This window comes from Hyperoodon ampullatus (assembly GCF_949752795.1).
Source record: "Hyperoodon ampullatus genome assembly, chromosome: 19".
In the NCBI taxonomy this organism is placed as follows: domain Eukaryota; kingdom Metazoa; phylum Chordata; class Mammalia; order Artiodactyla; family Ziphiidae; genus Hyperoodon; species Hyperoodon ampullatus.
The window spans coordinates 19,049,676-19,184,962 of NC_136932.1; the positions used below are offsets into that span (position 1 = coordinate 19,049,676).

A 135,287-nucleotide genomic window follows, 5' to 3' on the forward strand; every position below is an offset into this window, starting at 1 on the left:
CAATCTGAAATATTGGCTGACTCCATCCCTCTTTCCTCTCTGCTTTCATGTTGCAGTTCAAACACCAAGTTCTCCCTGATTACCTGAGCACCAAGTAACTGGCTCCCTCCTCTGCAGTCCACTTAGGGCCAACTGTTTTGCCTTGCAGACTAGGCAACTCTCCTCTAGATGACAAATTGCTGAAAGCAGAGGCTTTGTTGGGTTCATCTATCACCCTGCATAGTGCCTTACATGCAGCTGATGTGAAAGAACAATTCATTCTCCTTATTTCAATGGGCTTGTTTTCTCTATAGAATCAGATGTTTGGTTATTCTCACCTCTAACTATTTTGTTGACTTCCAGGAAGCACCTTACCATTAGATGCTCTGTTCTCTCCTTTAACTGGAAAGAGCTTTTGGAACTGAAAAATAAAGAGTTACTCCTACAAGCCTCATCTTCTGCCACTCCCCGGTTACGAATCGAACTACTTAGCATCGCACAGAACTCGACTCTCACACCTCCGTTCCTTCGTACGTGCGTGACGTTCCCTTCACCTGGAATGCTCTTACCCCTGCTTCTCTGGCGAACTCCTACACATCCTCCAAGACTCGGCTCAGACGTCACCACAATCACCTTCTTTGGGTAGGCTTTTCTGAGATGGGCAGAGTAGTGCCCCCCTCCCCAACTTTTTAGCTTCCTCAGCACTCTCCAAATAATTCTAACAGGACTTAGGGTATAATTTGTTTACTTTTCTTCCACTCTTCTAGAGTGTAGAATCTAGACCCTGAATTCCTTGAGGGCCAGGATTTCTGTTTGTCATTGTACCTTCTACGCTTAGCATGTATTAGGCGCTTGATTCAATCTATGAGCGACTGTGTTAATTCATCTAATACTGCAGAGATTGTTTGGACCGGATTCTCAAATATTTCAAGACCTGGTCCTCTATTTGGAGTGCTTCACGCTGGAGGGAGATTCTCCCTCCAACCCCCCAGCCAAATTGCCTTGGTTTGGTGGAAGGGGAAAGGACGTGGATAAGAGTTACTCCTTCAGGGGTGAGCTCTATTTACCCGCTCTGGCACCGAGAGGGTTACAGCAACCCCGGGGGTGGAGCCCTGCCGGTGCCACCTGCTGCGGGGCGGCCCGGCGCCTGCGCCCTGGCCTGTAGCTGGTCTACCTGCGGGGGCCTGGCCGAGGAGGAGCGCTTGCGCTCTGGGCCTTTTCCGCTGGGGGAAGTCTCGCGGGGGCGGGCGGGGCGGGGCCGCGCCGGGAAGTTCTCGCGGGACCCCGACGAGGAGCGGAAGCGAGGCGGCAGTACCGCTTCAGCGACCGGACGACGACGGCCGGGGCCGCGACGGAGACTGTGGCGGTGACGGCGGCGAGAACAGTCGCTGCCCTCGGGGAGCAGCAGCGGGGTCGGCGGCCGCTCGCAGCGTTGCGGAGGGGCCGGCCGGGCGCGGAGCGGAGCAGCTGCGCCACGGTGAGTACGGCCGGCGGCGGCGGCGCTGCTCCCGTGCCCCTTCCTCCCCTCTCCGCAGCGGGAGTCGGCCCGGGGGGCCCGGGCCTGCGTACCGAGGGCTGCCGGCCCTGGAGGTCGGGACAGTGAGGAACGGGGTGGGGAGCGGAATCCCTGGGCTCCATGTTTCCCCTTCTGGGGCGCTTCCTTCCTGGGGACCTTTCCTCCCCTGACCCTTGGCTTGGGACAGAGCTCCGGACCCCGGGGCAAGAGGCTGGGGGGCTTCTAATTAAATTTCGTGCCATTTTCGTGGGGGTTTGCCCAGAAGGGGCCCAGGAGAAGCCCGAGAGCACGGGGTACTCATTCTGTGAGTCAGTCTGACTTGGTCCGGGAGGCGGGGGATTCGCAGAGGGCTGCAAATGTGGTGATTGATGCTCCTTCGACCTGTACGGTCACCACGTCACTGTCTCCTGGTGTTTCGGGGCCGAATTTTGGGAGGAAACCCACCAACCTTATTAATACTGTGAGTGAGGACGTTTGCTACTGGAGCCAGTCAAGATGCCTTTGCTTCTGTAGCGCTTTTTCTTTCTTTCTTTCTTTTTTGACTACTCTTTGAAAAACATTTGTCAAGAAAAATAAGCAGCAGTTGATTGGAATGCTGCGAGGAAAGATTTCAGTAAGAGAGGGGAGGGAATCACTGGTATTTTTCATTTGCAGCGCTCTCCGTGTCTATGATTTACGTATGAGTTACAGCTTATTTAGGGAGTTAAACTAGGCTGGCTTCAGATGCAGTAAGAATATAATTTGCAGAGGAGCCAAGTGCCTCGCGGTCTGACTTTTGGTACTGTGGATTATCAGAAAAAAGTGGGAAAGACACGAGAGAAATTAGCATTAGTTTTTTTGGCTTTCTAGTGCCTCTTTCAGTTCGTGCTCTCCAGTTGCCTTCCCTCTCTATTTCTCCATTCCACTGCGGACACTAAATGTTTACTCGTATAATGCAAGTCACTTGCCCCCTCCCCCCCCCCCCTTTTCTTCTGATCTACTTCCCCTTCCTCCTTTTTGTCCCCTCTCTGGCATAATTTTTCAAGTTTTCGGCTCTTTAGCACAATTCGTTTTCTCCCTCATATAAAGATCCCGTTTCTCTCCCGGGAAGATGCCCTCTTTCCTGCTTTATTCTTCATTTTTGAGCGTCCACTGTGTTCCTTCAGTCTGCCAGAAGGGTTGCTAGAGAGCCATGCGAGACTTAACGTTCTCCCCCAGGGAACTGGGAGGCTCAAAGGATTGAATTCAGCTGTAAGTAATCAATACTGCCACTCGGTCACAGGTGCAGCTTGTGTTTTTGCGTTTTAATTGGTTTTTTTTTCACTTTTAGATCATGTTTTTGTGCCTGCTCATGCTTTTCTTCTTATGTCTCTTTTATGTTAGTAAGGGAGATTGGGTCATTTTGGGGCTTGTGTGACTTCTTTTTGGCTTTTAGTGGGGGTGGTGAATGTTAAAAACGAAAACCAACCATAGTCCTATATTACAATAGAATTAAGATAGCTTGAAACATTTAAGGGAATAGAATTTATTTAGACCATTGATGAATTAATTAAAGCTTGTCCGTTGTAATAGTACTAATTTATTCTTTACCAGCCTTCTAAGATAAGGTGTCTTTTCCTGCATCTGTTATAATCAGCCTTCTTTGTTATTGTTGTTGGGTTTGGCTTTTGTTTTTGTTTTTTTTTGACAGAAAGAAAGAAATTTGTTCTCTTGCTCCTTCCTTTGTTCAAAATTTTCTGAATCCCAAAATTAAAAGTTAATTCTTGTAATCAGCCTTCTTTGATACTGAAAGCATTTAAATGTTTGAGGCAGTTTCCTTCCTCAGCCAGTGTATTCAGATTTGAGGTACTACTATTAGGTTTTAAATACTAAGTTGGTGGTACTTAGAGATTTTTCTCAATAATTCCTGTTATGTTGCACGTTATGCCGCAACAATTCTAATTGTTACTTAGAACAGAAGAGTAATAGATTTTGGAGAAATGAAGTAATACAGAGTAGAGACCCACCATGGTCTCCTGAGAGAAACTAATATTGATAGTTACTTGCTTAATTCAGAAGAACTTTCCAGCACTCCTGAAAGGCCATTGAGAGCCTTTCATTTTATTTGTCAAAGTTGGGTTTTTCCCAATTATGCTAAATGAATATGTATTATTGTCATTTTATGCAAAGACATTGTAGTGCATTGTCTGAGATGCAAAGTTTAAAATCTAGTCAAGGCATCCTTACAGCACAGCAGTGATTTTTTAAATTTAGCATGCATAAGAATTACCTGTGAATCTTACTTAAAATTAGGTTCCGGGCTAAGGCCACTACCTTGCCGAACTCCAGAAGGCACCTCACAGTGAATCAGTCCCTGAATGGGGTGAGTTTGATGTAGCTGATCCAAGAACCAAAACTGTTGTTACAGGATGCACCCGTAAATTAATGAGACTGAAATGTGGCTTTAAATTACTCAAAGGTACACTTTCTGTATATACACAGTAAATGTCTAAAAGACCAGTAGAATAAGTGACTATAGATGTGATTAGTTTTATATGTGTGAATATTTGAGCATTGTTAGGACTTGATTTGGAGGTATTTAATTTTAGTTTATACTTAATAGACCGTTAATTTGCCTACCAGAGCATTCCTCTGAGTCTGTATGTAAATGGAAGTTCTAGATTTACTGAGAACACGTGGACCGATATTTGAAGAGGTACTGGTGATGCTGCTTTAATACCTCTTAGCACTTTATGCCAGGGACTCAGCATTTACAGGTGCTGTCTCTTTTAATTAGCAAAATGACCTTATAAGCTGTAGATGCTATTATTTTCCCCATTTTCTAGCTGAGGGACACTAGGGATTAGAGAATGTAAGTTACTTCTCCAGTGTTGCCCACCTAGTTAGTAAGTGGTACAGTGACAGTTGAATCCAGGTCTAACTCCAGAGCATCAGTAAGATTTTAGTTTTTGGTTTTTTTGACTTACAAAAGCAATACATGCTTATAGTAAAGACAGTGAAAATACAATTGAGGTGTATGGTACAGAAAGTAAAAATATTCTGTGAACTCGCTTCCAGAGGTAATCATTATTAACCTTTTGAATTTTTTTTTTTTTAGCACACACTGATATATTATTTTATGAAAGTATGATAAACTAATTTTTCTGCAGTTTTTAAAAAAACTTGGTAATAATGTATCTTGGTACTTACATAGAAAGCTATTTCTTGTTATGCTCATGGATATTGATCAGGGATACATGTATTTTGCACATGGTATTTGTGTCACTATTTTAGTGAGATAAATTTGGGACGTGGCATTGCTTGTCCAAGGGTATGCATTTAAAAAAATTTTTTATTATTCTTTTTTATTATTTTATTATTTTTATTTTTTTTTGCGGTACGCGGGCCTCTCACTGTTGTGGCCTCTCCCGTTGCGGAGCACAGGCTCCGGACGCGCAGGCTCAGCGGCCATGGCTCACGGGCCCAGCCGCTCCGCGGCATGTGGGATCTTTCCGGACCGGGGCACGAACCCGCGTCCCCTGCATCGGCAGGCACACTCTCAACCACTGCGCCACCAGGGAAGCCCAAGGGTATGTATTTTAAATTTGTCAATAGATGCTGTAAAATTACTCTCCAAAAAGATTGAACTAATTAATTCCCTGATAGAGTGTGAGCTCTGTGGTGATTTTATTTTTATAATCCAGTACTAAGCATATTGTTAGGCATATAGTAGCTGTTCAAAATGTTAATTCAACATTGGATAAAGAGTCTGAGAATCTCTTTATCCATAGTATCGCAGAGACTGGATGTTATAAATCTTTTAAAAATTTGACAATTAGTAGGTGAAAGAAATCTCATTGTTTTAATTTGCCGTGTTTTTGTTTGTTTCGGTTTTTTTGGCTGTGCCATGCTGCTTGGGGGATTTCAGTTCCCCAGCCAGGGATTGAACCTGGGCCATGGCAGTGTAAGCCTTAATTTGCCATTTTTAATAATGAAGACAAACATCTAATATGTTATAAGTAGAGTCACGTTTTAACTTAATTTGAGTGACTTAATGTCAGGCTCTGTCTAAAGCGCTTCATATATGTCTGTTATCTATATTACCTAATTCAATGCTCAGTGAATCTTACAAAGTTGGTGATATTATACCTATTTTACAGATGAGAAGACTGAGGCTTGTTTAAAAGCCTTGCCCAAAATGATAGCTGGTAAGCATCAAGGTCATTACTTGAACTTGGGGTCAGCCTGCCTTTACAAACCATGCAGGCTTAACACTAAACTATACTGGCCCAGTAAAGTGTTGCACATTTTATTTTCTGTGAATTTTGGGAAGAAGAGAGTTGAATGGAAGACAGAAAATAAAATCCTACAAATACCTTTAGGAGACTGCAGTTTATGATACTGTGTATTGCTTTAAATGAACAGTTCAAGCTGCACTTGCCTTGTTAAAATTCTCTGCTTGTGATGGGCTGCAGGGTGTGTGCTGGTAACAGTTCAGACATACTCTGTCATCAGGCTTCAGGATTAAATGTACTCCCAGCCCATTTTCTTGAGAAATTTACAGCAACATATACTCTGTTAAAAACATTATACATTGTGTCCACTTTCAGATTTCTTTCTTCCTTTTTAAGTAATTAATGCAGAGTATGTAGAATTTTTTTGTCTTTAATGAAACACACCCTTTTGAATTTCTTGAGGCTGCATGTATTTCGGTGGATAGCCTAATAACCTGGCCTCCTCTAGTTTTCTCTGTGAAACGCTAATTTTTACTTGGCACCACCGCAAAAGTATTGATTGGTTGGTTTTCATTCCTATTAAACTGTATCTTACAAAGCAATTGTTACTTGAAACAGGATTTTCAAGAGTGTTGTCTGTTTAAGTTTTCTCTAGGAAACCTGTGGTAGATAAGTTGAGTAACAGCAGGAGAGCAAATGTTGAAAACTCTTGGTTTTTATGGTCTGGCTGTTCAGTTACACTGCAGCTGTCTGGAATCATGAATGACATAGAAGTTTATGCCCTGTTACTGCATAGTACCTTGACAGTGACAGTGCTTTAGGTTTCTGTCTGATTTCTGTTTTTCAAAAATGAAACTTTTAAAGTTTTTTGGATCTGCGCAATTATTCTTCAACTTCCCATCATTGATACATAGTCCCAAAAATCAGACCTGAAGACCAGTGAAAATAAATGGTCAGGTCAGGGTATGGAAAATATTGATAGGCATGTAGCGGAGATTTTGGAGCAGCTGTAAAAAGTTTTAAATAGGTACACACTGGAAAGTAGGCAAAAAGGGAGAAACAGTTATTAATTCTGGGAAAAATTGAAGGGTTGTACTAGAAAGGAAGGTTGGTTGTCATACATTATTTAAATCACCAGTGAACAATGTTTCGTAATGTAATAACTACTGCTTAAACCGGAATATGTGGCATTACTGGGATGGGGCAAGGCAGAATTGGCAGGGGCGGAACAGCTAAGTCCTCATCTTTCAGGTGATAGGTGATGACTGGAATAAATTAAGAAACAGCAGTAGAAGGGTGTTATTTAGAAATATGGTGAGTAAACATAAAGAGAAAGCTAAAAACAAAATTGAGGGTGATTGCTTCTGAGTGTTGGGGTAGGGAACTGCTCTTTTTCATAAGCCTTTTAATGCTCTGACTTTTAAAATTATGTATATGGATTCATTTGATAAGTTACTATGGTGAGTATAAGTAAAGGGTGATTAAGGACACACGAAAATACTGAGACTAATTTTTTTTTTTTTAATTTGCTGGGACTCTTTTTGCTTTCCTGTTTTAGAGCCAGCACAACACAGGATATCCTAGGTATGGCCTGATAGAATGAATAAACGTTGGTTTAGTTTATTGGTTTACCTGCAGTGGAATGTTTGGCCTTCAGAATTCGGCTGAAGGACTTTTTATTACCGGGTGATTCTTTCCTCCTTGGTAATACTCATTTCCCTCTAACCTTAGTATTCCCAGCTGGTTTACTCCTTAGTCCTTTTGTAGCTATGCTTGATTAATGCCCCAGTTGTTAACTTTAGAACAAAAGAATAATAATCACTCATGCCCCTCAAATGAGGTCTCTGCTAGGTGGTAATTATCCACCAAAGGGTGTCACTATAAATAATCTGTCCCCGTTCTGCCAGTGTCAGTGTTGTTTTCTGCTTTTATTTAGCCTGTATGAAAACAGTGACTGACAAAAGAAGAATGGGGCTTCGTTTTCCTTCAGTTACGCGAAAGTCTACATTGTGTCCCGTATTGAGGGCTCGAGACTCTTCACTTCCGCAGTGATTGTACTGCCCAGGTTCACCATCACCTCGTATACTACCTAAGGGTTATTACAGAATCTTTGCCTGCGAAATGCAGTTTGGGTCAGTCTAGTACTCCCCTGGCTCCGAGAAAAGCACCTGTTCTCAGGGGTAACTGTGAGAGGCTTCTGTTTGGCTTTTGGGCGGTAGCTAAGATTCTGAAAAAGGGATTGCTTTCAAGTGTGGATTAGGACTCCAACCTTGCTCCGTAGGCTAGTTAGGAATAATGCAGAGGCTGCTTTTGGAATGCTGAACCTTGGATGTCTATTTTCAAGGGCTTTGGGGGCCCCCGAAGTCTTGGGGGTCTTCAAGGGATAGGGAGCCTTCTGCACAAGCAGGTCTCCACCCACCAAAGGCTCTGAGCTGGATTTCCTTTCTCTGGTCACCTGAGCTTGCCGATCACAGTTGGCAAGTGGAGAGGGAGAGTTGCCTATGCTGAGAGTAGCAAACTGAATAAGAGCGTAGTTCCTAGGGTCAGTTTCTTCCACTTTCCTAGGGGCAGACCAAGGTATAGTTTCTGAGGACAGTTAAAGCAGCTCAGGACCAAAGCCCACATTGCTGGCTTTTGACTGTGGATAGGGGACCCAACATCTTCAAAACACCAGAAAGGTTGGCAGGGAGAAAGGAGGGAGAGAGGCCTATCTGAGAAACTAGGGTGCCATCCCGAGGGCGAGGCCTTTCTTTACATGGATTGCATTTTGTGCCTGGAGAAGAGCGTGAGGGGCAAGGGAGGAAAGGCGGAGACCGTTCGGACTCCAGCCGGTTCCTGCACACCGAGCACACCCAGCGGGAGGGAAGAGGAAGTGTGTTCTGGAATAGCTCGAACAGCTGCTGCCATTGGCCGGCAGGCCTGTCAGTTGCCTGGGGGCCGAGACTGGAAAGAGGAAGGAGGAGCTCAGGGCTCCTGCCTGGAAGGGAGAGAGGAGGGCTGAGCCAGGCCGAGCCAGGGGGCGTGGGGGCTGGGACGGCAGGCCGACTGGCAGGGCGGGGCTGCCTTCGATCCGGCCACTTCTCTTAATCATTGCTCTTCTGATTCAGGGTGGCATTGTGTGTCCCGGTGTGCAGGAGTGAGTCCCAGCTGAGAGGCGAGGCTGAGCCCAGAGCACTGGGTTGCTTCAGCAGGGAAGACTCCCTTCCCCCCTGCTTCAGGCTGCTGAGCCCTGAGACCCACTCAGAATGGAAGCCATCGCCAAATATGACTTCAAAGCCACCGCAGACGACGAGCTGAGCTTCAAAAGGGGGGACATCCTCAAGGTAAGTGTTGATGCCCAGCAAACGCTCAGATGGCTTCTCCTTGTACTCACCTGCCTTCTTGTGCCCTGATAACACACAAAGAAGCTGTGCTTGTTCTTTTTTCATTGCCCACTTTTAACATTTACCATCCTGTGTGATTTGGAGAGCTAGATGCTGAGTAGAATATCAAACATGACTTCAGAGGGTTGGTGTGATGTGTGGTCTTTAACTGCCTTTGTGTGAATGCCTTGAGCATTTCTGTGCTTGTTGATATTGGTAATTCAAGTAAAGTCAGAGCAATATGATTATAGTAAGGAAGCGTATGAGTAGATTGGGTTACCTAATCTACTAGAGTTTTATAAAAAAAAATGAGAGGATTTTTTTAAAAGACCCAAATTTGAAGTATTTTTGTAAAAAGCACTCAGTCTTATCTTACATAGTCAAAAGATTTTTGCTTCTGGAATGTGATCCTAGTAGGTTAGAAATTAATTTCCCCTAGTTTAGAGAGGTGGTTAGAAGTACATGCCAAAACTCGTTACAGAACCTCAGTGTATTCTTATTCTTTGTGAAACAACTAATGGAGTTCTAAATAACAAGGTTCAACTTGCTGTTGTACCAGTCAGATTTTGATTTTCTTATACTTAAGGAGCAGTTACCCCATATTAAACTCTGACTGCACCAAAGAAACCTGCTGACAGTTTAAAAATAAGCTTCCTTACAGTTTGCAGCTCATTTTGAGCCCCACTATTTACATGAGGTTCGCCTTCCACCTGGCACATGTTAATTATGTTGTTTACCCAATTGACTGGAGCAGCTTGCTCTTTTGGATATGTAATTTATTTTTACATGGGTGGGTGTTATCAAATAGTGTATCAACTCTGAGAAAAACCTGAAATTTAATGTTTGAGTCTTCACTGTGTCTCAAATTTTGACTTTTTTCCTCTAAACCTGATTGTTGGAATTTGCCATCCATTTGTTTACTACTCTTGAATGAAATTATTAGGATTTTATAAAGAAGAAGAAAGTGGAAATACAGAAATATGATTCTTTATAAAAGGACTAGTGACTTTTGTTTTTAAGTTTTGCAGACCTCTGGAGAGTTATTATTTTGTTCACTGCCCAAGGTGTAGAGTTCTGCTCTGAAGTTACCTGCACAGTAGTTTTTGTAATGTTAGGAATGTAGGTTGCACTTCATAGAAGGTGATAAAGAGCCCTTTAAGGAGAAGGAAACTGGGTGAGCTTTTTTTTAATTTTTTTACATCTTTATTGGAGTATAATTGCTTTACAATGGTGCGTTAGTTTCTGCTTTATAACAAAGTGAATCAGTTATACATATACATATGTTCCCATATCTCTTCCCTCTTGCGTCTCCCTCCCTTCCACCCTCCCTATCCCACCCCTCTAGGTGGTCACAAAGCACAGAGCTGATCTCCCTGTGCTATGCGGCTGCTTCCTACTAGCTATCTATTTTACATTTGGTAGTGTATATATATCCATGCCACTCTCTCACTTTATCCCAGCTTACCCTTCCCCCTCCCCATATCCTCAAGTCCATTCTCTAGTAGGTCTGTGTCTTTATTCCCATCTTGCCCCTAGGTTCTTCATGACCTTTTTTTTCCCCTTAGATTCCATATATATGTGTTAGCATACGGTATTTGTTTTTCTCTTTCTGACTTACTTCACTCTGTATGACAGTATCTAGGTCCATCCACCTCACTACAAATAACTCAATTTTGTTTCTTTTTATGGCTGAGTAATATTCCATTGTATATATGTGCCACATCTTGTTTATCCATTCATCTGTTGATGGACACCTAGGTTGCTTCCATGTCCTGGCTATTGTAAATAGAGCTGCAATGAACATTTTGGTACATGACTCTTTTTGAATTATGGTTTTCTCAGGGTATATGCCCAGTAGTGGGATTGCTGGGTCATATGTTAGTTCTATTTTTAGTTTTTTAAGGAACCTCCATACTGTTCTCCATAGTGGCTGTGTCAATTTACATTCCCACCAGCAGTGCAAGAGTGTTCCCTTTTCTCCACACTCTCTCCAGCATTTATTGTTTCTAGATTTTTTTTTTTTTTTTTTTTTTTTTTTTTTTTTTTTTTTTTTTTTTTAGCGGTACGCGGGCCTCTCACTGTTGTGGCCTCTCCCGTTGTGGAGCACAGGCTCCAGACGTGCAGGCTCAGCGGCCATGACTGACGGGCCCAGCCGCTCCCCGGCATGTGGGATCTTCCCGGACCAGGGCATGAACCCGTGTTCTCTGCATCGGCAGGTGGACTCGCAACCATTGCACCACCAGGGAAGCCCTGTTTCTAGATTTTTTGATGATGGCCATTCTGACTGGTGTAAGATGATATCTCATTGTAGTTTTGATTTGCATTTTCTCTAATGATTAATGATGTTGAGCATTCTTTCATGTGTTTGTTGGCAATCTATCTCCTTTGGAGAAATGTCTATTTAGGTCTTCTGCCCATTTTTGGATTGGGTTGTTTGTTTTTTTGATATTGAGCTGCATGAGCTGCTTGTAAATTTTGGAGATAAATCCTTTGTCAGTTGCTTCATTTGCAAATATTTTCTCCCATTCTGAGGTGTGTGAGCTTTTTGACGGTATTCTCAAAGTCAGCACTAAATTAATCATCAGAAAGCAGACAGAACCAGCTATAGGTTTTAGAGAGAAATACATCATCTGTTTCTATTTCTTTAGCTAGAAATCAGCAATCATAACTTAGACTACTAAATTACTCTGTATCATTGATGTACTGAGGAGATAATTTGATGTTTTCTTAGGTGATTACTATTTTCAGCAGATAACCTGCTCCTGATATCATAATAAGATTGGCTACTCAGATAAAGGGGGGAAAAAAAAGATTGGCTACTCAAGTAACCACATTTGTCACTTGTACGAAAATGCTTTGGGGCCAAGCTTGGGGTTTTTTTTGGTTTGTTTGTTTACTGAAATACAAATTAGATTTCTCCATTAAGTTTACCCTAGAAACTTGAAACTTGAGCCTGGAAGTTCATATTTTTTCTCTTAGTCTATCCAGTTGCACATTTAGCACTAAAGCAACAAGTCAAAACAAAACTGTGAACTTTGAGGTCTGTTTTAAAGAATTTTTAGACAAGAACTTTCCCTGTTTACTGCCACTAAATTTAGTCTTGGACCATGAACATTTTATAAGTTCTCCACCTTAAATTGGTAAACTTCTTGAACAAGTGTAATATCCTTCTTTCCCATCCTGCAGTTAGGATGATACTGTTTAATATTCCCCCAGAAATTTTTATGATGGGAGAGAAAGTGAATCAGAGTGCTCACATTTACTTTCAGATTTTCTTTGGGGAGAGAGAAGCCTACATATATTTAGTTCTTTCCAGTTTGGCAGATAACTGGCATATGAAGTCATAATGCCATTATTGCTTTTGAATGGTGGCCGTTAGCTGTTTGTTAGTAATCTTGTGGCTTTACTCCAAAAAATGAGTGACGATACAGTAGTTGCCCTTTGTCTCATAATTCTGTGAAACAGCTGAGTGAAGAGGAGGGACATTGCTTTGTCTTAAGCACTATTAGTTTAAAAAAAAAAAAAGGGCAGTGTTTTCCTCTTTGATTATTCAGGGAGTAACTGGCTTCATTTGAGTGGCTCTGATTTGATTTGCTCACTCTTTAGGATGTTAGTTGTGAGCCAAATCATGTTTTGAAGTACCTGGAAAGCATTGACCAGTTTCCCTCGATTGAAATATGGATATATTTACCCTCTGTTGATAAAACGGACATGTGCATGTGGGTACTGAGTACCTTTTACTTGAAGATAATGAAATAGAAAGGGGCTCAGCCCTCTGCCTATGGCCAGGTTCAGAAGGATTACACCCTCTCACTGTCTTGGAGTTCCTGGTTAACTTTTGCTGCATGTTGACTCGTGTCCCCCAGCAGACCACTTCCTTACTCTCTGTCCACATGTTGACTTGTGCTGCCCTGAGAAGAGAGAGCAAATTAAAAACATCTTACTGGAAGCCGTAAATAGAACTTAATGCTTGGATATATCTGCCTTTGTTAATTTCCCTTTTTATAAAAGCTTGTGTTTTTCTTGGGGAGGGGCGGGGAGGGCACTGGGGCTAGGTATGGAAGAAATTGCTCTTCTTTTGCAGTTTCAGGCCTTACGTGGGTGAAATGAACCTAAATTTCCCCACCATTGTAGGGCAGCCTTGAGATAGCCCCAGGGCTTCTCCACTGAAAATGAGGCCCCTGAATACTCTGCCCTAGGCACACAAAACGCCTGAGCTTGCCTAAAAGTTGCGTCTGCCATCTAGGGGCTTCTGTACATGTATTGATACTTCAGACAGTGCTGCATAGGAATGAAGAGACTGTTTTGAGCTCTCAAACCTGTGCTCATTGCATTCTGTAGCTGGGTTGTTATTTTCTATCAAGACAGACCTTAGACTCTAGAAGAGAACCAACAGTAGATTATCTCAATATCTTCTCTGTCTGGCACAAACTTCCTTTACCAGTTTCCTAAACCGCTTTAGAACTAGGTCTTGGGTTCAGTGCTGATGACACTATTTTACTGTTACATTTACAGAGCGTCTCCTTGAGCCACATCCTGGGGTAAGTTGCCTTGAGAGTTGGGGGAGAAATAGAAGACGTACTTTCTCCCTTCAGGAACTCTAAAATCAAATAAGAGAAGTGAGGTTAGTATGTGAAACAGTGTGTGACGGTGTGTAAAATTAGAGGATCTTTATTTTTTAAAATAAATTTATTTTATTTATTTATTTATTTTTGGCTGCATTGTGTCTTTGTTGCTGCACATGGACTTTCTCTAGTTGCGGCAAGCGGGGGCTACTCTTCGTTGCACTTCGCAGGTTTCTCATTGCGGTGGCTTCTCCTGTTGCAGAGCACAGGCTCTAGGCGCGCGGGCTTCAGTAATCGTGGCACATGGGCTCAGTAGTTGTGGCTTGCGGGCTCTAGAGCACAGGCTCAGTAGTTGTGCCACATGGGCTTAGTTGCTCTGCGGCGTGTGGGATCTTCCCGGACCAGGGCTTGAACCCTTGTCCCCTGCAGTGGCAGGCGGATTCTTAACCACTGCGCCACCAGGGAAGCCCTGGAGGATCTTTAGAACAGGAAAAGACTTCCTTATTTTACAGGTGCGGAAATGGTGGCCCATGGAGGTTAATGATCTATCCAAGATCACAGCTATTAGTACTTAGTGCTGAACTGGTATTTAACAGAATGCTGAAGTTTTGTTACACACTGTAACTGCCAGTGTAATTTTGAAGGGAAGAGATTGGTGAGAGCCGAGGTCCGAGAAAGCTGTGTGGAAGAGGCATGACTTGGACTGGACCTTGTGAAGACCAGGACAGGGCTAGGTGAGGAGAAGGGAGGGGCGGGGGCTGTGCTTGTTGTGTTTGAGACAGGAATGCTAGAATAAGGTTATAGGCTGTGACAGAGTGAAAAATAAGGTAGAACTGGAGCCAGATAAGAAAAACCCAATAAGAGTTTGATCTTGTCCTTAAGCCTCTGAAGGTTATTAGCTGATGACGAAAGTGTCCTGTGTGTATAGTGGAAGTGTCCTGTGTGTATAGTGGATTGCAAGGAGGGAAGCCTGGAGTCCCAGCCTGGCAGGTTCCAGTCATCAGGTTGTGAGATAAGTGCCTGTACAGGTATAGGAGACTAGGAATGAAGGACAGGGGGTACTTTGAGGAAAAGAAAAAATAACGGGATTTCTGCCTGTCAGCTGGGGATATTTGAATAAGTCTCCTGTGTAACTGAGAAAAGAACATCCATTGAGTATGCTCCTGAGAGCCAGGAATGTGAACTAGAGTGTGATTGGTTACAGTTTTCACAACAGCTCTAAGTCCTGAATTTCAGTACATGAGTCTCATTTCAGGTGTTTGAATTATCAAACCTAAAAAATAAGAGGTTGGGGTGGGTTTTTTTCTTCACTATTTCGAAGTACTGGTATCGGTATACTTTTTGAAGTATTTCTTTGCCTATTGATAAGAATTGTTATCAATCTTGTTAACTGAACTCAGAATATTGCATTTAATCTTGAAGAATGAGGACAGTTTGAGTTCTCTTACAACATAATTTGTTTGCCTTTCATCATATTCATTTCCCCCCCGTCATCTGAATGGACTGTTTCCAAATAGGTGCTAAGAATGAACTTTCAGTTCCTGTACAAGACTCCTTTTGCAGGGTGGAGGGGGTTGCTGGCTGAAGACCATTCATCCCTGTTTGGAGAAAGAAATGTCTAAGGAAATGCACCGTTCCTTTGGGGTCTTCAGTTTTCACCTCTGTGAGCCATTATAGTTAAGTCATCATTGAATAGCTACTATTTATGAAGCATTTAATATATGCCACAAAGTTATACATGATTTCTAATTTTGGACATCAGAAGGTTGGCATTATTAGCCCCATCTTATGGGTTCAGAAGTTAAGTAACAGGCTCAGGTTCACACATCTAGTAAGAGGCAAAGCTGGGATTTGATCTTAGGCCTGGCTGCAGTGTTCCCCCCTACAGTACATTAATTCCCCTGTTAACTCTCAGGTATGAGTAAACCAGAAATATAAGCTTATCTGCAGTCCTGAGTTACTCACCTGCCAGGCATGGACAGCTGTCTTATGGCACTGCTTCTACATAGTGACGTATTGGATATCCTATCTAAGTAAGCTGAGGTTAATAATAAAAGAAATGAAGGGGGGAAAAAAAGGTCATTTTGCCTTTCGGATTAGCAAAGATGATAAAGACTGACCCCACCCTCTTTTGGCCAGGGTGTGGGGAAATGGGTACTGTCACCCCCTGCCAGTGGAGGTTTGTACGAATACAGTTGGTCTTTTTGAACATGGCTTGGTGATACGTATTAGACCATAAAATGACCCAGCAGTTCCACTTTCAAGAATTCAATCTAAGAAAATTAACAAACAAGTTTTTTAAAATGTAGACATAGGGGTGTTTATTTCAGTGAATCTGTGTGCCACCTAGAAATTTCTGCAATTAAATTATGAAATATCATTTCCAAGATATTAAAAGGTGTAAAAATAGGCATCTTCGAATCCATGGAATTACCATATTAGAAAAAAAAACCTTAAGTAACCCATCAGTGGGAGGCTACATAAACAGATTATGGTGCCTGTAAAGCGGGGTACTGTGAAGATTTTAATGTTGATGTAAAACTATATCAATACAGTATTTGCGTTGCTCAGACAAGTGTTTATGGATCCTCTTTTAAAAAGTGAAAATGTATTTAATTTATTGAGTTCTTAGTATATGTCTGTGCACTAAGCTAAGTATTTTACTTGTATTTTCTTTTAATCCTCACAATAATCCTATTAAGACAGATGCTATTATCCCCAATTTACTGATCAGGAGCCTGAGGCTTATGTTAAGTAACTTGCCCAAGTTCACATTCAAATCCAGGCCGGTTAAGTCCAGATTCCATGTTCTTAACCACTACCCCTGCGGGGCTTTTTTGTACCCAAATGAGGTTAGATGAGGGAGGGAGGGAGGGGGGCGTGAGCCCATTTAGGGAAAATTGTTATCTATTTCTATTTGCTTATTAAATATATAGACTTCTTTCTGAATGATCCCCTAAAAGGTAACAGTTATCTCCAAGGAGCTGTATTTCAGGTGATTCTTACTTCTTTTTTGTGCTCTTTTTTTTTTTTTTTTTTTTACATTACTTTAATTAATTTATCAGTTTTATTAAGTCAATACAGTTTTATTCAAATGGTAAGTAGTTAACATTTTGCATGTTTTACCTTGATGGATATTCTAGGAAGTTAAAGTGCTCTGGTCAGGGGTTGGTTGGTTGTGTATTTTTAATGACTGAGGTTTAACCTGCTGTTAGGCTAAAGTTCACTGTGCCTATGTTCAGAGTCGTAAAACTTAAGAGACCTTTTAAAAAGTGACTCACAGCACCTTTTGGAGGAAAATCTTGGTCTTTTTGGCAGATACTTCCTCTGTTTTACCTCCTAGTGGATGTGGAATGAGAGACACCTGTGGTATTGTGATAAAGAACTGCTCCAGGTCTAGACCCACCTTCTTCTTCTGGCAGATCTGGCCTTTTGGTCTTGGGAAGCTGACTCTCCTTTGGTTCTCCCATCCTCAAAATGGGAACAATAGCGTCTACCTTCCTAGAGTCACAGTGAGGATTAAAAGAACTAATATGTTAGTGTGCTTAAAGCAGTGACGCGTAAAGTAGATAGTAATGCTACCTGCCATTAGTTTTATTAATGTTATTCAGACGCACAACTTTGATAAGAGGATGTCAGCCCTACTGCTGTCTCAGGTAACTGTTAAGTCACATGACTCGACACATAAAACTGGTTGAGTGCTTGTCCTGATACTACCTCAGACTCAGAACTGTGCAAACTTTGTCCCAGAGCTTAGCAGAAAGCATGGTATTGATGGAGGATTTTGTGAAAGACAAGTAGTTTCTCCATTCTTAAAAGTCTTTGGCCCTCTCTCAGGGTTAAACCTGAAAGCAAAGAGGTGGGTAGCTGCACAGTGTCCTATTGGGGACCTCACTTTTGTATATTTCTTGGGCTGAATAGAGCTTTGGGATTATGGTGTTGGCAAATATTAAGAAGTGATAGAAGAAACAGCCTTGGGAAAAATTCGTTGCTGTATTTACTCTAAGGATATTAAGGAGTCTTTCATTACTGTGTGTCCTCAGGGAGGACCTGTGGGAAAACATTCTCTCTGGTCTCCATACCTAGAATAGGCATATTTCCCCCTCAAACAACTTTTTTAAATCTTAAGGATGCTATAAATAATGCTTTGATATGTTTCCTTCTTTATCTTGTAGGAAAGCTTAGAGCCTACTATGGTCCCATTTCTGGCAGTCGCTCTTATACTTTCCTAATATTTTTGTTCACACAGGTAGTAATTATTAGTGGTAAATATTTAGTTTTTCTCACCCTAACAATGGCTTTGATTTTTAACTAATTTATTTATTCTTTAGTTTAACAGCAGACTTTTAAAATCTAGATTTAGCAGAATGGCAAAGCCTTCTGTAGTACTTTGCTTTTGAAAAAATACAAAAAGCATCAGTTTAGTTTTAAAGTGAGAGGAAATGCATTTTGGACCTTAAAACTGTAGACTTCACAGAGAACAAGAAAGCAGTGTGTGGGCTTCCCTGGTGGCGCAGTGGTTGAGAGTCTGCCTGCCGATGCAGGGGGCACGGGTTCATGCCCCGGTCCGGGAAGATCCCACATGCCGCAGAGCGGCTGGGCCCGTGAGCCATGGCCGCTGAGCCTGCGCCTCCGGAGCCTGTGCTCCGCGACAGGAGAGGCCACAACAGTGAGAGGCCCGTGTATCGCAAACAAAACAAAACAGTGTGTGTTTTCAGTCAGAATATTGATCATTGCATGTCTTTGTGTCATTATTTCGTAGATCTTTTATTTTCCTAGATAAATATGTATGGTTTGAAATGGATTGCTAGAGGAAAAAGAATATATTTACAACATTTCATTTTTTTGGTTTTATTGGGTCTTTGTTGCTGTGTGCGGTCTTTCTCTAGTTGCGGTGAGCGGGGGCTACTCTTCTTTGTGGTGCGCGGGCTTCTCATTGCGGTGGCTTCTCTGTTGTGGAGCACGGTCTCTAGGCGCGCGGGCTTCAGTAGTTGTGGCTCGCAGGCTCTAGAGTGCAGGCTCAGTAGCTGTGGTGTGCAGGCTTAGTTGCTCCGCGACATGTGGGATCTTCCCAGACCAGGGCTCGAACCTGTGTCCCCTGCATTGGCAGGTGGATTCTTTTTTTTTTTTTTTTTTTTGAGGTAACGCGGGCCTCTCACTGTTGTGGCCTCTCCCGTTGCGGAGCACAGGCTCCGGACACGCAGGCTCAGCGGCCATGGCTCACGGGCCTAGCCGCTCCGCGGCATGTGGGATCCGTTCCAGACCGGGGCACGAACCCATGTCCCCTGCATCGGCAGGCGGACTCTCAACCACTGCGCCACCAGGGAAGCCTCTGGCAGGTGGATTCTTAATCACTGTGCCACCAGGGAAGTCCCTACAACATTTTATTGTCAATATTTCCATTTTTCCTTAACATTTAAAACTACGTTAATATACATGAATAGAAAAAAAAGAGAGGAAATTCAAAATTCTGCACAAACTCCCCACTCCAGTATTTTTACTGTTGCAGATCTCTTCTAGGCTTTGTTGTTGTATAAACATTTTTATATTGCTGTAATTATAGTGGCCTTAAAATACAACATATGTTACCATTTTCCTGTATTTGTTTTACTAATTATTTTTAATGGTTTAATATTTTAAAATATTTTTAAATTTAATGTTCTATAATTGACTTAGCTATTTCCCCATTGCTGGATACTTAGCTTGTTTCTATTAAAAATCTAGTTTATCATCTCAAAGGAGGCTTTTGATTATGTATGATGCTCTCTTGTCCAAAAGGATTGAACAGATTACCTTCTTGAGGTCAAGTTGAATGAGAATGGCCCATAATCTTCGTCAGAATACATAATAGTAGTGCAGCGAATGTTGGCTTCATTTTCTGACCTCCTTTAACAATAGAATATTATTTCACAGTTTGACAGTGTTTTATAAGACTGTGAAATGATTTGTGAAATGATTAAACCTCTTCACTCAGCATCTAAGATACCTGACAACAGCATATAGTTTTTCTGAAGCACGTTTTATTTTGTGCCGTTCCTTCAGGTGATTAATTTGCTTTTTTATAGCTGTGTCAAGTTAAGTTAATAAGTAATTTTGATAGCTGAGAAATTTGATGTGTATTCATAGAAGTAGTTTTAATTCAGTTTTACTTCTCTGGCTGATTTAATCCCTTCTAGAGGGAGATAATCCATCCTCACTCATTTTTGGAAAAAGATGGAAAGACAGACAAACCAGCTTTGTTTAGTTGATGCTGCAAATGTTTAGCTTTAGAGCCAGAAGGCTCTGCTGAGAGCTTTTGAGAAAAAAGTGGAGTGATTTATTGAAACATTCTCGTGCTCTTACATGTACTGAGATATAAAGAAAAAAGAAAACTATCGTGTTGGTTTTCTCTGGATGTTGGGATTATGGAGAACTGTCACTTTCTACAGCATGCATTTCTATAATGGATATTTTTACAGGCATATATTAGTTTCATAATCAGAAAAGCAGTAAAAACCAAAAACACTACAGTAGTTTTCTAGATGTAAATTTACAAGTCAACAAACATTTTAGGGTCTATTTTGCTTTCTTAAAAGGAAAAAAAAATCAGTGTACAGCTTCATGGAGTAAATTTGTTCATTTCTTCTTGATGAAGACAGCACAAGCATCTCCAAGTTATCTAGGACTATTACATAGACTTTATGTAAAATAGAGAGTACACAACAATAAACTAGAAGCGGGCTCGGCCCTTTTGCTTATGAACAAGTAAGATTGGCCCTAAAACTGGTCTTGCTGCCCAGATTTCTAGTTATATCTAGCTTATCTTTTCCCTGCACCTTATATGAAACCAATGTTATGTGCTTTCTTACTTACGTAATTTTGACTTAGGTCAGTCTCCAAACTGGATTATGGTTAGTAATGCAGCCAAATTGCAGTTTTTCCTAGGTTTAATTATCCATGTTGCCTTCCTTGTCTCCTGTCCGTATTTAGTCACGTTTACATTTTATTTATCAACTTCTATAAAAATGTTTGGCTCTGAAAGGTAAAATTAAGAGACAAAATAAAGATTTGCAGTTATTTGTGGGTTTTAGTTATCTGTTGTGCATTGAAAAAAATCAGGTGTCTTCATTTCATTCTTTTAAAATGTTTATTAGAGTTATTGAAAAGTGTAAAAGAAAGGCCATAATCCCGCCTGTCACCCAGATAACTTTTTGAAATAAAATAAAACAAATGTCGAACTCATTAGAAAATGTAAAAGGCAAATACTCTTCCCAGAGAAAATAACTGTTCTGTTTTTCTGTAACCTTTCAGGAAGAAAGACATTTAATAGTATAGCTATAGTTACTTTTACTGTACTTCCTGGGTACGATGAGAAGCACACTGAAACCATATTCAAAATTGTAATAATGAAAATAAGCAGGTCCTTCATCTTTGGAAGGAAGGATGGGGTTTCTGTTTAAATGTACTGTACCTCTTTAGAAAAAGCAGTAGCTAGAAAGATCGCTTTGCCAGGCTATTAGAGAAGATCATAATGATTAAGACTTTAAAAGTCACCTGTTAAAGCTGAGTCAGAGTAGATTTCGAACCTGAAATTGGTGTGAATTTTCCCAAAAGTTGTGCTCATATTGTCTACATCAGATATTCAGATGAATTTGTGACTAATGGCCTCACTTAGTGCTAGAAGTGGAAACTTGCAGCCCTGCAGGTCTTTCCTTGAGATTAATTACTTTATTGGTCTCCTAAATTTAGGTTAATGGTTGAGAAAGAACCATTACTTTAATTGGAAAGTCATTCTCTTTGTGTTCAGATGCCCTTTATCTGCCTTCTTGGAGCACCTAATATAACTACATACACCTGAACAGCTGTTGTCCTTAAAGACTGTAGAAGTAATTTTCAAATTTAGTTATTAGTTTGTTGGTATTGTGTATCAAAGTGTAAGTTTTCTGCATGTTCTTTCCCTCCTCTTCTTTCTTATTAGATATTAAGGGCCTCACAAAAGGGGCATGCTTTTCATTTGCATATTCTCAGATAACCTGATGAAAAATTATTGATTACCTGCTTTTGGGAGTGTTGGGTTTTATAAATAAAAGAATAGCAACCTCAATTTGAAGTGAACTATGGCATGTTTTTCCTTTTAATATAAATGTTTATCTTGTACTGTTGGTGGGAATGTAAATTGATAGAGCCACTATGGAGAACAGTATGGAGGTTCCTTAAAAAACTAAAAATAGAACTACCATATGAACCAGCAATCCCACTACTGGGCATATACCCTGAGAAAACCGTAATTCAAAAAGAGTCATGTACCACAGTGTTCATTGCAGCTCTGTTTACAATAGCCAGGACATGGAAGCAACCTCAGTGTACATCGACAGATGAATGGATAAAGAAGATGTGGCACATATATACAATGGAATATTACTCAGCCATAAAAAGAAACAAAATTGAGTTATTTGTAGTGAGGTGGATGGACCTAGATACTGTCATACAGAGTGAAGTAAGTCAGAAAGAGAAAAATAAATACCATATGCTAACACATATCTCCATATATACATGGAAGCAAAAAAAAATTGTTTCTGAAGAACCTAGGGGCAGGACAGGAATAAAGACACAGACGTAGAGAATGGACTTGAGGACATGGAGAGGGGGAAGGGTAAGCTGGGATGAAGTGAGAGAGTGGCATGGACTTATATACACTACCAAATGTAAAATAGATAGCTAGTGGGAAGCAGCTGCATAGCACAGGGAGATCAGCTCTGCTTTGTGACCACCTAGAGGAGTGGGATAGGGAGGGTGGGAGGGAGACGCAAGAGGGAGGAGATATGGGAATATATGTATACGTATAGCTGATTCAGTGTTAAAAAGCAGAAACTAACACACCATTGTAAAGCAATTATACTCCAATAAAGATGTTAAAGATAAAGTGATAGGAACTGAAAAAAAATATATAAATGTTTATAAATACCTAGGCTGTAGCCTTAAATTTCCCTCTTAAATGCTGCTTTAGTTTCTTCCCATGAATCTGGCTATGCAGTTGTTTTTGTTTTCATTAATCTCAAAATATTTTCTAATTTGTTGTTTTTTTCGTTGACCCATTGGTTATTTAGGAGTGTGTTATTTAATTTCCAAATATTTGTGAATTTCCCAGAATTCCTTCTGTTGTTGATTTCTATTTTACTTTTTTTTTTTTTTTTTTTTTTTTTTTTTTTTTTGGCGGTACGCGGGCCTCTCACTGTTGTGGCCTCTCCCATTGTGGAGCACAGGCTCCGGACGCGCAGGCTCAGCGGCCATGGCTCACGGGCCCAGCCGCTCTGCGGCATGTGGGATCTTCCCAGACCGGGGCACGAACCCGTGTCCCCTGCATCGGCAGGCGGACTCTCAACCACTGCGCCACCAGGGAAGCCCTGATTTCTATTTTAATTCCATTGTGCTTATAGAACATACTCTGATTTCAGTCCTTTTAAATTTATTGAGGCTTGTTTTATGGCCTGGCATTTGGTCTATCCTGGAGAATGTTCTGCTGTGTGCTTGAGATGAATGTGTATTCTGCTTTTGTTGGTTGGAGTGTTCTCTAGATATCTGTTAGGTCTAGTCAGTTAATTACTTTTTCCTAGAGTATGTCATGATAGTTGTAGAATTTTGGTGAATTCTTAAGAATACTTACCTAGTATCTTGGTGAATCATAGCAACAAATTGAGTATCTCCTAGGTTAAGAGTATTATGCTTAGTGCAAAGGGTTGGAGATACAGATAATATTTAGTAATACACTGTTTTAAGAGCTATGCTAGAGGTATGCACTGGGTGTTCTGAATGAAAACAGACTTGGTAAGACGTGAGTATTGAAAAGTTTTCTGAGCTAACTTAGAAACACTCATGACTGCTTTGTCCATCCAGATATGCCTGACTTACTGAGGCCTTCTGTTTCTAACATTAGCGAAGCTTACTATCAAACTCTGAAGAGTTGTTGGAGTTGTCCTAGAACACTTGAACTTAGAAGGTTAATTGCCTTTCAGTGTATTTGGCAGTTATAAAAGTAGATGTGAGCAATATTGATAACAACGTGGCACATGCAGAGAGCATCAAAGTATGACACTTCTTTCACATTTTGTGAAAAACTTTAGATAAGTGCCATCAATCTCAAATTTTATGCCCATGACGCTACCACCCCACTTTTTGGGGTTTTTTTTGCGGTATGTGGGCCTCTCACTGTTGTGGCCTCTCCCGTTGCGGAGCACAGGCTCCGGACGCGCAGGCTCAGCGGCCATGGCTCACGGGCCCAGCCGCTCCACGGCATGTGGGATCCTCCCGGACCAGGGCATGAACCCGTGTCCCCTGCATCGGCAGGCGGACTCTCAACCACTGCGCCACCAGGGAAGCCCTCCACCCCGCTTTTAAGGCAATATTTTTATGGAAATAGGTTTCTATTACACATTTGCATGTAGAACATACTGAATAGTGTTTTTAAGTGGGGTTACTTTAAACTAGAACTTTCCAGGTATTGAAAGCATGAACTTTACACTAGTATTATGGTAACTTCAGAAATGGAAAGGATTAAACATTTTATTTTCTCCAACACCATATGAATATGAATTGTATTTAACAAGTTTGTCTATAGTCCAGAGTAATATACACCTGAAATCTGCTATCTAGATGTTAGTTTCTAAAGTTTAAAAAGTCTGTGGTCAAAGAAGTGGAAAATGGAATACATTTTCTTGAAGCTTTTGAAAGAAAATTGCTCAAGTAAATAAAGAAGTTCAAGGTACCTCCTCATAGACCTGAAAACATTTACCCTGTTGTTTATCAAATGTAAGTATGGAAGCCCCAAAATTCAGCGTTCTGTTTACAGGGAGGGTAGAATAAGATGTCAGTGCTACTTGTGCTCTCAGCCAGGGTCCCTCAACAGGATCTTCTCATTAAGATAAAAGTAAAACTGCTACAGCATCTTCACTGAACATATATATTTTTTAAACTTTTTTATATTGGAGTATAGTTGACTAACAATGTTGTGTTAGTTTCAGGTGCACAGCAAAGTGATCCAGTTATACATATACCTGTATCTATTATTTTTCAAATTCTTTTCCCATTTAGGTTGTTAGATAATATTGAGCAGAGTTCCCTTTGTGAACATAGTTTTTCTTAACATAGATTTTTTATTTTAGAACATTTTTAGATTTACCAAAAAAAAATTGCAAAGGTAGTACAAAAAGATCTCATATATCTCACACCCAATTTCTCATTATTAACATTTTATATTAGTATAGTACATTTGTTACAATTAATGAACCATTATTGATACATTATTATTAACTAAGGTCCTTACATTATTCAGATTTCATTCATTTTTCCTAATGTCCTTTTTTCTGTTCCAAGATCCCATCCAGGATGCCGCATTGTTTAGTTGTGTCTTAAGCTCATCTTGGCTGTGTTGGCTGAACATAGATTAAAAATATATGTTTTTATATATATATATATATATATATATATATACACACACACACACACACACACACGCTTAATGTTTAATATTTGTTCTTTTGATTCTTTGATAGTCCCTACTTAATGAAGAATTATTTTCTAAAAGCTTATAAATTGGTGTTTCTGTGGAAGATGTTATTTCTCACGTAACGCTTATTGACATTTTAAGGTTGGACCACGTAAGTATTTGGCTTCCATATGCCGAATATTTACCACACTCTTCTGTACTATAGCCACTGACCTTATATGACTTATTTAAATTTAAATTAGCTAAAACATTCAGTTCTTCACTTGCATTGGCCATGTTTCAAGATCTTAATAGCTACACGTGGCTAGTGGCTGCTGTATTGGACAGTGCAGATACAGGATATTTACGTCATTGTAGAAAGTTTTCTTGGGCAGCGCTGCTGTAGAATGTCACCACCCAAATAACAGTGTTTTTGTGTTCAAAGTATTTTGGGTTTCACTTGGAAATGCTGGGAATCATTATCTTCCCTCTTGTTGCAAACCATTAGTGGTTACTCTGGTCTTTGGAGGTGAGGCCCTTGGGTAGAACTGGGACGGGGGTGGGAAAGTAGGATGCTGCTGTGGACTAGCAGTAGAACTGGGGTAAGATTTTCTCTTTCTCTTGAGTTCTTGCCTGTCTGCACTACTCCCTCCCTTGGGAACCTTTGACTTCCCAAACCCTTTTCTCCACAGCCCGGCACCTTTTCTCCCCCAGCCCATGCAGACAGAGGCAGATACTGGGAACATGTTGTCATCTAGTGAAACCAGAAGAGTGCTCACAGAATGGCTTCACTGGGGTGACATCAAACGTGTTGTTGAGTCCAGTGCTGGCTCTTCTAATTTGGGTTCCTTGTGTCATTGGATGTGTAATGTGGTCTCAAGCTGAATGTGCAGACAGCAGCATCTGAGGCACATCGAGAGAGCAGAGGCAGCATTTCTTTGAATTCAGCAAAACCATAATTATCGTGTTTTCAGAACTGTGTTTTACATAAATATCTTAGGCAAAGTTTTACTCTTGTTGTAGAGTCATTTTGTTTCTTTGGTTTAAACTGCACCAAAATTTTGCACAATTAAATATCCTCACCCCAAAAGCTCTACAGTGTTTCATTAGTGAACATATTTGCCAGTAATGTCAAATAATGGGTTGATTAATCTTTGACTATATTTAAACAATACTAGGTCAATTTTCAATTAGTTACATCATTTCTCTGAACACTGAGCTATTTCACACCTTGTGGTCTTCAGACTTGGTGTTCCTTTTGTCTAGTGTAACCTTGGCCACCTCCCATTCTTCCTTTGTGACTTAGAGCAAGCCCACCCGAGCTCCGGAAGTCTTTCTCAACGCTCTTTTCTCCCTCCTGTGCCCCAACACTGCCCCTTAGTTGTGTACCTCTGGCCGTTGGCATATTTCTGTTTGCCCAGGCCTCAGATTCCTGTATGTCAGCATCTTGCACGGTGCCCAGCAACATGGTCATTTAGTTTGTTGGAACAGAAGAAGTGTTGAAACCCACACCAGGTTCATTCCACTCAGTATAAATTGAGTCCAAGTTGGTATTGTATTTGTTACCCGGTATTGCCCTGTCAGAGGTCAGACTTGGTTCTTATTGTTGCCTCAGCTGTTTTTGCATTTATTTAGTTGACATAAACCAGAAATAGGAACTGTGGAATTTCTGCTGTAATTTTTTATTCTCTTATTTTTTCACCACCTTAGGCTTCTTAGCTACTTTTCCTTTGAATCTCTGTAAGGTATAATTACACTTTACTCTGCATGTGATCTAAAGAATATTCAATCAGGTTTATTTTTGTTACTGTCCAAAAAACATTCCCGGTTTCCACCAATTTTTGTTTTTGGACACTTACTTCATCTATAGTCGTGGCATTTTATTTCAGCAGATGGTTCATACACATGTAAGAAATATTGCTGTAGAAGGAGATTCTAAACATTTTGGCTTTCTCTCCTGAATTTGTTCTTTATTCTTTGTGTATAAGAAAAACGAGAAAAAAATTTACAGGAATAGTTTGAAGTAAGCCTGATGATTTGTTCTAATTTACATAGTTTACACAACTCCCAGCCTTAGAGAGAAAGAACAGCTCGCAGGGGCTGGATCACGGGAAGAAGAATCTTATCGGATGTTCTCTTGAGTTTACTTCACTGCTAACAATGAGGTGGGTTGGGGGAAGAATTTCTTCTTGTTTTTCAAGCTTTGCCAGAACTTTGCTTACAAGCAACTGTGCGAACTCTTACTGGTGTCCCTATATTTCCAGGGACGCTTTCTGACCTCCTGTTAGCGACACAGCTAGGACTGGCCGTGTGCTTTGTGGTGCCAAACATAGCTGAAGCAAACCTGGAAGGCGTCCAACCTGAACAAGATCCTGAAGTCAGAACGAGCAAGTGGTGCAAATGCTCTTAGTCAGAGTCTGGAAAGTCTTCAGAAGAAATGAATGCAGGCGGATCTGACAGGCTGATGAAAATTTGTTCATAGACTGACATTTCAGTTCTAGGTCCTGAGTAGTTGGTTTCAGTCAACAAGACACCAGTATCTCCTTTTAAATTTGCTCATAGAAGCCAGCTCTTGGAATGAATGCATCCTGGTGATAAACCTGGAGCTTGAATGTTGTTAAGATGTTCAGAAAATAATGAATTTGCAGCTCTAGTAGGACTTGGCTTTAACTTTGACTCTGTAAGTCAATCTAAGCCTCAGCTTTAAGCATTCATTAATTTTAAGTGTTTGTGCCTCTTCATTGGTAATATGGTTCATGTTTTGAGTAAATAATGCTATCCTTAAAGCAAAGGAGTACATATGTTTTGAGTTGTTTTTCTAATTGTGGTAGGTATACTAGAGGGTCAGTAAGTTCTTTTTTTTGTGGGAGGGGGCTGCGTTGGGCCTTCATTGCTGCGTGTGGGCTTTCTCTAGTTGTGGCGAGTGGGGGCTACTCTTCGTTGCGGTGGCTTCTCCTGTTGTGGAGCACAGGCTCTAGGCGCGCAGGCTTCAGTAATCGTGGCTCGCAGACTCTAGAGTGCAGGCTCAGTAGTTGTGGCTCATGGGCTTAGTTGCTCTGTGGCATGTGGGATCTTCCTGGACCAGGGATCAAACCTGCATCCCCCGCATTGGCAGGCAGATTCTTAACCACTGTGCCACCACAGAAGTCCCAGGGTCAGTAAGTTCCTAAACACCATCACTGTCTTGAGCGGTGCCATCTTAAATAGGCTGGTTGGCTAGAGTCAGAAAGTGAGCCTTTGACCGGCTCAGCCTGTACCAGCCCACAGTCCTTGTCTCAAGAGTCTTACATTGTGACTCTCTGGCTGAGCGCAGAAGAAGCAAAGGAATAAACTGGCATTTTTCTCAGTACCAGGGTAGATCATAATCTTTCAACTGAGTAAAGCAACATATGGTTGTTTATGCCTTCTTAGATTTTTATATCTTTTGGTTGTGGCCTTATAGTGTAAAGAAGCCTTCAGTTTTGCTAGAACTTTAAGCTGCTACTCCTTGTTCCAACTTAAAATCATTTAAATAAGATAGTTTTGATATATCCCAGTTTGAACTCTGAGGAATATCTAGTGGCACTTGGACATAAAATGTAGAAAATCATAACATATTATATATTGCTTTTTTTTAGGTTCAACTAATATTTATTGCATACTTAACCCACACCAAGAACTGTGCCTGCACTCCCTTTATAATATCTCATCCAATCCTCTAAATAACCCTACAAAGAATATATTAGTATCCTCCATTTCTACAGCTGAGAAAACTGACTAAAAAAAGTTAAGTAATCTGTGCAAGGTCACCCAGCCAGTAACTAGAGACCCAGAAATGAAGTAAAGGTAGCCTGACTTAAATTCTGGCATGCTTTCTACTGTTGATTAGACTGTCTGCTAAATTTCATCAATTCTTTAAAGTAAGATAATCTGTGACCATGTCCAAGGTACATAAAAAAAAATCTCTAACACAGTTCAGGGAGATGGTGCTCTGGGTGAGCTGAATATCTGGATTCATGTGGTAGTTCTGTATTTCATTATAAATTAATATATAGGTATTGTGGCTAACTGGCAAGTCTCTTGTGAGTTCCTGCTACACCTCTGGGGAAACTGACAAAATGGAGTTCCTGAGAAAGCAAAGCAGAGAACCAGTGTTATCCAGATATGGTTTATTTTAAGGACTTTCCTTTACAGCAATATGGCTTCTTCTGCTTTGCTCTTTAGGCAGAGAAGGCTTTTAATTCAATGTCTGACTGATTTAAACTATGACACATTTCCTCCCTGACATATTACATTTCTCTCTTTTTATATACTACATTTAGGTTGGTCTGGAAGCTTTTGAGTCTGTGCCGAGGAGACAGTTTCAGTCTAGCGGGGACTTAGAGTTGAGCTGGTGAGGCTCTGTATACATACTTGTGAAACAGTTTGTAAAGAAGACAGTTACAGGAAGTATGTCTTCTGATTAAACGATGATTTAGAGGATTTATAGCAAGATAGAAGCAGATGTAGTGATTGTGTACTATAACTAAATAATTTTGGACTCAAGGTACTAGAAAATGGTAGCTACCATCCGAGTAATCAGAGCCTTCTAGGTGGGAGGAACATGAGAACAGAGATAGACTTGAACATAGAGATACCTTACTGAAGGTAAAGTTTTCATATGGGCCCAGAAAGTTAGCTCCTATTGAGCTCAGACAGACTTGGGAGCCAGGCAGGCTCTGTACCAGGTACTTTGCTCTTTAATCCTCTCAACAGCTCAGTGAAAGAATTTTTTCCAGTGTGTTGACAGACAGGTTGAGTAACTTGTGTAAAATTGCACAGCTAATTGGTGGGAGAGTAGACTTTTGAGCAAAATCTGATCTCGTTCACATTTTGAACTGTGGACTGATCAGAAAGCAGGCATTTATGTTGATGAAACAGCAGCGTTTTCTAACAGGTCCTGGAACAGTGAGTTTACCCAAATGGTGTTTTAGAAAGACTGTTCTGAGTAGTGCAGGATTAAAGAGGAGAAAGATTAGAAGCTAGATGGAGCGTAGGGATGAAGAGCCCAGGCGGGAGCCAGACCGTTTGGATTCAGACTTCAGCTTTGCTGTTTGCCATGGTTGTCATGATGTGCAAGTTTTTAAACTTCTTTGTGCCAAAATTTCCTCATTGGGAAAATGGGGATAATAATAGTACTTACCTCATCAGATTGTTGTGAGGATTAAATTAATTGAAACATGTAAGCAGTTAAAATGGCAAATATACAGTTGTTATCAAATAGGAAGCAGTGGGGTTTTTTTGTTTTTTGGGGTTTTTTGAGGGGCCACACCTCGAGGCTTGTGGGATCTTAGTTCCCCGACCAGGGATCGAACCTGGGCCCTAGGCAGTGAGAGCACAGAGTCCTAACCACTGGACTGCCAGGGAATTCTCAGAAAGCAGTTTTGTTGCAGGCAAGCTGCTGCAGTAAGTTAGTGGGAAGTCCAAATCTAGAGGGTGTTATAAGGGAAAAAAATCACAGGACTGGGCAGGAGATGCAGTCGAGCCAGAGGATTCTGCGGCTTTGAGACTGGGGAGAGTATTGGTATCATCAACAGGATGGGAACTTTAGGAATCACCTAATTGGGGAAGATAAAGGATTGAATGCTAAACCATAGGAAGAGGTTCGACTAAAAATCTTGTGGACAGTGTAGACCCTCCCCACTGCAGAATAAAGTGAGCAAGCAAGAAGCAGCCTTTATGTTGAGGAATAGGAGTCACCCCCGAGACCGACTGCTCTGGGCAATTCCTATTTCACTAGCTGTCTTAAAACAGAGTAATAGATGGGAGTATGACCCTTTGTGGCAAATGCTGCATTCCATTGCCATAGATTTTCTAAATTGGTTACAGTACAACTTTTAATTTTATTTGTGGCTAATAGTAAGAGTAGTGTGGCCCTATTCATTTAGAAAAATTCAAGTGAGAATTCTCAGTTATAAGACCCTGAAGTACTGAAACCTTGGTTAATTTTATGCTCATTGTTAGCCCCATTATGCTGCTGTGCTTATTATGGCAGGCTTAGGAAAAGCGCCCTGCCAGGGTAAAAAGATCACAAGTTCAACAGCTCATTCATATAAACACAGGCACTCCTCCCCAGGTCCGGCAGAGAGGGACCGTTAACAGTGCTGTCTGTTGTCAAGGAGAAGTTCTGTGTTTGCCTCCATTTCATCAGAGTACTATCCATGTGCGAGTCCCAAAACCTTGTTATACACTCAAAATGTGACTAGAAATAAGTTTCTCCTCTTGTGCTGACTGACATCTATCACGAGCTGTTTTACCCGGGAATCTTTGGCTTATTGGTGGTCTGTTTAGTTATGATTTAAGAACTATTGGTTGAATCTCTAGTGCAATAGTTCTTAACCTGTTTGGGGGCCATACCCCTTGAGACTCTATTAAAAGCTATTTCCCCTCTTCCAAATGTATATAAACAATCTGTATTTAGAACCTCTGCTTTATTTTATAATAGAATATGCTAGGCATTGAGACAATTCAACATAAATGTAAAACGGTTCCTGCCCTCCAAGAATTTCATATTTGGTTGAGTAGAAATGACTAATACAGAAACAGTTATGTTTAAATGTAATAACATAAAGTGCCCAGGATTGTAGCATTATAGTAGGTTTTCAGTAAATGAGGTGGTTATTGTAATGGTTGCTAACTGTTGAAGGCATCAAGCATTCAGAGAAAGAAGTTGTTGGGGATTATAGGCAGGAACGAAGAGAAGCACTGGTCGTAAATGGCTAAGATTTGGATAGGAGATTTGGAAAAAGGAGAGTGGCATTTCAGGTGTCAGGATTCACAGAGGGTTGGCATGTCAATGGAATGAGTTTCAAAGACAGTGATCAATCTGACAGTCTCTTTTTTAATAATTAAATATATATATGATAGTTAATGGTCAGTACCCAAATCTAGCCCAATCCATTGCCCAGAAATAATCAGTTTATTATCTTTCCTAATAATCATTTTTTTCTGGACGTTTTAAAATTAAAGATCATACTGTATATGAAATTGCCTTTTTCAAAGATAAATATTTTCCCATTGTGTTAAGCCACTCTTGTTTGCAAATAACAGGATACATTACTCATACTAGTCTAAACAATAAAAAAGTATGTATTGGTTTATATAATCAAAAAGTTCAAAAGTAGGATAGAGATCAGATATAGTTTGATCAGGGTTCAGCTCTGTGTTTCCATGAGTTTTTGTAGCTATACCCTGTTCCGCATGTTAGCTTTGTTCTGAGGCTGGTTCCCCTTGTGACCAGTATGTCTGTCACCAGGGACCTTGACTAGAAGACACGTCGTTAGCGTCAGAGGGAGAGAGAAGTTTGCCCTTCCTGCCTCCAGCAGGTGTTTTGAGATTTGGGTTGATTGGTATAGGTAACCAAGGACTGAGCTGGTCAGTGTGGGTTAGGGGAGATAGACTTGCCCTGGGAGATTTGGTTGGGGGGTCAATCCCACCCAAGCTTCATGGCTGCTTCATAGAGGCGGAATAGAGGTTAAGGAGACCACCCATTGTCTACCCGACCCGTCCTACTATAAACTCTTAGTAAATAACATTTGTGGGACTTCCCTGGTGGCACAGTGGTTAGGAATCCACCTGCCAATGCAGGGGACATGGGTTTGAGCCCTGGTCCGGGAAGATCCCACATGCCGCGGAGCAACTAAGCCTGTGAGCCACAACTACTGAGACCGTGTGCCTAGAGCCCATTCTCTTGCTCTGCAACAAGAGAAGTCACCGCAGTGAGAAGCCCGTGTATCGCACCGAAGAGTAGCCCCCGCTCGCTGTAACTAGAGAAAGCCTGGGCGCAGCAACAAAAGACCCAGAGCAGCCATAAATAAATAAATAAATAAATAAATTTGTTTTTTTAAAAAAAATAACATTTGTAACAGCTGAAGAGTATCTCATCGTATGTACCATAATTTAACCATTTCACTACTGCTGTTGGACATTTTAGAGTGTTTCCTCCCCCATACCCCAATATTTTATTTTCTTATTTTTTAAAGTTGTTTATTTATTTATTTATTTATTCTGGCCACGTTGGGTGTTTGTTGCTGCACGCAGGCCTTCTCTAATTGCGGCAAGCAGGGGCTACTCTTTGTTGCAGTGCGCGGGCTTCTCATTGCAGTGGCTTCTCTTATGGAGCACGGGCTCTAGGCGTGTGGGCTTCAGTAGTTGTGGCCAGTGGGCTCAGTAGTCATGGCTCGTGGGCTCTAGAGCGTAGGCTCAGTAGTTATGGCGCATGGACTTAGTTGCTCCGCGGCATGTGGGATCTTCCCGGACCAGGGCTTGAACCCGTGTCCCCTGCATTGGCAGGCAGATTCTCAACCACTGTGCCACCAGGGAAGTCCCCCCCCCCCTACTATTTTAAAAAATGCTTAGGTGAACATCCTTATTATATTTAGAGGTATTTTAAAGAAGAATAAAATTTAGTACTTGATTAGACTTGAATATGAAAGAAAAGGAGAAATAATTGTGAAAATGGTAGTTCCATAGACAGACCCGATGAGTTGGATAGTAGGGAGACTTGGGAGGACGATTGGTTTTGGTTTTGGCATGTTGAGTGAGATCCATTCCTTGGGTGGTTCTGTTCATGCTCTTGGGCAACCCCTGGGTACCCACTGGTTATTAATTATTCCCTCTTACGTTCTTCTGTTTTACCTTTTAAAAACTCTAAATATACTGATGGTGCTTTTTTTTTTTTCTTTTGCTCATCATTTTCTATCCCCCACTGTCCTGTTGCACTTTGATTTCAGCTTTTCACCTTGGTATAGATGATACCAGGTGTTCCTTTCACGTGAAGCCAGTCACTCCTAGCACAGTTGCAAAGGCAACATCTTGCCAGAATAGCCTGTCCCTGCTACTCTTCCAGTTTTACTGTGTTTAGCTTCTATTAAAAATGCATAACTGATTTACTCTGAGTAAAAGGACAGCTTAATTTAATTCATTAAAGTAGGAGTTAGAGTTTCTTTGATATAAGATTCTGTCCAGGAAGATTTAAATGATTCTAATTTAGAGAGTTCTTGGTTTTATTTTTTTGAGACAGCTGAAAGTAGGAGATCTGGTGTAAGATGAGCCATTAGCTTCTGCCCCCTTCCTGGACTTTTTCCCAGTTTAAATGTAAGCATCTGGGTGGGCAGCAGATGGAGCTACTGTAGGATTGGTATCCGACACCTGCCAGCTTGTGAAGCTCATATATTCTCAGTATCACAATCATTTGATACTAGAACTGCTAGAGAATGTCCTAAAAATAAAGATGGCCAAGAGCAGAGGAGAGACTTAACAAGATTAGTTTGATCTTACTTTTTCTTCATGGTCTGCCATTAGAAGTTTGCGTATATGGCTCAAAACCACCAAATAAAAAGAATTTTCATATTTGCAGACTGCACTGCCTTCCAAAAAAATGGGAGGAGTTATTCCGTTTGAAGATTGAACTGAGTAAATAAGTAGTTGGTAGATATCTTTTTCCTATGTGGACCTCAAAAAACTTTTCGGGTTGGCTGAATTTCTCTGTCTGGATATTATGGGAAGATTAGGTTGGGTACCAGATGCTTGTATGTGAGACAGTTTAGAGTCATTGTACTATTCTGAGCTCATTGTCCATAGCATTCTTAATCCGAAATAACTGTTCCCTCAGCTGCAGAAAGTATAAAACCCTAATAGAAACCTAGCTAGATCATTGATTCTATGACATTTTAGACAGAAATAGTGCAGACAGCAGTCTTCGGGAGGCCTGTTAAAGACAGTGTAAAACAACACATAGCAAGAAGTATGCACAGAGGTTACAAGAATTGGAATTGGTCAGACCTCAGTTCCAGTCCTACCTCTTCCATTAACAAGCTATCACTCCTTGGGCAAGTTCTCTGGCCTCTTTGAATGGGCCTTAGATTCCTCACTGTAAAGTAGAATAATACCTACCGACCTTATGGAGTTGTTGTGAGGATGAAATGGCCTAATATGTCATGAATTCTGGCACATGATAAATGCTTAATAGATGTAAGCTGTGTTATTTTAGTAATTTATTAAAGGAGATATGAACTCATTCACCAAACAGGCATCGAGTGTTTAGATAGGTATGTGATAAAACTAGACACTACTCTGTGGTTGTACAGTTAGTTTCAGTTCACTAGTGGAGATGTGTACAAGGAGAGTGGTGGTGATAGATTTCACAAAGGATGGACATTGCAGCTAAGCTTTGAAAAGTAAGATAAGACTAGGTGAACAAATATGGAGGGAAGGGCATTCCAGGCAAAGGGGGCAGAGGCATGAAAACACAGAAGGTGAGGGGGAACAGCAGATAGTTGGCTCTAGACAGGATGTGGGGTCTTCATGGGGGAAATGGCAGAGGTAGTTGGAGAGTTGGGCAGAAACTGTATCATTAGGGAGTTTGTATGCTGAACTAAGTACTGGACTTGATTCTTTAAGGGTAGGAAGTAATTGAAGGATGTTAAGCATGGAAATAACATCAGTTGCATTTTTTTTTTTTTTTGCGGTACGTGGGCCTCTCACTGTTGTGGCCTCTCCCGTTGCGGAGCACAGGCTCCGGACGCGCAGGCTCAGCGGCCATGGCTCACAGGCCCAGCCGCTCTGCCACATGTGGGATCTTCCCGGACCGGGGCACGAACCCGCGTCTCCTGCATCGGCAGGCGGACTCTCAACCACTGCGCCACCAGGGAAGCCCATCAGTTGCATTTTAAGAGAGAAATTGTTATACCAGAGTGCTAAAGAAAGGGAAGTCAGGATATTGCACTGTGTAGAAATGATAGACATTTTAATTGAAGGTGACATCTATTTACATGATAGAAGGAACCAGACTTGGGGATGGATAAGGAAGAAGTCTGACTAAAGCAACTTGGTGGCTCTGGGTACTATTAACTGGGAAAGGTAATATGGGAGATGGAATACTTTTTGGAACATCCTGAGTTCCATCTGGTTGTGGTTAAATTTGAGGTGCTTGTGAGACATCCAAGGAAAGAGATTAGGTTGTTGAACAGGTTGATTTGGGCTAGAGAAATTTGCGTATATCCAAGTAGAATATAGGCAGTCATGGAAGTTTGTGTAGAGGTGAGTTTTTTCTAAAGTGAAAATGTAGGGTTAGAACAATACCAAAAAGAGAACCTTGAGAAATGTCAAACATTTGAAGAGGAACTAGCAGTGATCAGTGCCAACCGTGGAGGCATTCCTGCTGTCCCTGAAACGGAAAGAGTTTATTGTAAAACTTTACTAGGAATATCTTAGGTTGACTTTTTGGAATGCAGTCATTATATTGACTTTCTGGTACACAGATCAGCTGTGTCTTTGTGTTCTTTGGCTGATTTGCTCTTAGGACAAAAATTCAGAGTTGTGATTTCATAAGAACGAGACTTAGTAAAACATTTTGCAGGTATAACATTCTTTGCATTTGTACTTTTGGGTTCCTGAAATAATGATCACACAGTATATCTATCACTGCCCTCTAGATAATCCACATAGTTTTCCAAAGTGGAAAAGGTTTTCCAGAGAGAAAACTTAAAAGCAGAAGGTGCTTTTGTGAGTGGAAATGATAGGATCCCCTGTAGCTGATTTTAGAGGTCAGGAGTGGAAGACCTGACAGTCGCTTCTTAGTGGGTGGGGATTGGCGCATAAAGAAGATAAGTTAGGTGTTCAAAACCTTTGAAGAAGGGTCTCTTGATTGTTAATTTTAGAATCCAGGGGATCTGTGTGATGAAAAATAATCTCCCTTTCCCCCCAAAACAGACACATACCCTTTGTGACAGGAATGGATTATGAAGTATGGCGTGCAGAACAAACTCTCCACTCCGCACCTTTATTTTCGCTTCTGTTTCCTTCAAATACCCAACTCAAACAAACAGTTCTAAATTTTTTTTTTTATTCTCTAGGCTTACTTTTCTTCCTTCCTCTACTCCCCGAATGAGAAAGGCTTTAGCTTTTTTTTTTTTTTTTTGCGGTACGCGGGCCTCTCACTGCTGTGGCCCCTCCCGTTGTGGAGCACAGGCTTTGGACGCGCAGGCGCAGCGGCCATGGCTCACAGGCCCAGCCGCTCCGCGGCACGTGGGATCCTCCCGGACCGGGGCACGAACCAGTGTCCCCTGCATCGGCAGGCGGACTCCCAAGCACTGCGCCACCCCGGAAGCCCAGCCTTTAGCTTTTAACTTCATTTGGCTGTCAGTGTTTATCACATTAGTAATTGGGTGATCTTGGCTGGAGGTGGGGGGCTGTAATGCCCTTCTGAAGATTGGCCCACACACCATTGTACTTAGGTGCCCACACAGAAGCAGAGGCAGACTGGCTGGATTTTAAATGCAAAAGCATGATACTGGGGCTTCCCTGGTGGCGCAGTGGTTGAGAGTCCGCCTGCCGAAGCAGGGGACACGGGTTCGTGCCCCGGTCTGGGAAGATCCCACATGCCGCGGAGCGGCTGGGCCCGTGAGCCATGGCCACTGAGCCTGTGCTCCGGAGCCTGTGCTCCGCAAGGGGAGAGGCCACAACAGTGAGAGGCCCGCCTACCGCAAAAAAAAAAAAAAAAAAAAAAAAAAAAAAAAAAAGCATGATACTGTGGGTGGGAGCATATATAGTTTTAGAATTTTTGAAGGCAAGACAAAGCCCATGCACCTAATGGGGCTGGTGGAATAACCTTTACAAAAGAGAATTTTTGTTTCTGTTTTTCTTGTCCTGCATCTGGCAATTTAAAATACTGAGAACAGGAATAAAGTGACAGTTGTTCAACACCTGTATCTATCTTTTATTTTTTTTAATATAATATATTTTTAATAAATTTATTTATTTTATTTATTTATTTTTGGCTGCCCTGGGTCTTCGTTGCTGCGCATGGGCTCTCTCTAGTTGCGGCGAGCGGGGGCTGCTCTTTGTTGCGGTGCACAGGCTTCTCATTGCAGTGGTTTCTCTTGTTGCGGAGCACGGGCTCTAGGCATGTGGGCTTCAGTAGTTGTGGCGTGTGGGCTCGGTAGTTGTGGTGCACGGGCTTAGTTGGTTCGCGGCATGTGGGATCTTCCTGGACCAGGGCTCGAACCCCTGTCCCCTGCATTGGCAGGCGGACTCCCAACCACTGTGCCACCAGGGAAGCCCTCTCTCTCTTATTGATAAAGATCAAAACATTAAAAAAATATCCGCTGGCTCCCAGATTGTTAATACTTCCTGACTTTTGTGTGTTCTGCGTAGTTGGGTGGAGGAGATGAGCTGGATCTTAACTTCTCAGCAGGGGTGATTTCTCCTCTCCCCCAAGGGGGAGAAATTTGGTGGTTCGAGGGTGAAAAAAAACTTACTTTTTTTATGCATACAGTACATAAATAGATATTCATGTATCTGTGAGTCAAAATTTCATGGTGGGGGGGCGGTGATGTTGGTTTTTTTTTTTTTTTTTTAAAGGCTGAGAAATGTTGGGCCTTTTCATTCTGGTACCTGCAGTGCCTTGAGCCCCTGTGTCTCAGGATGTTAGTGCACCTTCTTTATTGTTCTCATCTCTAAACTGGCCTGAGGGTGACTAGCTCTGTCACTAATCTGAAGCGCTTCAGGAATGCTTATGGGTATTTTTAGGATTATGGGAAAACGTGATTCTAACACTTATCAAGAATATGTATATAATGCTTCCAAAAATATATTTATACAGCTCATTGGGGAACTTTGAGATGGTTTAAACATCTGAAAATAAGCTGAGAAAAATACTAGGAGTGGGAAGATGTGAATCCTAGGATATTTGCAACAGTATAATTTACAATATTAATTTAATAGTCTGTATGAGTGGAGTTGCTCAGTTAGTAACAGGCATGTAATGAGTGTAATATATTTTGCTCATGGAGTCATGTTGTTTTCAGAGATGTTAAAACCTACTAAATTGGGAAGGTTTTTTCCCCCTAATTTGGTGAAGAGTTTATTGTCCCGCGTGCCTGCTCCCCACTCCACCCCAAACCATGGTTTTTAGGATGGTTCCTCAAACTGCCTAGAGTATTTCCCTCATACCTTCATTCAAGATGTTTGGTGTTTTGCAAGTAGATACATGAGAAGTAGTATGACAGTATGTCCTGGTAGATTAAGCAGTTGGTAAAGAAATGATAACATTTATGATGACAATTTTAAAGAGCCAAGTGTTTGGGCCCATTTGTCTTAGGATTTCTGTATCCCTACTCATGGCATAGTGGATTGTCTTGACCTATTTTTCTGTTCTTATGCTGCTGCCTGCAGGAAAAATACTTATCTTTGCCAGTCTGTAGTTTCCTCCCTCCCTCCTTCCTTTTCTCCTTTTTCCCTTTTTCCTTTTTCCTTAAGAACAAGCAGAACTGAATTTTGAATTGAATTACAGTTTCAGTTTTTATTAACTGTGCAATCATCTATAAAATAAAAATTCTCTGTGAAGGGTTGTCCTTAATATACATATAAAGGTCACATAACAGGTGCACAATACATTGTGCCTTTTTAAGTTCTAAGTTTAAAAAAGAACCTAGCATTCCAGCCCAGCACTCTTATTTCACAGGGGGTTTATACGAGGCCCAGACAAGCCAAGGGACCAGAGCAAGGTTAAAGGGAGGAGCAGCACTGATGCTACTAGATCTCAGTGTTCTTTTCACTCCACTCCACTTTCCTTTTGTGTCACATCATTCCTTACTGTGCAGACACACGTGCTAATGGTGGTATTTTGTTTCCTGTGTGAACTAATGCTGAGTTTGACCTAAATTGCACGGGTAGAGATTACATTTGCGTAAATTCTTAAGGATAGTTCTGTGGAAGCCTTCTAAAATAGGATAGTTATCTTGCCTGTATTTGTGACTTCATTTACTAGGTTTTATAATAGGAAAATGAATTGGAAAATCTCCTAAAATCCCATCTGGTCCTTTGATTTTTATGTGAAGGACTGACAATTACCAGGAATTGTTCCAAACACATAAAACTGGTCCCTGTTGTCCAGAATAGGCTTTCTAAGATGTGTGTGTATATGTGTGTGGGTGGGTGAGAGAGAAAACGAGAGAGACACACACACACACACTAAGTGCTTGAAATCTGTTGAAACCATAGTTTTGAGATTTAAGCTACTGAAACATTTGCTTATTATGAATAAAAAGAAAACCAGGCATCAAAATTCATTATGTAATAATCACATTTCCTGATTTACATTTGGGAGATAGTTTATCATTTCTTCCCTGGTGGTGCAATGGTTAAGAATCTACCTGCCAGTTCAGGGGACACAGGTTCAATCCCTGGTCCGGGAAGATCCCACATGCCGAGGAGCAACTAAGCCCGTGCACCACGACTACTGAAGCCTGCATGCCTAGAGCCCGTGCTCCGCAACAAGAGAAGCCACCGCAATGAGAAGCCTGCGCACCGCAACGAAGAGTAGCCCCCGCTCAACACAACTAGAGAAAGCCTGGACACAGCAACGAAGACCCAACGTAGCCAATAATAGATAAATAAATAAATTTATTTTAAAAAAACACTTTAAAAAAAGAGAAGAGAGAAAGATGTAGAATATTTTTGTGACATACTGTTTTGCCAACAAAGGTTTTTCTTGCAAGACATGCCCTTGAGGATACCAAGGTTAATAGATTGAGGCACCTGCCCTCAGCTCAATCTAGTAGAAAAGACAAGTAATTACAGTGTATTGAGACTAGTATGATGATAGAACTGTGATAATAATACAAAGATCCGTGATTGCAGAGAGGAAGTGATCCTTAAATCTTGAGCTTGCCATCTTAGCCAGAGGAAACACATATACAAAGTCTGAAAATCATAAAACATCTTGGCAGTTGGGAAGCAGCTTGCAGTAGTATTTAGTATTGTTGGAATTTGGAGTTCAAGGAAGGAAATAGCAGGAAGACTGGAGAGTTAGGTGAGGGCCAGGTAATTGAAAGCTTTGTGTTCAGTGCTGTGCTACCTCACACCAGTCAGGAAATGCTGTGGACTTGGAGCAAACGATTGATGAGTTTTGCCATTATTAGTCAAAGGTGAGCTCTCTGGAATTCATCATCTCTGTCCTTTCACTTAAGTTAGTTATTAGAATCACTGTCCACACAGATAAGTATAGAGTAAGAAAAATAGCTCTTGTTGGTAAGTAAATATTTAAACTAAAAATGTAGCTATTAGGCCTGTTAAGATGAATTGATTCCAAATTGCATTTTATCTAAATTGTTTTTTAAAAATGCTTATATTTAACATTTGATTAGAGTTTTAAAGACCTAATTCATTTTACTAAGTATCTTCTACATTGTGGGTGGTTTGCTGCTGTTGGTGGTGGTGATGGTTGTTTTAGTCCCAATTCAAGTTGCATTGTAGCTTCTCTCTACAGACATAGTCATTCCCCACTCCCTTCCAGTGTTGGTGAGTGTTCAGTATGTTACACAATACAAAGAACAGTAAACAAAGGTCACAATATGATCGGAGAATTTGTTGTCAACAAAGGTAGAGCTGTCATTGAGAATAATAGACAATGAACACTTCCGCATTGTCTCAAAAAAGCTTGTGGCATTGGAAATGGTGTTCGGCTACTCTTCCTAAAGATACCTGGATCTAGAGCTCTGTTCACTCACTCTAAAGCAGAGTCTCTGTTGTCAAGCCTCACCCACTTCCAGGAGAGTTCCTAGGCAGCTTTCGTGTTGCCTCACTTTTAAATATGAATACACAACCAAGGAGCACCAGATGTTAGAGGAATGGGAAACCATTGAAGCATTTTAAGCAGACCGACAGTCCAGCTTTTTTTTTTTTTTTTTTTTTTACATAAGCTTTACTTTTCAGAACAGTTTTAGATTTACAGAAAAGTTGTACAAAGTGTTCAAGTATACCCCACACCAAATTTCCCCTATTTTTAGTGTCTTATGTTAGTACGGTGTATTTTTTTTTCTTACAATTAGTGAACCGATACTGATACATTATTATTAACTAAAGTCCATACTTTATCCACATTTCCTTAGCTTTTCCCTAATGTCCTTTTTCTGTTTCAGGATCCCAACTAGGATACCGCATTGCACTTAGTTGTCGTGTTTGCTTAGATGACTCCTGGCTGTGACAGATCTGGTTTATATTTTTTTCTTTTTTTAAAATAAATTTATTTACTTTATATATTTTTGGCTGTGTTGGGTCTTCATTGCTGTGCATGGACTTTCTCTAGTTGTGGCGAGTGGGGGCTACTCTTGGTTGCGGTGCGCGGCCTTCTCATTGCAGTGGCTTCTCTTGTTGCGGAGCACAGGCTCTAGGCGTGTGGGCTTCAGTGGTTGCAGCACGCAGGCTCAGTAGTTGTGGCATGCGGGCTCAGTAGTTGTGGCCCTCGGGCTCTAGAACACAAGCTCAGTAGTTGTGGCACACAGGCCTAGTTGCTCTACGGCATGTGGGATCTTCCCGGACCAGGGATCGAACCCGTGTCCCCTGCATTGGCAGGCAGATTCTCAACCACTGCACCACCAGGGAAGCCCCTGGTTGACATTTTATTTGTTTGTTTATTATTTTTAAAATTTTTATTTATTATTTTTGGCTGTGTTGGGTCTTCGTTGCTGCTCACGGGCTTCCTCTAGTTGTGGAGAGAGGGGGCTACTCTTTGATGCAGTGTGCGGGCTTCTCATTGTGGTGGCTTCTCTTGTTGTAGAGCATGGGCTTTAGGCGCGTGGGCTTCAGTAGTTGCAGCATGTGGGCTCAGTAGTTGTGGCTCGCGGGCTCTAGAGTGCAGGCTCAGTAGTTGTGGAGCACGGGCTTAGTTGCTCCGTGGCATGTGGGATCTTCCCGGACCAGGGCTTGAACTCACGTCCCCTGCATTGGCAGGCGGATTCTTAACCACTGCACCACCAGGGAAGTCCTGGTTTACATTTTAATGATGTTATTCTGATTTGCAGAATTGAGTACATTCTGAAGGGGACAAAGTGAAAGCAGTGAGACCAGTTAGGAAGCCACTATGTAATAATTCAAGCAAGAGATAATGGCAGCTTGGACTAGAGTTGTAGCAGTAGAAGTGGAGAGAAGGGTTTTTTTTGCTTTTTAAAAATTTTTTATTTTATTCATTCATTATTTATTTAGGCTGCGCCAAGTCTTAGTTGCCACACTTGGGATCTTCGTTGCAGCATGTGGGCTTCTTAGTTGCAGCATGCTTGTGGGATCTAGTTCCCCCACTGGGGTTCAAACCCAGGCCCCTTGCATTGAGAGCGCAGAGCCTTACCCACTAGACCACCAGGGAAGTCCCTGGAGAGAAGGGTTTTGATTTAGGGTATGTAAAAGCCATTAGACTATATGAGAAAATTAAGGAGAATGAGAATAGATAGAGAAGAAAATAGGTTCTGGGTTGGAGCCCTTGGGACCCTTTAAAAGTTAATGAGATAGGGCTTCCCTGGTGGCGCAGTGGTTGAGAATCTGCCTGCTAATGCAGGGGACACGGGTTCGAGCCCTGGTCTGGGAGGATCCCATATGCCGTGGAGCAACTAGGCCCGTGAGCCACAACTACTGAGCCTGCGCGTCTGGAGCCTGTGCTCCGCAACAAGAGAGGCCACGATAGTGAGAGGCCCGCGCACCGGGATGAAGAGTGGCCCCCGCTTGCCACAACTAGAGAAAGCCCTCGCACAGAAATGAAGACCCAACACAGCAAAAATAAATAAATTAATTAATAAACTCCTACCCCCAACATCTAAAAAACAAACAAACAAAACAAAACAAAAAGTTAATGAGATAGGGCTTCCCTGGTGGCGCAGTGGTTGGGAGTCCGCCTGCCGATGCAGGGGACACGGGTTCGTGCCCCGGTCTGGGAACATCCCACATGTCACGGAGCGGCTAGGCCCGTGAGCCATGGCCACTGAGCCTGTGCGTCCGGAGCCTGTGCTCCGCAAAGGGAGAGGCCACAACAGTGAGAGGCCTGCATACCGAAAAAAAAAAAAAAAAAAAAAAAAAAAAAAAAAAAGTTAATGAGATAAAGACATTAGAGGGATTTCCCTGGTGGCGCAGTGGTTAAGAATCCGCCTGCCAATGCAAGGGACACGGGTTTGATCCCTAGTCTGGGAAGATCCCACATGCTGTGGAGCAACTAAGCCCGTGTGCCATAACTAGTGAAGCCCGCATGCCACAACTACTGAAGCCCGTGCGCCTACAGCCCGTGCTCCGCGACAAGAGAAGCCACTGCAGTGAGAAGCACGCGCATCTCAACGAAGAGTAGCCCCCGCTCACCACAACTAGAGAAAGAAAGCCCGCATGCAACGAAGACCCAACACAGCAAAAATAAATTAAAAAAAAAAAAAAAAAGACACTAGCAAAGGAGACCAAACAAGAGCAGCCAGTTAGATAGGAAGAAAACCTAGAATGTGTTGTGTCCTAGAAGCCAAGAAAGTGTTTCAAGGGAGAGTAAATGATCACCGTATTATGTGCTTCTCATAGGCCACGTCAGGTAAGGGTAGGGAATTGACCTTTGGATTCAGCAACAGGCCATCACTAGTGACCTCTGTGAGTAGTTTCCATGGAGTGGTGAGAGCAGAAGCATGCTTGGAGTGGGTTCAGTGAGGATGAGTTGGGACAGGGAAGGGGACATGGGGAAACTTGCCAGGGGGGTGGTGGTGGTTATGTAAATTTTACAGCAAAAGAAAACACTGCGAAGTAATATTTAACTATTGTTAGTAGTATGTATGCAGAAGTATTTAGGAGAAAGAGCACTGATGTCTGCAACTTTGAGATACATTAAAAAATAAAATGGATTAATGGAAGGTTGCATAGATAGATATGTGATAAAACACATATTGTTAATGGCATAATTTAGATTGTGGGTAAATATGTGTTCGTTGGAAAATTCTTTTAACTTTGCTCTACGTTTGAAAGCTTTCATAAAAAAGTGTTGGGGATGGGGGAGAGAACAGGAGGAAAGAAATTGGAGACAGAATGTGAACAGCTTTTCCGAGGAGTTTTTATGTAAAGGCAGTAGAATCAAAAGAAATCTGCTTTCATTCTGATCTCAGAGTTGGGAGAAATAACAGCATTTTTATTTACTGATAGGAAAGATCCAGTAGAGACAAAAAAATTGATGATGCAAAAAAAAAGAAAGGAAAAATACTTCAGTGAAATGCCCTTGAGCAGGCGAAAAGGTGGGATCTAGTACAGAAGTAGAATTTTCTTTTGTTAGGAGCATGGACAAAAGTAATAGAAGGCAGAGGGTAAGGATATAGGTACAAGCGGTTGTATACACGTGGTGGGAGCTTTTAAAGATCTCTTCTGTTTTTTCTGTGAAGTAGAAAGTAAGATCATCTGCTGGGAAGGATGGTGGAGGAGCTGTTGAAGCTCAAGGAGATAGGAAAATGAGATAGTCCTCTAGGAGTGAGTGAATGGACTCAGGAGATACAGTGCGAGCCCACTTGAGGTCTTTCATGAGGTCTAATAATTAATTAATATTTAAAGTTTCAGAAGGAGAACAGTGCAAATGAAAGACACTATCAGATTTTTTAAGAAGAAAGAAAGAAGATAACTTCTCATAGCTGATGGATGTGGATTTTTGGATGGGAAGGGACCACCAAGTCTACCCAGCTATATGTACAAAAATAGATCCATGCTCAGATAGGTTATGGTTAAGTTTCAAAATGACAAGAAGAAAGAAAAGGTTCTAAGAGGATCTAGAAAAAAGAAACAAGTCTCTATAAAGAAATGATAATCAGATTGCCAGTGAACTTTGTACAAACAACTTCAAATACCAGAAAGCAGTGTCTTTCAAATGCTGAGGGAAAGTGCGGTTCGGCCTAGAATTCTGTTGAATTCTACACCTCATTGAACTGGCGTTCAAGTATAAGCAAAGAAGGCAATTTCAGACATGCCAGGACTGAAAACATTTGCTTCCTAAGCACCCTTTCTTGGGAAAGTATTGATATTAATGGTGCACTACCATAAAAACCAAGAATGAGGAAGACATGAAATCTAGGAATGGACACATCCAACCAAGGAAAGTATTGGAGGAAAATCCCAGAATGGTAGATCGATTGAAGAGTTAAATGGGTATTCCAGGCATTTTTTTACACGTACCATCCTTGAAAAGTTGTAATAATTTAAAAATATAATAAAGCCAGAAAAATTGTTTTAAGGCCATTAGAGCTCTAGGGAAAGCAGAAGGCCATCCAATAAAGGGAGTACAATTTTTAAAACCAGCTTAATTGTATCTCCCAGAGCTGCAAACTGTAACTTCAACAATGAGAATTCACCTGTAGAAAGCAGGGCATTTTGGGGACTTCCCTGGTGGTCCAGTGGGTAAGACTCCACGCTCCCAGTGCAGGGGGCCCAGGTTCGATCCCTGGTCAGAGAACTAGATCCCACATGCTGCAACTAAAGATCCTGCATGCTGCAACGAAGACCCAGAGCAGCCTCCCCCGCCCAAAAAAAAGGGCATTTTGGTTCTGGTCAGTTCAGATTTGATAGCTTAATCATTATAGATCTATTATGCATAGACATTCATAGCCTTTGACTTCACGGGGTGGGAGGTTATAAAGGCCTAATAATACTATTCGGTAGTGGCAAACAGTAGTCATACCTGAGTTGATCATAATATGGCTGATGATTTTTGTAATTTGGGGAAGCTAGTTGTTATTGTGGGCAAGAGAGCGAACCTCGTATCCCTGGTTTCTCCTTGCATTTCCAGGCAGCATGGATGTTGTTCTGTTGGCTGACCCAGAATTGTGGAATGGCACACAAGTCTCCCAGTTTAAATACTACGTGAAATCAGGAAGTTGTTCTTGTCTGGAATTGAGGGTCTGACAAGCCCATTGTTTGCATTAATACGTCCTATTATTTAGTCACTACTCTTAGTCCCTCTGTTCTCTGCAGGTTGTGATGTTTTGTAGGACGAAAGTGCTGATTTTGTACATGGAACAGTGTGTAGGTGCTCAGGTACAGGCCGGGAACAGAGCAGCTTGGTGGTTCTCCGGCTGCCCCCACCCCCCTCCCTCCCCCCAGGCCTCCCTGCGAACCTGCCCTCTGAGCCCTGCAGCTGCCTGAAGGAGGCCATGAAAGCTGGTTAATTACTAGACAGGCCTCCCTTCCAGTGGTAAAAAGAGGGGTAGTTAGTTTAGCCTGTCTGTTAACAACAGCTATGTTTGTCTCCAGTTCCGTTAGAGAGGTGCCTAGAAAAAGTTGTCGCATCCTGAATTCTGATGTCTGTTTTCCTGATGAAAATGTCCATATTTGGGGTCACATTTGGAAGTAGAGAAAGTTTAATATGTTGAGTAAGCATATGTCAGGGTATACTAGTTCAAATTGGGTATTTTCATAGATTCTAAACATTGCAAATTATAGTTATTTGAATTGGTTGTTTGAAAAAGTAATGTTTTGTGTAGATTTTTAATTATATAGCAATTAAAACATCACCTCAGCACAACTGAGGGATTATCTCTTTTATAAATTTATTTTTTAATTTTATTTATTTTTGGCTGCATTGGGTCTTCATTGCTGCACGCCAGCTTTCTCTAGCTGTAGCAAGCGGGGGCTACTCTTTGTTGCGGTGCGCAGGCTTCTCGTTGCTGTGGCTTCTCTTCTCTTGTTGCGGAGCACGGGCTCTAGGCGCACATAGTTGTGGCTTGCAGGCTCTAGAGCACAGGCTCAGTAGTTGTGGCACACAGGCTTAGTTGCTCTGTGGTATGTGGGATCTTCCCGGACCAGGGCTTGAAACCATGTCCCCCGCATTGGCAGGCGGATTCTTAACCCCTGCGCCACCAGGGAAGCCTCGGGATTATCTCTTTTATACACTTTCTTTTTATTTATGGTGGAGAGTAAACTTTAGTGTTAAATTATGTGACCTTGAGAAGCCAGTGATATGGCTTGAAATTTGATATCTGTTCCCTGTTCCTGCAAACAGAGGGTAGAGGGGTAAATTTAGAGTCTTTAATGTGTATGGGTTTTTTAATGTTCATTTTAGGGTCTTTTCAAAACAGTCAAAATCCCCCCCACCCTAGTCCAAATGTCCGTCTCCTCTGGCCTGGCTTACTGCAGCAGCCCCTTAATTAAGTGGTCTTCCTGCTGCCACTTTCACCCTCTCAGATCTTTGTATCACACAGAAACCAGAATCGTCATATTAAAGAGCAAATTCAGTCCATGGTTTCCCAGAATCCTTATTCTACCCTTCAGGGTCAGAGCCCTGCACGGTCTGGCCCAGTTCCCTTTCTCTCTAGCCTCCAGGGCTCTGCTTTTCACAAAACTCCCTTGGATTTGTCATTTCAGTTCTACACTGTGCTAAACCCCTTCTCACCCAAGAGCCTCTACTTATGCTCTTCTCTCTGCTTGGAATATTTCTCCTTGCTCTCATTTGTGTTCTCCATTCCCACCCCCAAACCTGGCTAAGACCTACTCATAGTCAGGGTTTCTGGTTGAAATGTTACTGCCCAGGTGAGCTTTCCTCGACACACCTCTGCATAGTTGGATGAGGTCTCCCCAAGGTGTGCTCTCATACAGAGCACCCTGAACTCTTCATCGTAACTTATTGTACCTGAGGTTATAATTACATTCCCTTCCCTACTGTCAGCTCCTTGTAAGTGAGGATCATTTCCTCAGTGTGGTATCCCCAGGACCTAGCACAGACGTTGACTCAAAATGGACACTCATACTTGTCTACTCCCTGAGTCTTAATATAGTACATCTTGGATTATTTTATTAGGATAGAGTCCTAAGAATGGCTGGGTTTTACTGGGTTAATAGGTATGAAAATTCAGCTCTTTGATACGTATGGCCAAATTGCTTTCAGTAAAACCATGCACTTTTTTATACTCCCACCAGTACCATCCAGCCACCATCACTGAATATTAACTTGTTTTTATCTTTGCCACTGTGATCATCCAAAAAGAAGAGGAAGGGGGAGGTCTGTGAGATCTCTGAGTGATAGAAACAGCAGACTGGAATAGGCCACTTGATCTAGTTATTCCAGTCATGACCACATGATATCCCGTCCTTGAAGATTTCTGGGCTGTAAGACTTCAGCCTTCCTGGTGGCACTTGAGCACAGTGGAGGAGACAGCGAGGAGGGTGACTCGTCTTACGTGTTAGACGGTAGTTTTCCAGCAGTGGAGTAGCATCACCATGGTGATTACCTGTAGGAAGTGACTCCGCTTGACTGAGCCACATCCAGCCCTCCACGGTGTCTGTAATTACTGTTTGTCACTTAAACATGTGACAGCTCCCTGTCGCAGAAGGGCAGTGTGTAGCCTGGAGGAGGACAGCAAGTAAAGTGTGACTTAACAGCAACTCTCTCTTTTTTTGAACCCCATTTTAAAATATAAAAAGGAAGATGGCCTTGTTTACCACACCCTCTTACATACTCTGAGTTGCTCTGCCTTTAGGTTCTTGCTCTATTCCTGGACTCTTGGAAGTTGCCCCTTTTCTCCTTTCTCCAGACATGAATTGAGTTTTCTGTATCAATTAAGCAGCTCACTTGGAAACATGTAGCTGTGAATTCCATATTCAACTCAAAATCAGCAGTTTCCCTTATCCCACTTCTTGCTTGTTCCCTCATTATTTACATACATAACTCCCTTAGCTGTAAACACTTCTGAGGGTAGGGACTGTGTCTTTCTGCCCCCGCCCCCCGCCTTTAAATCCCGTTGCAGCTTCCTAGCACAAAGCTTTCAGTGTAGTAGACACTCGAACATTAACTGAAGTGCAGTTCGAAGAGGACAGCAACGGTAACTCATCAGGACAGCCTAGTAGTGACCAGATTACAGATCCTAGATTTTCATACTTCCACCACCTTTCTCAATTCCCTGTAACTGTTTTAATAGTAAACAGAATTATTTGGCTGCTTAAGATGGTGGACCTCAAGGCTGTTTTACAGTTTTCTTCTCCCAAGTTGTTGGTAGAATTTGGATACTTCCTGTGATCTGTTTGCCTCATAACAAATGTCACTTTGTATAATGAAATATCTCCTCAGTGAGTTCCAAAGGATGGATAGAACTGATTTGAGGGGAATTTCAGTCAGGGTCCTGGTAGGAAACACATGACACATTTAAACTGGCTAATTTGAGGAGATTTTATTAATGAGACTATTTACAAGGTGTGGGCAGGGTTTCTCTAGAAACCACCGGGGATGGTACAGTGCCCAGAGCTAGTAACCGGGTTCCCATCTTGAGGCCTGCAGAAGACAGTGGGGCAAAGGAAGGGGGAGGTGTTACCAGAACCTGGAGGAGGAAAGGACTGAGTCAAGAAGGCTGAGACTTCAAGTTGCGGGTCTAAAACTGTCCACAGAAGCCCCAGACAGGAAGCTGCCTTCTGCGGCCTCTCCACTGAGGAGCTGGGAAGCCTGTAGAAGAGCCTGCTGTTGTGGTCCATACAGGTGGAGGGCACAGAAGGGCAGAGGAGAATGTCAGCTGGATCTGGAGAGGCACGGGGATACCACCTACCTTTTACAGTTATACTTTTTACTCACGGGGGCTTTAAAAGAGGGAAATTTGCCAGCAGCTCTATATAGCTGTTTTTCTAAAGTGCTTTTCAGAAGAAAAATTGGTGGCCAAGAGGGAGGCCACCGAGTCACATATGCCCACCAAGCTCTTCTGATTCCACCTCAGAAGAGTATCTTGAATCTGTCTCCTTCCCTCCACCACACTTTCCCACTGCAATCCAAGCGCTGGCGGCTGTAGGTGTTCCCGCCTGGTCTTCCCTGCACTTCATTCTCACAGTGCAAACATTGGAATGTTTGAAAAATGCAAACCTGAATGTCACTCTTCAGTGACTTCTACTTATCATCCTTAGCATACCTGTTTGAACTTCCTAATTTGCACGCTAGAACCTTCTGCCTAGACCGCTTATAGGAGATCCTCTGGGTGTCCCCTCAGGTGTTACTCTCTGACCACATTCCCCCTCCCTCCCAGACTAGGGTAGGTCCCTCTCTTTTCCGCTCCCTAACCCTGTGCTTAACCTAACATGAATCCACATTTTCAGTTTAGTATTGTACTTAACCTGTTTAATTGCCTGCATTCACTTCCACCCTGGGAATGGGGTGGGGAATTACCACTGCACCCAGGTCCCTCTGTCTGTCATGTGGTTACAGACTCTCCTGCCATGGAGCTAGATTAGCTGCTTCAGAAAATTTTGGAACTAGGGTTTTTTTTTTAGTTCAGAATGATAGCATTCTAGGTGTAAAGACACCCTAGCCTCGAGTGTTTCAGAGCCATAGATCTTTTTTTTTTTTAATACAGCAGGTTCTTATCAGTCATCTGTTTTATACATATTAGTGTATACATGTCAATCCCAATCTCCCAAGTCATCCCCCCCACCCCACCCACTTTCCCCCCTTGGTGTCCATACGTTTGTTCTCTACGTCTGTGTCTCTATTTCTGCCTTGCAAACCAGTTCATCTGTACCATTTTTCTAGATTCCACATATATGTGTTAATATACGATATTTGTTTTTGTCTTTCTGACTTACTTCACTCTGTATGACAGTCTCTAGGTCCATCCACGTCTCTACAAATGACCCAGTTTCGTTCCTTTTTAAGAGCCATAGATCTTTATGCAGTTGCCAGTGATTAGCTGAGTGACTGATGCCTTTTTTTCTGTTACATTCTGTGAGGTGACTTTGGGTCACAGAATGACTAAATCAGTAGACCCTATTTAGTTAACATCTTGAATCAATAAGGCCTAAGTTAAACTTAATAACCTCTGTTGTCATTAATTTTGGGGCGGAGGAGGGCTTTTTTGGGAGCTCCTCTTTTTGTTTTATTTGCTGAAGCAACAGGAAGTGAGTTAGATCTTAGAGGGTGGAGCTGATGAATGTGAGCAGGTTTGCCTATCATCAGAACACAGGTAACTGCTGCTCCCCTGGCTTAGGAGGCTTTGTTTGTTTTTTATTTGGGTTTTTTTTGAGGAGAGGGTTGTAGAATTTAACCTAAAATTGAAAGCCTTCCGTTAATGAACAAGGAGAGTAGCTAAATGTATATTGCTAAAGTAAAGAATTAGCCGTAGTTTCTGATTATTTTGGTTATTTCCAGGTAGGAGTTCTGATACCATTAGTAAAGGTTTTACTTTTCAACTTAAGGAAACTTAACCAATCTTTTAGTTAATGGCTGCCAAGTGTGGCCAAGGAAACCATCCATCCCTACGTTTGCTTGATAGCAAGTTGGGAAGTCGGCCATGTTCCTTCTACTCAAAGTTCTGTACAAGCTGAGCAGAACTAAAGATGCAAACAAAGAATATAACCGGGGGGCAGGGGGGATAGGAAGAATAAAACCTAGCTCACACTTCCCCCAGGAAGTTTTCCTGTATCCCCTAAGCTGGACTTAGGTCTTTCCCTTTGGTGTTTGGAACGCAGATATTTTCTGTTGAATGGACATTTGCCACAGTACCTGTAATTCCCCCACTCCTGGCGTCCATCACACTGTGTTGCAACTAGCAGTTTACTAGATAGACTCTAAGCTCCCTGGGGAGGGAAGGGTGGCCATTGTATCCTAAGCCCACCTAGCTCAGGGCTTTGCACTCTTGTTGCAGAGTGCTTGCCTGGTACAGGCTGTCACGTGATTGCTGAGTTTTTCAAATGTACAGAATTTTCTCTCTTGAAACTCCCTCATATTTATCTTTGTCTCTGTCCCTCCCCTGCGCCCAACTGTCCCAAATCCCTGCAGTTGAAATTCTGACACTCTTGAGAGCATTTCACTCTTCTGTTGAGCAGTCAACTACACTAAAGTAGTATGTCTTCCACAAGACACAAAACACAGAAGACAGTTATTTTGAATGGAAACTCTTGGTACCCCTTTGGTATAAAGAGTTTATTTTGGGGTACCGCCTGTGCATTTAGGTTTCACTGCCTCCAGATTCATCTGGGTGGAGTAATAGCTACATAAGTGTGAACAACCTTCCTGTTTTGTTAAAATGTCATGAGCAGCTTTTCTTAACAAAAGCTGAACCTGGAAAGGTTGATAAGTGTCTGATTCGTTGTTTTGTTGTTGTTGTTGTTTTTAAGATTTTTTTGATGTGGGCCATTTTTAAAGTCTATTGAATTTGTTACAATATTGCTTCTGTTTTGTTTTGATTTTTTGGCTGCGAGGCATGTGGGATCTTCGCTCCCCGACCAGGGATCGAGCCCGCACCCCCTGCATTGGAAGGCGAAGTCTTAACCACTGGACCACCAGGGAAGTCCCTCTAATTCGTTTTTTGAACACTAAAATATTTCTCAGAGAAAGAAAAATATCCTGTTTTGGTTATTCTTCTTACAATTATTTTTATTATAATAATTTGGTTAGTCGTATTAATTGTTTATCTTGCTACATATATGAACATTATAAAGGAAGTCTTCCATTTAAAAAAATGCGTGAGTGGTCCTGAACTCTTAATATAATCAGTTGTGTGTGTGTGTGTGTGTGTGAGAGAGAGAGAGAGATCATTTTTCTTTCTACATCAACTTGGCTGCCATTCAAAAGAATAAAAAAGGCGAAGGTCTTCATGGTGTCCTTTGTAAAGCTTTCGGTGGAGGAGTTGTAGCTGTAAAATTAACACTGCAAAAGTAAGTCACTAGTCAGGCTGAACCAGGCATCTTAACATTCCAGGAAGTGCCCCCATGCTGAGAGCTGTGAGTCGGGACACGTACGTGTATAGACACAGAGCTACAACTCTTCCCTCCCTAATCCACCCAAGGCATATTTTCTCAATTTCATACTGAAATTTCCCTTCCCTGCCTACCCACCCCACCCTTACACTTTTTTATCATGGAGAAAGTAGAAGCAGTTAGTGTTGTGGAAAAGATTTGGGGTACCCCGTTTTGAGGTGCTCACCATAGAAGTTTTTTGGCAGTGATGCTTAAGGTACAGGAAGACTGATTGCCTCATTCTAGTACTTCCTTTATTTTGCATCTCCTTGGTGGGAACAAATTCATGACAGTCAGTCTTCTTTCCAGGGTCTATTTAAGATGTTATTATTTTCACCAAGGAATTTGATGGCAGTGTATAATGTGTGGTGCTCTTCTATTGTCCCTAGACCCAGCTAGCTCTGTGATTCTGTATGCATTACTTAGAACAAAGCCCCCATATACCAGTCAGTTCCTCAAAATATGCTAGATGCTATTCTGAGAACCATGGAGAATACCGATGAGAAGTGGCATGGAGCCAGCTTTAGGGTGCTTGCAGTCAAGTTTAGGAGAGGACCAAAGCATTCCAGTACACAGTACAAAGCAGTGGTAGACGAGATGTGAATAGATGAGGAAGAGAGGAAGCATGAGAGATGGAGTACAGTGTGTTTAGAGGTCGCTGAGTTGACTAGCCTGACTGAACTGAAGGGTTCGTTGAGAGAAGTAGTGGGCGGGAAGAGCTGAACGTAGGTGATGGCCAAATTTTGAAAAGTGGAATGCCAAACTAAGAATAATTTGGATCCATAGAAGGCTACTTAAGACTTTTTAGCAGAAAAACAGTGGTGTTTGAACTGATTCAGAGCACTAAATAGATTGAGGTCAAATCAGGACAACCTTAAACTATGAAACCTGGACCTTTGGGAGGCAGCGGGGTAGGGTGGGGGGTAGGCTTGGCCTCTTGATCCAGCAGTGTTTCCTTTTCAAACTGATCCCCATTGATAGCAGCTGTTTAGAGAGGGTAGAGAGAGCCTCTCAGGCAACGGGAAAAAGGCACTGTACCTGGGGTGTAACTGGTTTGTATTCAAATGGCAGTATATAAGTGATGAGTGATTTTTACCAATCAAAAATTTGGGAGTTGGGAGGTTTTCTTTCCTCTCCCTTCCTCCCTCTTTTTCTTTCTTTTCCTTTTAAAATTGTTTAGAGGGCAAAACCTAGCATGTGTCACTAGTGGTCAGAAGGTAAACTTGACCAACAAATGCCCTATGGATTTCTTTAGTTTGGTAAATAGAATCCTTTCTTAAAAGGAAAATGATGTAAATAATTGATTTAGGGCTTCTTGATCCCCAAAGAAATGAATCTTCTGGAAATACCCATTTCAAAGGGAACTAAAAACACATTTCATGGCACAGATATTATACTTTTGTTGAAAGAGTTCATCACCATAAGGTAAAAATACCCCCTTGATTTGATATCATTACATAAATTTGGAGTAACTCATCTACAGTGTGGGTGTTTTTCATGCTTTGGCGCACAGTAGAGCAAGCAGCGTAGCCAAGATGTTTTTCATGTTGAGCAAAAACTTTAACAGATGGAGGTGGTGATTGTAGAGCACTTATTTAAAGTGTTAGGAATGAATCAGTGTAGTTTGAGGCCGAGGCAGTAATCCATACTAAGGGAGTCTGAGGAGTTGAAGAGCATTCTAATAAAATACGTAACAGGCAACTGAAGAGAACGGATTTTAAATGGCTCTCCCAGTACTGTTACCCTAGCCAGGGCCCTGTAGAATTTTTCTTAGGGGTTAAAGTCTTTAAAAAGCTACTGTGTGTGTGGTGTGTGTGTGTGTGGTGTGTGTGTGTGTGTGTGGTGTGTGTGTGTGTGGTGTGTGTGTGTGTTTTCCTTCCCTCTTCTAAGAACTTGAAATTATGTGGTAGGGTCACCATAATTCTTTAAATTTGTCTTCAAGTCCTGGCAGTATTTCAGTGTTGCTTGTGTGGGATTGATTGATCTTTAAAGAGCTGGGGAAACTCACTGGCTTATGTAGAATTTCTGTAAAGCAGGGACCAGCTGTAAGTGGTATTTTTGTTTTTTATGTGGTGGAAGAGCTTAAATATGTAATTGTTCCTATCTTTTATGCACAAATGCTCTTTCTTATAAATTGCTTCACAAACGCTATAAAACTTTGAATAATTTTTCCCTGAAGAAATGTTGAACCCTGTGCAAGCTGTTAGAATTAGAATGTATGTTGAAAGCTTTGATGGGACTACTGTTCTGGAACTGCACAGCTTTTTTTTTTTTTTAATCATGATTCCTTCTTCTTTTTGTTTTGTTTTGTTTATTTACAGATGACTGCATATGTTCAGGCAAGAAAATACCCCCATATTTCAAAATACAGCAGTCTATAAACAAAATTCTTATCTACCATTTTCCTAAAAGACACTTTTTTTTTTCTGTAATTTGTATAGAAAATTAAGTACAGTTCTTGTCTCCCAGGATTTAAGGGAGACAAGAACTCCCTTATGGGAGTTCAGAGAAGGGACGGGGAAGGGCATTACCTACTGTAATCCTCGAACTCAGCACTTAAAATTTTTTTTTGAAGTAAACACAGAAGTTTTGTACTCTGTGTTTCCACAGTATAACAAGAATCCCAGTTCTCTGTTAGTACGTGTGCTCTTGGTACCCTTGGGCAGCATTACATCAAAGATACCTAATTTGGTAAAACTCAGCCCCCAGGATTGCCATGTTTTGTTAGATCTAATGCTGCTAAATGTGTAAGGCAAAGTAACTATTGTGAAGTAAATGTGTCCACTACAACAGCTGGACAGTAGCTCTGTAGTGAGCTATGCTGCTCATTTTCTCATTTAACCCCCTCAGTAACCCTGAGAGGTAGGTATTATCACCACTTTATAGATGGGAAACCAAAACTTAGAAAATGGCCGTTTGCCCAAGGTCACATAGTTCATTGTTGGTGAAATTTGAATTTGAACCCATGTGTTTATTCGCCTCTTGAATCCTACCAGATCAGGTGCATCCGAAGGGGTCTGAGCCCTAAATCTTTGAGCTCTGGCTTTTTTTTCTTTCTTCTTTTTTAAACTATTTGGAAACCTTTAAATTGGTATTAGTAAAGATGGAAATTTGCATTGCCTTTAGAATGGTCTCAGATTGGGGGTGGGGTGGTGGCAGCAGTGAATAAAGTTACCAAATTATATAATGTAGAAAAGTAGAACATGTGGAATGGTCTGAGTTGTCCGTAGTGAAGAAAGTTTTATTTCTGGGAATTTTTTTCATAGGTTAGTGATGGCAAACTATCATGGTGGGGGTTTCTGAAGCCTCGTTTTGTTATTTTCTGCTCAGCTATGTATTTTTGGTGTGAAAAGTTTGTACCAGAGGCGTATGAGGCCCTGGTGTGTGTGTTTCTTACATGTAAATTGGACCATAATATTACTGTGTTCTCTTGACTGAAATACTTCTTTCAGTTGAAGTATGATACACGTGTAGAAAAGTTACATATTGTAAGTGCACAGTTCAGTGAATTTTCACAGACTGAAAACACCCAGCTTGCAGGTCAAGAAGTTTAACATTAGCAACAGCTCAAAAGCACCTATTGTGTCCCTTCCATCGACTGGAATAGTTGTAATTCTCCCGTGTAAACCTCACATCATTCCTTATCTTTTAGGTTTCTTCCTGATTGTGGCTGTAACATTACTTTGTCTTTCTGCAACCAGAAAAAGAACAAATAAAAAACTTCACTGAAACTTATCTCTTCCTCCTTTCATAATCTCATCTCTTGATCAGTCTGCTTCCGTTAAACCAAAGTGTTTTGATGGCTACAAAGTCATAACTCGAGGGAATATGGGGGTTGGCATAGAACATGCAGCTGTGGGGTAACAGCTAAAAACCTTCCTTGGAATTTTCAAAACTGAATGAAAATTTGGTGGTCGAACTCAACCATCTATTTGTTAAGAGGTAATGAATGAGCGATTGGTAAGTTGCCTGTGTTTTGGGGAAGTGGTGATAGGAGCAGTTTCCTCCTTCTCAGAACTCTGATGGGGCTTTAACAGCTTACTTGAGAAGGATGTGAACTTTCATCTAAAGCCATAGCAAATTCAGTACAGTCTCTGTAGGTGCAAACTCATCCACATCTGGTCCTGGTGCCCTTCTCTGCTCTACTTGAGATTCACTTATGTCAATTTGTGCCCTTTGCTGTTTTTTTTTGTTTTTTTTTCCTGCGGTACGAGGGCCTCTCACTGTTGTGGCCTCTCCCGTTGCGGAGCACAGGCTCCGGACGCGCAGGCTCAGCGGCCGTGGCTCACGGGCCCAGCCGCTCCGTGGCATGTGGGATCTTCCCGGACCGGGGCATGGACCCGTGTCCCCTGCATCGGCAGGCGGACTCTCAACCACTGCGCCACCAGGGAAGCCCCCCTTTGCTGTTTTAAGCATTTGAATAAAACTTAATTTTTAACTCTTAAATTATGCCATCCTGGGCTTTCAGGGCTTGCGTGTGAAAGCTGATGTACCAGCTGGGTAGAAAAACCTGATCCCAGGTGGCCCAGGCTTAGCAAGCACTCTTTCTCCTGTGCTTTGTCTCCCACAGAACCAATCTTTTCTTAAATTATCGAGTAAAGAGATTTAGAGGCATGCACAGCCACACCTTGGCTTTCTGGCAAAGTGATATTCTAGATACTAGAATATTTCAGAGAACCAAAATTTTAGCCTCCCATGTATTCTGACATTACATTAAAAATAATCTAAGCATTGGGGAGTTCCCTGGTGGCCTAGTGGTTAGGATTCTGGGCTTTCACTGCCGTGGCTGGGGTTCATTCCCTGTTTGGGGAACTGAGATCCCACAAGCCACCCAGCCAGTCTTCTTCTTCTTCTTCTTCTTCACCGTCATTATCATCATCATCTAAACGTATTAGTTCCATATTTCCCTACCTTCTTGGGGAGAAAAGCATAGAAACACCAAGTATTAATTTTGTTCTGCAGAAAACCATAGTTCTAAAATGGTGCCAAATCTGGGAGTTGCCCTGGAGTTTCTTTTATTGTCAGGGGGCGTCTTTTTAGGGGGAGGTTTGCCCCTGTCCTAACGAAGGTGACAAGAAGAACGTGCAGGGCTTCCCTGGTGGCGCAGTGGTTGAGAACCCGCCTGCCAATGCTGGGGACACGGGTTCGAGCCCTGGTCCGGGAAGATCCTACATGCCATGGAGCAACTAAGCCTGTGCGCCACAACTACTGAACCTGCACTCTAGAGCCTGCGAGCCACAACTACTGAAGCCTGCGCGCCTAGAGCCCGTGCTCCGCAATGAGAAGCCTGCACACCGCAACAAAGAGTTAGCCCCCGCTCACCACAACTACAGAAAGCCTGCGTGCAGCAACGAAGACCCAATGCAGCCAAAAATAAATAAGATAAATTTTAAAAAAAAGAAGAACATGTGGCTGGTTCTAAGAACTCCTGGCATGTAGAACCTTTTCTGCAAGGTTACTGGTCACAAATTAAAACTGGCCTTTTCCAAGTGATTACCTTATTCTGTTTTCATGTCCAAATGGGCCATAATGCTTTATAAGATAATTACTAGACCACATTTTTCTTCCAGCCCGTCTTTTTGGTAGACAACAAAATCCTGGCCTAAAGCTCCTTTGCTCTTGTGCTGTTGAATCTTCTGTGATGCTGGTGGGTTAACCTTGGTGCTTAGGGACAGACGTTGATGTCATTGTGGCAGGGAGTGCCTTAAGAGCCCTGTCCCTCTCAGACCTTCATCCTTGGTGTGCGGGTGTGCTTTATAATTGTCTAGCAACAGAATAACTTTTCTGGCCACAGTACAGTTTTTGAAATGCAGATTTTAAAATTATAAGTGTATTTTACATATATTAATTTATATCATTGTAGTATTTAATAAATAAAAAAAAATTTTAAGGGAAAATTGATGAAAAGAAAAAAGTTTTCATCACTGAGGCTGATGGGATTTAGCAGTAGCTTGTTACCTTATCTTGTGCACATGTAAACTCAGTGACTGACACTGAGGGCCCGAGGTTAGCCAGCATCACAAATAGGCACCAGCTTTGTAAAACTCTTCAGGGCATAGCCTTTTTTCAGACGTGAATTCACTGGTCGGCATCATTAGTGCAGCTTAGCTATTTGTTGGTATCTATCAGTCTTATCTGCCCTTTCCAAAGTTGTATCTCACTTTGAAATGTCAGTACATATACATCAAGCAGTCCAGGTTCTAATTTGGCAGAGAGTACAGCATTGTTCAGCATCATGAGTAAATAATTTGGTAAAGAATTTTACCAACTTCCTTTTAGAATTTTGCTCTGTAGTATAGATTTACTACCACTGTACTAGTCCATCAGCATTTTCCTGTGTTCGCCATTTTGGGGTTGGGCTCACATTTCTGTTTTCTCTTTTAAGTTACTTTTTTAAATGTCCTATACCCTTTGCCTTTTGTTAGAAATCTGGGATTCAAAGGGTGGCTTTTATACTATGCTTAGATCTATTCTGTCCACCACCCCCCTTTTTTTTGGCCACACCATGTGGCATGTGGGATCTTAGCTCCCTGACCAGGGATCGAACCCATGCCCCCTGCAGTGGAAACGTGGAGTCCTAACCACTGGACCGCCCGGGAAGTCCGTATTTTTCTCCCTTTAATACTCTGCAGATGATAGTATCTTGGCCTAGCCTATGCATATAAGTCAGTATTGGAGAGCACACTCGTTTGAGTTCTGAAAATCTGCATGGGATTCATTAGCCCATAACCTTGGGTAGGCTGTTTTCACTTTGCAGAATGCAGTGGCTCAGTTGTGTGGTCTCTGGGCCTCCCCCTGAATGGGGCCCATTGGTGTGCTTCCAGAATTCTCTAACTTGGACACATCGTGGCCCTTGAGGGTAAGAGAAGTCAGTAGGACTTACCGTGCTTTTTCATTAAAATACGGTTTTCCCACACAGGGGCACATGGCTGTGCATGCAGGTAGCATCGGGACGGTGGCTGACCCATACTTGGGATAACCTAGAGACAGTATGAGGAAATCCCAAGATTGGATCTCTGTGATTCTGGAAATTGGCTTGAAGATCCCTGGAGAGGTCTTCAGGCTCTCTCTGTTACAGCTGCCCAGTTGTGCGGTTATACCTACTCTCTCCCTTTATTCTCCAGTGTCAGTGTTTGCTGTTTTCCAGAAATCTCCTCACAGAAACTCATCTTTTATTTTTCCCTCCCTCTGCTTTTCTACTGAGGTTTTAATGCTAGATGTTTGGGAACCTGAATTCTCATTTCCAGACACAATTCCTTTTTCTGTTTAAGTATCAGAGTTGACATAATGCTGGTTGTTTTAAAAATTACAAGAAGTTTTGCATCCATGTAACTGATAATACTCCAAATAACACCTTTTACAAACAAACCTAAAAGGCAACATAGTCGTCTTCATGGCTACCCACTTAAGAGTGAAAAGGAAATGATTGCTTTTTTTTCCTTGTCTTAATTCTTTTCAGGTTTTGAATGAAGAATGTGATCAGAACTGGTACAAGGCAGAGCTCAATGGGAAAGACGGCTTCATCCCCAAGAATTACATAGAAATGAAACCACATCCGTAAGTTGGGCTCTGCTGACCCTCCAGGGTCAGACCCGTCTGCTTGTTCAAACGATGTTTTTAAAATTGAGATCATTGGGATGGGTGTCATACTTTTTATTCTGTCTTCTCAGGGAATTAACAAAGCACGTTGATTTTTCCATGTTAGTAAGAGTATATAATGAGAGCATAATAGTCAATAATAGTGTATGTTTTAGATAACGGTCAGTGATCTTCAAATGATAAAACAACAGTTACGCAGGTCCATAATTCTTTTTCTGTGAAACCCTTTGTGCCAGATGTGTTTCATAATTCTGCATTTTTTGAGTTTTAGAAAGGGTATCTATCACGTGGTTTTGTATTGACATGTTTGATATTCCTATGGGACCATATCTTAATAACCTTGGTATCGCCAGAGCACATTACTTGGCATATCACTGGTCCTCGGTAAATGTACACTATACTCACTGCCCTGCGCCTCCATTTCAGTGTTCCCACCTCAGAGAAAACAAAGCGCTCTCCTACTCCAGGCTGCTGAGAGCGGTGAGGAAAAAAGATTGTTTTTAATTCGAGAACCGTTTATTGTTGATACATGACATGGTGGGATCCTGGGAGCCCTTACAGACCACCTTCCTCCCACCCTTACCCACCACTTCTTTTACTGTCTCTGCTCCTCCCTCAAAAGCAGTCATTTTCTTGTGAGTATGTCAGGGAGAACTGAAGCATTTAATGCTCAGACTAGAATGCCACTGAAACACGAAGAAATGGTAGATCCTCTGTGTCTACTTGTTTTAACACAAAACGGTAAATAAGACTTTTAGATGACTGCCCCACCTCGAGTAGCAGCCCATTTGTCCCTCTCCCCCATTGTCACTGTTCTGATGTGTCCCTGTCATTTCTCTTCCCCCAAGTACAGGAGCAAAGATCTTAACCACATCTTATCTTACACAGCTGTTACGTCATCTTACATAGAACTGAATGCTGTAGAGCTCAAAAGGGCCTTGACAACGGTCTAGTTCATTCCTCTTTATGTTGCAAATTAGGAAAGCTTCCAGTATTTTTATTTCAAAACCACTAATTTATGAATTAATAAATTAATATAGTTCTCATTTTTAAAAATATTTTAATTTTATTGGCATGTAGTTGATTTACAGTATTGTGTTAGATTCTTTTCTCATATAGGTTATCACAGAATATTGAGTAGAGTTCCCTTGTTGGTTATCTTATATATGGCAGTTTGTGTATGTTTATCCCAAGCTCCTGATTTATGAATAGAGTTCTCATTATAAAAGACTCACAGTGTAGAAAACTATAGAGCAATGTGAGTTTCTCACCATACATGTACCCCTTTTAGAGGTAACCACCACTAGCAACTAAACATGAGCCAAATGCTACCTTATGAACTGAATCTGTTCTAAAATGGTTTGCCTCAATGAAACAAAACAGATGCTTCAGGAGCTTCACCCTAAAACTGTCTGTTGGATTCATGTTTTGGTCGCTAAACTCTTGCACAGTTCTCACTATGTGCAGAGACCGTGCTAGGTGCTGGGAAGTTAGGTTCTGTAGTTAAATTATGGTATAGTAAAATGTCCTTGTAGTTAATGGCAAGTTCTTTGAGAGAGCACATCCAGGAAGCCTGGAGAGAGATTGGATTACCCTGCAGTTTGGTAATAGGAAGATACCTATGCAGAAGTTTCTATAATGAAGAATCTGTGAGGTCCTCAAGGAAACTTCTTATACTTCAAGAAGAACCAGGCACCTTATAATGGCTCACTAAATGTTTCATTGAATGATTTAAAAGGAGAAAACCAGTCTAACTGTAAAGTATATTTTTCTAGTTTTTGTTTGAAACTTGTACTATCGTGTATCTTTGTAACTATGTGAGTTTGATCTCTCCCCCTCTCCCCTAAAAAAGATATTAGATTCCTTGAAGAATTTATGTCTTCTGCTTTCATACTCGCTTGTAACTTGTGCCTTGCCTCTGCACATAGTAGCTCAGTAAGTAGTTTTGAATTGACACTCAGATGCAAATTCTTGTACAAAGGCTGGGACCAATTTGTTCATGATTATAAAAGCCAGAAGTATTAAATCTTGAGAGGCGTACGTGGAAAAGATTTGTGGCCCCTGGTCAGTGGATTGATAATGTCCCTCATTTGAGGTCCCTGTGATGTTAGATTGGCTGTTATTAACACACAGCCATGCCCAGGTTACTAAAGTGTAGGCAGAAACTACAAAAGATGAGCATGAGATTATTATAGATTCCTGGGAAGTGTACTAAGCACAGTTTTTCATTCTTGTGGCCACTTAGTGTCCATATTTGCTTTGGGGGGGCTGTGTGGGCTTTTCGTGGACAGCATCACGGAATATACCCTGTGGGGAGAAGCAGTTGGATAGTGGTTACTGGGAGTCACATAGTGCATCCTACCTCGGTCCACACAAGCCAAAAATTGGTGCACATCTATTCCTACAATCGTCCTCAAAATAGATCAAGGATTGGCTAAACCTTTTCTGGAAAGGGCCAGATAATACATATTTTAAGCCTTGTGGGCCATGTGCAGTCTCTGTCATGTCACATATACTTCTTCAGTTGAATTTTTAAAAACAATCCTTTAAAATTTTTTAAAATAGTCTTAGATTGTGGGTCACAGCAAAACTGGAAAGATTTAGGCTGAGGGCCATAGTTCGCTGACTTCAGCATTAGATCCAGTGATAACAAAATCAACTTAAGTTCCTTTTCATTTTTCCTTTTTTTGTGTGTGGGGGGCTGTGTTGGGTCTTCGTTGCTGCGCGCGGGCTTCTCATTGCAGTGAATTCTCTTGTTGTGGAGCATGGGCTCTAGGCAAGTGGGCTTCAGTAGCACGTGGGCTCAGTAGATGCGGTGCATGGGCTCGGTAGTTGCGGTGCATGGGCTCAGTAGTTGGGCGCTCGGGCTCAGTAGTTGTGGCACACGGGCTTAGTTGCTCCGTAGCATGTGGGATCTTCCCATACAAGGGATCGAACCTGTGTCCCTTGCACTGGCAGGCGGATTCTTAATCTCTGCGCCACCAGGGAAGTCCCCTTTTCATATTTCCAGGCTGAAGGGGAATTCAGCAGAACATCAGACTGTAATTTTTATATTAAATAAAATGCCTGTGGCTCTAAATCCTTGTTTCTCTTCAGATTGTTTCAGGTGACATCGGCATTTCAAATCTGACTGTTGGGAACATAGGAAAGGCCACCTTCCTTGGATAGTTGTAGTTACTGACCTGATTGATGGATTAGCTTTTTAGGAAGAGTCACTCATGCCTGCTCCTCTCTCCCCACTGTAAAGAACTTTGGAATAATAATTGATCAGGAAGCGTCCAGGCCCCATGGTGGTGTTCTTCACAGACTCTAGCTGGAACGCAGGCAGTGTTCATCCATCCAGGCTCTGAAAAAGGAAACCATATTGCCAGAAAAGACCATCACCCTATACCTGTGCAGTGGTGGGCCTCACAGGCCTGTTTCACATTAAGAGGGCTGCTGTGTGACTGGATGTCCATAAGTACAGGGTCAGTGTTGGTTTCATAGCTATGGGAGAGTACAGAGTACCAGGCCCCTCCTTCCATCTCCCCAGCCTCCCTTACTTCCCTTTTTTAGTTTTTGTTAGGGAGCAAGAGGGAAGTTTAAAATGGAGTATGGGGCTTCCCTGGTGGCGCAGTGGTTGAGAGTCCTCCTGCCGATGCAGGGGACTCGGGTTCGTGCCCCGCTCCGGGAAGATCCCATATGCTGCGGAGCGGCTGGGCCCGTAAGCCATGGCCGCTGAGCCTGCGCGTCCGGAGCCTGTGCTCCGCAACGGGAGAGGCCACAACAGTGAGAGGCCTGCGTACCGCAAAAAAAAAAAAAAAAAAAAATGGAGTATGACCTAATATAGCATTTGAGCTAACAAATTAAACACAGACTACAAAATGATTGTTGGCATTAGTGTTGCAACATGAGTTGTATATACTGGGGGTGGATCCAAATATGTGCTTTTCACATTAAATGCATATGGATGGGTGCCTATGGGATGTAATAAAGACTTGAATTGGAAATAAGCTGCCTTCTCCCATTAGCTTTCTTCCTTGCTATTTGTATTGTAGTATAAACCCATCTTTTTAAAAATTTTAAAAAGTTTGACCATAGCCATGTAGTCACACGTAAATATCACCATTAAAAGAAGTTAATCAAAGTTATAAACAGTATAAAATGCTAAGGAAGTGTAAGATGGTGGTATTAAATGTTTTAACTGAGAGTGATAGCTGTTTCTCATAGTGTCATATCCCTTATGTTGTGGGACATCCTCTTTCTCTAGAGGGAGGAAGGTGGGGGAGGGAGTGTGTGTGTGTTTAGTGAAAATGGGAGCAGGTACAAAAGAAGTCTTTATTTAATAAAATGGTCTCCAACTAATTTTCCATTTTTCAATCTGGGTGCTTATAACAGGGGTGTTTTTTACGAAGTAAATCTTTGTAAAAATTCCAGTTAGAGTACTTTGCTTCACCACAGGTTTTTTTTTTTTTTTCCTAGTTGAAAATAAAAATGAGTTAATTTTAAGCTGAGAGGAAGAAAATACTGCCACCATATCTATTTATTTGTGCACCATAAGGGAAGGTCCACAAACATACACATCTAACTGCCAACAGTTGCTGCCTCTGGGGAGTTTGAGGGAAGAGTCTTGCTTTTTATTTTTACTTCACATACATCTAAGCTATTTTAATTTATGTTCATTACTTATACCTTAAAAAGGAAAGCAGAAAGGAAAATGCCTGCCTGGTAGGAAGATTTGGGGGGGCCTAAGAGGAAAGAATGTGACTGTTGAGGAGGAACTTCTCGCCACCTCTCGGCCAAATGGCTACTGAGTGCACGGGCACTGTAATGTAAACCAGAGAGCACAGATGAAAACAGAAAGTACTTACGTGATCTCAACACTATGAGCTGTCCTTTCCTAGTGGGAGATAGTTCTGTTGTGTGACTACATGATTTCTCCTGTGTGGCCTTACTTCCAGGCCCACCTGGAAGTAAGTATATTTAATGCATGTTAGTTACCATGTACGAGTCTGATGAAGCAGGTAGATCTTTATTAGTTACAAGTGGCATCGTTGCTTTTTTTAAATAATAACACAGTAAAGACAAGTTTGCAAAGAGAACCTTGTTTTCACAGTCATCTATCCTAATTAGTTGTGGCTTTCCTGTGAGAAGTGAGGTTCCTGTGACTTGAAGCTGTTTCAGAGATTTCTCCTCCTCTTCCTCCTGGTCAGCCCCAGCCCCACCTGCTCCTACCCTTTTCCACGAATTCACCCACTTTCTCTTGTGACCAAGGTCAATTAGCATTGGGAGCAGAAGAATCTGTAAGTTACTCCAAATGAAAAAGTGAATTTTGCAACTAGCTGCCTCTGTACACAGTAAAGCATGGCATTCCTAATGGTTCCTGAAAACCAGACTCTTGAGCAGTGACAGCAGAGTGGCCTTGAGAGGAGTGCCAAGCACAGGTACCAGCAGAGGCTGCTCCCTCACAGCCTGGACCTCTTCCCTTTGTGCTGTTACAAGAAGTGGCCCTGTCTCCAGCTTCTGGGCCTTCCAGCTTTCCTACCCCCGTTTGTCTTCATCCCACTGTAGCAAGGCTGCTGCCTTATCAAGTGGCTGCAGGAAGGGCCTGTCTCACCTTAAATGGTTCATCATGTGCTCAAATCGATAGGCCAGGGCTTTCCCTGCTGCCTTGCTGATGAGTCAGTTGGGGGCCCAGTGAGCTTTGGCCCAGGAGGCCCATTTTTAAGTGTCTTCCTCTATAGAAAGTGGCCCATGATTGTGTCTTTTGAGTCACTGGGGAATGGAGGAGACAGTTGAAGGGAGATGGTCCCCCTCTCAAGGCGTGATGGGGCATGTGGCGACAGGAGGGTAGAGAGGGAGGCCCTTCCTCCAGCGAGGAGTGTTCTGTTACTCACATTTCGGAGGCTGGATATCCCGTTTCTTTGTGGGGAAGCAGATGTTGACTGGCTTGCCTTCCTTCCTTAGGTGGTTTTTTGGCAAAATCCCCAGAGCCAAGGCAGAAGAAATGCTTAGCAAACAGCGGCACGATGGGGCCTTTCTTATCCGAGAGAGCGAGAGTGCTCCTGGGGATTTCTCCCTCTCTGTCAAGTAAGTATTTACTACTTTGATTGCCTGGAATCCTCTCTCCAGCTGATGGAAATTGTGAAGCCAGAGGCCAGATGTCTGGGTACACACACCAAAGGTGGCAAACTGGGAGAGGTTTAGCCTAAACAGTATTTTATAAATCAGAAAAATTTACATTAAAATCCTAATTTCTGGCTCCTCTTAAAAATGACCTCTAGCAGCACTGGATTTAGATTCCCGTGTGAAAACCGTCTTTAGTTGCTGAGCAGCAGCTGAGCTTCAGAGAGCAAATACTTGCCAGTTTTCGCCAATCCCCACCACTCTGCAGTGCTCTCCACACACACGGCTCTTCCCTCATCCGGGCACCCCTGCCCTCTGTGGGATTCCTATAGCTCTGTAACAGCAGCTGATCACCAGGTCAGCTGCCTTGTGCACCTTGACTAGGTGTCTCGCTGAAATCTACCAGTGTCATACTAGGCCTCACACTGACTTAAAAGGTGACCACAGGGGTTTGGGGGTTTTTGCTTTCCCCAGTGGTAAATTTAAATGTGGAATGGAGCTGGTATGCAGGGAATGGGGAAGGCAGGGAGTTATACCACCTTGAGAATCATGGAGAATATAAATTGGAACTTTGAGGATCCTAAGCTAATCACTTCCCATCTGTGATGTAAGGATTTTGAATCAAATTGTCATTTTTCCATATGTGTTTTGACTCTGTCCGTTTCTAGTTAATACATTATCACAGGAACCCCTCCCCTAGGAATCTTACAAATCACTTCATCGTTTGTGACAAAGAGGTGACTAGATTAAAAACTCAGATCACTTTAGTATACATTTTAAATGAAGGCTGTAAAACAATTTATTTGCCATTTACAAATGATATAAAGATTTTTCAGTTTCAAAAATCAGCTCAGTATCTTGTTTCATTTTAGGACCAAATGTGCAGTTAAAAGTGTGGGTTTCTTTAATGTAGATTTAAATTTAAAATTTTTGTGCTTCTTTTCTCAGTGAAGATGTGGGAGGTGGTTTCAGGTGACATTTGCAGTATCTTTCAGATACATTTCCAGTATAGTTAGGTTTTAGCCCCAACATGAAAAAAATCAAACTGGATCTAATAGTTTCCCTCTTTTAACAATGGCTTTTTTTTTTGAAACTTTCTTTTTTAGAGCAGGTTTAGGTTCACAGCAAAATTGAGTGGAAGGTACAGAGAGTTCCCGTGCACCCCTTACTCCCATATGCTTAGAAACAGTGGCTTTTTGATGTGCTTGATTAAACACCTGCAGACCTGGTGGTCTGAGAGCACCTTGAGGTGGAAGAGTCCTTATGCTTCTCATTAACTTGTGTTTCCGCCTCTGTTTTCCTTAACGTTTTATACTGACCTGAGTATAAATCGAACAGTGGAGGACAAGGAGTACAAGCAGTTAATCCTTGAATGATGGCCAAAAACCCCATGGCAGTCCGAGTTCCGTTGTCTGATGACCGTGCGCTGGCTGCCTGCCCGCCCGCCCGTGCTCGTGCACTGGCTGTCGGGAACCTCCCAGACCATTCCGTTTTATCAAATAAAACCTCTAAAGAGTTCATGTATTTATTGCTTTAGAAATAAAATTTGAAACAGATGTCATAACCACCTCTAACAACACAAGCACCTGCACCAAGGAGGTTCAAGAGTGTGCAGTCTTGAGTTTCAAGGTGTTGAGTCTAATGGAAAAACTGCGGTAGTTAACAGCTCACCGTTAGGGACCCTTGTACCCCTTTCAGAAGCCACCTGCGTTGCCCTGTGGGAGTGGGCTCCCATGGGCCCAGAAGTGCCATTTCGGTATGTCCTTCTTCCTCCTAAAGCTTTCTTCCTCATCCACCGTTTTTCCCATGAAATAGTGCTGTTTCTAAGCACTTCGCACTTGTACTCAGTGGCTTCCTTAAAGCTCAGTGCTGCCACCTGCTGGGTTGGTGTTAAGAAGTATTTACGCTTTAATACCAGCGATGGGAGGAAAGACTCTTAGTCGTTCATTTAACAGATCTTCATAGAGCGTCTTCTGAGGGCTGGGCGCTGGTGTGGACCTCGAGGACTCGGCAGAGAGCGGGACAGGCAGGGCCTTGTTTGAGCTGATGTTCTAGGCAGACAGCACGACGGTGGTGGGCCATTCCCACTCAGCCAGGCTCATGCTGTTTTTCTGGGCCATTGTAAAGAGAGCATTTGCCTTTTTACCAGGTGGTAGAGAAGTCTTTTATGGGGGGTGACCCCTTATTTATTGTCCCAGCATGTTCTTTGCTTTTGAGATTCTTACCCCATAAGTAGAACTAAAATCCCTGAGTAGAAAACATGACTTTAAACTCTTCCCAGTTACAGGAAAATTGTTGGAAGTTGTCCAGTCCCTCCTTTCCTCACCTTACTTCCTATCTTACCTTTTGTAGTCTTCAAATGTCACACAAGATTTCAGTTCTGTTTTTCATTTGGCACAGTGCAGGGCACATAGAGGCGTTCTATAGGTTAGGACATTTCTTTTTATTTACAAATGTCTTCAGAATTAGACAAACTGACAGGGTTTCCCTGTCTGGCGCGGATTCTTCCTGTTGTCACTGGTAATTGTCATGCTAATGGAGGGTCTCAGGGTGCTCTCCAGCCAGGAAATCAAGTTGTGCTACAGTCCTGGGCACCCAGCCTGTGAGGGGCATGGCCAGCACACAGATTCTCCAGGACACCTCCTTGGTGGTCAGGTGGCCCCTGGGTAGCCGGGACAGAGCCCTCCGGCCTGTTCTCACGTGTATCCTCTGCCCCTCCCCAGGTTTGGAAATGATGTACAGCACTTCAAGGTGCTCCGAGACGGGGCTGGAAAGTATTTCCTCTGGGTGGTCAAGTTCAATTCTTTGAACGAGCTGGTAGATTATCACAGATCTACATCCGTCTCCAGAAACCAGCAGATATTTCTCCGGGACATAGAGCAGGTGCCACAGGTAAGCCTCGTAAGAGACATTGAGATCATTCTTAGCAATTAAGAACAGCTCCTCAGGCAAGCAGGCGTTGTTTTAAAAGGTTACTTCTGGACCTTCTGTGTTCATTGTTAAGTCATGTTAAAGATTTGAAGTTTGAAACAAAAAGTAGTTTTGCTTTTCCAGAGGCTGCTTCTCTGAAGCATTGTGTTGCTAGTTACCTTGTGTCTCTTGGAAGAAGGTCTTTAACACACCCTCAAATACTCTTTGCCTGGAAGTAAACTTTGAGGAAAATCGTACTGTAAGGGAATGAAGTCCACACTCATTCTTAAAATCCTTCTCACATGTAATGGTTAATACCACTTTATTTTATTCAAGCTTTTACTCTTCTGACTGTATAAAACCTTAAGGATTTTCTAAGTGATAAAGTGATCGGAACTAAACCATTTTCACATCTGGGATTGTAAACAAAACCCCACTAGCTGTTTCTGAAGTTCTTTCCCCTTGAAGCAGTAGCTGCTGCTCTTTGCTTGATGCCGGGGTGTAACCCGCCACCACGGTGGGGACACCCTAGTGGTTTTGAGCACTGGTGAAGACTGCACGACACCCACCTCGAGTAAACTGTAAGAATTGGTGGGGAGGGGAGAAGTGAGGGGTTATTTCAGGAAATGTGAAAAGGCTGGCACACATCAGTTTCCCCATCACCGGTCCGCTTACGAGGGGCTGGCCACGATCAGGGATGCGATGTGTGTTTTCTCCCTGCCCCTCTTCTGCAGCAACCGACGTACGTCCAAGCCCTCTTTGACTTTGATCCCCAAGAGGATGGAGAGCTGGGATTCCGTCGGGGAGACTTTATCCACGTCATGGATAACTCAGACCCCAACTGGTGGAAGGGGGCTTGCCACGGGCAGACCGGCATGTTTCCACGCAATTACGTCACCCCCGTGAACCGGAACGTCTAAGAGTCAAGAGATTATTTAAAGAAAGTGAAAAATTTTAAACACGTACAAAAGAATTAAACCCATGAGCTGCCTCTATCAGCAGCCTGTGAGGGAGCTCAGAATACCCAGCTGGGTCACCTGGTGACCCTCTCACTTTGGTTGGAACTCGGGGGGGTGGGAGGGGGAGTTGGATATAACAATGCCAAAACTTACCTATAAATTAAGAAAAGAGTTTTTATTACAAATTTTCACCACTGCTCCTATTCCTCCTCCTTTGTCCTTTTTTTCATCCTGTTTCCTCTTCTGTCCATCAGTGCATGACATTTAATGCCACATATAGTCCTAGCTGATGCCAATAATAAAAGAAAAGAAACCACGTGGGCTGATATTTTCTCTATGCAAAATGTCTGTTTTAGTCGGGACGACAGAAAGAAGAACAGCCGCTTCTGTGTCCTGCGTTACATGCGCACACACAGGAGCGGGCGGCCCTTGCCCTTTAGCTTCTGCCAGAGGAGGGAGGGCAAGTGGGAACCTGCCTGCCAGCCCCCAGCCCCCACCAGAATGTTGTGTCAGAGTTGGATGGGAGTGGGGGTGAGTGTGCCCCTCAGGGCTTCCTGCGAGCCAGGCCCCAAACCCGTGTCTCTCTTGCACACTGGTTTCCCTTTTGCAGACGGTGTTCCTGAGCATGTTGTTTGTCTTAGTGCCTTCTGCCTTATTTCAAGGGTTGCTTATGAGTGGTGGTTTTTATTTGTTTTGTTTTAAAAATGAGTTAAAGACAGCCAATTTGTTTCCTACTCTGTGTAAATATTTTTTCCCTCGGGGGAGGGGAGGACAGGGTAGGGAAGAGCAGACAAGTGAGATGAGGGTGTGAGCGTCCTGCCTGTGCACAGCCGGAGTCTTTAAGGTTCAGCTTTAATATTTGTAGCCCCTGGAGGTTAAGGGAGCCGGAGCCCCAGGGCACAGTGGGACCGGGTTACAGCCCTCCCTGCATCTGACTGGATCTGGCTGAAAGGGGGGCCAGGGTCCTTGACCTTGCGGTCTCAGGTGTTGTCTGTCCCCTCTGTAGCCCCAGACACCCCCAGACACAAGTCTCTGGAGCCAGCAAGTTTCAAATGCAGGAAGGTTTAAACTGTATCAGGTTCTACCGTGTTCCTACACTGGGGTGGGGTGTGCGGGCAGGATGAGCGTTTTCCCTTCATTTTTCTTGCTCTGAAAGCTAGGGGTATCTGTTCAGGGCTTCCACCTTTTGTGTCCCCCACCTGAGCTGCCCAGGTGAGCTTCAGGCCACATTCAGGAAGCAGCTGGGTGGTTTTTCATGTCTCCATTCACAGCGGGCTGTGTTCATAGCTGCTCCACCCGACCCCCTGAAAAGGAAGTGTATCTGTGACGCAGTGACAGGTGGAAGGAAGATGGGAACGATAGGAAGGCTGAGTCCGTGGCGAAGCTCTTTCTGTCCGTCTCCTGGTGGCTTCTTGTCCCTTGGGGTAGTGCGCCTGTGGTCATCCTCTCCCCACCCTTCCCACAACAAAAACGGGGCCACTGGGAGTTGGTGGCGGCCTCTGGCTTCTGAAGTGGTCAGTCGGCGTCTCCCCTGGACTCTGGTAATGGAGCCGGACTCGGCCTGGAGCGGCCGGGGGCCCAGGAGGCGCTACCCTCCCAGACAGAGCGTGCGCCTCTCATCACCCCTGTCCACTAGCTTCTCCTCTCCTCACTGATGATACGAGGAATCTCTGGCATTCTGCACCTGGACCATTTGATTGTTTTATTTTGGAATTGGTGTATATCATGAAGCCTTGCAGAACTAAGTTTTGTGTGTATATATTTAAAAGAAAATCAGTGTTTAAATAAAAAGACCTGTGTACTTAATCCTTTAACTTTGCGGGTAGCATTTGGTAGGTAGTGATTAACTGTGAATAATAAACATACAATGAATTCTTCACTCTGTATCTTTTCTTTTTTTCCCCTCGCCTTAAGGTAAAAACCTAAAGACTCTGTCAGGGGATCAGGACACTTGTGTCCTTATTTCCAGCTCACCTCACTCCTTGGGGACCATGTGGGTCTCACTGGGCCCCTGGAAGCGTGATGCCCACATCACTTGATCAGAACCCCTGTGAGCATGTTCCCAGTGCAGAGTCCCACACGCCAGCCCCCACCCTCAGACTGCGTTGAGGGCACCAGCAACGGCGCCTGGTGTTTCTGACAGAAGCTACAGGCCGCAGTTTGAAAACTGGCGTAGTCTCAGTGCTTCATAAGGACTAAGCACGGCTGGCTTGGTTCTCGTCCCCTCCTCCCACCTAAATAAATAAAGGCCAGAAGGACAGAATAAGCCATGTTGAAGGAGTCTCAATGTCCTGACTCGTTACAGCAAACTCATTGGCCCAGCGGGCTGCTTCGGGGTGACACTGGGCCTGTCACCACCCACAGCGCTGGCTACAGGAGGCCAAATAAGACTTGTTTAGAGAGAGAACAGAAAAGAAACCAAACCCAAGGAATTTCCACTTAACGTTCTTGATCCTGTTCTTACATAGAGCCCCAGCACGCTCCCTCGCTTGTGGCTGCCCTGCTTGGATGAGAGAGTCTCCACTTCTCCCCTTCTCTGCAGTGACCGCGAGAGAGAACTTGACCCGGCGCTGCCCTGCTGGAGGCCACTGGGCTCAGGGTCCACCCAGGCTGGCTGAGCAGAAGCCAGCAGAAGTTTCCAGAAGGGGCCATTGAAGTGAAAACTTGAAGCAGTGACTGTCAGCCTCCTTGAGGCTTTTTGCCCTGTTTTGACTCATGGCCTCCGAATAGCCTCAGAATTAATGGGAAAATGGCTGCTTTTGCACCACCAGTTTGGTCACAAGTTTCTTGGTGTCTTTGTCCCGCTCCAGCCCTGGGTCTGTCATTTCTGGCGGGGGAGGGCGTCTGGGTGTGAGCGCCTTTGGGGAGACTGCACCGTGGGATATAGTGGGCCGGCTCGGCCGCCTTTGATGACTGAAAGCTCTGGTGGGTGAGTGGCCTTGCGACCTGCTCCCTGAGCTCCTCCCAGAGCAGCCGCCGACGTTCTTCACACCTGGTGACCTGGGAGATGGTAACAGAAGCTCGTCGTCAAGGATGATCGTGGAGGGGCGGTGGTGACAGCTCCTCCCCAGCGCCCTGAGGCAGGCTGCCTCGCTGGGGCTGCTGAGGTGACACATGGAAGGAGGAAGGGGATGGGCACAGTGGTCTGCCTTTCCTCGACACTTGTCCCCTTGACCTGCTTACAGTGGGTGACCTTCAAGTCAGAACGTCTGGCTTTTCCAAAGTGCCTGGATAACTAGGAACGGTGAGCGAGGAATTGTATTTATGTGTGCGGGAAATAACTCCTAAGACACTGGATTTACATGTTATGCAAATTCTCCAGGTCGGATCTGAGAGACATAGAAAAATAGGTCTGATCTGTTTTTCACAGAAGAGCAAGGAGAGGTTGCATACTCACGGAATGTGTGTTCCTTTGGAGACTTCTTACACTGGGACTCGGGGGTTATAGGCTCTTCCCTCTTTGGGGCCTGGCTCGCAGGGGCCAGATGAAGCAGGGCCATGTAGCCACAGAAGGAGCTGGAAGTGGGCAGCCCTGGAGGGTTGGGTTTTTTTTTTTTCAAGGATAGCTTTACTGAGATACAATTCACTATCATAAAGTCACCCATTTATGTATTTATTTGGCCACCACATGCAGCATGTGGGATCTTAGTTCCCAGACCAGGAATCGAACCTGTGCCCCCTGAGGTGGAAGCTCGGAGTCTTAACCACAGGACCGCCAGGGAAGTCCCAGAAGTCACCCACTTAAAGTAGACCATTCAGCGGTGTTTAATATTCATAGATTATGTGATCAATTTTAGAACTTTTTCATCACCCCACAAAGAAACCATGTATCCATTGTCAGTTACTTGCCATCTTCCTCCAGCCCCTCCCAGCGCTTGGCCACCACTAGTCTACTTTGTGTCTCTATGGCTTTGCCTATTTTGGACTTTTTGCATAAAGAAGATCATAAAATACGTGGCCTTTTGTGGCGGGCTTCTTTCACTCAGCATCATGTTTCCAAGGCTCATCCATGGGGTGACACATACCAGAATGTCATTCCTTCTTACAGCCGAATAGCACTCCCTGGTATGGAGACACCCTGTCTTTTTTGTCTGTTCGTACAGTGATGAGCATGGGGGCTGTTTCCACTCTTTGGCTGCCATAAACGATGCTGCTGCAGACATTCACGTGCAAGGTCTTTTGAGGACACACCCTGGAGGGTTTGAAGCAGAGGGCCAGACACAGTCCTGTTTGGCTAGAAGAGTGGAGAAAGGGGGCCACGGAAGAGACCCCCTGGTCTCAGTTGTCCTTCCGAGTGAGGGGGGTGGCAGGGGGAGCAAAGAGAAGCTGGTTGATCTGAGTCATATGTAGGAGGACCTGTTGGCAAGACATGGTTGTCAAGGAAAAGGAGGGGCAGAGATGACCCTCGGATCCTTCTTGAGCAGCAGGGACCCTGAGGTTGCTGTCGACTGAGACAGGGAGCCCTGGAGGAGGGCGAGCTGGCATGCGCTGGGGAGGGAGGGTGGACCAGTTGCCTTTGGTGTCTGTGGCAAACGTCTGGAGCAGCAGAATGTGTTCACCTGGAGCTCAGGAGACAAGTCTGAGCAGGGGATCAGGGCTGTGGGTGTGGAGGTGGTCCTGAAGCCCCCGCCCTGGGTGAGCCCTCACCCGCTCTCCACAAAAGAGGGAAGAGGGCAGAATTCGGGGCTGGGCCCTGGGGACTGGACGAGGAAGCAGCAAAGGAGATGAGGAAGAGGCCAGAGAGTCGGGACAAACCACGGCTGCACAGCGCGGGGGCAGCTGGGTGTCCAGGAAACGGCCCCTGTGGCCATACTCCCCCAGGCCCCTCGACCTCCACCCTGTCTCTTTCCCTGCAGATCCCGATTGTCCCCAGACTGCCCAGCACATCTTCCCTCTTCTGCTGGGAGACCTTCCCCCGCTGCCAGGTTGAGAGGACAAAGTGCATACTCCTGGCCTGTAGATATGCTGCGAGGTCAGAGACAGAGTGAGCTTGGAGTCACGAGACCCAGGGCTTTATTCCAGGCTGTGTGGCCTTGGGCAGGGCCCTTAACCTCTGATCCTTTCATTCATCTGTTTTCAAACAAGCCCATGTTGGGACTTACCTGGTGGCTCAGTGGTTGGGAATCCACCTGCCAATGCAGGGGACACAGGTTCGAGCCCTGGTCCGGGAAGATCCCACATGCCTCGAAGCAACTAAGCCCGTGTGCCACAACCACTGAGCCTGCACTCTAGAGCCCTCGAGCCACAACTACTGAGCCCGTGAGCCACAACTACTGAAGCCCGCATGCCTAGAGCCCGTGCTCTGCAACAAGAAAACCACCGCAATGAGAAGCCTGCACACCGCAACGAAGAGTAGCCCCCGCTCTCCGCAACTGGAGAAAAGCCCACGCGCAGCAATGAAGACCCAATGCAGCCAAAAATAAATTAAATTAAATAATAAAAAAAAAACAAGCCCATGTCACCAGGTTGGCCTGAGGATTCAGCGGGACTGCATCTGTAGATGTCTTACAAACTTCAGTGTGACAGAACCGGTACTGATTATGATCTTGGCGTTCAAGGCCTTTTACAGTCTGAGCCTGGTCCAATCCTCCAACTCTTTGGCCTCCAGCCCTTCTGAGGGTCCCTGGCTTTCACCAGCATCCACCGTTCTCTCTGATCTGAGGCCAGTCTGCTCAATTTCCTGACCTGCTTCCCGTGAACGCTGGTTCCACCACAGTCTCCAAACTCCGAACACAGGACCACATCTTGACCCGTCCTGTGAGCCCACCCTCCTGCCTCCATCAAGCCCGGTGCCCTGCTTCCATGACCCGCTTGCCGGTGGTGGTCAATCTTATCTGCAGCCGGCAGCAGTGGAGCCACGGTGAGGACTCCAGACTCTGGGGTGGCCTTGGACGGATCGCTTTGAGAGTTAGTAACCAGGTCGGTAACCTTAAACAAATTACCTTTCTAAGCCTCCGGTCAAGAAACTGAGGTCGATAAACCATCTGAGGATTGCACAGGATAATGTGGGTTAATCAGTGCTAGCTCCCACACCTGGTAATTTATTCGGAGTCCAGCCCACTCCTGGTCAGCCCTGTGCCTACCCACGACTCTTGTTCTTGTTGAGGGCAAGGGAATACATCCGATATTTTCATTTTTTTTTAATTTAAATCTTTGATCCGTTTGAAGGCTGTCCTGGTGATCAGTGAGAGCTTGGATCCATCTCTCTTTGTTTCCAGATGGCTGCCCAGTTGCTCAGATAGTATTTATTAAAAGATTCATTGTCAGGGACTTCCCTGGAGGTCCAGCGGTTAAGACTCAGCGCCTCCACTGCAGTGGGCGTGGGTTCTATCCCTGTTCGGAAAATCCCGCATGCCACGCATGTGGTACAGCCAAACAAAAAAAAATTATCCATTGTCAGCTCTTAGATCTGAGAGGATGCATTTTGTACACTGAGTTTCGTTATGGTGGGGTCCTGTTTCTCCGCTTTACGTCCATGGGCCCGTGCTAGGCATGTGGGGGTGGTTCCTGAGACTTCACAGCAGGTTAGGACATCTGATGGGGCTGTTCCTCCCCCATCGCTCTCCCTTCTCGACTTGTCCTGGCTCTTCTTGCTTGTTTATGTTTTCAACGTAAACTTTAGAATCAGCTTGTCTAGTTCGAGAAAAAAAAAATGCCTCTGAGTGTTTTTATTTGGATAATGTTAGATTTATAAGCTACCTTCAGAAGTATTGGCATTTTTTAAATTAATTAATTTATTTATAAATTTTGGCTGCGTTGGGTCTTTGTTGCTGCACGCAGGCTTTTTCTAGTTGCAGCAAGCGGGGGCTACTCTTCATTGTGGTGCGCGGGCTTCTCACTGCAGTGGCTTCTCTTGTTGTGGAGCATGGGCTCTAGGCACGCGGCCTTCAGTAGTTGTGGCATGTGGGCTCAGTAGTTGTGGCTCACGGGCTCTAGAGCGCAGGCTCAGTAGTTGTGGACTTTGTGCACTGTTGGTGGGAATATAAATTGGTGCAGCTGCTGTGGGAAACAGTACATAGGTTCCTCAAGAAATTAAAAATAGCCTTCCTGGTGATGACATTCAGCCGGCCAGTCAGGGCGATGGACTTTCTGTCCTAGAACCATGGCCCAGTTTGTCCATAACCTTGCAGAGAAGGTCCCGGCACTGGTCAGTGCTGCTGTGGCTTTCTCAAAGCCTTGATTGGCCACATTTTGGCACTATGGTTGAGCTGCTCAAGGTTGAGCTGCTTCCTCCCAACCTTGCTGGGTTCCCTACAGCTATTCAGAGCTTGAAAAAAAATTGTCAGTAGTGCTCAAACTGGCAGCTTCCAACAGCTCACAGTTAAGGAAGCTCTGCTCAAAGGTTTGGTGGCCACTGAGGTGTGTGGTGGTGGTTTTATGTTGGCAAGATCATAGACAAGCGTGGCATCATTGGCTATGATGTTTGAAGACCAATCTTTAACATGTGATTATATCTGTTTTATTATTTGGGTGTTCTTGGACCATGTGTGAGCAGACTGGTATTTGAATAAAATGAGACAGTGTGTCAAAAAAAACATTAAAAGTAGAACAACCCTATGATCCAGCCGTCCCACTTCAGGGTATTTATTCAAAATAGCTGAAATCAGGATCTCGAAGAGATATTAACATTCCTATGTCTATTGCAGCACTATTCACAATAGCCAAGATGTACAAACAACCCACATGTCCATCAACAGATGAATGGGTAAAGAAGACAGGATACACAAACACACACAAGAAGACTGTTCAGCCTTTAAAAAAAGGAAATTCTGCAACACGCAACAACATGGATTAACATTGAGGACATTATGCTTTAGTGAAATAAGCCAGTTCCTGAAGGATGATTCCACTTATATGAGTCATCTAAAGTAGTCAAATGCATAGAATCAAAGAATGGAATGGTGGTCGCCAGGGGCTGGGGGAGGGGGAAATGAGTTATTGATCAACAGGCAGAAGATTTCAGTTCAGCAAGATGAGTGAGTCCTAAAGGTCTGCTTAGTACATTTTATGTGTATAATGTATACATAAAAACTTCAGAGGATAACTCTCATGCTGTGTTCTTTTTATTTTATTATTTTTTAAATTAATTAATTAATTAACTTTTGGCTGTGTTGGGTCTTCGTTGCTGTGCGCGGGCTTTCTCTAGTTGCAGAGAGTGTGGGCTACTCTTCATTATGGTGTGCGGGCTTCTCATTGTGGTGGCTTCTCTTGTTGTGGGCACGGGCTCTAGGCTGGCGGGCTTCAGTAGTTGTGGCACGTGGGCTCAGTAGTTGTGGCTCACAGGCTCAGTAGTTGTGGCACATGGGCTTAGTTGCTCCACGGCATGTGGGGTCTTCCCGGACCAGGGCTCGAACCTGTGTCCCCTGCATTGGCAGGTGGATTCCCAACCACTGTGCCACCAGGGAAGTCCCTTCGTGCTGTGTTCTTACCACAATAAAATTTTAAAAATTAAAAAGATATAAAGAAAGCTCATTGGCTATAATAGCTGGTTCTGGAACCTCATGGAAGAGAGAAAGTGGGAAATAGCCACTGAAGGAAAAAAAAAATTCTTTGCAAAGCGCCGCAAGGATTCTAATGCATGAGGAGCCCTGCTCTGGCCCATCCTCCTCCTTTGATGGGATGGATGGGAGAACGGGTGCCCAGAAGCAGTAATGAGGGTCTTGCCCAAGCCCTTAGAGCCTCACCTCTCCTGTGAACGGTCACCCTGTTTTCAACTCTGGTGAGGACCAGACCAGCGAGGACCAGACCAGCAAAGACCAGACCACGGGTGCCTTCTTGTGCTCCATATGCACCCCTCACCCTAAGACTTAAAAATGAGGAGGAAAATGCATATTTTAAGTTACTAACTGTTTTACCTCCCAACCCTTGTTTCCTTTCCTGGCCTGACGAGCTGGTCTGAACAGAAGAAAAAGATGGTTGAACATCCCCCCCGTTTCCACCTTCTGCTCTTAGACTCCCAAGGGATATGGACGCAGTGGGAAACGCTCTGAAGTCTGTCTCAGTCAGCTCAGGCTGCTGTAACAAAACACAGCATCTTGGGGAGTCCGAGATCATGGTGCCAGTGGATTTGGTTCTTGGTGAAGAATCTCTTCCTGGCTTGAGATGGCTGCCCCCTCCTTGTGTCCTCACAAGGGGAGAGAGAAAGTGAGACAGAGACAGAGTGCTCTGGTAATAGAGGTGCTAATCCACCATGAGGACCCCACCCTCATGACCTCATCTAAACCTGCTTACCGCCCAAAGGCCCCACCTCCTAATACTCTCACCTTGGGGCTTAGGGCTTCAACATATGAATTTGGGGGGACTCCAACATATGAATTTGGGGGGACTCCAACATATGAACTTGGGGGGACTCCAACATGAATTTGGGGGGATGCCAACATATGAATTTGGGGAACACCAACATTCAGTCCAGGACAAAGTTTGTAGTCCTAGCTCCACACCCTACTAGTTGTGTAACTTTGGGCAAATTACCCAACGCCTCTGAGCTTGTTTCCTTATCCATATGATGGCACACATTGTCTGCCTCCTAGGGTTTTGAGAAGTGACTCATATATAAAATATCAAGCACAATGCGAGAAGTTTGGTTCATGCTCAATACATGTTTCTCTTCATCTGTCCATATGTGGCGGAGAGGCCATCTGCCATCTTCCCGTCTTCCTCTTTCTTCTTCTGTATGAGTGGAATGCTCAGTGTTTAGCCTGTACCTGCCTATGCAGAGTAAATACCTTTTGTCTCAGCCACTCAAGCATTTAGGTGTGGCCACGTAACTAAGTTCTGACCAATAGGATCCAAGTAAAAGGCTCTGGTGGCAGTTCCAGGCAAACTCCCCAGGACCCCTTTCACCTTCCATTCATCCTCCATCCTCTGGCTGGATTCCACCTGCTGACTTGGATCAAACAGTGAGGACCACACCCTAGGAGGGTGTCATGGTGAACTGGGAAGAGTCCATGCCCCTGGAAGGTTTGTGGAGGCAGCTGCCAAACCACACCTGGACAGGACTTTGATGAATTTAAGCCACTGGACTTTGATGGATTTAAGGTACAATTACTGTGGGGCTCTGTCACTTTCCCGGAAGCTAAATCTTACCCTGATACCCCATCCTTCATGCCTGTCTACCAAGCGGCCAGTCCCCACATTTCCTGACATCTCTTTTTCTCCAGAATTCAAGGAACCTCAGAAGCAGGTGTATCCCACCCCAAAGGTGAGCAAAGAATCCAAAGAAGATGCCCCCACTGTCTTCTCTGTTCAACTCTCCCACATGTATAATTCTCCTCCACATTTCCCTGTCTATAAATACCTTCAGGGGGTGAAGGCAGACGTGGGAGAGGGAGGTCATCGCACTCTGAGCCGGAGTAGGGTCCTGTTTCTTCCATCCCTGCTTTCCACATCATCTACTGAACATTTTGAACATGGACTTGTGCCAGGTGCTGAAGACAAAGAGATGAATAAGAAAGTTATCAAACACCAATCTCCGCTCAAGACCTGCGAAGGACACTGAGCAATGATCTATCCCAGGACAGGAATGGGGACAAGGTGAGGCAAGAGGGACCACAGACTCGGACGGGTCGGGAAAGGCTTCAGAGAGACGCCGGGGGAAAGAAGGGAAAATTGTATATGCCAAAGCACATGGCATCAAAAAAGTAGAAAATAACAAGTATTGACAAGGACGTAGAGACATTGGAACCCTAATGGCTTGCTGGTGCAAATGTAAAATTGTTGTGGAAACTGGTCTGTTGAGCTCAAAAAGCTAAACATAGAATTACCGTATAACCCAACAATTCCACTCCTAGTCATGTACCCAAAAGAACTGAAAATAGAGATTCAAGCTGATACTTGTATACTAGTGTTCATTGCAACACTATTCACAGTAGCCAAACGGTGGAAACAACCCAAGTGTCCATCAAGAGATGAATGGATAAACAAAATGTGGTTTATACACACAAATGGAATATTAGTCAGCCATATAAAAGAAGTTCTGATCGATGCTACGATGTGAATGAACCTTGAAAACATTATGCTGAGTGAAAGAAACTAGACCCAAAAGGATGAATATTGTATGGTTCCACTTATATGAAATATCTAGAATAGGTGTATCCATAGAGACAGAAAGTAGATTAGACGGGCCAGGAGGAGGAGGGAATGGGGAGTTATTCCTTAATGGGTACAGAGTTTCTGTTTTGGAGTGATGGAAAAGTTTTAGAAATAGATAGTGGTGATAGTGGTGATTGGACACCATTGTAAATGCAATTGATGCCACTAAATTGTACACTTAAAATGAATTGGGCAATTGGGATTGACATGTATACACTAATGTGGATAAAATTGATGACTAATAAGAACCTGCTGTAAAAATAAATAAATTAAATTTAAAAATTAAAAAAAAAGGTTGAATTGGGGACTTCCCTGGCGGTCCAGTGGTTAGGACTCTGCGCTTCCACTGCAGGGGGCATGGGTTTGTTCCCTGGTCGGGGAACTAAGATCCCGCATGTCGCACAACACGGCCAAAAAAAAAAAAAATCGTTGAATTGGCAAATTTTATATTATACACACACACACAGACACAGCACAGCACACGGGTTCCTGCAGGTTGAATTCTTTTTTTTTTTTTTTTTTACATATTGTATTATTTAATCCATAGGAAGTTCAAGAACAGGCAAAACAAATACATGGGGTTAGGAAATCAGGGTACTTATTACCCTTCAGAGAGAAGATACGGGTTAGTGGTGGGTTTTGACTATCAGAGGGCATTTTGTTTCTGTATCTGGAAGCTGGTTACCTGTATGTGTTCATGGGAAAACTCGCTGATCTATATACTTAGGATAGGTGCCCTTTTCTACATGTATACTTCATTATAAAGTTCACTAAACAAAATTTTTTTTACATCTTTATTGGAGTATAATTGCTTTACAATGGTGTGTTAGTTTCTGCTTTATAACAAAGTGAATCAGTTATACATATACATATGTTCCCATATCTCTTCCCTCTTGCGTCTCCCTCCCTCCCACCCTCCCTATCCCACCCCTCTAGGTGGTCACAAAGCACCGAGCTGATCTCCCTGCAGGTTGAATTCTAGAAGGAGAAAACATGACCACAGGGCCAAGGGGCAGTGGCATTTTAGGGGAATGGCTGCCACTGAGGCCACAGGGCCTGGGGTGCTGAGTGCAGGAGCACGTGGATTTTCTCTCATAAGGTCAGTGCTGTTCTGGTTCCCATCTTACCACCTTATCTTCTTCCACTGCACGCACTGGGTGACTTGATGCTGCACTCAGAGGATTGGATGAACGGAGCAAGATGTAACACAGCAAAAGACATGGATGTTTTAGAGACATCCATGTCGTGGTATGTTTCAGGAGTTCTTTCCTTATTGTCATTGAATAGTAGTCCATTGTGTAGATGTCCTACATCATATAGTGCTCTGTTGATGGACATCTAAACCATCAATATTTCCAGTTTTGGCTGCAATGAACATTTTTATACAATTTTTTTTGTAAACATGTTTCCATTTCTCTTGAATAAACGCCTAGAAGTGAAATTGTTGGGTCATAGGTGTATAGGTGTTTAAGTTAATAAGAAACTGCCTGGCCTTTTCCCAGGTGTTTGTGCCATTTTACACTCCTGCCGGCAATGTCTGAGATTTCCAGTTGCTCCACAGCTCTGCTAAAATTTGGTGTTGTCAGTCTTTTTAATTTTAACCATTCTGGTGGGTGGTTGGTGGTATCTCATCGTGGTTTTAATTTGCACTTCCTTTGACTAATGATGTGGAATGCTTTTTCAATTGTTTATTGCCCATTTGTATCTTTCTTTGTGAAATGTCTGTTCAAATCTCTTACCTAATTTGTTTATTGGGTTCATCTTTTTTTATTTTTAAATTTATTTATTTTGTTTATTTTTATTTTTGACTGTGTTGGGTCTTCGTTGCTGCACGCGGGCTTTCTCTAGTTACAGCGAGCGGGGGCTACTCTTCATCGCACTTTGCAGGCTTCTCATTGCGGTGGCTTCTCGTTGCAGAGCACGGGCTCTAGGCACGCAGGCTTCAGTAGCTGTGGCACGCGGGCTCAGTAGTTGTGGCTCACGGGCTCTAGAGCACAGGCTCAGTAGTTGCAGCACAAGGGCTTAGTTGCTCCGTGGCATGTGGGATCTTCCCCGACCAGGGCTCGAGCCCATGTCCCCTGCATTGGCAGGAGGATTCTTAACCACTGTGCCAGCAGGGAAGCCCTGGGTTGTTCATCTTTTTATTATCAACTTTACATTCAGATTTGAGGTTCCCAGAAGTAGTCTGGTGGGATGAGAAGTTGTGGAGGAAGAAGACTTGATCCATGGCTGGCATGGGGCCTTCATGTTAGAGCTGCATCCTTATGTGCATTTGGTGGTGAGTGAAGACCGGCTTCGTACAGACACAGCAGGAAATACCTTCTCAAGGAAGCTCAGAAATGCGTGATAGGTGAGGGATTGTGAACCACAGAGGTGGATGATCTGGTCAGAGAGAATCAAATGCTGAAAACCAAGAAGCCAGAAGCCTGGAGAATCCTCCAGCAAACTTGGAGACCTTTCTCTTTGGGCTGACATTGACACTCCCTATAGCTTCTTGACATTCGGCTCTACTGAGAAGAGCAAAAGAAGAAAATTGAAATGCATAAGAAACCAGCTCTTGAAAGTTACTGGACAGTGAATCCTCTTTCTTTCTTTTTTTTTTTTTCTCTTGGTTAGTTTACTGGTGTTTGAGTCATTTGCTGAGTGAATCTGAAAGGACAAAAAAAGGAACTGGATCAGAATTGTCTCTATCTTTGGCCCCTGCAGCCTGTCAGAACTTCTTCCAGAATCCACCAACAGTTGTTGGCTTTTCATGATTTTCTCAAACTTGTAGTCCTACAGTTTAAAAAATAAATAAGTAAACAGATAATGAAAACTTACGTCCACACAAAAACCTACACACACATACTTATAGCAGCTTTATTCATAATTGCTAAAATATGGGAGCAACCAAGATGTCCTTCAATAGGTGAACGGATAAACAAGCTGTGTAATACATCCAGACAGTGGACTACTATTCAGTGCTAAGAGGAAAAGGGCTATCAAGATATGGAAGACGGCTTCCCTGGTGGCGTACTGGTTGGGAGTCTGCCTGCCGATGCAGGGGACGCAGGTTTGTGCCCCGGTCTGGGAAGATCCCATGTGCCATGGAGCAGCTGGGCCCGTGAGCCATGGCCGCTGAGCCTGTGCGTCCCGAGCCTGTGCTCCGCAACGGGAGAGGCCACAACAGTGAGAGGCTTGTGTACCGCCAAAAAAAAAAAAAAAAAAAAAAGATATGGAAGAAACTTGGATATGTATTACTAAGTGAAAGAAAGTCAGCTCCAAGAGGGAAGAAATTCTGATTTGTTCATTGCTATATCCTCAGCTCTGGCCATGCAGACCCTCAATAAATATTTGATGGTGGTGGGGGGAAAGATGGGAAAGCATCCCTTCCTCTCATCCGGAGTCATCAGAAGGGAGAAAGAAACAAGGGCCACTTAGGATGATCAGCTAAGATGTGTATCCCCAATTCAGTGTCTCCCCAAATGTGGGCCACCAATCAAAATGCTTATTCCAAGGCCATGCACCAGATCTGCTTGATCAGGACAAGTGTAATCTGGAGAGGGTAATCTGCATTTTTAATTAAGCATCCCAGATGATGCTTTTATCAGCTGAAGTTAAGAACCCTTGAGATGCTTAAGAAAAATGCAGATTTTTTTTAGATCTGTGGAGGTACAGAGGCAGCAAGGCTTGCACACCTTGTTGTCCAACCCCTTAATCTTTGTAAATGGAGAAACTGCAGCCCAGAGAAAAGAATGCCTTGCCAAAGAGCTACGGCAAGTCACCTCCTGGCTCTCAGGCCTCTTTCGGATGGCATGGCCAACCAGCCACACAGTCAGTAAGAGATTCTTTCTCCTTTGATAGGAAAGATCATCTGCTTAGACAGCTGATAAATACCAACTCGGTCAAGCCCAAGGAGGTGTTTACTTCCTCCGAGGAGGTGGGGGAAGTCCAAAGGAACTTTTCATAGTCTATTTGGGGTAAATGTTGATGAGGTCACAGAAGGATTCACTTCCCCAAGCTGACGGGAACCATTATTTTCCGGTTTCTCTTTTCACATGATTTGATTTATTTAGTATATTTAACTTAAAATGAAATGACCAGATTTCCAATATGCAAAAACTAGAACCGGGGTGTAAGCCCAAGAAAACTGGCACCTGCAACTAATCTCACCTCAGCTTGACCACCAATTTGCCATCTGACCTTGGAAGACCTTTAGTGCATCGCCTAGCCGCTTTGGGCCCTGGACCCTGGCTATGAGTCTTTTTAGTTCTGATGGTCTGTGGGTCCCTGAGTCTAACTCATTCTACAATCAGCCTGTAACCAAAAGTCCTGCTGACTTATCTGTCGAATGACCATTGGGAAGCCTATTCTAAAATGTGGGCTTGCTCTAGTCCAGGAGAACAAAGTAGAACCAAAGATCTCAATAGCCAAAGAGCTCATCCATCTGGAGAGAAGTTAGTGATCACTCCACAAAACTGCTGGAAAATGAAGATATAACACAGAGGCTGGGGTTTCATGGGGAAATAAAGCAATCTCTAAGCAAGGAGACAGAGGAAGTGAGTGATGACAAAGATGACCCTGAGGACACAGTGGGAGACATTTTCAAGAACAGGAAGTCAGATTTCTGTACCAGGTTCTGCCTACTGTGGGCCACCTTAATATTTTATCCCCATGTGGACAGTGCTGTAGCACTAATGTTGAGTGGGAAAAAGAGTGAAAATTTTGTGTACCTATGAACAACTGATTTTCAGCAAAGGTGCAAAAGGCAATTCAGTGGGGAAAAAATAGGCTTTTCAACAGAAACAGTGTTGCAGGTGTTGGAACAATTAAATATTCAAATGAAGGAGGAGGAGGAGGGAGAGGAGTTGGGAGGGGAGGAGGTCATTCCATATCACACACTGTACACCAGAATTAACCCCAAATGCATCAGAGACCTAGATGTAAAACCTAAAACTAGAAAGTTTCTATTGGAGGACTTCCCTGGTGGCGCAGTGGTTAAGAATCCGCCTGCCAATGCAGGGCACACGTGTTCAAGCCCTGGTCCAGGAAGATCCCACATGCCGCGGAGCAGCTAAGCCCGTGTGCCACAACTATGGAGCCAGCGAGCCATTTTAATATGAACTACTGAGCCCACGTGCCACAAAGTCTGAAGCCTACGCACCTAGAGCCCGTGCTCCACAAAAAGAGAAGCCACCGCAATGAGAAGCCCGTGCACCGCAACGAAGAGTAGCCCCTGCTCACTGCAACTAGAGAAAGCCCATGCGCAGCAGCAAAGATCCAACACAGCCAAAAATAAATACATAAATACATAAATTTATTTTTTTTAATTTCTATTGGAAAATGTAGAAGAAAAGTTCAAATCCTTTGGTTAGGCAAGGAATTATTAGGTATGATACCAAAAACATCCATAAAGGGGAAAAAATCAATAAATTGGACTTCATTAAAATTAAGAACTTCTGGGGAATTCCTTGGTGGTCCAGTGGTTAGGACTTGGCACTTTCACTGCCAGGTCCCAGGTTTGATCCCTGGTCGGGGAACTAAGATCCCACAAGCTGCACAGCACAGCCAAAACAAACCCTTCTGCTCTTCTAAAGACCCCAAATGTAATGATAGGGGACTTATATCCAGAAAATATAAAGAACCCTCAAAACTCAATAATAAGAAACAAAACAATCCAGTTAAAAATGGGCAACGGACTTCCTTGGTAGTCCAGTGGGTAGGACTCTGTGCTCCCAATGCAGGGTGCCTGGGTTCGATCCCTGGTTGGGGAACTAAATCCTGCATGCATGCCACAACTAAGAAGAAGTCCAGTGTTGCAACTGAAAGTCCGCATGCCGCAACTATAGATCCCGCATGCCGCAACTATAGATCCCGCATGCCGCCACTAAGACCTGGCACAGCCAAAATAAATAAGTAAATCAATATTAAAAATAGGCAAAATATTTGAACAGATACTTCACTGAGAAGATATATGGATAGCAAGTAAGCACTTGAAAAGATACTCAACATTAGTCATCAAGGACATGCAAGTTAAAACCATAATGAGATACCACTATGTATTTATTAAAATGACTAAATTTATTAAAAATTACCTTACCAAGGATGTGGAGGAACTAGAACGGTCATACTGCTGGTGGGGAAGTAAAGTAGTACAACCACTTTGGAAAACAGTTTGGCAGTATCTTAAAAAGTTAAATGTACACTGACTCTATGCTCCAGATATTCCACTCCTCAGTCTGTACCCAAGAGAAATTAACACAGATGTCCGTACAAAGATATATATGAATATTTGTAGTGAAACTGCACTCCTTTGGATGGAACTCAAACCCAGTCACACCCCAGATTGGGACTTCAATTCACAATCCCTGACTTAGGAGTGGACTCGAACCCACTGTCTTTTTTTTAATATGACTTTATTTATTTAATTTGTTTGTTTGTTTGTTTGTTTATTTATTTATGGCTGCTTTGGGTCTTCATTGCTGCGTGCAGGCTTTCTCTAGTTGCGGTGAGCGGGGGCTACTTTTCGTTGCGGTGTACGGGCTCCTCATTGCGGTGGCTTCTCTTGTGGAGCACGGGCTCTAGGCACACGGGCTTCAGTAGTTGCAGCACGTGGGCTCAGTTGCTCCGTGGCATGTGGGATCTTCCCAGACCAGAGCTCGAACTCGTGTCCCCTGCATTGGCAGGCAGATTCTTAACCACTGCACCACCAGGGAAGTCCCGAACCCACTGTCTTTTAATTGAAACTGCACACCTGGTCTCAGGACTTACTGAAGCTCAGGCTCTTTTGTCTCAGTGCAGAAAGAATCCAGCGAGAGGCGAGAGGTGAAGTGGCGGGCAAAGAGTGAGTTTATTAGCATAGGATGCTTGTGAGAGATACAAGCGGGCAGACAAGGGAGCACAGCCCCCAGAACAAACTGGGCTACATTTTTATAATCAAAGAAAAAGTTGGGGGGGAGAAGACCAACTTCTTCCTCATTTTGGGTACATCATTAGTTCCTCCTTTAACCCTATATGGTCTAACCAGGACTGTCATGGCTTTATTGAAATCATATGTATATTAGCAAAAGGATGGTAACATATACTAAGATATGGTAATTCATCTCAGGTTTTGGTATCATGTCCTCTTTCACCTAGTTTCTTTCCCCTTTCTCCTCTATTCTTGTCTTGACTATATGCAGAAATGCTACTCTTCAAGGACAGTTAATTCCCTGACTTCATGTAACAAGATGTAGACCCCATATCTATTGTCTTGTGTTTTAACTATCAGGACTTGTGGCTTGAGTGTGCCTGGGGCTTGAATGTGCCTGGTCTTCCTTCAAGGTAGAGTAGATTGTTGCTAGGTTGCTGAATTCTTTTCTTGAGTAGTTATTCGCTTATAACAGTCTCCCAAACTCCCTTAAAATTCCCTTTCTGTCTTTAATCCCCCAGTGGGATTTCTAAAATAAGTATTTAATTATCCTACTCTACCCCTATCAATAGCAGCTTTATTTATAACAGCCAAAAACTGGAAGCAGCCCAAATGTCCATCAACAGGTGAATAGATTAAAAAATTATTGTATATCTGTACAATAGAATATTACTCAGCAATAAAAAGGGATCAATTAATAATACACACAACATGGATGAATCTCAAGATAATTATGCTGAGGGAAAGAAGCCAGACAAAAAGGATGTCATGTTTGATTCCATTCATATAAAATTCTATAAAATGCAAACTAACCCATAATGACAGAAAGCAGATCAGAGACTGCTTGGGGAAGAGGGAGGGAGAAGAGAGGGCAAGAGGGAGGGATAGTAAAGGCGCATGAGGAATCCTTTAAGGTCATGGATATATATGTTCACTATCTTGTTCACACATAAAATTGTTCACTTTGGAAATATATAGTCAACTGTATGTCAGTTACACCTCAATAAAGCTGTGTGGAAAATTGTGATGAGCCTAGAACACTTTGTCATACCAGAAAACAAGGAAACTAGTCATTTTGTTTAAAGGATTCGGGTGCCAACCCGTTGGCCAACGATGGAAAAATATGAGTATCAAATCGGGATAATAATTACAGTGGATTGAAAAAGAACAAATATAATGTTCATAATGATGGATACAAACCCATGTGTTCATATTGATAGATATAAAATATGTGTTCATAATGGTAATAATAAAAAACCTCATTGATCAATATCCTGTGGAAGATACTAGGGAATCAATTAATTGTTTTGAAAACTGCTAAAGGTAAAGAATCAGGTATGTATCCTGACTTTTTTGTTTGTTTGTTTTGTTTGTTTTTTGTTTTTTGTGGTACGCGGGCCTCTCACCACCGTGGCCTCTCCCGTTGCGGAGCACAGGCTCCGGACATGCTGGCTCAGTGGCCATAGCTCACAGGCCCAGCTGCTCCGCGGCATGTGGGATCCTCCCGGACCGGGGCACGAACCCGTGTCCCCTGCATCGGCAGGCGGACTCTCAACCACTGCGCCACCAGGGAAGCCCCCTGACTTTTTTGTACTAAGTGTATCTCATGTAATCAATTAGCTGATGAGGCGATATTCCTCTTCATCTATATTCCAGCTAATAAATGCCGAAATGATATCACCATTTATAACCCCTAAGCAATGCAATGATCAATGGCTGCAAACATCAAAAAATGAGAGACAAGCAGGAATAATAATTCTCATGGAAATACACAATAATAGACAATCAGTCTTGTAAAAAAAAATCAAACCTGATCTGATCAAACCTTTTAGATCTAACTAACCAATATGTAGAGAACACAGGAGGCAGACGAAGATGTTAAAACACCATGGGGATGCCACCAGCAAGATCCAGCCAGACTGGAGAAAACTCTACAGGACAAACCACCTAGTTTCTTAAAAAACAAATAAAGAGAGAAAGAAAGAAAAACGAAACCAGGGACTTCCTTGGTGGCACAGTGGTTAAGAATCCACCTGCCAGTGCAGGGGACATGGGTTCGATCCCTAGTCCGAGAAGATTCCCACATGCCACGGAACAACTAAGCCTGTGTGCCACAACTACTGAAGCCTGAGCTCCTAGAGCCCGTGGTCCGCAACAAGAGAAGCCCCCACTTCCTGTAACTAGAGAAAGCCCGCACACAGCAACAAAGACCAAACACCAAAGATAAAATAAATAAATTTTTTTTAAAAATGAAACAAAAAGGAAATGAAAGAAATTGCAAGTGAAAAAGAGAGGAAGAGGGAAACCATAGCTTTTTTTTTTTTTTTTTTTTTTAAGACTTAAGAGATACATTAACCAGTTGCAATGTATGGTCTGGATCTCAATTCAGACAAACTGTATTTGAAAAATGACATTTATAGGTCAATCAGGTAAATGTACACACTAATTTGATACTCGATAATATTAGGAAATTATTGTTTTGGGGGGTGGGTAATAGTTTGGGGGATAAGTTTTAAAAGGGGAATGCTTGTCTTTTAAAAATAAACTGTGAAATGCTTACTGGTGAAATCACGTCTGGTATTTACTTCAAAGTAATGTTCGGGGGGTGCTGTACTAGGGAAGAACAAATCTGACTCCATATTAGATCTGTTTCTTTTACTTTAACCTTTATATTCTATTGCTTTTGCTACAAGTTAATCACTAAAGAGATGTCGCCTATGAGCTTAAATTATACATAATGGTCCATCCCTGGGAACCCTGCCTCCCAGGTAATAAGCTTTAAGCTAAAATACCTTTGTTTAGCTCACAGGAAACATCCTGACCAGGCCCACCTGTGAATGACTACAGGAAGGAAGAAATCAACACATCCCCTCTGGAGGCTGACTGGAGCCAGGAAATGTTTGACTTTACCCCCTCCCCTTTTAGTATAAAAGAAGCCTGAATTCTAACTGAGGCAAGATTGTTCTTTGGGACACGAGTCCACAATCTCCTCAGTCAGCTGGCTTTCCTAATAAAGTTGCTGTTCTTTGCCCCAACAACTCTTCTCTGAATTTATTGGCCTGTCCTGTGGCAAGCAGGACCAAGATGAGCTTGGACTCAGTAACAGTGCCACTGAGGGGCGGGTAGGGAGAAAAACAAGACTCACCAGGAGTTGGTTAATTGTTGAAGTTGAGTAATGACTATAAGGTGGTTCATCAGGCTATTCTCTCTACTTTTGTATAGTATGAAACGTTTTATTTATTTATTTACTTCTTTATGTGCCGTAGCACATGGATCTTAGTTCCCCAACCAGGGATCAAACCCATGTCCCTTGAAGTAGACGTACGGAGACTTAACCACTGGACTGCAAGTCTTAACCACTGGACTGCCAGGGAAGTCCCTGAAACGTTTTCTTTTTTTTTCTTTTTGCGTTACGCGGGCCTCTCACTGTTGTGGCCTCTCCAGTTGCGGAGCACAGGCTCCGGACGCGCAGGCCCAGCGGCCATGGCTCACGGGCTCAGCCGCTCCGCGGCATGTGGGATCCTCCCGGACCGGGGCACAAACCCGTGTCCCCTGCATCAGCAGGCGGACTCTCAACCACTGCGCCACCAGGGAAGCCCCCCCTGAAACGTTTTTAAATTGTTCAATAAAAATGTTTTGTTTGTTTGTTTTTGCGGTACGCGGGCCTCTCACTGTTGTGGCCTCTCCCGTTGCGGAGCACAGGTTCCGGATGCGTAGGCTCAGCGGCCATGGCTCACGGGCCCAGCCGCTCCGTGGCATGTGGGATGTTCCCGGACCAGGGCACGAACCCGTGTCCCCTGCATCGGCAGGCGGACTCTCAACCACTGCGCCACCAGGGAAGCCAAGTAAAATGTTTTTAAATTGTGCGTCAAAATGATTGCACTAATATGAAAAGTGCAGTTTAAAAATCGGGAAAACTGTCCTGCAAAACGCTGATACTACTTGTGTGAGAGCGGTAGGATGAGTCATTTCCCCCTTCATTTCTACATTTTCTGTAATGTGTCTATATATATTTATATTATAATGAGAGTTATGCATAATAAACCCTAGGGGGAAACAAAACCTCTGTATTTTTGCCGTCCTAGTTCTGGTCTTAAAAACTCATCTATTCTTTCCCCCACGCCCTCCAGGCTTTTGCTAAACTTCCCATCTTTTCCAAGTTTAGATGATCCGGGTACTGGAACTATGAAACTTTTGAGGAAAGAGGGTCACGTTAGCGCGCCCTAAACTTCCGCCCGCCAGCAATCTGATCCAAGGCACACGCCACTCAGCGCGGCGACCTCCAACGGCGCAGCCTGGCTTCGGGGCCCTCCTCCTTTCAACGCGTGGGTAACATTTGCGCATACGCTCGCCGAGGGACTACATCTCCCAGCAGGCTCTGCACCTCGTAGGGGGACGGCCTCAGTAGCGGAGGACTACATTACCCAGCGACCCCTTGCAATAGGCGTTGGTCGGGTGACTACTGTACAACCGTTGGTCCAGCGTCTGTCGGAAGCTGCGCGGTGATTGGCCCATAAGCCCGTCAGTTACTGCCAAGCGCCGTGAAGTTTTGCCGTTAGACTGCGTGAGGGCGGAGGGAGAGAAGAGTTCGGGGAGCCGGGCCGCGCCTTCGGAGCCGGGTGAGTGACCTCTTCCTCCGCCCTCCTGGCACTCAGCTCGGGGAGCTGCACCCCCGCTGCCCGGGGGCGCCTACAGGCGCAGGTACTCACGCAGGTACTCACGCGGGGGCGGGGACTGTACCCACACGTGTCGCGTCTGATCTGAGAAGCATCTTCAGGGACGCAGGAAGCAAAACCCTGGACACACCCGGGGCACCTGTACATGCGGGTACCCACCTTGTGGGCATTTTCTGGGACTCGGGGAGAAAAAACACGCCCTGGAGCACACGTGGACACTTGTGTCCACACGCGGAGACATCTGCAGAGACCCTCAGCTGAGCACGTGGGCTCACGGGCACACACGCTCACCGCGGGGCACCTGCATACCCGAACCCCAGGGACTTACGCAGTAGAAACAGGGGTGGCACAGCAGACTCAAACACACACACCCCAGCCGCCCTGCCACTCACACCAGCGGCCCCCATCTTCTGGGTACTTTATTATATCATGCATATAATCATATTTCATGTTTATTTTGTCTCTTTAGATAAATATCAAGGCTTTTTGGTACAAGAAGGAAATTTTGAACAAGCAGAAAAAGTAAGGCCACTACTGAATTATATTTAACAAGACCTTTCACGTGTATAAGGACTTTTACCTTTTTACAGAGCTTATCACACATAGTAGTATCTCGTGTGATCCTCCCAGGAATCTGGCTAGGCAGGGCCGCCATCATTCCCATTTTCCAGAAGAAAAAGCTGAGCCTAGGTTAAATAAACCTGCCCAAGGTATATGAGAGAGATAGAATTTTTTTTTTTTTGCGGTACGCGGGCTTCTCGCTGTTGTGGCCAGAGAAGTTGATGGGAAAGCCGAGATCTCCTTTGAGGGTCTGGGGAGAAGTTACTGGGGAACTACTGGGGAGAAGTCTGGGGAGAATGGGCACATTCCTGGCGGGAGTCGGGAGATTTCACACCGTTAGACTTTTTTCTCTTTTTTTTTATGGCTGTGCTGTGTGGTTTGCGGGATCTTAGTTCCCTGACCAGTGATCGAACCTAGGCCCCAGCAGTGAAAGTGCCGAGTGTAACCACTGGACCGCCAGGGAATTCCCCCATTAGACTTTCAATAAATGTTATTTTACAATACTTTGCTGATCGAGCCCCATGGAAATGTCTTGTTAATTTTAAGGATGGATTGGAGTGCTATTTTGGTAGTTTCAGAAAAGTGAGGGCTTGGGGCTGAGGGAATGGTGCAGACAGAGTTCCAGGGAGGGTGAGAGGAGAAAAAGAAACAATGGGGTGAAGGTGTCACTGTGTGGGCCCTAATTTCCCTGTTACTAAAGGTATTCAAGAACTAGGTTAATTCTGAGGTCTCTTCTAAAATCATTTTATGTTTACTTTTAATTGGGGTTTGGGGGGGCCATAATGAATTCAAGCAACGTAGAATTGTGTAAAGAAAAAGGGAGGGAATTCCCTGGCGGTCTGGTGGTTAGGACGCGGTGCTTCCACTGCAGGGGGCCCGGGTTCGATCCCTGGTTGGGGAACTAAGATCCCACATGCCACGAGGCGTGGAAAAAAAATAAAGTAGCGGGGAGGAGATCTGCCTTCCCTCTTCCTTTGCCAGCCCTACCCCCAAAGGTAACCTTACCAACCTGTTGGTGTGTGTCCTTATAGACTTTCCTGCTATGCTTTATACAACTGTTGAGGGTGTATGTAGGTCTTGCTGTTTTTCTTTTGCAAAAGTGGGGTTACACTAGACATACTGTTCTGAAACCTGCTTTTTTCATGTTTTAGTCAATTGTGGACGTCTTTTCCAGTGTGTGTTTAGCTCTGGCTCATTCTTTTTTTTTTTTAATCTTTTTTTATTTTTGACTATGTTGGGTCTTCGTTGCTGCACGTGGGCTTTCTCTATTGTGGCAAGTGGGGGCTACTCTTCGTTACAGTGCGCAGGCTCCTCATTGCTGTGTCTTTTCTTGTTGTGGAGCACAGGCTCTAGGCGTGCAGGCTTCAGTAGTCGCAGCACATGGGCTCAGTAGTTGTGGCACGCAGGCTCTAGGGCGCACAGGCTTCAGTAGTTGTGGCTTGAGGGCTCTAGAGCTCAGGCTCAAGAGTTGTGGCGCATGGGCTCCGCATCATGTGAGATCTTCCCTGCCCAGGGGTCCAACCTGTGTCCCCTGCATTGGCAGGTGGATTCTTAACCACTGCGCCACCAGGGAAGTCCGCTCATTCTTTTAATGGCTGCATGGTATCCCATTGCATGGAGGTGACTTAGTGTCCATCCCTCTATTTATAATCATTTGAATTATATCCAGTTTTGTAAATAGTGATGCAATGCATGACATTTTACACACACATTCTAGTATTTCTCTAGAACAACGGTTCTCAATCAGGGGCAGTTTTGCACCCCAGGACACATTTGTCAATGTCTGGAGACATTTTTGATTGTCACAAGGGGAGCGTGGGGATACTGGCATCTGGTGGGTAGAGACCAGGGGTGCTGCTAAACATCCTACAATGCTCAGGACCGCCCCCAACTACAAAGAATTCTTCATTCTAAAATGTCATTAGCGTTGAGGTCGGCTCTAGATAAAAATGGAGTTAGATTTTTGGGGTTTTTTGGCCATACTGCATGGCACGCGGGATCTTAGTTCCCCAACCAGGGATCGAACGTGCCCCCTGCAGTGGAAGCATGGAGACTTAACCACTGGACCGCCAAGGAAGTCCCTGGAATTAGATATTTTTTTAATATTTAGTTTCTAAAAAACCCTAGTGCCCAAAAACTGATGACACAGCTACACAGTGTAATATGATCTAGACATTTACAATGATATTTATGAAGATCTTGTAGCAACATGGAATCATGCTTATGACATTTTGCATTTTAAAAGCCATTTACTGGAGGCTTCCCTGATGCTGCAGTGGTTGAGAGTCCGCCTGCCGATGCAGGGGACGCGGGTTCGTGCCCCGGTCCGGGAAGATCCCACATGCCGCAGAGTGGCTGGGCCCGTGAGCCATGGCCGCTGAGCCTGCGTGTCCGGAGCCTGTGCTCTGCAACGGGAGAGGCCACAGCAGTGAGAGGCCCGCGTACCACAAAAAACAAACAAACAGGGCTTCCCTGGTGGTGCAGTGGTTGAGAGTCCGCCTGCCGATGCAGGGGACGCGGGTTCGTGCCCCAGTCCGGGAAGATCCCACATGCCGCGGAGCGGCTGGGCCCGTGAGCCATGGCCACTGAGCCTGCGCGTCCGGAGCCTGTGCTCCGCAACGGGAGAGGCCACAACAGTGAGAGGCCCGCGTACCTCAAAAACAAACAAACAAACAAACAAACAAAAACCCCACAGGTTATTAAAAGCCATGTACTGGAAAAAAACCAGAAGGGAATATGTGAAGTAAAAAGTGTTAAGATGATGGGTTCTTTTCCCTCTGTCTCTCTTCTCTCTCTTTCTGCAAAGCCATTATTATTTTTATAATCTCTAAGTTACTTGTTTTTTGGGGGTTTTTTTTTTTGGCTGTGTTGGGTCTTCATTGCTGCGCATGGGCTTTCTCTAGTTGCGGTGAGCGGGGGCTACTCTTCGTTGTGGTGCGTGGGCTTCTCACTGCGGTGGCTTCTCTTGTTGCAGAGCACCGGCAGAGCACCGGCTCTAGGCGCATGGGCTTCAGTAGTTGCAGCACGCGGGCTCAGTAGTTGTGGTGCACGGGCTTAGCTGCTCCGCGGCATGTGGGCTCTTTCCGGACCAGGACTCGAATCTGTGTCCCCTGCATTGGCAGGCGGATTCTTAACCACTGCACCACCAGGGAAGTCCCAGTTACTTCGTTTTTAATCATTTATTCAGTCATTGTTTTTAGAGCCTTTGGGGCATGCCAGGCACCGTGCTGGTCTCTGGAGATAGCACTGTAACAAGGGTAAGTCCCTACCTGTATGGAGCCTACCTCCTGTGAGCGGGGAGGACAGCACCTTAACAAGTGCTGTGAATGCTAGAAAGGACATGAGTACATCTTCTGGAGGGGATGCTCTTTAGCTGAGCCCTGGAAGGTGAGAGGAACCAGTCTAGGGAACAGTGGGGCTGCGTTTCAGACATGGAAACAGTAGGTCCAGGGATGGGCTGGTAGATAGGAACGTAAACAGCATTTTCTAGGAACTGCTCAGAAGCACTGAGCCCACCCTGGCTGGAGAGACTGAACCGTGGTCCAGGGTGAGGTTGAAGAGGTGGGCCTGTATCATTTCGCAGCGTAACTCAGCTCCACGGCTGTGGGCGGGCCTGCAGTGTGTGCAAAGAATGGAGAAGGGAGATGCAGAAGGGCTCAGGGCCCTTTGGATCATGGTGGTTTGTTAGAGAATCCCAGGCCCCGTTCCTGGAGCCCGTGTGTCTGAGGTTCCCCCTCCGCGTTCAGCTTGAGGCTCTGCCCTGACGCTAACGCAGCCTGGGATTTCACCTCAGGCAGGAGCTGGCCATAAAGCCAGGTGTCTTGGAAAGCCAGCTGATCTCTGGAAGTCAACTGTTTCCTACCAAGCCTGTTCATTCACTCCATCAGCAAATATTAATGAGCAGTTACTGTGGTGCGCTCTGTTCCGGGCACTGGAGTTACAGGGATGGATGAATGAGACCAACGCCGTGTTTTCATGGGCTCGAATTCTAATGGGGGAGAGAGACAAGAAACAAATGTATGGAATCAATGTCTGGTATATAAATGCTCTAAAGAAGAATAAAGCAGGATAAGGAGAGAAAAGGGATGTGGGTGCTGCTCTGGGGGGCTGGTCTGGGAGGACTGCTCTGAGGAGTGATGTGTGAGCCGGGGCCCTAAGACCTTGCTCTGGTATTTACTCCTGTCTCTTTCATTTAGCTTGAAGCTGATGGACATTGTATGGGCCACAGGCAGGGATGGTGGGCTATGACCCCAGAGCAGACGGCAGGAATGTCTCCAATCTTGAGGTGGCCGTGGCTGGGTCTGTGTCTGGACTTGTCACTCGGGTGCTGATCAGCCCCTTGGATGTCATCAAGATCCGTTTCCAGGTACCCTTTTCCCCTTTTTCTGTGTAACGGGCCAGAGGACAAGTTCACTCTTTTTTGCCAAAGCAGTTCCTAGAGCTTGCAATTTTGTCAGGGAGAAGCACTCTGTTGCCTTTGTTACCTTCTCTGAAATTCCTCCTCCCCCCTCCCCCCATCATCCTGACCATTCTCACCTTGATTCCTAGCTTCAGATTGAGCGCCTTTCTCGCAGTGACCCCAACGCGAAATACCACGGGATCCTGCAGGCTGGGAGACAGATTTTGCAAGAGGAGGGCCCAACAGCATTCTGGAAAGGACACATCCCAGCCCAGCTTCTCTCCATAGGCTATGGAGCTGTCCAAGTAGGTGGCAGGGGAAGCGGCCAGGCCCCTGGGGTCACATTGCCCAATGGGGGAGCCCAGGGTGGTGAGGCGTGTACCCGGGCTGCCCAGGGTAGGGCAGCAGGAGGCGGTCACACATTGCTCACTCGTCTTGGCTGGGAAACTCCCTGACAAATTGAAGACATAGTCAGACTGAGCTGTACTACAGGCATCTCCTGTCCCATGTCCCCCAACCCTGGAGACTTAGCACCCACTGAATGTGGTGCTGAGGTGCTGCACCTAGGATACTGTCTTGACACCCAGCCCAGAGGGGCTTAGCAAATGGCAATACAAATGCTTTTCATTTTTCAAAATAGCATTATTCATGTCTCTGCATCCTTTGAACTTCCCGACAGCACTGTGAGGAAGGTGGAGCGGGTGCTCTGTGGGTCACAGAGAGGTTGAGTGAGCTTCCTGAGGCCACACAGCTTGTAGGTGGCGAGGCTAGGATTAGGATCCAGGCTTCTTGACTCTTGCTCATGAGTTTGTTCAGCTGAGCACCAGTTTACCCCATGGCGTCTAGTCTGTAGCCGTACAGTAGTGGTGATGGAAATAGCGAACGCTGCACAGTGCTCATAGGGGGCCAGGCCCCGGGTGAAGCACTTCACATCTGCCACCTTACAACAGTCCTCTGGTAGGCTCTGTTGTCATCCTTATTTTACAGATGAGAAGACTGAGGCAGAGAGAGCTTAAGTAATTAGTCCAACCAACGTCACTAGCTAGAAAGTGGCAGAGCAGTCCCTGCCTGCTCTTCGTATGACATCACAGTGATTGCTCAGGTCACATGCCCCTGCCGCGCCATCTCTGCGCCCAGAACACAGATGCTACATCCTGATGGGTAAATGCAGCAACATGTGCTCTCAGGACCCCAAGCCATCTTGAGTTGGCTGGAGAAGGATCTGAGCCCAAAGAGGGCTTACACCACAGAATATGGAATATGTGGAATTCTCCCGACAGAATTTCAGCTCCAGGGCAGAATGTTTCTCAAACAGGGCCGCTGCCAGCTGCATTAAAGGGGTCCCCAGCCTAGAGTCAGATAATGGCCATCTTTTCCCAGTTCTCAGAAAACTAAGTGATGAGTAGAATTTTCTTTTTTATTCTTTTTTTTTTTTTTTTTTTTTTGGCCTCGCCATGCAGCTTGCGGGATCGTAGTTCCCCCACCAGGGATGAACCCGGGGCCACGGCAGTGAGAACACCGAGTCCTAACCACTGGACTGACAGGGAATTCCCGAGTAGAATTTTGTTTTTCTTTCTTTTTCTTTTTTTTTTTTAATATTTATTTATTTATTTATTTGGCTGCGTCGGGGTCTTAGTTGCAGCATGCAGGATCTTTTTTTTTTAGTTGCAGCATGTGGGATCTAGTTCCCTGACTAGGGGTTGAACCTGGTCTCCCTGCATTGGGAGTGTGGAGTCTTAGCCACTGGATCACCAGGGAGGTCCCCCAAGTAGAATTTTCTGATATAAAAATTTTCTCATATATTTTCTTAACCCTTGGGTATTTGGCTCTGCTCAGAGTATGAAAGGGCATCTGAGCTTTGCACAGTTATATGTTTATTGTATTCTGACCCTACTCAAGAAGAGTATCTCCTGGCCCCTAGGATAGGCCCCGCCTGGGTCACAGGTGCATTCTGGGGGGTGTTTTCCATGACACTGTCACACACTCTTGCAGTTTTTGTCGTTTGAAGTGCTCACCGAGCTGGTGCACAGGGCCAGCGTGCGCGATGCCCGAGACTTCTCCGTGCATTTTGTGTGTGGCGGCCTGTCTGCCTGTGTGGCCACCCTCGCCGTGCATCCTGTGGACGTGCTACGCACCCGCTTTGCAGCGCAGGGTGAGCCCAGGGTGAGTGGTCGGGCCAGAGAAGGGGCGCCCAAGGGATGGAGGGCGTCCCAGGGTGGGGGCTGTTTTCCTTAGAGGGAACAAAGCCGGGGGGACCTGGGGTCTTCAGGCCATCCTTCAGCCTGTTCCTGAAACCCGTGATGGTGCTTGGCACCAGGCAAGGTGCTCACAACCTCACCAGGGGACACAGAACCTGCAGGGGAAACAGAGCAAATACCAAATCGGGACCGGGAAGGCGTCTGGGAAAGTGAGACTTGAGATCCTACCGCTGTGTTATTGGGAGGGAGGTTTTGGTTTCCAGAAAGAATGGAGGAAACTGGATCATTGAGTCAGACTCGAGGAAGAACTGACTGAGTGAAAGCAAGGGGTTAAACCCTCAAATAGACGCACCATCCCCCCTCCGCCCACCATAATCTCTGTTTCCTGGACATACATAAGAATAGCGTAGGATACTGTTGACGGGGAATGACGTTTTGCTTAAGAATTTGATCTGGGACCAGCTAAGAATAACTGTGGTTTCAGCTCTGCCAGTTTTTTGTGTTGCCTGGGGTGGAGATCCTGGGTTGGGGGACCTCTTTTGTTTAGGAGACATTCTGATAAATTTTTTGGTTCAGAAATGCAAAGTGCCCCAGGAACAGTCTAGAAGAAAACGACTGGGGCATGAGAGCTGGGTCACTCTGTGTGACACTGCAGTGGAAAATAGAGGTTTGGGGTGACTGCCCTGGTGGAGAAATGAGATGAGGGGTCCTAGGAACAGGGTAGAGAAATGGAGGGGAAGGATGTTTACAGAGGGGACAGACCTCAGCAACATGGTAGCTGCTGGGATGAAGAGAATGGCTGGTGACAGTCCTTCAGGTGGCCTGTTCTGCATGTGCTATAATCCTCTTCTGTTACTTTCCAACCTTTAGTACAAGTCTATGAGAAGAAAAAAGGGAAAACATCATTAAGAAAAAAATAGCATATTTCTTCTTAGGCTTAGACAGTTGAGATGTTGGATTCTAGATTCTGGAATGGCTGGAAAATTGTGTGTGAAAGTGAGGGGAAAAGATTTACTTAAAAATTGCAAAACTCTCCACCTTCTTTAGACTAGTAGCATCCATAGTGTAAATCCTCACATTTCTTAAAAAATCAGTAATCTGGGCTTCCCTGGTGGTGCCAATGCAGGGTACACGGGTTCGAGCCCTGGTCTGGGAAGATCCCACATGCCATGGAGCAACTAAGCCTGTGAGCCACAGCTACTGAGCCTGCTCTCTAGAGCCCGCAAGCCCCAACTACTGAGCCCGTGTGCCACAACTACTGAAGCCCGCGCGCCTAGAGGCTGTGCTCCGCAACAAGAGAAGCCATCGCAATGAGAAGCCCGTGCACCGCAGTGAAGAGTAGCCCCCGATCACCGCAACTAGAGAAAGCCTGCACGCAGCAACGCAGACCCAACACAGCCATAAATAAATAAATAGACAGACAGATAGATAAATAAATAAATAAATAAATAATCTATAAGGTGTATAAAGGTTAAAAAGACAGATAGTTCTTCCTGAATTATAATGAAAAAAACACCGCCGCCCCCCTGATTCTATTCCCCAGAGGCAACCACTTTTAATATTTGTGTGCGTCTTCCGTAATTTACTTCCTAATTCAAAGTAACATGCTCTTTCTCTTCCTTTCCATCTCAGTTTTAAGTTACAGACATTAACTACTGACTACTACTATGGAAGATGAGGATTTAACTCTTTTACCATCACCCTTGGGTGTGCTTGTGCTTCCTCACCTGAGTACAGTACAACTGATTAATCGATTTTTGGCTAAATCAGTACTCAGTGTTTATGCTATTATGATTATGTAAATGTTACTGCTGAGCCTCAAAATATATTATGATTATGTTTTCTTTTGTATTTTTATCTTTCCTGAAGTTGGCAGTTGCTTTGTATTTTATTTGTTTCGCTTTCTACATCCTTATCACAAATTCACTTTTAAACAGTCTCCCGATAGGGTGAGCCTGTGGTCATCAGTCCCATATTTTTATGGAGCCCCTCCTAGAGCCCCCCACCCTTGAACCCTTCACCCTATGGCTTTGATCTGGACTGTTTGCTCCAGGACTATGACCAGCTATTCTCTTAGGAATTCTCACGTAGGAGCCCATGTCTTCTCTTTCTTGATTAGTCCCTCATTTTGGTGGAGCAAATCCTGAGTATAGCTTCCTTACAGAAGCCTGATAGAAAATGCCTTTATTTTCCCCTTATACTTAACTGATGATCTGGGTGTAGAATTCTAGGTAGCTCTCAGTATTGCTGGAGAGGCATCCAGAACCATCCTGATAACTAACCCTTTACATGAAGCCATCCACTTCGCCCTCTTGCGAACTTTCAGGATCTTTTTTTTTTAAACTTTTTTGTGGCCCCACCATGTGGCATGTGGGATCTTAGTTCCCCAACCAGGGCTCGAACCCACGGCCCCTGCAGTGGAAACGTGGAGTCTTAACCACTGGACCACCAGGGAAGTCCCTCAGGATCTTTTCTTGATCCCTGGCATTCTAGAAATTTACCAGTGGAGTGCCCCAGGGCGGGTCTCTTTCATTCATTGTGATGGGCACTTCCTGGGCCCTTTAGTCTGGACACATGTTCTTCATGCCTGGAAAATGGTCATGAATTATTTATTCACAACTGCCTGCCCTCTGTTTTTTTCTTTTTCTTCCTTTCTAGAATTCATGTCAGTTGGACACTAGACATCCTGGATTGATCCTCTGATTGACTTATCTTTTATTTACCATTCTGGGAGGTTTCCTTACTTTTATCATTTGGGCCCTCTGTTGAGTTTAAACAATGTCTGCTAACATATGTTGGTTCCTTAGAACTGTCTTTGGTTTGTTTGTTTTAGTCAGGTTTATTAAAGCATAACTTACATGCACAGTAAAATCCACTCTTTTTAGCGTACAGTTCTGTGACTTTTTTTGCGGTACGCGGGCCTCTCACTGCTGTGGCCTCTCCCGTTGCGGAGCACAGGCTCCGGACACGCAGGCTCAGTGGCCATGGCTCACGGGCCCAGCCGCTCCGTGGCATGTGGGATCTTCCCGGACCGGGGCACGAACCCGTGTCCCCTGCATCAGCAGGCGGACTCTCAACCACTGCGCCACCAGGGAAGCCCAGTTCTGTGACTTTTGACAAATGCGTACAGTCACGTAACCACTACCACAATCAAGATATAAAACAAAAGTTCCATCTCCCCCTGATTTCCTCCTGCCCTTTGTAGTTTGTCCCTCCCCACCTCCAGCCTTCAGTAACCACTGGTCTGTTTTCTGTCTGAAGTTCTGCCTTTTCCAGAATGTTACATAAATGGAATTATGTCCTGTGTAGTCATTTGAGTTGGCTCCCTTCACTTGGTAGATGCATTTGTGATGTGTCCGTGGGGTGCCTGTGAGTAGCTGGCTCCTTTTTATTGCTGAGTAATATTCCATTGTGTGGAAGGATTGTGGTTTATTAGTTCAGAGACTTTGGGGTTGTTCTCCAGTTTGGGGTGTTATGAATAAAGCCACTATAAACATTCACACACAGGTTATTGTGTGAACATTTCATTTCTCTTGGGTAAATTCCTAGGAGTGGAATTGCTGGTTGTATGGTAAGGAGTGTTTCATTGTATAAGAAAAAAGCAAGCTGTCTCCTGCATGGCTGTGCCGTTTTGCCTTCCCACCAGCAGGTCCAACGGCTCCTTATCCTCACTAATACTTAGTATTATCTGCTTTGTATTTTAAATTTTAACCATTCTAAATGGTGTGAATAGTGGTATCTCATCGTGGTTAATTTAAATTTCTTTAATGTTGAGCGTCCTTTTACCTGCTTATTTGCCATCTATATACCTTCTTTGGTGAAGTATCTGTTCAGATTGTCCATTTTTGTGTTGGGTGGTTTGTTGTTTTTATTTTACAAATATTTTCTGAGTCTGTGGCTGTATTTTCCTTTCCTTACAGTATCTTTTGAAGAGCAGATGTTTTTAATTTTGATGAAGTTCCATTTATCTTATGGATTTTGCTTTTGGTGTTTAACCTAATTAACCTTTGCCCAACTCAGAGTCACAAAGATTTTCTCTCAAGAGCTCTTTCTTGTCTGAATCTTACCTCTTTTTAAAATAGATCCTCTGCTTTTATTTTTTTTAATTTAAAAAAATTTTTTAATTAATTTTTATTGGAGTATAGTTGATTTACAATGTTGTGTTAGTTTCTGCTGTACAGCAAAGTGAATCAGTTATACATATACATATATCCACTCTTTTTAAAATTCTTTTCCCATATAGATCATTACAGAGTATTGAGTAGAGTTCCCTGTGCTATGCAGTCAGTCCTTATTATCTATTTTATATATAGTAGTGTGTATATGTCAATCCCAATCTCCCAGTTTATCCCTCCCCCGGCCCTTTCCCCCTTGGTAACCGTATGTTTTCTACATCTGTGACTCAATTTCTGTTTTGTAAATAAGTTCATTTGTACCATTTTTTTTAGATTCCACATATAAGCGATATCATATGATATTTGTCTTTCTCTGACCCTCTGCTTTTATCATGAAGGTGATGCCTTCTCTGTGGTCTCAGGATATTAGTTAAAATTTCGTGGGTGGTTTCTTTTTTCTGTACTTTTCTTCTGCTATCTATACTGTCTCTTGCTTCCAAATGACTTCTCCTGCCCCTCATCAATCATTTTGGCCTCTGTTTTGGGGGAGGCTTTCCTCAAATGTCTGGTGACTCTTGGCTACCAGCTTGGTGTTAAGAGGGGACACAGAAAGTAGAGTGGGACTCTGGCACGTGGGCAGGCTTGTTGCCCGATGGCCCTCCTCTGAGGCCCGGCCCTTTCATGCAAGTCCCCAGGGTGAAAGCCTTCTATGTGGCTGCCAGCATCTGGGAGCCAAGTGTGAAGAGGGAGCATCTGGGAGCCAAGTGTGTACTGTCCCTGCTCAGTACAGACTTCCCCTCGGTCACCCTCTTGTCAGTGCCGTGCTTCCCGCACCCACAGCCAGGCAGATTCAGCCCCTCTGGTCCACTGCAAAGAATATATGGCGAATAGAAGTGCACTAAAAAACCAGTGGCTCTTCATGCATAAAGATCACCTGTTGATGGTTTCAGAAAGGTTAAGTATAGCATATGGCAAAAAATCCAAATAGCATAAAATGGTAGTAGCGAATCTCTTTCTTCCCCCGTCCCTCCCCTGTCCCCCTGTTTCCCGCTGTGGAGGTAATAATGTTACTGTTCCTCCTTTCTTGTGTATCCTTGTGGGGGATAGTCTCTGCATACAGTTTGTTTCCTCCACAGACACTATGCCTGCTCTTCATGTCCTGCTGGGTTCACTTAACTGTATATTTGGGGGAATCTTCCCTATCGATCATCTAGATTGCAGCTTCTGTTGTAATTGCTACACTATGTCCTTTTGAACAGGTGTGCCGTAATGTATATAACCGATCACCCAAGAGTGGACTTCACACCTTTTGCTGTTCCGCCTACCTTTGTGCACTCCTTGGCATATCTCAGTCGTGTAAATAGCTAGAAGGGGAGCTGCCAGACAGTCCCACCCTTGGAATTTTTGTCCAGCATTTTCTTTGTCCTCCTGGCAGGAGAAGTAATGCTCCTAGTAGCTGGTTTCTGGACAAGGGGAAATACAGCTGGTGGGCTGGCTTCTTGGGCTGAAACGATGTCGCTCATCATTGCATGTGTGGTGTCCAGGTCTATAAAACCCTGCGAAACGCCGTGGTGACCATGTACAGGACCGAAGGCCCCTTGGTCTTCTACAAAGGCTTGAACCCCACCTTGATTGCCATCTTCCCCTATGCCGGGTTCCAGTTCTCCTTCTACAGCTCCTTGAAGCACGCGTATGAGTGGGCCATGCCAGCCGAAGGAAAGAAAAACGGTGAGACCGGCCTCATGGGAAAGGGAATCTGGGTCCCACTCCGCCCCACTCCCAAGCCATAGCATCTCTTTCTGAATCAGGTAGGAAGTAAAGTTTTCCTGCAGAAGCTGAGACACCACAGATCTCTGAACCCCCAGTTCTGTAATACAGCCAACAAAACAAATCCATTCACTCACAGATGACTTTATTTCTTTCGGCTCTTGCCACTGTTATTTCCAACTACTGGTCATGGTTTTCATTTTTGTCAAAGGTCCAACTTGCAAACAGCCTGGTTTTGCTTAAGTGTTTGGTTTGGTTTTCGTTTGGGGACTCTGGGGAGGGGGATGGGCATCCTGTTCCCTCCCAAGCCTTGAACTGAGTCGCATGGCAGAGCCTGCAGCCCATTATTGCCTCCAGCTGGGGTGATGACTGTTAAAGGCGCACAGCCCTTCTGCCACCAGCCTGTCCAATCAGCAGTCCATTGTCGTTCCTTTTTTTAAATTTTTTATTTATTTATTTTTGGCTGTGTTGGGTCTTCGTTGCTGCGTGCAGGCTTTCTCTAGTTGCAGAGAGAGGGGGCTACTCTTTGTTGTGTTGCGCGGGCGTCTCATTGCAGTGGCTTCTCTTGTTGCAGAGCACGGGCTCTAGGTGCACAGACTTCAGTAGTTGTGGCGCGCAGGCTCAGTAGTTGTGGTGCACAGGCTTAGGTGCTCTGTGGCATGTGGGATCTTCCCGGACACGGGCTTGAACCTGTGTCCCCTGCATTGGCAGGCAGATTGTTGTTGTTTTTTTAACTTCTTGGCTGTGTTGGTTCTTTTCTTAAAATATTTATTTATTTATTTATGGCTCCGTTGTGTCTTCGTTGTTGCGCGTGGGCTTTCTCTAGTTGTGGCGAGCGGGAGCTACCCTTCCTTGCCGTGTGCAGGCTTCTTATTGTGGTGGCTTCTCTTTGTTGTAGAGCACGGGCTCTAGGCTCGTGGGCTTCAGTAGTTGTGGCACGTGGGCTCAGTAGTTGTAGCTCGCGGGCTCTAGAGCGCAGGCTCAGTAGTTGTGGCTCATGGGTTTAGTTGCTCCGTGGCACGTGGGATCCTCCCGAACCAGGGCCCGAACCCATGTCCCCTGAATTGATAGGCGGATTCTTAACCACTGCGCCACCAGGGAAGCCCTGTCTGTTGTCATTCTTCCTGAAAGTGGTTGTGTCTGGTTCTCTCGCTCCTGGATTAAATTCTTCTGAGATCGAGGATGCTTGTAGGTTTTGGTTTTCTGGTCGAGGATTAGACTGTATAACCTTGAAGTTTACCCTAGATTGCATTTCTCTCATCTTTGCCCTCCATCCCACTTCTCTGGTTCAGGGAACTTCAAAAACCTGCTTTGTGGCAGTGGAGCTGGAGTCATCAGCAAGACCCTCACGTATCCCCTGGACCTCTTCAAGAAGCGGCTGCAGGTTGGAGGGTTTGAGCAGGCCCGAGCCGCCTTTGGCCAGGTGAGATGTCCTCCTGCAGAGAGCTCTGATTCCAGCCCCTCACTGGGCACGTGAAGGAACTGGGTCAGCTCCTGTCCATTGGGCAGCTTTCGCCCCCATAGCCCTCTCAGCCCCTGCATGTCCCCGGTGTCGATGAAAAATTAATCAGTTGATCTAAGAAAGAATCGGAAAATTTTATTCCAGCCAAATTTGAGGATTATAACCCGGGAAGAGCATCTCAGAAAGCTCTGAGAGCTATTCCACCTGCTAGAAGTCAAGACACAGTTTATATAAGTTTTTTGAGACACAGGGCTGTGCATCAAATGACGTTTTTTGGGGGGTTTTTTTTGGCTGTGTTGGGTCTTCCTCTAGTTGCAGCAAGTGGGGGCTACCCTTTGTCGTGGTGCGTGGGCTTCTCATTGCGGTGGCTTCTCTTGTTGTGGAGCGTGGGCGCTAGGCATGCTTCACACGTGTGGAGCACGTGCCCTAGGCTTCAGTAGTTGTGGCAGGCGGGATCATTAGTTGTGGCTCGCGGGCTCTAGAGCTCAGGCTCAGTAGTTGTGGCACACGGACTTAGCTGCTGTGCGGCATGTGGGATCTTTCCAGACCAGGGCTTGAACCCGTGTCCCCTGCATTGGCAGGCGGATTCTTAACACTGCGCCACCAGGGAAGCCCCAATCATTTGTTTTATTTTTAAGATTCCACATAAAAGTGATAACATACACTGTTTGTCTTTCTCTGACTTATTTCACTAAGCATAACACCACCTAGGTCCATCCGCGTTGTAGTTTTATTCCTTTGCATAAATAAACATGTTTAACAAAAACGGGGTTACACACAAGGTTTTATAACCTCCTTCTTCCAGTTACCAACTTGTCTTGAAAAGATGGTTTGAATTTGGATAGGGAGAGTTGGTGAGAGCTCAAGCCAGAGAAGGGAGGCCCTTCTCCTCCCAGAGCTTTAGCGTGAGCAGGTGTGGCTGGAGGTGTGCAGGCGCTGAGAGTGGACCAGTGGGGAAAGGCAGATCAGGGAGGGAAGTTGAGGCCAAGTGGTGAAACGCCCCGAACACCACGCCGTGGGGCTTGGACTTGATTCTTTGTAATGTCATTGTCATCATCAGCATCGGGAGTTACTGGAGCTCTGGGAGGGGGGCGAGGCTTGAGTAGAGCTGTGCCTCGGGGACACGGGTTTGGAGCAGTTTGTGGTCAACTGGAGGTGGCCAGGCTGGCACTGCTGGTCAGGCTCAGAGCTAACGAGGGGCCGGTTCAGATCTACTGCTCAAGGGGGACCAGGAGGGATGGGCGCACAGTCAGAGGCACCCCTGGGAAGAGGGTCCAGAGCTCTCTCTGGGTCCTTAAGAGCCACTGTCAGTGGAGCCTCCAGGGCAGGAAGGAGCTCTATCCAGTGCTGATTTCCAGGCACTTCCTCTGTTAAGTCTGAATTAGCCCAGTTGGAAGAGAAAGAATAAGGTTAACTTATTCTGTCTTTTTTGCATTCATTCCTTTGTCCAGCAAGTATTTATTGGGTGCTTGAACGTGCCAGGCTCTGTGTTGACAAAGGAACAGAGCTCACACCCATGTTGCCATCACCTCCTCTCTCCTCAACTGGAGAACCTTCCTCTCCCCAGGTGCGAAGCTACAAGGGCCTCCTGGATTGCGCCAGGCAGGTGCTGCGAGAGGAGGGTGCACGGGGCTGCTTCAAAGGCCTGGCCCCCAGCCTGCTGAAGGCTGCCCTCTCCACCGGCTTTGTGTTCTTCTGGTACGAGCTCTTCTGTAGCCTCTTCCACCACATGAAGAAGGCAGACAGCTAGCCTCGAGGGCAGGAAGGGTGGCCTGAGGTCCTTCCCTGGAGGGGCCCTCCTGAAGAACGCTTGATCTACCATCCGTGTTGCACTGAGAGGTGTTGCCCGGCCCCTCCCTCCAGGCCAGCTGTCCCGGGCATGAAGAGCCGTCGGCAGCAGCCTGGATTCCACCAGAAGGGCAAAGGGGGTTCTCTACGGGAGAGCACGGGGCGAACGCAGGACTTGGTCTGCGGGGACCCAGCCCCGCCAGTCAGAAGGAGCTGGACGTTTCTCCTCTGTGTGGCGCACACTCAGGGCAACAGCTGCCCTCCTGCACGCCTTCGCTCCGGCTGCCCAGAGAACTCTCCTGCGTCTGGGTGGGCCGCAGCTGGAGTGTGAGGCTGGGATCAAGCCTTTACGGGGGTCTGGTCCCCACACCTGGGTCCTTACTCCGATTATTTAATAGACATTAAAACTAAAAGCACGTTCCTTACCTGACTCCTCCATCTTCCCTTGCAAATCACATCCCTTCTCCCCAAGCATGAGGGAAGGGATCCCTGCCTTCCCTAAACTCTACTTTTCTCAGCAGTTGCGTCCCTCAGGCAGCTTTGCTTCTAGCTCTGGGGGAAGAATCCCAGCTGAATCAGTCCCTTTATAAACTCCACCCTGCTCAGATCTTCGTGTCTATAAAGGCACCACTCGGGCTGTTCTCTCCCTGGACAGGCTGGTCGCAGCCCGTGGGCCTCTAGGGAAAGCAGACCCCAGCAACCCCACAGGCAGTGGGGGGATGTGCTGACGGGGAGGGGGCGCCGATAAGGGCAGCAGCCCGTTTCCCGCATCTACTGGGATCACTCCTCTTTCTCCGTGGGCTGGATTAGCCCTCCTGGGTGGGTGGGAGCTTACAGCTGGGCCAGTGAGCATCTGCTGCCTGCTCAGGGTGCTCGTGCTGGGTCCAGCGTGGTGCTGTGTGCATCCTCTATAGTCCCAGAAAGAGGGGGTTGAGCAGGCAGCCTGCTGCGTGCACAGTTGGTGCTCCAGGAGTTGTCAGGGCACAGGAACCCAAGACAGACACCCATCGAGGCACAGGGGTATGAGAGGAGGAAAATCTACAGAACACACCCACCACTTTCCACCCCAAGTCTCGCCAGCCCCAGGGCAGCCTGGCCTGAGAGGTTGGCTGCAGGGGGAGCCCCGTGCAGGACTTAGAGCCTGACCTCGCCTCAGCCCCGGCTCCAGCCTTTGAGCAGGTCTTGGGTGGGTGTCACGGCTCTCGGTCCCCATGGATCCTGGGCCCTTTCTCACCATTACTGTTTCGTCTCTGGTCTGGGGCTTTGTGATGTGTCTGATCCCCATAATCCTGAAGCTTCCCTGCTCTTGGTTGCTGATTAAGAAGGTTCACCTGTGGCTGGAGGGCTCCCAAACCCACAGGGTTTTTGGCAGGCAGGGCTTGCAGCTGCAGGGAGGCAGCTGCCTGGATGTATTTTTTATGAAATTCCACTGAAGTAAACTTTGTTCTCTTCAGCTCTCCCACTCATTGGTTTCTTTTGCTGCAGCTGAGATTGTCTTCCTCGTTCATTTTCTGGTGACCACTTTGGCAGCTCTTTGAACAGGAGGAGCGAGCTTTGGATACAGGAAACCGCCATCAACACTTCCTCCTCGTCTAAGCGATGGGACGAGACAGTTCTTTTCCAGCCTCTTCTGTATGCGCTCCTGCAACCCAGGGCTGACCTCAGAGGTGGCCCTGTCTGGGCTGCTGGGCCCGCGCCTCTCCCCCCGGCCCGACCAAGACGGACTGAGCCAGGGGCTTGCTCAACCTCAGGGTCACTCCCAACACCTTGGGCGCCGCAAGTTGGCAACTGGGATCCTTTCTCTTGGGCTGGCCCATTGATTTTCAACTTATTTTACCAATATCGTTTGTACTTGGAGTAGGAGAGCGGCTTAGTGGACTTGATCCAGCCCTTGCGACCTCCCTGCCTTCTCCGCTTTGGGGGGAGGGGGTGGGAGTGGGGAGCACACGGCCACCACCTGTGAAGTTCTGCCCCTCCAGCCCTCTTCTCTGCCTTCCCACCTTTCTCCCGCCGCCCGGCTGCGGACCACGCCCTCCGCAGGCCCCTCCCACGCCGTGCGGCCGGGCCAGTCCCCTGACCCCGTTTTAACCTGAGCCCTGGCGTGGGGCGGGGAGAGGGGGAGTGCTAGCGCTCAAGACCGAGGGCTTAATGCGGGCTGAGGAGCAGGTCCGCCCCAGTACCGAGCAGCCGGTGTGGTCCCGGATAGCCCCTGGGAGAACCGGGTGAGGAGAGGACAGGGGCGGTGGGAGCAGTGTCGCGGGCGTTCTGCGCGGCCCCATGCCAGGAGCCTTCGGGCGGGCCTGGCCGGGCGGCGAGGGCAGCGACGTCGGGGCTCCGGCAGGTGGCGCTGGGGAGGTGGCCCCAGGCCCCGCCCTGCCGCCCCGCCGCCCCGCCGCCCCGGGTCCCGCCGCGCCACCGCGCTAGGAAATGACCTAAGCGGCGGCGAGGCGCCAGCAGTGCTGCGGAGGCGCGGCGCGCACAGCATGCCCCGCGAAAGGCTTTCGGGCACGCGGGCGCGGCGCCGGCGCGGCAGGTGGGTCCTGGCGCTCCCACCAACTCTCCAGCCCACGGGAAGGGCGTTCGGGAAGCTGCCCAGGTCTGGAGACCCCTAAGGACCTCTCCTTTGGCCATGGGGGAGGCACCGAGTGCGGAGAGGGGACTCCAAAGGGGACCACCTCTGGGGGACACGTCACTCGCTCCCCTCCTTAAGGAAGGATCCAGAATGGAACTCAGGACTCTCAGGGAGTCCTGAGCGGGCAGGGCCGAGTTTCTGCCACTCGAGAGGCCAGTTTAACTAGTCCGTCCCGGGGAGAAGCTGGCCAGGACGAGGGGAGTCAGGGTGGCAGAGACGCTTCTGCACCCAGCCCTCTGGCCGGCCCCACCCCGAGGGCTTTCTGGGCCGAGGACTCTGACTAAAGGGAAGGAGAGGGTTGCGGAGAGGGGCTTGGACCCCTGCTGGGACAGAGCTGTCCGAAGCGTGGAGACCCCAGCCCTCTCGCTCGCCAGGAGCCATGCTGAACCAGCAGCTTCCAGGTCGGCTTATATATAGGCAGGGGAAGTATTTAATATCCACATATCCACCCTCACCCCACCCCTTGGTATCAGCTGAGAAAAACCCTGCCTGCTGCTGGGACTGGAGGGTAGACGCATTCACCCTTCATCTCTTTATTCTTGTGCTATCCCAGAAGCTACAGGGGTTCTTTAACTGAACAGCAGGTGCCTGGCTGGTGCCCAGTCTCCACCAGAAGCCAAGCTTGGCGGGCACCCAGCCAACCACTGAATGCCATGGACTGCCCAGGAGCACCTGTCTCAAGCCCTGCCGCGGGCCGGGAGAGCTGGGAGCCCTGGCCCCGTGCACCACACCTGAGGCCTCTCCCGCTGCCTCTCCTCTCCAGGTGCTGTCATTAGTCCCAACCTCGGGAAGAGCTGCTGCAGCTGGATGGTCATGGGGGAGCCCAGGAGAGAGGAGTATAAAATCCAGTCTTTTGATGCAGCGACCCAGCAGCTGCTGAAGACAGCCCTCAAAGGTGAGCATGTGGAGCCCTCTGAGCCTGGGCCCAGAGCCACAGAGAAGGGGCCAAAGGGCCAGGCCTGGAGTACTGAGCCTTCGCCCGGCTTTGCCCACCCCTCTCCCTTCACTTTCTCAGAATAGGAGGCAGCAACGTAATTCTGGAACTGGAAGACAAGCTACATTTAGGCCAGTATTTGGCAGTGTGAATCATAGAGTCACCCCCTCAGATTGTAAAGCCTTTTTTTAAAGTCTAGGTGCCCATGAGAGGGGAGTGAGGCACAGAGAACACAGTTCCTGCCCCTCAGGTCCTTACGCTGGACCTGGTTTGTGCGTTGCTGCAGCCAGCTCTCTTGAACGTGCAGAGCTGCCTGACGGACACAGGATGGAGTGTTCTGCTTGGCAGGGGAGCTACAGTAATTGTCCTGGACCAGTGCCTTCTTGCGGCACTTTCAGAACAGAAGTTTGACTCAGCTAACGATTAGCAGTGCCCATCACGTGCCAAGCTGAGCCTGTGGGGAGGCCCTGCCTGGCCCGCTCTTGTCAGGGGTTCAAGTGTGTGTATTAGAAGAACACTTTCTTCTGTGAAATGGCTGTCAAAGGCAGTCATTTGGTGTTCCATCCTCAACCCAGGGCTAGGAAAAGATGTGTCCTAGAAAAACGAGCGTTCTTTGATTCTCTAACAGCCACATAACCCTCCCTGTTTCTTCTGACTGGGCCATCAGGAGGCCCACGGCTGCAGCTGCTCCTGTGTGGTTTCCTGTTTCCTGGTCTCTTTAAATGGAAGCGTATAATGGGAGTGCTCGTCTGTGAACATCTCGAATCCTTCAGAAGCAGGTGGAGGCAAATGTGATAATTAAGCAGCTCTAGACTCCCCACCTATCTTTACCCTAGATCCAGGTGCCGTGGACTTGGAGAAAGTGGCCAATGTGATTGTGGACCATTCTCTGCAGGACTGTGTATTCAGCAAGGAAGCAGGACGCATGTGCTACGCCATCATTCAGGTTGGGTGGGGCTGGTAGAGAAGGGGACGCTTTGAGGAAGGTGCTTCAGGAGTGGGCAGAGGCCTGGCCAGCAGGGCAGAGATGCAAAGGGCTGGCCTCAGAGGCGAGAGAGGAGGACAGCAGGGTCCTCGGCCTTGGAAGCTTGGGTGGAGTTGCGACGGCCCTGTGACTGCCCTTCACCGCCCTTTCCCTGGCTCACAGGCAGAGAGCAAGCAAGCAGGCCAGAGTGTCTTCCGCCGTGGACTCCTCAACCGGCTGCAGCAGGAGTACCAGGCTCGGGAGCAGCTTCGAGCCCGCTCCCTGCAGGGCTGGGTCTGCTACGTCACCTTTATCTGCAACATCTTTGACTACCTGAGGGTGAGGCCCTGCCAGCCACATCCTGTGCGGCACAGATGGCCTGTCTCCTGTGCCACTAAGCCAGGCTCTGGCCCCCGCTCTCCCCCTGTAGGTGAACAACATGCCCATGATGGCCCTGGTGAACCCCGTCTACGACTGCCTCTTCCGGCTGGCCCAGCCCGACAGTCTGAGCAAAGAGGAGGAGGTGCGTGGCCTTAGCACAGAAGGCTGTGAGGTGGGCTGCCTCTGGCTTAACTCAGAATGCCCGCCCACTGTTTGTGGAGACTTTCGAGGGCACCACTTGCTGGGGCAGGAGCCTGGTGGGGGCATTTAAGGCCTGTCACAGTCACAGGGCAAGCTGCTAGGCCTGGAGTTTATCCGGAATAGAGCGCAGCCAAAACCTCCTGGTTCAGAGGTTTTGAGTAGGAAAGCCAACCTATGATAGGACTGGTGAGAGCGTCAGCCAGCTGTGGATACAGATGACCCCAAAACCACACCAGGGTTGGGGGGAGGGGGTATGAAAGTGGGGTTCAGAGCAGTTTGGAAACAGGGCCTGAGTCCAGCCTGGCCCAGGTGACAGACCTTAAGCAAGTCTCTGAACTTGCTTCCTTTCATGTAAGACGTGGGCAGCACCCACTGGGTGGGGTGAGGATGAAGGGGGGAAACACGTGTACAGGGCTAAGCCCAGTGCCTGGCACACGGCGAGTGCTCAGTAAATAGCTGCTCTGTGTGATGGGGGACCCTGCCCGGGGTCACCTCCTGCTGCCCCCTGCAGGTGGACTGCCTGGTGCTGCAGCTGCACCGGGTCGGGGAGCAGCTGGAGAAGATGAATGGGCAGCGCATGGATGAGCTCTTTGTCCTGATCCGGGATGGCTTCCTGCTCCCAACCGGCCTCAGCTCCCTGGCCCAGCTGCTGCTGCTGGAGATCATCGAGTTCCGGGCGGCGGGCTGGAAGACGACCCCGGCTGCGCACAAGTATTACTATAGCGAGGTCTCTGACTAGGCCTCCAAATCAGGCCTCCTCCTCAGCAGCACCGGCCTTTCTTCCACCCACCTCCCAACCTGGCAGTGGAGTCTTTGCCTCTCCCAGACTTTTTCCCCTTCCAGACTTTGAAAAGCACCCGAGATGTTTCCCACGTACGCGGTGGTCCCGCCCTGAGCACCTTCGCTCCGATTCCAGGATTGGGGAAGACACCAAGCACACCTGCCCCACGGTCCCATCAGCGTTTCTCTCCCCTCACCTTCGACCTGGGCCAGGCAAAGAAGGGCACCTCCTGACAAGCACTGCACTATGTAACCTTTGGCACAATAGCTATCTTGGTGCCTCAGTTTCCCCATCTGTAAAATGAGTACCCAGAGCCATTGGTGGGGTGCTTGGGATATCAAAGGGGAGAAGTAGAGTCACACGAGAAACTGCTTTTTATACATTTTGTATAAGGACCACTTTGGAACCGAGCACGTTTCCTCCAGTTGGTTTTAATGAATGGCAATACCACATCACATGCTACACCAGCTCAGGATGAGAATTTTCTAATAAACTTCTTCTGATACTAAAACTGCTTCCTTTCGTATCAACCAAAGGTCCACCCCAAGCTGAAGGAAGAGAAGGGCTGGATGAGCCCTAAGTTTCTTGGGGAAAATCCAAGTTGATATGTCCCCTCTTTGCAAGGAGATGGGGCAGGGAGAGTGAGTTTTAGCCCCCCGAGAAAGGACTAACAAGCAATAAACGTGCTGCTCCATCCTTATGAGGCCCGCCGGCCCCTGAAAGGCAAGTATACGCTTAACCCACAGGTATTTCGCGACGTGGCGGTGGCTCACGCCGCTCCTTAAGGCAGCGCGCTGGGCTCCTCCCGGCTCCCCCGCCCGTTACCACCAGCGGTAGTGGGCCAGTGCGCGGTTGGCCTCGGCCATCCTGTGTGTGTCGTGCTTTCTCTTGATCACAGGGCCCCGGTTGTGAAAAGCCTCCAGCAGCTCCTGGGACAGCTTCTCCGGCATCAGCATCCGCCGGTGCTTCTTCTCCCGGCACTCAGTGATCATCCACTTCATGGCCAGGAAGCGGCGACGCTGGTTGGCTAGCGGCACAGGGACCTGGGAAAGATTGGACACGGGCACGTTAGTCTAAGAACTTGCCAGGACTGCAGCCTCCCTCCTCCTAGAGCTCTTAAGAAGCAGCCACAGGTCCGCTCTGGGCCAGCCCTGGCAAGGCTGCTGAGGAGGGGGCCTGTCTTTTCCCCTCTGAGCCTCTCTCACCCCTGGCTGACCTCGGTGCAGCAGACATCAGGCATTCATCGAGCAAGCACTCCCTGAGTACTGGCCTCTTGCACCTCTAAAGGGAGCTCAGCCAAGCTGATACAGGCACCACTGGGAAAAGCCCTGTCAGCTGGGCATGACTTAGCCAACAGAGATCATGCGTGCGTAGAAAGAAGACCCTCTTGTCCAAGGATCATTTGCCAGGCCCCCACTATGTGCCAGGTACCATGCCGACCCTCGGGACACAGACGTTAATGAAAAAGTCTCTACCTTTATGAAGTTTACATTGAAAAAGGAAAGACAAGAACACCGGATTATGACGATGAAATATTAAATGGCATGACAGAGACACCTAGTTCAGTTCAACAAATGGTGATGAAGCATCACTCAAGCACTACACCAGACACTGGTGTATAAACATGAGATATAAACATAGTCCCTCACCATGAGAAGCTTATAGTTTAGAACACAGAATGCTGAACAGAACGGCGGGGTGCGGTGGGCCTTCAAAAGAGGTCACTTGGATACTTTTTTTTTTCTCTCTTCCATCTTCTGCCTGTAATATTTACACTATGGGACTCAGATGAGCTGATCCTGACACTCCCCAGTCCTTAGAAAGCTATCAACCTTGGCCCAACTCTACCCACCCCCACCATCTTGTTTCACACATGAGCAGCCCTGCTTTCCCGCCCTGACCACTCACCTGATAGAAATGGCCACCCTTGAGGATGGATACCAGCCCAATCACAGGCTCACAGTTTTTCAGTGCTTGGTGGAAGATGGTGTAAGGGTTGCGTTCAATGGTTGCCTGTTCCTCTGCAGAAGCAGCGTGGTACTTCTCAAACTGTTTCCTTTTCACAGCTTCCAGAGTCTGCAAAGGGATACAGTGGAAGAGGCTGCCCCAGGCTCCCTAAAAGGTTAACCCAGCTGAGCTAGGACCTTGCCCCTTACTCCCATCATCCTGTTCTTCTGTAGCTGTGCAGCTACTCCCTCAGCACTTCTGAAACAAAGATCCTGGACTAGGACAGAAAGAGCAGGCTAAGATTTGTCACATGGGGGTAGGGAATGGCAGTGGTTGACTCCTGCAGGACTTCCTTAAAGCCCCCATTCCATACATAAGTACATGGAAGTTAATTTTAATGAAAGTATAGGATGAATTCTTTTTTATGTTAAAATTAAAGAGCCAAGTACAAAGCTATGGGGAAAACAAAGATGAGAAAGAGAGGTACTGGTTACCTGTGTCATGAGGGATCTGGCCAGTATTTTGTTTCCTCCTTTCATCATCATGTTGGTGAATTTACTTCAAGGAGAAAAGCAACATGTTCAGCTCGCCAGGGCTGTATCAGGGAACCCCTACTGCAGACCCTCCCTGGTACAGTCCCACTCCGCAGAACAAAAATTTGTTTCCTTCTAACCTGATCACTGGGTCTTCAAACACAGAGCTTGTTCTCGTCGCAGGGGCAGCTTTGATAACCTGAGTCTTCCTGAGCTCCCTCTCATACTTTTCCTCCTCAGTCAGCGCGGCCAAGGGCTTGCGGTAATATTCCTTGTCAATCTGGGGATCCTGGCATTCAGGACCATAGCGGCTCCACCTCACCTGGGTTAGCCTGGGAGGCGAGGGGGAGAGGAAGAGAAGGGCAAAAGCTGACTCCACAAGTGAAAAGGCTTGACTTAACGATAGGCATGTGTGCCAATCCGCCGACGAGTGACAGCAGCGTGGACACCGCCAGCCAAAGCTGAACCGCAAAACGTCTGGCTCTTGTCCCAAGAGGTAGGAGGATCTCACCCAAACAGGCCAGGAAAGTCTGCTCCTCAAGTGCCAACGGTAAGGACAGGCTCCTGAACCTGAGGATAGGCAACCCGCCTATGCATCTCTCCCCCCAACTCCCAGCACAGAAAATCCCACCTCTGGGTTCTTTACCAAGATCGCACTTGCCGTTCCAAGTGAGAACCCCTCGGGCTGGGAGCAGTCACTAAGCCTTCAGATTGACTCAAAGTCACGCGGCTGGTTAAAGTGGCTTGGACTCAGATATCCCGGCCCCCAGGCTCTCTCCTGGAACCCGCGAGGCCTGCCTGTGGCTCCCCCTTCCTTCCCAGCAGGTCTCTCCGTGAAGACACAAGCGGCCTCCCAGCTGCCCGCCGCCCTCTCACCCTGGAAGTCTCCAGACAACACTCCGCACGCCGAGCAGCAAGCCCGACCACCCTCGCACAGCCGTCACCGCGGAGGCAGCCATCTTGGCTGGCCACGAGGACCCTAGAGAGGCTGCCCTCGGCGTGCCTGAGCGAGTGACGGAAGACGGGGAAAAGGCTCTACAGGGTCCTAACTCTGTGCATCACCCTATTAATCTGAGCCTTAAGAGTCTCTCACTCCGGGGTCTAAAGCGAAGAGTCAAAAGGAAACATTCGCTCTCCCATTATCCGTCGCAGCCTGGCGCGGCGCTCGGTAATCTCAGGCCCCAATGCAGGCCCCGCCCCGGCTTGTCTCTTTCAGGTTCTCGCGAGGTTTGAGGCCGCTGGGCCGGTCCTGGCGGCTGCAATATGGCGGAGGCGGAAGGGGAGAGTCTGGAGTCCTGGCTGAGTGAGTAGTTGCGGCGGATTCTGTTTGCTCTCGAGCCGCGGAACCGCACCGCCCCACCCGCACCTCTCTGCCCCGTCCCCGGGCCCCGCGGTGGCGCCGCCAGGCAGCCCGCGCCTGGCCTCGCCCGCGCCGCGAGCGTCCCGCGATCACGCCCCTTCCCCAGCAGGACGTCCCGGCCCCTGCTCCCCGTGCTACGGCGCCTTCTCCCGCTCCCGCGAGCAGCGGCGTGAGCTCGGGTCCTGTCCCGTCCCCGCGGGCTCCGGGAAAGCGATAGCCAAGTGCTTCGGGCTGGCATGCATCGGCGCTTGGGGGAGACTGTAGTGGGGCCGCGCGCGGCTGATTCCGGGCCCCCTGCGCCTCCCTGACGAAGGGAAAAGCTCTGGATTTGGGCTGAAACTCCGGGAGCGGTGGGTGTCGCTGAGCATACACACACAGCTTCAGAATTGTGACCATGTATTCGAGAAGTGACCGCTTCGTGCAGGCTGAATGTTTGAAGTGAGAGTAATCCAAAGTGAGACAGAGAGAACAGAGCTCTACCTTCTTCCTGCAGTGACCAAAGCGTGGTGAAAGCTATGTTGGGGGGTGGGGGCGGCCGCTCCCCTCCCCCACCACCGCACGTCTTCACGAGTCATTCGCTGGTAACCTACTCAGAGCAAAGCTGAGGGGCACAGCATAATGGTGTAGTTATAGCGGCCTATTGCTACGACTGCTAATTCATACTGCTGTTAAGGAAATACGGGTTAACCTTAGCAGGTAGTATTTGGCTGAAGAGTTAATACGTTGATTTCACTATGGACTAGAGGAGACCCCTGGAGGCCTCTTTAAGTGAAGACAAATTGGACAGGGTGATAAGACGGGCAAGGTGCCTAGATACTGCCTTGTGCAGTATCTGTTATTTACTAGAGCCTGCAGGCTCTTGGAGGTGATGCCTGTTTTCTCCAATTGCCTGACTTTTCTTAATAAGGAACCCTGTTCAGGTGGTTGAACTTAAGTTACATTTGCAAAATCTGCAGTTGCAGGCAGGTCACAAAGCCTTCTGTATATATGGAACTGTCCTCCAAGGAGCTCAGTGCTCCAAAGACGTTCATTTAATTCATTTATCAAGTGTCCCAGCAAAGTAGGTACTACTGTCACAATTTCACAAAAAGAGGGCACCCTCTCATCAATTCACTTGCCCAGAGCCACCCAACTGGATATAAGCACACTGGAATTGGTTCCATTCATAGATATTAATGGGGAGGGACATTGGAGTGATTTAAATGACCTAAGCTGAGCTTAATAGGCTAGGCTTAGTGTTAGTTTGGAAGAGCAGACTGACCTGTTTCTGAGGGAGAGTGGAGATGGTGATGGGGGAGAGGGATGGTATCTGTAGAGACTAGAGCTGGGACTGGCCTTTGACCCCTTCCTGTTACTTAGAGTGACACTTGGGGCAGTGCTAAGATTCCTTCCATTCTTACCCTCTGTCCACCTTCCTGGTTCCTATGACTTAATGGTGTGAACTGTACCAGTTGAACGAACCAGTGCTTGGAGTTCAGCACCATCTTAGTCTATGTCCTTGTCACTCCGTGGTTTGCTGGAATTTTTAAAAAAGATTTATTTATTATTTATTAATTTTATTTTTGGCTGTGTCGGGTCTTAGTTGTGGCACGCGGGCTCTAGTTGAGGCACGCGAGCTCAGTAGTTGTGGCGCATGGGCTTGGTTGCCCCGCAGCATGTGGTCAGTTCCCTGACCAGCAATCTAAACTGCGTCCCCTGCCTTGTAAGGCAGATTCTTTACCACTGGACCACCAGGGAAGTCCCAGTTTGCTGGAATTATTACAGAAGCCTCTGCTGGGCCCACTGTCTCAGGCCTCTCCCCTCCCGCTATCAGTCCATTCTGCATTCTGCTCCCAGAGAGCACTTCTGTTTAGTTAAGTCATTCTACTGCTGCCTCTGTGGCTTCCTGATATTCTTCCTTACTTTGGTCAGTTGGATGTTCTTGTCCCACCAACACACATTCCTCTCCTGATCTGAAAGCCCTGTTCCCCTTTGCTCCACTACATGCTGTAAAATGCACCCCAGAATCTCCTTCCCCACAAACCACCTCTTGATTTCGGCCTTCTCCAAAGTCCTGCATTACAGCAGTTGATCAGCGTCTAGTGACTACCTGCTGTGTGAGGTGTGATGAAAATTAAGAAGTTCAAACAATCTTTGCCTTCAGTTTGATGAAAGTGATGCTGGAGTGGATACAGCATTTTTAAGTAAAAAGATAAAAGCAAGAGCCATAAATGCTAAAATGCAGACAGTTTCTTTGGGAAATTGGGAACAAGTGGAATGGAAGATGGTTCTCCCAGTGGGGAGATGGCACTCGAGCTAGGCCCTAAGGAATGGGAAAACTGGCTAAGAAAACACCAGACGGTGGTGTGGAGGGAGCAGACCACGTCTGGGGTTCGCAGTAACAGCTGTTCGGCTGGTTCAGGCAGGGGCTTCCTGTGGGAGTGTGGTGGGAGAGAAAGCTGGGAAGTTAGAACCAGATCCCGGACCAGCTTGAATTCCAGCCCAAGAAGTTTGCGTGTCTACAGTTAGGAGGTCCCCACTCCTACTGTGCCTGGTAAAATTAGTGTTTTGTGAAGGTTCATGTTGGTGTTTTTACGAAGGATGGGTTGGAGCAGAAGTTCTGGAAGCAGGTGAGAAGTAAGGAGGTCGGGGAAGGAATAAGAAAAGAAGAAGTGAGAGTTTTAAAAAGACATTGAGGGGACTTCCCTGGCAGTCCAGTGGTTAGGACTCGGTACTCTCACTGCTGAGGGCCCCGGGTCAATCCCTGGTGGGAGAACTATTGTAAGATCCCACAAGCTGTGCGACATGCGCCCCCACCCCCAGAAAAAAATCGAGAAGGAAGGGATTATGACTGACTGATGAAAATGAGTGAGGAGAGGGAAGAAGGAGTGTTCAAACCTGGGTGCCTGGGGGTGGGGCAAAAGGAGCTTTTGAATGGTGGCACCATTTATGGAAACAGGGAAGCCAGGAAGTAGAAGTGATGAGTTTGTTTTTAGACTCGTTTCTGCACCAAATTAGCACTTATAATTACACCTTGTCTTGTTTTTTGCTCTGGTTATTTCTCATGTGTTGCACCAGAAGAGCGTGACCTCCTCAAGGGTAGGATCTGAATCTTGTACTTTTCCTGAAGTCCCTCCAGGGCCTACCACGCTATGTACTTAGTTTTCCTATGGCTGCTTAACAAAGACTTGGTGAGTGACTAAGTCTCCCTCGATTCAAGACCACAGCACTGAAGGCTGACTCTTGACTCCCTTTCCATCTGTGTCCTTGCCTCTGCTTATTTCTACGTCATTTGCTACATAGAACTTGTCATCACTGGACTTTCTGAGCCGCGTTGGGAAGGCGTAGCCAATGCTGCTGTTTCCATCCCTGCTTGCAACGGTCCCACGACAGTCAAGGCTAGAGATGGAACTAAGTTGAAAATGAGAGCAGGAAACATAGAGGCAAAGACACAGACTAGAATAAGGCTTTCAACGGAGCCTCAAAAATAGAAACCTTGAATCAGAGTAGAGCCCAGAGGGGCAGTTCTAGAAGGCAGGACCTGAGAGGAGGCTCTGGTGTCACCTCCGTGCCAGGTGAAGGAGAATGTTGAGGGGGTGACAGTTGTGAGTCTGCTGGCGAGGCAGTGGGCAGATGGCACGATTGAGTCGCCCAGAATCATCCCCAGAGGTTCTTCCAGTTCCCGTGGGTGACTGAGGTCTGCTGTCTGAGCTGGCTGGAGAGTCGGAGGATATACTCGGAAGTGGGACCAACCATGGCTGAAACCAGGGCTTTTTGTGCTCATGTGTAGGCAGAGAGCTCCCTGCGGGTTTGCAGTAAAAAGATCTGTCAAGGGGAAAGGGAGTGGGATTCTAGAGATGTTGAACATAAGTGAAAAGTAAGTGGGAGTGTTCTTGGGAGCAGAAATGATACAGGAGTTACGGCAGCCCCGGGCAGAGTACGTTGTTTGGTGAATGCCCGCGTGTGGGGAGGAGCTGTCCATGTTGTACACTGCATCTGTAAGATGCTTTTCTAGTTGTAAACAGTGGAAGCGAGTGGGCTTCTTTTTCTTATATCACGAGGCATGTGACTGTCCCCAAAATGATGATAGTGACAGGTGTAGGTATGGCTCCTCAGACCATCTTTTTGTATCCTACAGCCTCTTAACGTCATGAGAACTTTAAGCATCTCAAATGATAGGGATTAGTAACAAAGCCATGCCGATACCTGAGAAAATTTCAGACACCTGGTGGGAGAGACTCAGGGCTTTTCTGGAGGGTAACAGCTAGTAGGTCCCTGTGGCAATAAATAGCCACTCTTGATAGAATTAATCTCCCTTCCCTTCAAGCATGACATTTTGCAGGGCCTGCTAATTCTCTTCTCCAGATTGAGGACTGACATCTCTTTTTTCCTCCAAATATGATCCTAAACCATCAGAATTTTCTTGCAACCAGAGCAGAAACGCTGCCACGCACGCGCAGCACTGGGCGCTGCAGGTGTTCCCTCTGCTGCCAGCTGGTGTCTGCTGATTCTTGTGACTCCTGTTGGAGGGGTAGGAGGTGGCTAGGAGTCCCTGTTAGGATTTGGTCGTTAGTGACTTTTAATGTTAGGGGAAAAGGAAGTTAAGAAAACAGTCACGAAAAATCAGAATTTAGGAACGTCTAACAACACCCCTTGTCGGGAAGGGCTTTTTCCGGGCTCTCACTCTGCTTTTGGCCCTTGTGGAAATCTGCAGGAGGAGCCTGGTACTTAAAAAAGGATCCACGCCTTCAGTCTTCCTTTTGTCTTCTGAACTGAAGCCCTAAATTTAGCAAACAGCTTGAGAGTGCTTTCTAGAAGAGGCGGACTCCAAGATCTGAATCAGAGATGGGAACACATTTAACCACCCTCAGCTGGGGCCATCCTCTATAAGCACAGGTTCTGGGGATAACAGAAGAGAGGACCCACACCAAGTATTAGGAGACTTGGCATTTAGCTCCTGGAATTTAAACCCTCAGTGACCCTCTGAGAACTCTTCAACGCTTGTCTTTGTCCTTGATCATGGAAGACCGTTTAAACTTAAGGGTGGGGACTTCCCTGGTGGCGTAGTGGTTAAGAATCCGCCTGCCAATGCAGGGGACACGGGTTCGAGCCCTGGTCCGGGAAGATCCCACATGCCATAGAGCAGCTAAGCCCGTGCGCCACAACTACTGAGCCTGCGCTCTAGAGCTCGCGTGCCACAACTACTGAAGCGCATGCACTTAGAGCCCGTGCTCCGCAACAAGAGAAGCCACCGCAGTGAGAAGCCTGCGCACCGCAGTGAAGAGTAGCCTCCGCTCGCCGCAACTAGAGAAAGCCTGCGCGCAGCAACGAAGACCCAGCGCAGCCAAAAATAAATAAATAAACAAATAATAATAAACTTAAGGGTGCTGGGGCTTCCGTGGTGGTCCAGTGGTTGGGGGAATTAAGATCCCACATGCTGTGCGGTGCAGCCAAAAAAAACCCAAAACCAAAACAACAAAACAAAACTTAAGGGTGCAGATTACTCAAGCTCAGATTCTGTTTCTGCAACCCCAGGGACAGATAGCACAGTGATTGGTGCTTAGAGGGGTTCAGTAAATGTTGTTAGCTTGCCTTAAAATGAGAGGCTTAGGATTTGTTTTCTGTTTCATTTGTGACTTTCAAAATATTGGACAGAAAGTGGTATTTGTATTTGACTTGCTTTCTGACTGAACTATTGAGTCTTTTCTACTAGAGAGGAAATTTCTTCACATCAGTGCCTAGAAAGTGTGACGAAAACCTTCCATACTGTTCTCCTTACCCTATAACGACCGTACTCTTCTTTGTTCTGCCCCAAGATAAAGCCACGAACCCTTCCAACCGCCAGGAGGACTGGGAATACATAATTGGCTTTTGTGATCAGATCAACAGAGAGCTTGAAGGGTGAGTCTCACAGCTGTCGGGGCAGTAAGAGGTAGTGACTGGAAAAGTAAACAACTGGGGCCGAGGAGGGCTAGCCAGACGGCCTCGGGTCAGCGTCCTGAAAGCGTGCTCTGCTTGTCTCCCAGGCCACAGATCGCCGTCCGACTGCTGGCTCATAAGATCCAGTCTCCGCAGGAATGGGAGGCAGTCCAGGCCCTGACGGTAGGTTCTTCGTGCTGACAGTGGATCTTCATGAGCCCAGGCCTTTCCCCATGAGACCGCTGGGATCTCTCGGGGGGGTCAGGGCTCACACCCGTAGCCAGCTGAACACCCTCGATACAAACTAGACATACCTGGACCTTGCTCAGTCAGCTCTTCCACACGTGTGTGCCCCTGTGCCAGGCACTGAGCTTCACGGATGGCTGAAGCGTGGGCACGAGGTCTAGTGGGAAGAGCAGAATGGCCGAGGGAGGGAACCAGGGGCAGGGGCCCTGGGCTGTGGGTGAGGCTCAGAGAAGGCTTCTTGAAGAGAGGCTGACAGAGCTGTCTTGCCAGGTAAGAGTTGGCCAAGTGTAATTCATCCTGTAGCTAAAAATAATGCCAGTTACTAGTGAAGGCATCACACCAACAGGCAGATCCTAGCGTTTATTCAGACTAAGGGGGGTCAGGATGTGGAGCCATGTGCGGCACTCGGGTGCCTCCCGGGCTCTCCCCTAAGCCAGGGGGCCAGGTTCTCTCCTGACTTCGTTCAGCTCCTGGAAAACCGGGAGAGGGGAACACGGTCGTGGAAAAGGCACTTAGCCCAGGCACGTGGCTCTGCTGTGTCCTCCGGAGAGCGACGGCCCTAGAACAGTGGTTCTTGACCGGGGGCCGTTTTGTCCCCCAGGGTACATTGGGCGATGTCTGGAGACACTTTTGGTTGTCACAGGTCAGGAGGTGCTACCGGCATCTAGTGGGTAGAGGCCAGGGGTGCTGCTGAGCACCCCCTAACGCACAGGACAGGCTTCTACAACAAGTGACCGGCCCAAAATGTCAGCAGTGGTGCAGCTGAAAAACCCCTCTTTACAAAGACAGAAGCCAGGGAAGGGGGCAGCACTGGGGTGGTCTGCTCCTTGGAGGAAAACTTAAGGCAGGTCCTATGGGCCCCAGAAGGAAAATAGATGGGGGCCGGGGGAGGGAAAGTAGTGTGCCGTCTGCAGTGAAGAAAACAGAATTTAACAGAATTCTCTCCCACCTCCCCAAAACGTTGATCAGCTTATGGAAAGAACCCTGGACCCTGAGAGAAGCGTGTGCTCTCTGGGTCTCCGTCTCCTCACCTGTAAAACACAAGGGCAGAATCTGCAGGCAGGCACCTTCCAGGACTGACACTCGATCTGTCTTGGTATCTGGGTCTCAGGGTTTTTTACTTTAGTTCCTGTTGAGCTTCCCCAGGAGAGGTTTACAATTTGAGGGACTCTTTCGTCAGTAATCCTGTTGCCCTGATGTCCCCTGGGGCAGTGCACGCCTCTTTTCCTGGTTAGTTCCTTCCTTGGGTGAGTATGTATTCAGCGCTCCTTCTGTGTGGGGTCTGGCCGAGTGCCAGGTCCCAGCCTGAGCACCTCGCCTTTGTGTGGTCCAGGTGCTGGAGGCCTGCATGAAGAACTGTGGGAGGAGATTTCATAACGAAGTGGGAAAGTTCCGGTTTTTGAATGAGTTGATCAAAGTCGTCTCTCCAAAGGTCAGTCAGTGGCAGTTTCCTCGTTTCTAGGAACTTCTTTTGTGCCCCACCCCATCTTACTGGCTTTCACTGCACAGACCAGCATCTCCATGGATCTGAGATTCCCTGGATCCTGTCTTCAGAGAGCTAGGCTCTGACAGTAGCAGGATGTCCAGACAGGGCTCCCAGCCTAAACGTGACAGGTGATGTGGCAGCAGCTGCGCACATGTCAGGGGAGGGCCTGTGTAGCATTGGACCCTGGGCTTCTAGTGACAGCAGTCACTTTTCCTCGCCTGTCTCATGTGGACACGAGCAGCTGGCCTCCCTCGTCACCCGGCTTCCATCGCACGCTAGTGTTGCCTAAGCTCTGGGCACCCACCTACGGCAGAGGGAACAGTTCTTCATAGCAAAGAGGTTCTCATTAACTCCTCTGAGAGGAAGTGCAGTTCTGTTTCTGGCAGACTGTGTGGAAACGCCGTGAGGAGCTCCCAGTCCCCGGCCTCACCACCGTCTGTATGCCGGATGGATACGGCCGTGTGCAGGCCGTCTCCTGCCCTCCCCTCCCAGTGCTGTCGCACTCCCACCTCACACCTGCGGGTTTGGAGGAAGCTTGAGGACTGTAACCAGCTAGCGACCATTTCATTGCTGTGAAGAGCCCTCCGTCTGTCTCTGCACTAAGTTTTCCCATTTCCTTTTGCCTCTTAGTACCTGGGGGACAGGGTGTCTGAGAAAGTGAAGACCAAGGTTATTGAGCTGCTTTATAGCTGGACGTTGGCCCTGCCGGAAGAATCAAAGATCAAGGACGCCTACCACATGTTGAAGAGACAGGGTATGCGCCTGCCTTCCCTCAGCCTCAAAGCAGCCCTGAAGGCTGGCCAAGGCCAGGGAGAATGAGGGGTGTCTGCCTAAGACAGCGGGAGGGGCTGGGCTGTGAGGGAATGAGGGGGCTGCGGCCCACAGGCCTGGTCCCAGGGAGCGCCCCCTTGCTGCGTGAGGAAGGGCAACAGCGCGGCCCAGCCTGCGCGAACACTGCCCCGTCCCATCTCAGGCATTGTGCAGTCTGACCCGCTGATCCCGATGGACAGGACACTGATCCCCTCTCCGCCACCTCGTCCCAAAAACCCTGTTTTTGATGATGAGGAGAAGTCCAAGGTAAAGTGCATTCCAGCCTGCAGTGTCCTCAGATGAGGTGCGGGCTTGCTCAGTGCTGTGGGGAGCTCCGGTCCTATGTTCTCCCTACATGGGGACTTGCCTGTCCCTCTACCTCTGATACCCTCCTCTTCCAGCTTTTAGCCAAGTTGTTGAAAAGCAAAAACCCAGACGACCTGCAGGAGGCCAACAAGCTCATCAAGTCCATGGTGAAGGAAGTGAGTGGGTCCCGAGCCTTGGGGTGGAGGATCCCGTGGCCACAGAGCAGAGGTCCCCTCCCCTGGTGCTGCGCCTGTTGTTTGCCCTGTCCCCAGTCCTCACCTGGAAGGAGGAGCATGGGAGCTTCTGGGGGAGAATGGGATAGAGGAGCATGAGTAGCTGGGGCCAAGTTTGGGGGTAGGGAGGGCTGTTGCTTTGAAAGAAAAACTGTAGGGCTTCCCTGGAGGTGCAGTGGTTGAGAGTCCGCCTGCCGATGCAGGGGCCACGGGTTCGTGCCCCGGTCTGGGAAGGTCCCACATGCCGCGGAGCGGCTGGGCCCGTGAGCCGTGGCCGCTGGGCCTGCGCGTCCGGAGCCTGCGCGTCTGGAGCCTGTGCTCCGCAACGGGAGAGGCCACAGCAGTGAGAGGCCCGCGTAGGCAAAAAAAAAAAAAAAAAAAAGAAAAGAAAAAAGAAAAACTGTAGATTGGGTCTGAGGCCAGTGGGTCCCAAGAATCATGCATTGAGGGCAGAAATAGAGACACAGATGTAGAGAACAAACGTATGGACACCAAGGGGGGAAAGTGGCCCGGGGAGGGGGGGGATGAAAAAAAAAATCGTGCACTGAAACGAGCTTCCGTGGGACTGGCCTCTGCTCTCGTGTGCTCTGGGAAGGTGTGATCCTTGCCTGGGATTCTGGGGGGCAGTGGGGTGGGTCCAGTTGAGCTCTTTCTCCTGGATCCTCTTTGATGCAGGATGAGGCGCGGATCCAGAAGGTGACCAAGCGTCTGCACACTTTAGAGGAGGTTAATAACAACGTGAAGCTGCTCAGCGAGATGCTGCTTCATTACAGCAAAGAGGATTCTTCAGAGGCAGATAAAGAGCTCATGAAGGTAGGCCCTGCTCTGGGAGGTCCAGGCTCCGGGAAAGGGAGCCAGCCTTCACCGAGTCCCAGCCCTAAGACGCCGCTACACACCTGGTGTTCCCTCACCTCTTAACTGGCACAGCAGCCAGGTAGAGGGGAGTGGCACCCCCATTTTGCACACGAGCCATGGCTGACTTGCGCAGGGTGCGCGTGCTCCACGTGCCCCTACATCTATGCGACTCTGCAGACCCGCTTCGGGGCGTGCCCCTGCTCTGCCTCGGGGACATCTGGGCAGAGAGGCCAGCCCTGTGCCCCTGATGCTCACCTCAGCCCTCGGTCACATAGATACTCTGAATTCTGAGGCATGTGCCAGCCTGGGAGGCAGGAAGGGACATACTGTCCTGGTGACTTCTCCGCCTGAACAGGCGTCTTGGGTGACACAGAGTGGTGGAGGCTGGTGGCAAGATGTGTGCTCCGAGCCCAGCTCTGCCAGTAACTGACCGTGGTCGCAGGGGAGCCCGCGACTGGGCGTGAACGCTGGGTTAGGTGCTCCCCAAGGACCCTGCCAGCTCCAGGTTTTCTGCCTGGGTCTCTTCTAGGAGCTGTTGGATCGGTGTGAGAGCAAGAGGCGGACGTTATTCAAACTAGCCAGTGAGACAGAGGACAACGACAGCAGCTTAGGTGAGTGAAGAGGGGGTGACAGAGATGGGCTGGGAATTGGGATGCGTGTGTGTGGTGGGGTGCCGTCACAGCCAGGAGTGAGAAGTCTCTCTCCGTTCTAGGGGACATCCTGCAGGCCAGTGACAACCTCTCCCGGGTCATCAACTCTTATAAAACAGTCGTCGAAGGGCAGGTCATCAATGGTGAGGTGGGCACCTCAGCCATTCCTGACTCTGAAGGTAAAGTGTTCTGGTTCCCCGGTCCCCACCACCAGGCCGCGGTGCAGGTTGACCAGCGTGTCATCCCACAGGGCCCGAGGGGGTTCTGAGCCACTCCAAGCAGTCCCCCTGGGAGGTCTGCACAGGGTCTCCCCTGCCTGCCTTCTCCGCTGGCTTTTCAGCCTTCCCCTGGCACAGGTGCTCTGGGATTAGGCCAGAGGCTGTGTCAGGGTTCCCCCTCCCTCTGTGCAGTCTGCAGTCACTAGAGTGGCCCCTAATTATTCCTGTCCCCTTCCATTCGTCCATGCAGGAAACCACTGCTCCAGTAACCAAGGCACTCTCATTGACCTTGCCGAGTTGGATGCGCTGAGCAGCTTGTCCCCAGTGCTGGCCCCCGAACCCCGCTCCTCGGGCATCCCTATCCTCCCTCCGCCCCCCCAGGCCTTGGGACCCGGGCGCAGCCACTCGTCCAGCCAGGCTGAGGCCCCCCCGGGACCCAGCAGCACAAGCCACACCCTCAGCCTGCTGGATGAGGAGCTACTCTGCTTGGGTACGTCCTGGGGCCTGGAAAGGGCTTCTGGTGGGGCCGGTAGGGAAGCTAGGTGCGTGGGAGCGGGAGGTCTGAGGGGCCCATGTGCTTAGCGAGGGTTGGGGAGGAGGCGTCCGCTGGAGGCAGAGAGCCAAGTGCAGTGTCCCTCGGGAGCAGAGCGGACCCTCCCCGGGAGGTGCCCCCTCAACGTGAGGACAGAAGCGGATCCGCTCCCCTCTGGAGGCCGCCTGGGGGACACCTCTCCACCCTGTCACCCACGGACGTCCCGCTGGTCACGTGACCCTACCTCGGGTGAGGTGGGGCTGGGACTGCCCAAACCCAGAGCCTTTTCTCACCGCAGTCGTCTTCTCTGCTCTCAGGTCTCAGCGACCCAGCCCCCTGTGCTCCTCCCAGAGAGACAGCTGGAAACAGCCAGTGGCCCCTGTTCCAGGTAGGGGCACAGGTGACATGACTGCAGGGCTCGACAGCCTTCACTTCCTACTGTCCTCCCGCTCCCCGACTAGTCCTCAGCTGCAGTTGTCTGCTGTCTTGACCCCTTAGGGCACCACGCCGGATATGGCGCTTTCCCTGCCCTGTCCTTGGAGGACACGGGCTGCTCGTCCAGAAGGGCTGCAGTAGGGCCCCCAGTAAAGGGGTGGGGGGTGGAGAGCCCAGATACCCTGCCGCTCGCTCACACTTTCCGTTCCCCACAGAACGAACCGTCGAACTTGGACTTCTTCGGCCCCAAACCCGCAACTGGTGCCTGTAGCCTCTCAGATGGGCCTCTCCTGCAGCCCTCAGCAGCCCCCGCAGGCAACTCCCAGGCCCCCGTGGTCCCAGCCAGCGTTCCGGCCCCCACGGCCGGCTCCTTCTCATTTTCCACCGGCCTGGCCCCAGCTTCGGCCCCCAAGGCTGAGCCTGCGGCCCCCGGGCACCATGGTTCAGCTTTGGGTGACAGCACCGTGCGCCAGCTGGACGCCCTTGATCAGCTTCTAGAAGAGGCCAAAGTGTAATGACTGGGAGAGGGGCTGGTGGGGAGAGCAGGCCCGGGCGTGGCAGAGCCAGAGGCAGCTCCGCAGGGGTCATGAGTGTTCCCTCTTAGTCTGGAATCTGGAAGCTAGGGAGGGGAAGAACTGGCTCTAGCCTGGAAGCCTTAGTGAGGGGCAGCCCAGCAGCTCTGCCTGTCTCTGACGTGCCCTGTCCTCCTTACTGCCTCCTAGGACCTCAGGCCTGGTGAAACCCATCTCCTCCGGCTTCTTCGCTGGCACTGCCACCTCCCCTCTGCTCCCCACCAGCACCTCAGCTAGACCTCCCCTCCCCTTCTCCACGGGGCCCGGCAGCCCTCTCTTCCAGCCACCTGCCTTCCAGTCCCAGGGCAGCCCCATGCAGGGGCCCGAGCTCTCCCTGACCAGTGTCCACGTCCCCCTGGAGTCTATCAAGCCTAGTAAGTGTTGGAGGCTTGGGGTGAGAGGGGAGGTGGGGTTCACAACTTGCAGCGTGTGGGGGACATGAGAGGGGTGGGAGGGTACAGGCTCTCCAGGCCGGGGTCCCTTAGAGCCGCACGTGGCCCACCTAACCGCTGTCTCAGCCTGTACTTGTTCCCACCATGCACTCTCGGGAGGTCCTGCAGAAGTTCTTCCCCAGACTCCTGGGAGCCTCTGTCACAGGGTCGCCGTGCCTCCCGCTTGGCTGTGGTGCTCTGCTGGCTGTCTGCAGCCTTCCTCTCCTTCCACACTCACGTGCCCCCTTTTTACAGGCAGCGCCCTTCCTGTGACAGCCTATGATAAAAATGGCTTCCGCATCCTCTTCCATTTTGCCAAGGAGTGTCCTCCAGGACGGCCTGACGTGCTGGTGGTGGTGGTGTCCATGCTAAATACGGCTCCCTTGCCTATCAAGAGCATCGTGCTGCAGGCTGCAGTGCCCAAGGTACCCCCGGCTTCCTGGAGCCTCCAGAGGCGGAATTCACCTGTATCTTGCACCCACTGCGTCCAATCCCAGTTCCATCTCGGGCACCTGCAGTCTCTCTTCAAAGGAGCTTCTCTCTCTCTCTCTTTAGTCAATGAAAGTGAAGTTGCAGCCACCCTCTGGGACAGAACTCTCTCCGTTTAGCCCCATCCAGCCACCTGCAGCCATCACCCAGGTCATGCTGCTGGCCAATCCACTGAAGGTGAGCTAGGACTGGGGATCCCAGCCTAAAGCCCCGGCTGCCCCAGATTAGGGCTCGGGAATATCACTTCCCAACCTGGAGTGTCATGATACCACAGCCATTAACACGCGTCCCTTCTCTACCCTGGTTCAGTGGCTGAGTGAGGACGAGGTGGTTAGGAGCAGGGCCTGTCCCGCAGCACAGAAAGGGCCCCAAGGGTATCGCAGAAGAGAGCGTCTCACACGCTGCTCCTCTGCCGCAGGAGAAGGCGAGGCTTCGGTACAGGCTGACCTTCGCCTTGGGGGAGCAGCTGAGCACGGAGGTGGGGGAGGTGGACCAGTTCCCCCCTGTGGAGCAGTGGGGGAGCCTGTGACCCCCGAGGACACTGTCATCTGCACTGTGGAGCCCAGGCAGGCTGCCCTGAGACGGGGGGCTCTCCAGGTCCAGTCCTTCTTCACATCCTGACTGCAGTGCGTAAGAGCTCTGATGTGGAACAGGGGGCCTGGGCATTGCTGCCAGGAGCCAAGCTGCTGCTGTGGTGACCTCTCCTCCTCTGGCCCCCTAAAAGGACCTGTTTTTATCTACCTGTGTGACTTGAAGTGGCCACGTGCATCAGGGGTGGGGAGTGGCCCCCGACTCTGCACCCCTGCCCTGGGAACATGGACCCAGGGCTGGAGTAGGTTTTTCCCCTTGTGTTGGCGTCCTCCGATGCCACAGAGGGGGAAGTCTCCAAAGACAGACTCAGGGCCCTCCCTCAAGGACCACGTCCTCACAGCCCCAGAGGTCTCAGCTCCCCGTTGCTGCTCCGTGCTTCCCCTTGGCAGGCTCCTGCTCCCATCTCCAGGGAGGTGGGCAAAGCCCAATGGTCCTGAACGGCCCTGGGCCCAGAGTAAGGAGTTGGTATGCTGCCAGATCTCCGACCCTGCCCTCCATGGACAGCGTCATCCTGGAGTGGCCACTGGATGATGAGTTGTGTGCTTGTCCCTGGTGGTGGCAGGCTGTGTCCTATGGACATCGCAGTAGGATGAGGAATTCAACTCAAGCTATTAGAAACAGTAGAACTTGGCCTCATGGCAGCCTAAACTGCAGATAGGAAGGAAAGAAGATGGAAGAGAACCAGTGTTGCTCCTCCGGAAGCAGGTCCTCAGCACTTTCTGGGAAAAGTGTGCCTCCTGCTACGGGAGCAGGCCATCCTCTCACTACCTCTTGCTCCGCATGAAATAAACTGCTGTCCTGCCCTTCACGCCTCTGAAGGGGAGGACGACTCCCAGCGCCCTGTGTCCTCCTGCTTCAGCCTCCCCTGCCTCCCACCAGGTGGCCTGTGGTGTGGCACGTGATTGGGAACAGGAGGCCTCAGGGTTAGGCACGTTGCACTAGTTTTATGTCCATACCTGCTGCCCAGAAACCCTGTCCCCAGCCGCCCAGGGGCACTGTCAGCAAGATGTTGGGTCTGGAGGTGGTGAGATTAGGGGCCTTGCTTGAATCGAGTCACCAGACCCTATTGCTTCAACAGTGCTCATGCTCAGCCCAAGCTGCTCCACCCACTGGATGCAACTGGGCCAGGGACTCTAGGCCTCACAGGGCAACAGGAGAGTGAGAACCACCAGCTGGGGAAAGAGCACACAGCTCACCTGAGCTCAGCTGGATAGGCTCAGAGCCATCTCTGGGGAAAGGTGGCACAAACCATGTTCCCTGACCCCCTCCCTGCTCTTGCCAGGCTTCCTTACTCTTATCAATATAGAGGTCATCGCCCCTTCCCTCCCACTGTTGGCAAGCAGGTTTCACTGCTTCACCAGGACAGTCAAAAGTGAATCAATTTCACTACTTAAGGAATAAATCCAAGAGCTTTCCAGAGACGGGCTGCTGCAGCCCTGGGAAGGTCTATGGGACTACTATATGGAAATGTACCTTTATGATAAGCTTTAGACTTTAAAATTATTTATGAGTGTTACTCGTTACTATTGAGGTCACTGCTTCGTGACAAAAAACTGTACTGGATATATCAACTGCTGCCCTTGTTTTGCTGCATGTTAAATAAAACCATTTTCGCCCCATTTGGAATCCTTCTAATACAGACACCAATCACCCCAGTATGGGGGAAGGTGCTACTTAACGAATTCCAAATGTAGATAGGTGGATATGCTGGCA

At 46.3% G+C, this 135,287-nt stretch overlaps 5 protein-coding genes and 1 pseudogene across 7 annotated transcripts; 5 read left to right on the forward strand and 1 right to left on the reverse strand.

The window, feature by feature from the left end:
• The first annotated feature begins 8,812 nt into the window (after window positions 1–8,812).
• GRB2 (growth factor receptor bound protein 2) lies at window positions 8,813–71,234 on the forward strand. The gene is made up of 5 exons (XM_079725830.1): window positions 8,813–9,011; window positions 61,030–61,127; window positions 67,116–67,238; window positions 69,998–70,166; window positions 70,919–71,234. The coding sequence occupies exons 1-5, from the start codon at window positions 8,934–8,936 to the stop codon at window positions 71,102–71,104; spliced, it is 654 nt and encodes a 217-aa protein (XP_079581956.1). The 5' UTR covers window positions 8,813–8,933; the 3' UTR covers window positions 71,105–71,234.
• Window positions 71,235–78,245: 7,011 nt separating this feature from the next.
• Window positions 78,246–78,570, forward strand: LOC307068402 (ATP synthase subunit g, mitochondrial-like; annotated as a pseudogene). Its single transcript has one exon. The product of its transcript is annotated as an ATP synthase subunit g, mitochondrial-like (transcript).
• Window positions 78,571–98,594: 20,024 nt separating this feature from the next.
• On the forward strand, window positions 98,595–110,051 carry SLC25A19 (solute carrier family 25 member 19; the record flags this gene model as incomplete). Its single annotated transcript, XM_079726399.1, has 6 exons — window positions 98,595–98,726; window positions 98,909–99,064; window positions 100,752–100,922; window positions 106,617–106,800; window positions 108,132–108,262; window positions 109,869–110,051. 6 exons carry the CDS (start codon window positions 98,595–98,597, stop codon window positions 110,049–110,051), a joined length of 957 nt encoding a protein of 318 aa, XP_079582525.1.
• A 2,548-nt stretch (window positions 110,052–112,599) lies between these two features.
• On the forward strand, window positions 112,600–116,242 carry MIF4GD (MIF4G domain containing). The gene is made up of 6 exons (XM_079724954.1): window positions 112,600–112,685; window positions 113,485–113,616; window positions 114,492–114,601; window positions 114,803–114,958; window positions 115,050–115,172; window positions 115,713–116,242. Exons 2-6 carry the CDS (start codon window positions 113,529–113,531, stop codon window positions 115,938–115,940), a joined length of 705 nt encoding a protein of 234 aa, XP_079581080.1. The 5' UTR covers window positions 112,600–112,685; window positions 113,485–113,528; the 3' UTR covers window positions 115,941–116,242.
• A 151-nt stretch (window positions 116,243–116,393) lies between these two features.
• On the reverse strand, window positions 116,394–119,436 carry MRPS7 (mitochondrial ribosomal protein S7). The gene is made up of 5 exons (XM_079724955.1): window positions 119,339–119,436; window positions 118,603–118,794; window positions 118,424–118,487; window positions 117,891–118,058; window positions 116,394–117,025 (listed from the first exon to the last, which is right to left on the reverse strand). Exons 1-5 carry the CDS (start codon window positions 119,419–119,421, stop codon window positions 116,804–116,806), a joined length of 729 nt encoding a protein of 242 aa, XP_079581081.1. The 5' UTR covers window positions 119,422–119,436; the 3' UTR covers window positions 116,394–116,803.
• A 289-nt stretch (window positions 119,437–119,725) lies between these two features.
• Window positions 119,726–133,512, forward strand: GGA3 (golgi associated, gamma adaptin ear containing, ARF binding protein 3; the record flags this gene model as incomplete). Of its 2 annotated transcripts, XM_079725051.1 has the most annotated exons (17): window positions 119,726–119,765; window positions 125,618–125,702; window positions 125,828–125,903; window positions 127,300–127,398; window positions 128,083–128,206; window positions 128,426–128,529; window positions 128,664–128,744; window positions 129,477–129,614; window positions 130,186–130,267; window positions 130,369–130,485; window positions 130,775–131,014; window positions 131,374–131,444; window positions 131,707–132,002; window positions 132,214–132,437; window positions 132,750–132,919; window positions 133,050–133,160; window positions 133,402–133,512. In XM_079725051.1, the coding sequence occupies 17 exons, from the start codon at window positions 119,726–119,728 to the stop codon at window positions 133,510–133,512; spliced, it is 2,169 nt and encodes a 722-aa protein (XP_079581177.1). The 2 variants fall into 2 exon arrangements, with proteins under 2 accessions (XP_079581177.1, XP_079581178.1); XM_079725052.1 differs by lacking the exon at window positions 127,300–127,398.
• Between the last annotated feature and the right edge of the window lie 1,775 nt (window positions 133,513–135,287).

What these genes read in the sequence shown, in the direction of transcription:
- MRPS7 (XM_079724955.1), bottom strand. Translation starts at nt 119,421, where the DNA reads ATGGCTGCCTCCGCGGTGACGGCTGTGCGAGGGTGGTCGGGCTTGCTG. An exon ending in GTTGTCTGGAGACTTCCAGG is followed by an intron (nt 118,795 to 119,338) that starts GTGAGAGGGCGG and finishes CTCGCCTCCCAG; the next exon opens with GCTAACCCAGGTGAGGTGGA. An exon ending in CCAGATCCCTCATGACACAG is followed by an intron (nt 118,059 to 118,423) that starts GTAACCAGTACC and finishes ATCCCTTTGCAG; the next exon opens with ACTCTGGAAGCTGTGAAAAG.
- GRB2 (XM_079725830.1), top strand. Translation starts at nt 8,934, where the DNA reads ATGGAAGCCATCGCCAAATATGACTTCAAAGCCACCGCAGACGACGAG. An exon ending in AAAGGGGGGACATCCTCAAG is followed by an intron (nt 9,012 to 61,029) that starts GTAAGTGTTGAT and finishes AATTCTTTTCAG; the next exon opens with GTTTTGAATGAAGAATGTGA. An exon ending in ACATAGAGCAGGTGCCACAG is followed by an intron (nt 70,167 to 70,918) that starts GTAAGCCTCGTA and finishes CCTCTTCTGCAG; the next exon opens with CAACCGACGTACGTCCAAGC.
- MIF4GD (XM_079724954.1), top strand. Translation starts at nt 113,529, where the DNA reads ATGGTCATGGGGGAGCCCAGGAGAGAGGAGTATAAAATCCAGTCTTTT. An exon ending in ACATCTTTGACTACCTGAGG is followed by an intron (nt 114,959 to 115,049) that starts GTGAGGCCCTGC and finishes CTCCCCCTGTAG; the next exon opens with GTGAACAACATGCCCATGAT. An exon ending in TTAGCACAGAAGGCTGTGAG is followed by an intron (nt 115,173 to 115,712) that starts GTGGGCTGCCTC and finishes TGCCCCCTGCAG; the next exon opens with GTGGACTGCCTGGTGCTGCA.